This window comes from Arvicanthis niloticus, chromosome 2 (genome assembly GCF_011762505.2).
Source record: "Arvicanthis niloticus isolate mArvNil1 chromosome 2, mArvNil1.pat.X, whole genome shotgun sequence".
Lineage (NCBI taxonomy): Eukaryota > Metazoa > Chordata > Mammalia > Rodentia > Muridae > Arvicanthis > Arvicanthis niloticus.
The window spans coordinates 93,137,569-93,281,747 of record NC_047659.1 but is presented as its reverse complement, the minus strand read 5'-3'; the positions used below and the strand labels follow the sequence as shown (position 1 = coordinate 93,281,747).

The 144,179-nt window shown below is 40.5% G+C and overlaps 3 protein-coding genes across 9 annotated transcripts in view; 1 reads left to right on the top strand and 2 right to left on the bottom strand.

The window, feature by feature from the left end:
• Positions 1-49,594, top strand: part of Spg11 (SPG11 vesicle trafficking associated, spatacsin) — a 67,082-nt gene extending 17,488 nt beyond the window's left edge. For all 5 annotated transcript variants that reach the window (XM_034496488.2, XM_034496489.2, XM_034496491.2 and 2 more), the window contains 33 exons: positions 1,711-1,840; positions 5,545-5,700; positions 6,226-6,401; positions 8,271-8,447; positions 9,289-9,360; positions 10,509-10,636; positions 10,877-11,052; positions 12,163-12,373; positions 16,245-16,448; positions 17,510-17,616; positions 19,426-19,571; positions 20,935-21,096; positions 22,742-22,808; positions 24,144-24,309; positions 28,298-28,503; positions 29,244-29,352; positions 30,842-31,001; positions 31,590-31,844; positions 33,217-33,417; positions 34,351-34,458; positions 35,778-35,940; positions 38,055-38,269; positions 38,880-39,636; positions 43,331-43,470; positions 44,149-44,347; positions 44,664-44,801; positions 44,969-45,102; positions 45,712-45,819; positions 47,171-47,339; positions 47,599-47,687; positions 47,868-48,023; positions 48,837-48,988; positions 49,328-49,594. In XM_034496488.2, coding sequence (XP_034352379.1) covers positions 1,711-1,840; positions 5,545-5,700; positions 6,226-6,401; positions 8,271-8,447; positions 9,289-9,360; positions 10,509-10,636; positions 10,877-11,052; positions 12,163-12,373; positions 16,245-16,448; positions 17,510-17,616; positions 19,426-19,571; positions 20,935-21,096; positions 22,742-22,808; positions 24,144-24,309; positions 28,298-28,503; positions 29,244-29,352; positions 30,842-31,001; positions 31,590-31,844; positions 33,217-33,417; positions 34,351-34,458; positions 35,778-35,940; positions 38,055-38,269; positions 38,880-39,636; positions 43,331-43,470; positions 44,149-44,347; positions 44,664-44,801; positions 44,969-45,102; positions 45,712-45,819; positions 47,171-47,339; positions 47,599-47,687; positions 47,868-48,023; positions 48,837-48,988; positions 49,328-49,508 — 5,718 coding nt within the window. In that variant the 3' untranslated portion in view covers positions 49,509-49,594. The remainder of the gene's footprint in view (positions 1-1,710; positions 1,841-5,544; positions 5,701-6,225; positions 6,402-8,270; positions 8,448-9,288; positions 9,361-10,508; positions 10,637-10,876; positions 11,053-12,162; positions 12,374-16,244; positions 16,449-17,509; positions 17,617-19,425; positions 19,572-20,934; positions 21,097-22,741; positions 22,809-24,143; positions 24,310-28,297; positions 28,504-29,243; positions 29,353-30,841; positions 31,002-31,589; positions 31,845-33,216; positions 33,418-34,350; positions 34,459-35,777; positions 35,941-38,054; positions 38,270-38,879; positions 39,637-43,330; positions 43,471-44,148; positions 44,348-44,663; positions 44,802-44,968; positions 45,103-45,711; positions 45,820-47,170; positions 47,340-47,598; positions 47,688-47,867; positions 48,024-48,836; positions 48,989-49,327) is intronic.
• Positions 49,595-50,376: 782 nt separating this feature from the next.
• On the bottom strand, positions 50,377-72,580 carry Eif3j (eukaryotic translation initiation factor 3 subunit J). 2 transcript variants are annotated; one of them, XM_034496492.2, is made up of 8 exons: positions 72,369-72,580; positions 72,182-72,285; positions 63,160-63,214; positions 62,591-62,682; positions 55,693-55,807; positions 53,064-53,225; positions 51,676-51,749; positions 50,377-51,440 (listed from the first exon to the last, which is right to left on the bottom strand). In XM_034496492.2, exons 1-8 carry the CDS (start codon positions 72,415-72,417, stop codon positions 51,309-51,311), a joined length of 783 nt encoding a protein of 260 aa, XP_034352383.2. In that variant the 5' UTR covers positions 72,418-72,580; the 3' UTR covers positions 50,377-51,308. The 2 variants fall into 2 exon arrangements, with proteins under 2 accessions (XP_034352383.2, XP_076785742.1); XM_076929627.1 differs by having other exon boundaries at positions 51,202-51,440; positions 53,064-53,243; positions 72,369-72,531.
• An 11,090-nt stretch (positions 72,581-83,670) lies between these two features.
• On the bottom strand, positions 83,671-136,617 carry Ctdspl2 (CTD small phosphatase like 2). Of its 2 annotated transcripts, XM_076929626.1 has the most exons (14): positions 136,379-136,514; positions 133,518-133,592; positions 124,522-124,731; positions 117,937-118,075; positions 116,624-116,773; positions 114,658-114,870; positions 110,334-110,412; positions 108,159-108,270; positions 105,084-105,170; positions 95,296-95,358; positions 95,113-95,192; positions 92,228-92,354; positions 90,532-90,627; positions 86,940-88,441 (listed from the first exon to the last, which is right to left on the bottom strand). In XM_076929626.1, exons 3-14 carry the CDS (start codon positions 124,705-124,707, stop codon positions 88,376-88,378), a joined length of 1,398 nt encoding a protein of 465 aa, XP_076785741.1. In that variant the 5' UTR covers positions 124,708-124,731; positions 133,518-133,592; positions 136,379-136,514; the 3' UTR covers positions 86,940-88,375. The 2 variants fall into 2 exon arrangements, with proteins under 2 accessions (XP_034350469.1, XP_076785741.1); XM_034494578.2 differs by lacking the exon at positions 133,518-133,592 and having other exon boundaries at positions 83,671-88,441; positions 136,379-136,617.
• Positions 136,618-144,179: the final 7,562 nt, after the last annotated feature.

Genomic DNA, 144,179 nt, shown 5'->3' with positions numbered 1-144,179 from the left:
TCTTCCATCCAGATCTAGAAGAGAGAGTCTGAGTTTAATAGCATTTTATAGTTCACACACTCTCTTTCAGATGTATCATCTAATTTAGTCCTAAAACAATCACACGAACTACTCATGACCGAGTAAATTTTATTCTCTCTTTTTTTCTTTTTAATAGATTAAGAAATAGACAGAGTGGCTGACCCAATAACCACAGTGTACTAATACAGAAAGGAACTGGAGTGAAAGTCAGGGCATCTCTGCATCCCAGTGCAGCCCCGAGAGGCTGCTGTTGTTTGTTTTCAGATGAGAGTGCCCCAGGCTCGTCTCAGAATTGCTATGTATCCAAGCAAGACTGGCCTTGGACTTCTTGCTGCTTTTACTTCCTGAGAGCTGAGTGCAAGTGCTGTGGGGTGTGTGTGTGTGTGTGTGTGTGTGTGTGTGTGTGTGTGTGTACGTACATACGTACATGAGTTCCGCTGTCCTTGGAGGCCAAACAAAGATACTCTATCCTGGAGCTGTTGTTCCAGGCAGTTGTGAAAGGACATGCCGGTGCTGGGAACCGAATCTGGGTTCTTTGTAGCCCACTCTGCAGCCTCAATCCCTGAGCCATCCTTAGCCCCTTTTCCAACCTTTTAAAATTTGTTGTTTTTCACACCTCACTCAATTTATGACATTTGTGTTGCATGTACATGTAGAAGTCCATATCCCTCTACTGATGATAAATAAAATACATTCAAGGTTTCTGGAGAACTTTTAGAGGTAAAGTCACTCAAATGAGAGCAAATGAGCTGAGAAAATGAGGGGGCGAAATCAAGAATAGGACAGATGATTCATAGCTCTCTAGCACCTGTCTATTATGATTTTGTTTGTTGAGGCAGGGTCTCCTTCTATAGCCCAACTGGCCTGGAACTCACGATCCTCCTGCCTGACCCTCCCCAGTGCCTGATCCTCAACAGTGCTGGTATCAGATGTTACCACATATACGTCCTCGCTTGAATATACAAGTGTGTCTTCTGACTGTGTTTAAACTTCTTCCATTTTTAAGCAAGGGGCTGCCACCAAGGGAGCCATGACAGGCTGTTGTGACCCTAAGAGCCTGGGGTAGAGGGCTGTAAAGCAAGCAGAGGGCATCATTGGCAGTGGCCACGCCCACTCCAGGTAAACCAAGCTCAGTGTGATGAGCTCAGCAGCTGATCAGGGTCTGGAGGTCATTCCTGCCTGATTGTGTTGTATTCTGTTCCACATTCCTATTCCATATTCTGCTCATTATACCGTTTTATAATTAGAGCAGAGTGAGAAGTTCAGTTGGTCCAAGAATGCTCAACTCTGCTTCAAACTATGTGCCTCAAACGGTTTTATTCTTCTGAAAATATAACTGATTTCCTTCTCTCATTATTTTTACAATAAACAGTAAGTCAGCAGAAGCGATGGGTGGGGTTTGGAGCTAAGGATTGTCACCACTTTTGGGCATAAGACTGTTGAGTGCGCTGTCAGCTTGTGGTGGACAGGAACAGCTAGTAGCCCCTCTCCAGAGAGGCCCTGCAGCACCCACAACATTGGTGGGACAGCAGCTCAGAGTTGGGGTGACATGGGGATCATTAATTAGGAGTTGTTTCTATGAGTCATAGTTCCCAGATATCTCCATTTTAGCTTCTGAAGTTTAAAGAATCTACACCCTCAGCTCACACAGGGTAACTCTCCTCTGGCTTCTTTCTTTTCCATGTTTAGGCTGGCATAGAAAATCGTCAGCTGGACACAGTAGATTTCTTCTTGAAGAGCAAGGAAAATGTTCTTACTCCATCTTCAAAATCTGCTCCTGATCACCAACACCACTTTTCGTCCCATCTGTACCTAAGGCGTAAGTAAAGTATCGCATGCATGGTTACCATTATAGGCATTTTCTAATTGTTCCTGATTTTATAATTGTGTGTGTGTGTGTGTGTGTGTGTGTGTGTGTGTGTGTGCGAGCGTGCGCATGCCTGCTTGTGTGTATGTCCCCACATTTGCAGATGCCTGGGACACCTATGAAACTAGAGTTACACATGGTTGTAAGCCACCTGATGTGGGTCCTGGGAAGTGAACCGAGTCCTGTGAAAGAGCAGCAAGTGCTCTAAGTGCTGAGCCATCTGTCCAGCCCCGTCACTGTGCCCTCTGATGGCTTTTTGCTTGTCAGACTCAAGTACAGAGCCTATGAACTTTGAGGAAAGTTGTCAAAGTCTATAAATGTTCTCTTTGTCTGGGCTTGAGGAGCTCAGAGCCACAGCCCCTGCCTGTCCCCATGTGGCGCCTTGTTCAGTCCTTTTACTAGAACAGCACCACCCATGGTGTTGACTGCTCACACCCTGTCCTCTGCTCTAATGATCTGGAGTCCAGAGTGTGATGTGTGAAGAGGAATGAGACTCCTGGAGGTAGCCATCTTCAAACTGAGCCATGTACCGACAGCCTGCCTTTCAGAGTTATACAGGATTGTAGACTGGGCTTATTATCAAAAATTTCACTGACTTATGTACTTTTTTTGCTCCTTTAACAATGCTTCAAGACCTTGGCGTTTCTTAACACATAGAGAGCCTAACAGTTATTCTTGAACCATGTGACCAAGTAAACACTTTCTTTAAAGCAGTGGTTCTTAGCCTGTGGTCAGGACAACTTTGGAGGTCACATATCACATATCTGCATACTAGATATTTACATTACAATTCATAACAGTAGCAAAATGACAGCTATGAAATAGCAACAAAATAACTTTATGGTTGGAGGTCACCACAACATGAGGAACTGAGTTAAAGGGTTGCAGCCTGAGGAAGGTTGAGAGCCACTGCTTTATAGGAACTGTGTAATAATGTTTCCCCTGTGTATAGGATTGCAATCTGCTTTTCTTCCTCTTGATATATATTGTGGGTATCTTTGCGTAATGTTTGAGGTTACTAATTGTAGTGGAATAGCATTTCTTTGTATAAACTATTATCACAATTCACCTAGGTAAATTCTTATTAAACATTTAGATCGATTGCAGGTTGTTTTGAGCCTGAGGCTCAGTGTGTCCTGAGCTAGCCGGAACTCAGGAAATAGCTTCTAGCCTGTGGTCTTCATGTTCTAGACTCTCCAGTGCAGCTGTGCACACCTGTCCACACTTGATCTTTTATTTTCAACCATATAGTATAAATGTTCATTCTCCCCTTCCCTCCCTCCCTCCTTCTCCCCTTTCTGTGTGCTTGTGTGTGTGCGTGTGCGAGTGCATGTGCGTGCGTGTGTGTGTATGTGTGTGTATATGTGCATGCGTGTGCGCTTGCATGATGTGCGTGTGCGTGTGTGTGTGTGTGTGTGTGTATTTATGTATAGTCATTTACTTGGATAAATTCTAGATGTGGAATTTTTTAGCTCCAAGAGCATTCTCATACTTTGAGGCAATATGCAATTAAAATTGCCTTAATAAATTGTCCTCAGACAAGATTTATGAATTTATACTTCAGTTACATGGGGAAAAATTATAATCTCTTTACGAGTGTGTGTTCTTGTGAGAATATGAATAAAAATTTTTCTTCTTAATATTAGCCCACACTAGAGAGGTGGCTCAGCTGTCACAGTGCATATTCTTCCAGAGGACCTGAGTTTAGTTCCCAGCACCCATGTCAGGTGGCTCACAACCCTCCTGTAACTCTAGCTCCAAGAGACCAAGCACCTCTGGCCTCTGATTAAAAATAAGAAAGAGTGGCACAGTAGTTAAGAGTGGTTAAGAGCACTGAGTGCTCTTCCAAAGGACCTAGGTTCAATCCCCAGCACCCACAAGTACCTTACAACCATCTGTAACTCCAATTCCTAGGATCTGATATCTGTCTAACTTCCTTTGGCACCAGGCACACACAGTGCACATACATGCCTGAAGGACACAAAGGAAAACCACTCATACACATAAAATAAACTAAGGCATTCTCACAGGCACGCATGGTGTTGTATGCCTGCAATCCCAGCATTTCTAAAGGTGAAGAGGGAGGTCCTCAAGTTCAATGCTAGTTTGTGCTGCCTGGTAAATTTGAAGGAAGCTGGATTGTATAAGACCCGGTCTCAAAATAAACAAAATCAGGCATAGGGCTTTAATTCCAGTACTTGGGAGGCAGAAGCAGGCAGATTCCTGTGCGTTTAGGACAACATACATGATCTACATAGTGAGTTCGAGGCCAGTCTGCGGGGCTAGATAATGAGACCTAGTAGAAAGAAAGAGAGAAAGAGAAGAGAAAGAAAGGAAGGAAATCCAATTCATATAAAAATTTCCCCCCTTCCCCATCTCTCTCCCTCCTTTCTCCCCTCTTTCTTTACCCCCTCCCCTTCTCTGCTTTTCAATGCACTGAGGATCCAGCCTAGGAGTTTGCCTGTGCTAGGCAAGTGCTCTGACACGGAGCTATACTGCTAACCTGCTTTTGTCTTGATAGTAAAGTCGATTTTTCTTCCACTTGAATTTTTTTAAATACTTCTCAATTTAAAATACATATAAAGTTTAGCTGGGCAGTGGTGGCACATGCCTTTAATCCCAACACTTGGGAGGCAGAGACAGGCAAATCTCTTGAGTTTGAGGCTAGCCTGGTCTATAGAGTGAGTTCCAGGACTGCCTGGTCTATACAGGGAAACTTTGTCTCGAAACAAACAAACAAACATACACACATGCAGAGTGTAATTCATAGGAAAAGCCTTGATTTGTTGTATTGAACAATGTTCCATCTGCAGTTGTGTGGCCACTATTCACACACACACACACATGCATGTATATGATATGTACACACACATGCATGTATATGATATGTACATACACATGTATGATATGTATGTATACATACACACAGTGTAATTCATAGGAAAAGCCTTGATTTGTGGTAGTGAACAATGTTCCACCCGGAGTTGTGTGGCCAATGTCCCCTTGTACTGTTCGATAGCTTTTCCCAACTCTCTTCTACCTGCACTGTTTTTATTCAAAGGTAGCAGTGGATCTGAAACTAACTATGTGAGAATAAGCCTCACTTACTGTCCCAGACCTGCTGTTCCCATAATTCTTTCACACGTGAAACTGCCACGCAGGTCAGATGCTGAGATCAGCAGGAGTTGCCCCATGAGGGCCCTCAAGTACAAAGAGGTGATTCAGGGCATCTTACACTCCTGTCCTCTACGTGCATGTTGGAATAGCTTTGGATTCACACAGGCTTAAGTTCAAATTTTGGCTCTGCCATTTTATATACTTTTAAAATTAGGTATATAATTGGGTAAGGATTTTCTCCGAACCTCACTCTCCTCTCATCTATGCATAGGAAGTAAACATTTATCGGGTTGTTGAAAAGAAAATGAGTTTATAAAGCACCTAGTCTGCAAAATACCAGAAAATACCAGTAAATGTTTATTTGTGGGTATAGTCATTGAGGATTGCAAGTAATAAGCCTTCATAAAGGCGTGAGAGCTTGTGAAATGCAGCATCAGGCCTGTTTATGTATTTCAGAATACTGTAGCTAACAATTTGGGTGTGTCAGTATCCGGGGGACAGTCTGGTGTTTCCTTGTTGATTTCTCCGTTTGTTCTCAGAGGTAGAAGAGATGACCCCAGCCCTGGATTTACTTTGCTCAGCAATTAGAGAAAGTGACTCTGAAACCCAAAGCAAACACTTTGCAGAGCAGCTGCTTCACCTCACACTGTCTTTCCTTAACAAGCAAATAAGAGAGCTTTTTCTCCACACTGAAGGTAAGAACAGCAATGAGGGCTCTGCGTGCCATTGGTCAGAACAGAGAGGGCTCTGCATGCCATTGGTCAGAACACAGAGGGCTCTGCGTGCCATTGGACAGAACACAGAGGGCTCTGCATGCCATTGGTCAGAACACAGAGGGCTCTGCGTGCCATGGGTCAGAACAGTGAGGGAGGGGCATGCCTTTGGTCAGAGCAGAAACAGAAGCAGAGCTCCCAGGACATCCTGTGAAGGAAGCAGTGAGGGAGCTGGTTTGACTCTAGGAGCAGTGGCAGAAAGACCAAGGAATAAGGTGTAGAGGGGGTGTGAAGAGGACTGTGCTAAACACAGCTACTTGGAGGAAGGGAAGATTTATTGCTTGAAAATACCTGTTTTGAAATTTGACAATTTTTAGAATTCCTTTCAACGAGTCATGATATGTTCTCCTTCCCTTCTCTTTCCATGCCTGTTTGCACATGCACACACACACTCATGCACACATACATGCAAGCACATGCAAATTGTCACACTGATGTTTTTCACAGAGCTCGATGAACATTTACAGAAAGGAGTGGCTATTTTGACGAGCCACATCAATGAACTTCGGACTTTTATGATAAAGTTTCCTTGGAAGCCAGGAGATGCCATAGATGAATCTGATGTAAATGAAGATGTCCTCACAGTGAAGGAGGGCCAGGTTTGGGAGGAACTCAGCTTTGAGGTAAATGAGTATGCATCAGATCTCTGCCAGATTCAGAGAACCAAAGAAAACACCTAAGAAACGGGATTCAGAGTCTACACACTGGTGTGGCGTCTTTGGCCAGGGTCTCAGGTTTTACTAATGTGAGCCCTTGGGCATGGCTTCAGATCTGTATGTCTAGATCCTGCTGATGTAATTCCCCATCTGCCACAGGACCAGCCTCATTGAAAGCATACTCTTGAGCTGGAGAGATGGCTCAGTGGTTAAGAGCACTGACTGCTCTTCCAGAGGTCCTGAGTTCAACTCCCAGCAACCACATGGTGGCTCACAACCATCTGTAATGGGATCTGGAATGGCTGAAGTCAGCTACAGTATATATATATATATATATTATATATATATATATATATATATATATATATATATATATATATATTGAATAAATCTGAAAGAGAGATGAGAGAGAGAGAGAGAGAGAGAGAGAGAGAGAGAGAGAGAGAGAGAGGGAGAGGGAGAGAGAGAGAGAGAATGAGAGAATGAGAGAATGAGAATGAATCATACTCTCCCAGCAGTCCTGCCTGGGTAGCCTGGGCCTGGAACGTTGCTTTATTTTCTATGTATTTTGGAGATCAGTCTCAGTAGCTGAGGCTTTCCTTGGACTTGTTTTATAACCTAGGGTGGGCATCATGATCTCCCACCTTGGCCTCCCCACTGCTGGGGTTGTAGGCCTGCCTCTGCCCCATCCTCTCCAGGCTATTTTGCCCTCATGCATTCTTTTGACTTCTGGATAAACAGTTACTTCTGGCAGTCAGGTCTCAGGGATCTTTTATGATGTCATCACCAGGTGGTGCCCTTGATTTTAGTCCTAGTCATCATAAAATCTAATGAACACGATTGCCATTTAAATCCTCCGTGTGTCCACCTGTTTGCTTCTCTTTTTACAGAAGTAATCAGTTTAAAGTGTGCTGCCCTCTGTAGGACTTGGGGACCAGGAGAGTTCCTCTCCCTACACAAACTGTGGTTTTATTGTAGAGGCAAAGCCAGTGCCTTGATGCAGTCTCTGTGCACAGCAGATTAAAAGGATAACACAGATTTGGCCTTGTCCATGACTGCTGCTGTCAGGCGGGGACAGGGGAGCACTGGGTGGCTGCCTTTCCTGTGCTCTTACTCAGCTCTGCCCAGAGACTTACTTTTCCTGCTAATTTTTGGCTGCTTTCTTTCTTACAGTCTTCTTCCTATGTGCCTCTCTTTACAATTTCTAGAACACGATCACAGTCCTCAGTCCTTTCTCAAAATCGCTGATTTCCCCCTTCCCCCTCCCCAGGTGACCTTGCACACCTCGTTATCTTGACTGTCAGTTATTTTCAGTCCCTTCCATGGTTCTAAAGTGTCTTATGATAAGAAGTATGGTTCCATGTGAGCTTCAGGATAGAATGCACAGGCTCTTGATGAAATCAGCTTTTGTTTCAAGTTCTAGCTGGTGCTTTCTTCTGTTACATGGACTGGTGTGGAGTCTCTGAAGGCTTGCCCTGGTATTTCCATTCTGCATCTCTACACAGGGTGTTCCCTCCTTTTGGAATCTCTGTCTTCTGGTCAGTTATCTCTAAGAAGCCCTGAGCCTTGCGCCCCCACACTATTGTGGTCCTCCTCCTTATTCTGATACATCCTTCTGTCTCCTGTAGTTGTTGCCATGGCCCTCATCCATGCTTTCTTTGTGTCTCCCATGGTTGTGAGGCCCTAAGCTGCTCACTGTCTGCTTCAGTCAGCTCATAGAAGTAGATTTTCCATCAAAGCCCCTTAGTGGGTATCTAGTGCCTGTACACATTCTGTATTGACAATCAAAATAAAACTAAAAGGACCTTAAACTTGGGTTTTTCTTCTTTTTCCTAGGAAGTTATTGCTGATGCCATTTTAAATAACAGAATACCAGAGGCACAGACTTTCTTCAGGAAGACTGGTCATTCCTCTCAGCGACTGGAGGAACTGGTTAGGATAGGCCTAGATTTGGCATTTGACAGTTTGAAAAAGAACAACATGGAGGAGGCCTCCAGGCTCCTGAGGAACTTGGTGAGTGGTGATAATCTGTTTGCCTCTGAGGCTCTCTGTAGGCCAAGATGACCTAGAACTCACCCTATAGCACATGCTGGCCTTACATTCATTTGTGATCCTCCTGTCTCAGCTTCAGTGTATTGGGATTACAGGCATTTTTAGACATGGTCTCACTATGTAGGCCAGGCTGGCCTTGAACTCACTGTTCTCCTGCCTCAGCCTCTCAAGTGCTTTAACTATATGCATGTATCACCACACCCCCCAAGACAGTGCTTTCTATAGAAGACTTCACACTTAGGGCTTCCATTTCATAGAAGACTTCACAAAAGGGCCTCAGTTTTGCTGGGAGACATCCTATATTCTTCAGAGGACCTGACATCGCCATTTGGACTTTCTGAGGGATTATGCTCCATGGCTTAGGGCTCCATGTCCACTGGCTTTACACATCTGAGAGGAGACATCTAGAAGCAGGGCTCCTGGGCTGAGCTAAGGGCTGGCCCTTGTCCATGTGGCTGGAGTCTTGCCCTGGGCAACTCTGAAAGTGCAGAGGATTCCTTGACTCTGTCAACCTTTGTTTTCATGTAAACCACCATAGCTGTTTGTTGTCATCTTAGGCTCTGGTTACCTGGTATTACCTTAAATTGTTCTGTGTGGTGCCTCTGCTCTGGAAAAGTAATAAGGGTTTTTGGGTAAGTAATCAGTACTTATAACTGATGTAGAAAATCAATATTCCCGAGAACAGGATAGGTGCTGTGGTAACAGGATACTTGTCTACAGTCGAGCATTTCTGTGTCTAGCATATTTATGTTCAAACAGGCTCATTACAAATTTAAGGTTTTTAATTTCCCATTTATTTTAGGGCTTCAGTGTGGAAGATGAGTTGCTTAAGATATGCTTTTATACAACTGATAAAAACATACGGGACTTTTTGGTAAGTCAAGGTGACACTCGTGTAGCTTCCATTTTTCATTTTGAGACAGTTTGGTATGTAGTCCAAGCTGGCCTCCCAACTCCTGATCCTGGCATCTTAGCTTTCTGGAATTACAAGCATACCTGGCTATGGTTTACATCATTATTAGACGACTTTGGTGAATTTTTTAAACTTTAAAATGAATAATTTTATATCTAGCAAGAACATTATTAAACTTGACATTCCTTTTTTTTCTCAAAGACTTATTTATTTTTATTTATATGAGTACACTATAGCTGTATTCAAACACACTTGAAGAGGGCATCAGATTTCATTACAGATGGTTGTGAGCCACCATATGGTTGCTGGGAATTGAACTCAGGACCTCTGGAAGAGCAGTCAGTACTCTTAACCACTGAGCCATCTCTCCAGGCCAAACTTGACAATCCTTATTTGTTTGTTTGTTTGGTTGGTTGATTGGTTTGATTTTTGAAGACAGAGTTTCTCTGTGTAACAGAGCCCTGGCTGTCCTGGAACTCACTACATAGATCAGGCTGGCTTGGAACTGACTGAGATCTGCTTGCCTCTGCCTGCCCAGTGCTGGGATTACCTGTGTCACCATGTCTAGTGCAATCCTTTTTTAATGATTGTGATTATTTTGGTATTTGACATTATGACAAAGGAAGAGTTGTGTGAATATATATTAATGTAAAAGTGCAGATTACAAGATTGGAAACTTAGCTTGGTGGATAACAGCTTCTACTGCCAAGCCTGCCAGCCTGAGTCCCATTCCTGGCACCCACATGGTGGAGGGAGAGAAAGCAGCTCCAGAAAGTTGTCCTCTTACTAATGGAATAAAAAAATTTTAGTGCTGAATAAACTCTTCCCCCTCCCTCCCTTTTGTCCTTCTCTTTCTCCCTTCCCCTCCCATCCCCTGTCCTCCTCTTCTCTCCTTCCGTTCCCCTTCTCTTCTCCTCTCCCTTGTCCATCCTTCCTCTGACTTTCTCTATGGTGCTGTAGATCAGGCCCAATTTTTGCTAAATGAATGCTATGCTGAGAACTACATTCTCTAACCACAGTATTATTAAATGGCACTTAATCTCTTGCTTTTTGTTTTGCAAATGTTATTGATTTTTGTGTGGTCATTGTTCTAATTGCTTTTATTCAAGGTTGAAATTTTAAAAGAAAAGGAGTGCTTTTCTGAAAAAGAAAGAAGAACTGTAGACTTTGTCCATCAAATTGAAACACTTTATTCAGGATACTTCCAGGAAAATGCACAGATACAGGCTTTCCCCAGGTAGGCTAATTAGGTCCTCGGTGATAAGGAGAGGATCATGGGTAACACTCCATTTGTACTAACTGTGGAATTGGACATCCATTGCGCAGGGAGGTAGAGTTTGCATGTTAAAGAAGGGTATCCGAGATTTCCTGTCACTTCAGCTCTGTAATCAGAGTTATACTCCACCTCCAGCAGATTAAAACAAATGGATTTTTCCTTCAACATTAAAACTAAATATATATATTGTCACTGTTTTAGGTATTGGATAAAGGAACAGGACTGTTTCAAACACAAATCTGTCTTGGACACACTCCTCAAATGTGATAAAAAAGATGAGTTTAACAAACAGGACCATAGACTTGCATTGAATTGGGCTCACTGGTGGGATCTGCAAACACAGGAATGTATCCTCCTCCCCAGAATAAGTCTACAAGGCAAGTATTAAAAGACCAGAAATATGACCGTATTAAGTGGGATGAAGGTAGGCATTAATGTTTTAATATTTGTGAGTCTCCTCTTTAGGATCCTTTTGGGCGGCGGTTCAGTTTCTTTAAAGTCCAGTTGTTGTATTAAGACCTCTTGGTGATAAAATGTTTGTAATGGGTTTACAGCAAGGTGCTGAAAAAACGCTGTAGGGTTAAAGGAATGGGTATCATCAAAGCTAAAAGTTGTCATTCGGGCTCTGCAGTGACAGTCTTGTTTTTCCAGACAGTTTCTGAGTTTCTTATGTAAAGTGGGGATTAGTAGCACATGGGACTCTGGAGCATAGCTGACAGGCGGAGCAGTGATAAGTCCTGCAGCATCAAACTGATGTGCACTGTGGTAGCCTAAGTTCTTATGTGGCAGAGAAGAGAGTTGACAACTCCCAGTGCCCACATCACTCTTCCTGTCTCTACTACTGATTATAAAATGAACAAAGCAAAATAAGAAAACTAAAAAGTAGAGGGCTGTAGGTAAAAAAAAACTGCTGGGGAACCACAGGGTTCCTCACGCCATGCTGTGTGTGGTTGGCTGGGAATGCCCTGGGTTCCTCCAGCTGGAAGTTAGGCCCAGCTGCTGACTAAAGGCCTCTCCAGGGCTCCTCATGGTGTGGCCCCAACACATGAGAAAGTCCTTGGCTTCTAAAACCGGTCTATTGGCATGGTGGATGGTGGATGGATCTGGATGTGCCCGCCCCCCCAAAACTCAAGGCAGACCTGAGTTAAATAGGGAGGGGAAGAGGTGGTAGGGGCTGGGGAGGAATGCTTAATTGACTCCAACCTCTGGCCTTCAGGTATCTCATTAGTATGTAAATCTCTCTAGGGCCTGGGGCCTGTTCATCATACCCTCCTGTGTACCTGACTGAAGGTCTGCAGGTTGAATGGAGATTAGACCTCCTGACAGGAGCCTGGGTTCTGGGGGCATGGCCACACCCACAACCCAAGAACCAGGATACACTTCCATGGCCAGACAGAGGGCCTGAATAAATCACACATAATATAAATACAAGTAGCCAGTAGCCATAATTCACTGCTGGTTTAAAAGGTGTTCTGTTCTTCATGTAGAATACAAAGCACGTTCCCCAGAAGCCCTGTGGAGACACCTCACGGCTCGCCATGACTGGTCAAGCATCAGCTTGTGGATGGAAGAATTTCAGACCCGGGAAACCATGTCAGCTCAGCAGAGCAAGTGGCCACCTCTGAGTGCCGACATCATTGAGCAGAGCACGTGCTGCAACCGTCACATGAGGAATGAGATTTTAGACAAGCTGGCCAGGTACTGTAGCTGCAGGATCAGAGCAGGTGGGAGAACAGAAGGAAGGGAATCCAAACATGACATGAAGGGGGCCCTGCTTACCTGCAGCCTGCAGGCCCGGCTGTGTTCAGTGCAATGGCACACCTGTACTTTCCCTCTGAACTGTCACCAGTTCAGTGCAGTGTTGCTCCATGACATAACATTCAAAGGGTATTGTTCTAAGCTGTTGTTTTGGGTTTTTTTTTGTTTTGTTTTGTTTTGTGTTTTGTTTTGTTTTTTTTTTTTTTAGTTTTTTGAGACAGGGTTTTTCTGTGTAGCCTTGGCTGTCCTGGACTCACTTTGTAGACCAGGCTGGCCTCGAACTCAAAAAACCGCCTGCCTCTGCCTCCCAAGTGCTAGGATTAAAGGCGTGCGCCACCACCGCCCGGCTAAGCTGTTGTTTTGAAATCATCTGTTTTTAATGTCATGGCGTGGTGAACAGGTTCTCAAACTGCAGATGGAGGTTCTCCCTGCAACTTCTCATGCCTTATGTTATTTTGTTTGGCCTAGAACTTGCTATGTGGTGTTCTCTGATGTAGAACTATCATTAGAAGTTTAAGGAACAAATGGCTTAGTTACCCCAGGATCAGGTGTCCCATTGCTGTCTCCACTCTTCTTATATAGTCAGTCACCAGACTCTGCTATGACCGCCTTGATCTGCAGAGGACGGGGTGGGGGAATAAGATAGAGAGCAGGGTGGCAGTTTTAGCTCATTTCTAAAACTAATCCTACTAGATCTAACCGTTGAACGCTGGTCATGTGGGTCAGCAGTAGCTGAGTAGTTTTCTGTGTCTCAGTCTGATCTGCGTGAGGAAAGCTAGGTGTGCACACAGCATGTCTCCTCCACTCTTACTCTCTTACTTTGTTTATGCTCTGCCGGCCTCCCAGCTTGCGGATGCAGAGGCAGAGCCAGGGGAGGGAAGAACATTGCCTAAGCCTCTCACTTAGGGATGGGGCCCTTTAACATCTGGTTCTCTGGCCTCTGGTCTCTTACTGAGTTAATGTTCTTCTTACTAAAAATGACATATTGTAGAATTTGTATAATCAAAATATTTGCCTTAGTATTTGGTTGCTTAAAAAGTAATTTATCTAGTTTAATATAAATTGAGAAATTAACTCATTCTGGGCATAGTGGCACATGCCTTTAATGCCAGCACTCTGAAGGCAGAGGCAGGCAGATCTCTGAGTTTGAGTTTGAGGCCAGCCTAGTTTACATAGTGAGTTCCAAGACTGAGCCAGGGCTATGCAGAGAGACCCTGCCTTGAAAAAACAAAACAGGTCCAGAAAGATGGTTCAGCAGTTATGAGCACTATCTGCTCTTCCAGAGGTCCTGAGTTCAATTCCCAGCAACCACATGGTGGCTCACAACCATCTATAATGTGATCTGATGCCCTCTTCTGGTGTGTCTGAAGATAGCTACAGTGTACTCATATACATAAAATAAATACATACATCTTTAGCAAAAACAAAAAACCAACTAACCAATGAGAAAGAGAGAAAAAAAGAGAGAGAAGATCATGATATCTATTATGTAAATATTTTTCTATTATGTGAATATATTAAAGTGGAAATTCCATTTTATTAGATTTATAAAAATCAGCAATCTAAGCATACATGAAAAATTCCTTACCCCAAATCATTGAAATCTAAAAATAATCATTCTGGCCAACATTATGCAATTGATGACAAAAATGTATGCATTCTCTTTAGATTCAGAACAAGGAAAGCCAGCAGCCAGCCACTCTTGAAGTGCTCTTTGAGCACTGTGTGACCTCAGGAGCAATCCCAGCAGGTCTTGGTTTGGGTTTCTGTTTGGATTAGAACAATCTGATTTTAAATTCATGTATGAAAATTTGAGTCATGAATCCATAGGAAAAACTTGCCGTAAAGACAGCAAGGTTTACTGTAAAGCTGCAGTGATTGAAACAGTAGGAAAGACAGAAGACCAAGTACAGAAATAGACTTGGACACGTGTGATCATCAGTTTGTATCCAGCAAGAGGGGTCCCACAGAGCTTGAGGAAGTCATCTTTTCATGGAGAAGTCATCCTTTCATCTGCTCGTAATAAACGAGCAGATACCTGGGCAGAAGTTACCTGCGCATTGAATCATTTCTGGGCAGACATGAGACCTAAACATCAGATGTGAACATGTGAGAGCTTGGGGGTTGGGAGTTGCTTCCCACATGTCTCAGGCAGCAGGGAAGGACTTACTGAAACCAAGAGAACTGTTTGGCAGCATCCTTAGTGGAAGGTGTCGGCCAGCTAGCAGTATCCTGTTGCAGAGCCAATGTCTCTGATCCCTCCAGCTCTTCTCTCCTCACTGGGCAAATCACAGCCAGACAGATGAGCATCCAGGAACACAGCAAGGGGAAGAGGAGAGCTTAGGTCTGAGGAGATGGGACACTAGAACCAATTCGTGGATATTTCACCAAAAATAGAAAGCACAAATGGCCAGTGTGCTGGCTAGTTCTATGTCAACAATACACAAGCTGTAGTCATCTGTCTTAGCTAGGACTTCTATTGCTGCGGTGAAACACCATGACTAAAAAGAAAGTTGGAGAGGAAAGGGTTTATTTGGCTTACACTTCCACACCACTGTTCATCATCAAAGGAAGTCAGGACAGGAAGTCAAACAGGGCAGAAACCTGGAGGCAGGAGTGGCCATGGAGGGGTACTGCTTACCGGCTTGTTTCTAATGGCTTTCTCAGCCTGACTTGCTTTCCTTCCCAACTTGCTTTGATAATGGTGTTTCATCCCAGCAATAGGAACTTATATACACCCAGCCAGTAAACATAGGAAAATGAGATTTCTTTCTCATTTTTTTATTTGTTTGTTTTTTGTTTTACTTTTAGAGACAGGGTTTCTCTGTGTAGCCCTGGCTGTCTTGAAACCCACTCTGTAAATCAGGTTGGCCTTGAACTCACAGAGATCCACCTGCCTCTGCTTCTGGAGTGCTGGGATTATAAAGGCATGTACCACCACCACCCAGCTCTTTCTCATTTGTAATTATGTAATTGTGAATTTATTTTTCTAAAGTCTAGGAACAGCTGAAATGACCCACAAATGTTCAACAAAATATGGCATGAAGGTTATTACTGTAGGTGTCACCATGGATAGATGACCAGTGTCAAGTAAAGAAAAAGGGGAGAGATAATATGCACTCTCAGTGCTTTGGGTTTTTAGTGTAAAGTAGACAAAATCAAACCATGTATTATTTGAGGTTGATTATAGTTATAAAACTATAGATGAAGGTAAATAGTTACACAACGTCAGGCAGATAGGGGTTGCTGTAGAGCACACAGTAGGAAGGAGCACACAGTAGTCCCAAACTCAACTGTCTGTGCTCAGTGTGTTAGTTACATGCTGTGTCTATTTTCAAAACATCTGTAGTTTTTAAAAAGATTAATTGATTTGTATTTCATGTACACGAGTGTTCTGCCTGCATCTCTATCTGTATACTACATGTGTTTCTGGTGCCCGTGGAGGCCAGAGGGGCCTCAGATCCTCTGGAACTGGAGTTACAGACGGTTATGAGCCACGGTGTGGGTGTTAGGAGTTGAACCCAAGTCCTCCGGAAGAGCCGACTGTGCTTTAGCCGCCAGGCCACACCCCCGGCCTTCATGCAGTGATTCTTTGAAGTGTTTCTCTGTGTGTTTTTCATGCTCTTTCAGTATGGCAGTTATAACGCATTCAGTAGTAGATATATAAAAAGTAATATTCTAAGTGCAGGTTTCCATCTTGTTTAGTGGTTGGTGTGTTTAAGTGCTCTCTCTTCTCTGCAGATTTGTGGAAGTGTGTCTGATTTGAACCTTGCATCTCTTTAACTTCTTATCTCTCAAATCTGCCCCACAGAAGTGGCGTTTTTCTTGCATCTGAGCTGGAAGACTTTGACCTTCTCCTTCTGAGACTGAGCCGGATTGGGGGCGTAATGCAGGACACCCTCCCCGTGCAGAGCTACAAATGCGAGGCAGGCTGCGACTTCCATTCCCGATTCATCCTCTACTGTTTAGAGCACAGCCTGCAGCATCTTCTCTACAGCTATCTTGACTATTACAGGTGAGTACTGAGAGCTGGCTTGGGGCTGAGTGGAGGCTTAAACAGGGTCTTACAATAAGCTTGGACTCTTGGCCTCCTGTCTGTTACTTAAGTGCTGGGGTTGCAGGTATGTGCCATCTGCCTGCCTACATGAACTGCTGTGGTTTTGTTTGCTTTAGAGACAAGGTCTTACCTTGTAGCCCTGAAACTCACTGTGTGTTGTGTGTAGACAGAGTTGGCCGAACGTCACAGAGGCCTACCTTTGCCTCCTAAATTCTGGTATTAAAGGCGTCAGCTGCCATGTCTGTCCCCTGAACTGCTTTGAGAAAACATTAAGGGTAATGACAGCGTCTGTTAGCCTTGGAATTACTGGAGGTTAGAAAAAAATAATGTGTCTAGGGATGGCTGCCAATGGCAGAGCCTTTGTCTATCATGTGCAAGCTCATGGGTTCAGTCACCAGCATTGCAGGGGGTTGGGGGTGGGGGTGGATAGAGCATATGTCTTTTAAAGCTTAAAAGACAGAGAGATTTTAGAATTCATACAGATTAATATGCATAGGACAGCATATGTCCACCGAAGATCAACCTGTGGAATTTTGTTTGTGATCATTGCTAATTGTTATCGAATCAGTAATAGCAGCATTAGATATAGTTTTTAATATATTAAGTGTGTGTGCCTGTGTGTGTGTGTGTGTGTGTGTGTGTGTGTGTGTGTGTGTACTCGTGGTGGGGAATTACAGGTATTTGTCTTACTCTGTAGTTCAGGATGGACTTTAACTTACAGCAATCCTCCTGCCATAGTTTCCTGAGCACTGAGATTACAGGTGCTGGATTTTATGGGGTTATTTCCATTGCTGAATCCAACCCAAAGCCTTGTCATCATGCCAGGCAAGCACTCTACTACTGAGATACAGATCCAGCTAACTCAGGGTTTTTGAGACAGGGTTTTGCTGTGTGGCCTAGGCTGGCCTGGGCTGCACGTGCTACTTTAGACTCCTACACTGAGAGTGCTTTTCTAGGGTGAACAGCCATGCCCCGTGTGCTAACCCCAATGTTGTGTGTTTGTTTGTTTTTAAATATAGACTCAGTCCTGGAAATTGTCCTTTTTTGGAAAAGAAAGAACTACATGAAGCTCACCCTTGGCTTGAATTTTTGGTTCAGTGTCGGCAAGTTTCCAGTAACTTGACAGGTATTCTGTTCAGTATTAAACACAGAAACTTTCTCTAGGTAAACAGTGAATCTATTGAATGGTATTTATCTTGGGAACTCTAAATAAATCCTTTGGCTGTAGTCAAGTGTCTGACTGTGATCCAGGCTCACATTTTACTGATGAAATAGAAAACCAAGAAATGTTAGCCTCTGGCCTGCCAAGAAAAGTCAGAATTGGAGCTGAGAGCTTCTCTGATTAAGTCTTCTTCACTTCTGCCTCGGGCTATGCACTCCACTCTATCATTCCACCAGCTGTCACAGGCTCAGTTCCCACTGTGGTAGATTGACATCTCCTTGTCACAAGGATTGGTCTGCCTTATAGATATCTGCTAAGACTCTTTCCTTTCTTCTCCCCCTCCTCCCTTTCTCTGTCTCCCCTCCCCCTCCTTTCTTCTCTCCTTCCTTCTTTTTTCTTCCATCCATCCTTTTGCAGTGCTAGGGCCTCTCATATGCTAAGCACATGTGCCTCAGGCATTGTATAGAGAATGGTCAGAAGACATCTCTGAGAAGTTGGTTTTCTCCTACCTGTTGTTGGGTTCTGGGAACTCATAAATCTTTCAGTCTGGAGCTTCCAATTAGAAGGAAAAGAAACTCTGTTATATCCTCGGAGCTGCTAAAACAGGTGCTTGGGTTATGATCAGACAGGAATGCCTTTTACCCTCAAGCAGTCTAGCTCCTGGTGTTCCCCACATTCTGGGGAAGGTGGAGGGCAAGCACTATATATACATCAAGCAGTTCATTCACAACCAGTCTTTATATAGTGCCCAGTTTTGCTGCTGTTCTGGGTGGTGGTACACACCTTTAATTCTTGTACATGGAAGGCAGAGGCAAGCAGCTTTCTGTGAGTTCAAGGCCAGCTTGATCTACAGTGAGTTTTCTATTCCTGTAGGGCTGAATAGTGAGACCCTGTCTCAAACAAAAAGAAGGAAGCCACCTGCAACTCTTAACTAGGTAACACCAGCATAGATCTAGCCTGGGCTTATGGGAAGATGACTGCCCACAGTGGCTGTTGGTAACACAGTCATGTTTCCTTCAGTTTCTTTCTTCTTTCTCTTTCTAACTACTCTTATGTTGTTCTCTAGCAGGTAGCCGTAGCCCCTGTTCAAGTAGGAGTGCAGAATACGTCTGTGTTTTGTAACTGCCTTTGTGTAATAAGACTTCTCCTGCATCCTTAGACACAGTGATCATTTCAGCGTTGGCACAAGATTCACTTAGTAAACAGGCCCCACTTAACTTACTGTGCTCTTGTTTTTGGACAATGAGCTTGTCTTTGCATTTTTTCTTATTATAAATAATGGTCTTGAATATATCTTAATATCTTTGTTTCAGATAAACTCTTTAGTACATATAGGTTTCTGCATATAAAATTACTAGTCAAAGGCTGTTGAAGGGTTTTGCTGTCAGGCCACGTTGCTGTGAGGTTGTACCTTTGCCCTGTGTCCTGTTCACACTGACCAAAAAATAGTGACACGGGATGTTTTTTGTTGTTGTTTTGTTTTTTAAATCATTGCTGATACAGTTGACTGAGGCATCTGATTTTTTATTTTGCCCATAGGGTGTGATTTCTTTAGAGTGTCACTTGTTGATTCTTTTTTACCTTTTCATTTTCTTTGTTTGAAATCTTTATTTTTATGAAGGTGAATGCCTCCCACCCCCAACACTTACATACACACCATATCTTTTCGATGCTTTTAAACTTAGGAAACCTTCTCACTGTGGATAGACGTAAAAAGTATCTTCCTCAGAATTATATGTCTCTTGATTTGGTGATTATCCCTTTTATTTTCAGATCCCAAACTGATCTTTCAGGCTAGCCTTGCAAATGCTCAGATTTTGATTCCCACCAATCAGGCCAGTGTGAGCAGTATGCTGTTGGAAGGACACACCCTCTTGGCCCTCGCTACCACCATGTATGCTCCTGGGGGTGTCAGCCAGGTATGGGCAACGCTTGAAATTATTGTGGAGAAATAGGGTTGAATTTAAACTCAGCATGAAGACTCCGGATTGTGTAAATCTCAGTTGGTGCTGAAGTGTGACTGTATCAAGTATCCCATTAGGTTGGTGAGCGTGAAACAAGTGAATTTCACAATTGCATGTCCTGAGCCGAAGTGGAACTACTGCGTGACCAGAGAGTCTTTCTCCCTTTGGTGTGTTATGATTAACTCCAGGATAGAATCAGAATCTGCTTACTTCTGGAAGTAAATGTCTTTTAGCTCTGTGGCTTGTGGTACATCTTAGCTATTCACCCTTTTAGAAAGTTTTCTTTAAAGCATAAGTTTTAGCTTTCCCTATAAACGCCTTTGAGGAACCACATGCAGGTGTGCTCCTCTGCTTTTTGAAGATACAGTGACTGGATAGAGGGAGAGCATTACTGACATCTCTTCCTCAGCAGTTTCCTCCTGGTGGTAATTAACCCTTAGATTACTGCAGTATAGTCACATGACTTAGCTCCTTACCCCTGCTTTTAGTCACTTGTTAGAGACTAGCCATAGACTACCACAGGTCAGAAGAACGGGCTAGGAATTATCTATTTTAATTTATTTGATAATTTTATTTACTTGTTTTTTATTCATTTTTATATTTATTTATACAAATAGCATTTACTTATTTGTTGGTTTTTTGAGACAGGGTCTCACAATATAACTCTGACTGCCCTGAATTTCTGTATGCAGACCAGGCTGGCCTCAAACTCACAGAAATCAACCTGCCTCTGCCTCCAGAGTGTTGGGATTAAAGGCGTGCGCCCCCCCCCCCCCCCCCCCGCACTTGGCTATTTTATTTGTTTTTTTGAGGCGGATTCACTATATAGTCCAAGCTGGCCTGTAAACTTCCTGTGTAACCTGTGCTGGTCGTGAATTCCTAGTGATGGTCCTGGCTCAGCCTCCCAAGTACTGGGATTCTAAGTATGCACCACCATGGTAATGTAATAGATGTGTGTGTGTGGGGGGTGTTTACTGGGATTCTAAGTATGCACCACCATGATAATGTAATAGATGTGTGTGTGTGGGGGGGTGTTCTTATGATATCAATGAATGTGAAGTATAAATATCATAAGCATTATACTAGTGATGGCTTTTTTTTGCAGATGGCATAGGCCTTGAAAACAACTGATCTAGCTCTCTTCCTACCCTGCAGGAAGCTGAGGCTTAATGTCAGACATGTAGTCCAGAGGCAGGCAGCCATTCCATCGTGGAGCAGTGCTGCTTCAGAGGCATCTTCTGAAGTAACTAGCTTTTAAATCTCAGAGTGTGTACTATCCAAACATCCCTCCTCAGCTGCCATGTGTCTTCTTCCATAGGTCATTCAGAACGAAGACAGCGAGAACTGTTTGAAGAAAGTGGACCCCCAGCTACTGAAGATGGCTTTAACACCTTACCCAAAGCTCAAAGCTGCACTCTTCCCACAGTGCACTGCTCCTGGTATTCTGCCCTCTGATATTACACTCTACCACCTCATTCAGGTACTGCATTTAGAGAGCTACTTCTTACATGTATCAGCCAAGGCTTCGGGAGGGAATCAGAAAACCCTATCTCCTTTAAACAGTGAACACAGAATAAGGAATTGTGGCAAAGAAGAATGGATGCTGGGCCTCTGGCCACATACTATGCACCTATGCCCAGAGGGATTACATGGAAACCTGTGGTTTTGCTTCTATTTCAGAGGGATTTTCAGACCCCTTGAAGCCTATTCAGGGTCTAGATTAGAAGCATCTATTGCCTGTATCTCAGTTCAGCAGGCCTTCTTCATTACATCCATGTTCATAGTCTCTTCAATCCAGCAGAAGTTCAGTTGTTCTTTAGAGATAGAAAGTCCAAATTTTCAGGATGGACTAATCCACTTGAAAGTGTGGCTCACAGATGAGCCAGGACTGCTTGTTTCTGCAATGCCATGAAATCAGCAGCCCGTGCTAGAGGGCAAGCCTGTCACACCACTCACTGGACTCTCCAGGTCAATTTTCTGTAAAAAATTTCCCAAGGAATGAGGCTGTGGTATAGTGGTTAAGAGCACTGGATGTTCTTCCAGAGAAGAACCTGGGTTTGATTCCTAGCACCCACATGGCAGCTCACGCCTGTAACTCAGCTCCATGGGATCTGCTGCCCTCTTCTGGCCTCCCCGGATTCTAGACACACAAGAGGTGTGCAGACATACGAGCCGGCACAACATTCATACACTCAAAATCTTAAAGGAAGAATTCCTGAAGAAGACAGCCTCATGCTGGCTTCACATCCTGGTGTCCCGATCTCTGCCATGCAGAGTAACACTGTGCACAGCATCTGCATGAACTAGCTGCTTCCATGCAGAGTAACACTGTGCACGGCATCTGCATGAACTGCTGCTTCCATGCAGTAGTGCTTAGCCCAGATTTGGCTCAATGTAGTGATTGTCCTGTCTCAATATCTCAAGTGCTGGATCAAAGGTGTAGACAGTCCCTTGCTTGAATAGCATTTGAATCAAGTTTAAACATAAGCCATCTCACATCATTATTATCTTTTCAACTTGACTTAAATAGTTTTATTTTGCTTTGTTTTACATAGCCCTCAAACTCACTATGTAGTCTAGGATGGCTTTGAACTCCTGATCCTACTCTTTCTACTGCCTCAGTGCTGAGATGCCCGGAGTGCATCACACCTGGCTGTTTGTTTTAAAGCAGTGTCTTGCTGTGTTCCAGACTGACCTCCTAAGTCCTATGCTCAAGTGATCCTCTTGCCTCAGCCTCCTGGATGCTGGGCCTCTGGGCACATACCATCGAGCCTGTGCCCAGGTATCTCTGTGTGCACACTTTTGTGTTCACATGGCTCTCTCTGCATGAGTATGCAGGTGCACACATGAGCTAATGTGGAGGGCAGAGGTCAACCACGCACAAGTGATGATCCTTTGTAGCTGTCTCATGTTCTCTTCTCTTTGGGGGCAGAAGGGGGCTGAGTTCAAGGAATTTATGTTCAGAACAAGAACATTTCATTGTATTTGGTTCTGGGGATCAAATGTGGGTGCTGGCAAACATTCTACCAGGACAGCGAGTCACCCCTGGAGGTCTGCCTGTTGTTCTGTTTATTGTCTTAGGGTCAGTAAGGTTTGGAGTCTGAATGCCTTTTCCTCTTTTTCAGTCCTTGCTACCCTTTGATCCTAGCAGATTGTTCGGCTGGCAGTCTGCCAACACACTAGCTATAGGAGGTAAGTCCCGAGGGGTTTTGCTTTGGAAGCATTTAGGTGATACTGAGAGTAGAAGTTTTTATATACACAGTCAGCCCCTTTTTTCCTTGTGCTTTCTATTGTAAAGTACTTCTCAATAAAAGACACTTTGCTGGAAAGCAATTGAGAGCATGTAAGTGGAGAGTCAGTTCACTCAGTTCCTAGCATTGTGCACGCTGGGGAGCAGATCTGAGCTTCTGCCTGTCTGTGGCTCTTCCTTCTCAGAAGCCCTGCGTGCCACATAGTGTCCTAAGTGTTGAGTGTTGGTGGTGACAGCCAGTGAATAACAGCTCCACCTCTTACTGGCTGATGACCTTGAATACTTGTTTTAACCTTTCCATCAGGTTTCTTTAAATAAGGCGAAAAGTAGTGTCCCTTCCTGTGCTGTGTAAGAAGGGAGGTAGGATGTCTGGTGGGTTGGTTGACATGTTTTTGAGGCAGGGTCTTGTACAGCCCAGGCTGGACTTGAACCTGCCGTTTAGTTTTAAATGACCTTGGATATCTGATCCTCCTGCCTGTCCCTCCCTACTGCTGGGATTACATGAATTTTCTATCACATCTGACTTATGTGGTTCTGGGAATAAATCCAGGGCTTTATGTACATGAGGCAAGTGCTGTACAACCGAACTCCAGCCTCCGCCCTAAGATAAGGTGGGTTTTATTTTTTTTAAGATTTATTTATTTTATGTGAGTACACTGTCACTGTCTTCAGACACACCAGAAGAGGGTACCAGATCCCATTAAGATGGTTGTGAGCCACCATGTAGTTGCTGGGAATTGAACTCGGGACCTCTGAAAGAGCAGCCAGTGCTCTTAACCGCTGAGCCATCTCTCTAGCCCAAGACAAAGTGTTGTAAAGCTCTCAATTTACTGGATACCAGGTGCATACGCACTGCCGTCCTCTGTAGAACATAAGAATTTTTCTGAGGGTTAGTGTTCAATATCATATATGATGCCTCTGTTTCCTTGCTTATAATGTTAAATTCATTCTACCTATGCCCATGGAAGTACATCAAAATGTTTGCCATATAGTAGATGTGTAGCAAATGTATTGACTACCTAAAAATGAATTTTCTGACAAAGTGCTTTAGCAGTGAGCCATATCCTCAAGCAATAAGAAATGAATTTTCTAGTGTATGCTTTATAAATTGAGTTTTATATATGCCCTATATAGTGTATGCAGTGATTATAGCGGGCAGTTTTATATCTGCCCCATACAGTGTATGCAGTGATTATAGCAGGAGTTCTGCTGTGGAAGAGCTCACATTGCACTGCAATTCTGAAAACACAGGGATGAAATGCTTTGCCTTTTCCCAGATACAGCCAGTCAGCTCCCACACTTTTCCAGCCCTGACCTGGTGAATAAATACGCTGTAGTGGAACATCTGAATTATGCATATTATTTACATCATGGACGCCCATCATTTGCCTTTGGTACTTTTCTGGTCCAGGAGTTAATCAAGAGTAAGACTCCCAAGCAACTGTAAGTGATGAGAGCTTAATTTCTGCTCTTCAGAAAGTATGTGTGTGTTTGACTAATGCATGTATATGCCTTTGCTCTGTTTCAAACACATTCTTCGAGGTTTCATGTGGTGCATTTAGATCATTCACCCCTTACCTCAGTTCCTCCTCAATCCCCACCTTCCTACGTACCCAGCTTCATATTCTGTGCGTCTGTCTCCCTCTCTCAACTGAGTCCACTTAGTGTTGGCTGACTGCACCTGAGCCTGAGGCCTGCCTGGGAGTGTGGTCAGGACACTGGGTGTCACTTCACTGAAGAAAACGGACTCTCCCTCTCTCTGCAGCAGTCAGATGCCAGAAGCTCCTCAGCTCGGCATGGGGTTCTGTGCATTTCCCCTCCTCCAAGCTGCACTTTTGTCTGGTGTGAGTTTCTGCTAGTCTGTGAGTTTGTGTGTGTGCCTGCTCTGCTGTATCTGGAAAGCCTGTTCTCTTAAAGTCATCCATCACCTGTGCTTCTAAAATCTTAGATGTCCCAGTTGGGGGCTGAGCACTCAAGTTAATCAGTTATGTGTCTCTGTGATGACTGACATCTAGTGCCAGAAGCTTCTCTGATGAGGGCTGAACAATATACAGATCTGAAATTGAGGTTTGGACTCTGAATTCTGACTTCAAGCAGCCCCAGCGGTCACTGAGGCGGGCACAGGTAGCAGATTGTATTTGGATGGTGACTGGTTTCCATTGTGCTCCTCTTTTTCTTCATTTCAAGGTTTTGGCTTTGCTGTGTGTAATATTTGCTAATGCAAAAGGAGACATGTTTAAAGTCGCACGGCAGCTGCTGGGGCACAGTAGCCAGAGCAGAGGGATTCTACAGATGGTGCATTTTATACTCATGAGCTGTCGCTACTCCACTGCATACAGAACTGGGAGAACTGTTTGATGTCATTGGCAACTATGTTTCTGTTTTATAAGTAACACAGAGATGCACCTTAAACTTTGTCTTAGTAGTACAGTCTCATGGTTCAGTAGTTCAGAAAGGTGAAAGTTAGAGACACAAGTCCAGCCTCCAATTCTTCATATTAAAGGGTTGGCAATGTCTTGTAGAGCTTTCTAGAAAACTTTCTACATGTATAAAATGTACAGCTGGGTCCTCTAAACTGTGCTTTCACATGTCAACATCAGAGCCAGAGAGATGGTTCAGCAGTTAAGAGCACTGGCTACTCTTCCAGAGGAACTGGGTTCGATTCCAAGCACCCACATGGCCACTCACAGTTGTGACTCCAGGTCCAGGGGATCTCATGTCATTTTCTAGCCTCTGTGAGCACTAAACACACATAATGCACAGACATTCATTAAGACAAACGCTCATATATATCAAATAAAAATAAAAGGTAGTATTGATCTCAAAAAAGGTAGTATTGATTTTCTAGGTAGCTTGTGTTCATACCTTACTTGTCTCAGATCACAAATTACAGAGCTTTCGAAAGTTCTTCACATCTCCTTGGTGGAGATGGAAGCAACAGTACTTTGGATTTTGAATAACTGCTTTAAGAGATGGTAAGTTTCAGGCCAGCAGTACAGCTCAGCAGGCGGAGGAGCTTGCCACCAAGCCTCACGGCCTAGGTTTGATCCTGAGGAGCTGCATGGCAGAAAAGAAGAGGTGACTACTACAGCTAACCCTGATTACCACACTCACAGCATGGGACATATTTGCTCCTCCACCCTCCACCCGACTGATCAAATAAACTGACCTGGGGCTCCTAGCACCACAGCCATTGCTGTATCTGCCATCTCTTCATTTGAAACATGGCTGATTTGACCCTCCAGACATAACTGAAGATATGACAGCCAATCTCCAGGCAGATTTACCAGCTGGCTCAGGCCTGTTTTCTAGCTGCATCTCAGCCATTTTGTGGAAATAGCTTCAGAGACCAGCTGCCTTTATTAGATATTGATTTTGGCCATGTTTGCACAAAGCAGTAACACTGCTGCATCCATGAAGTCACACATGGCCGTGTTTAGGAGTGGTGTCGTCCTGGTGGGATCAGGGTGTTGGCTGTGACCAGGGTGAAGTCACAGACAGCCGTGTTAGGAGTGGTGCTGGCCTGGAGGGACCAAGGTGTCATATTTGCCCTTAGAGCAGTAGCTCTCAAACTGTGGGTCTCGACTCCTTTGGCAGACCTGTCTCCAAATATATTTACAGTACAATTCACAACAGTAGCAAAATTATGGTTACAAAGTAGCAACAAAATAATGTTATAGTTGGGGGTCAGCACAGCATGAGGAACTGTGTTACAGGGTAGCAGCGTTAGGAAGGCTGAGAGCCACTGCTCTAGAGCAACATGTTGCTGACTGGCAAAATCCAGTTTGATCAGTGCAACTGGACATGGAGGAACATTCTGTTTTTTAAACACGATGGGTATGGCAGGGCAGGTATTCCATGTGACCATATGACAAGCATCCGGGGATATTGTTGTCTTTCCATGGTCCTGTTTTGCAGTGACATCTTTGCAAGGACAGGTGTAGTTTTTCTGCTTCCAAGACTGTTTTCTTCTTTAGCCTCAGAAGGCTGTTAGCAGCATATCCTTGCACCTTGTATGGCATCTTTGTCCTCATTTCTGTGATTAGAACTTGACTTACCTGGGATGTGGATCACAGTGGCCAAATTAGCAAAAGGGACCTTGGCACTCTGTGGGTCGCTCACCCTGTTCTGGCTTTGAGAGTCTGTGTAATGTCACCTGGAAGTGCTGCTGTTTGGCCTTCCACATCTCCTCAGAGAAAAGCTCACATTTCTTTTTTGTTTTTTTAATGTATGAATGTTCTGTCTGCATGCACACCTGCATGCCAGAAGAGGGCATCACATCCCTTTAGAGATGGTTGTGGTTGCTGGGAATTGAACTCATGGCCTCTAGAAGAGGAGCCAGTACTCTTAACTGCTCAGGTATCTCATGAGCCCATCACTAACTTGTCTTAAAAAAAAAAATTTCAACGACAATGGTATTGCCATTCCCAATGAGTAGTACATTTCATGCTTATTAAATTTTCCCAGTTAAAAAAAATTAAAGAACTTGTAAATCTAAGGAAACAGGGTTATAGTGCCCCAAAATAAAAGGTTTCACTGGAGCCCAAACACAGTTCCAGTTCCTTGTCCTGGTGAGAAGCAGCTTTTAAAATTGTGTGTGTGTGTGTGTGTGTGTGTGTGTGTGTGTGTGTGTGTGTGTGTGTGAGAGAGAGAGAGAGAGAGAGAGAGAGAGAGAGAATAAATTGTGTTGTGTGTGTATAATGTATGTGGTTTCTGTGTGTGACGTGTATGATGTATGTGTGTACATGGTTTGTGTGTCTGTATGGTGTGTGTGGTATACTGTACATGATTTTTGTCTGTGTGATGTCAGTGTTTGTACATCAAGTTACCCATGAAGTTAGAGGACAGCTTTTTAAAAAAGATTTTATTTTATTTTTATGTCTGGTGAGGAGAAGTGCATGAGGGAATATAGAAGAGAATGTCAGGGCCTGAGGCTGGAGCTGGAGGTGGGTGAGGGCTGCCTGGTGGGGGCTGGAGTTAGAGGTGGGTGAGGGCTGCCTGGTGGGGGCTGGAGTTAGAGATGGGTGAGGGCTGCCTGGTGGGGGCTGGAGCTGGAGGTGGGTGAGGGCTGCCTGGTGGGGGCTGGAGTTAGAGGTGGGTGAGGGCTGCCTGGTGGGGGCTGGAGCTGGAGGTGGGTGAGGGCTGCCTGGTGGGGGCTGGAGTTAGAGATGGGTGAGGGCTGCCTGGTGGGGGTGCTGGGAATCAAACTTGGGATAGTCTTCAATAAGATTAGTAAGCACTGTTGACTGCTGAGCCATCATCTCTAGCCTAGAGGACAGTGTGTGTTGGTTGTCTCCACCGTATGAGTCTGGGAGGTCACACCAAGTTGTCAGGCTTGGTGCCAAGTATCTTTACCCACTGGGCCATGTCCCCAGCCAGTGTGAAAAATAATGCTTATGTCTGATATAATTTTGATTTCTTTATTTTTTAGGATCCAACAAGTAGGCAAGGAGGCCTATACATTAGGGCTCTCTTCCTTCCACAACCCTTCGGTAGGGGCTGCCTGTGTCTGCTTCTTAGAATTGCTTGGCCTCAGCAGCCTCAAGCTCAGAGTCGACCTGAAAATGGCGAATGTCATTTTGGTCTCCGAGCGTAGACATGAAGATGCTCACTCCGGCTCCAGCAGAGAGTCTCTGGGTACGGTGCCTTCACACTCTGCCATGTGCTGTCCACGGGAACAAGCGGCAGCTCAGAAGTACTAAAATGGAAATGAAAGTTTTCCATTTTCTTGCAGAGTTCATATTATTAATCTCACTTTCTTAGAAGTTATTTTAATTGGGGTTGAATGACCCTGAGCCTCGTTACTTTAACAAAAATGCCCAGGTCTGACTTTTTCTATTGAACACATACAGGCACACCTCACACACACATGACACACACATACATTATATGTCACACATATATACTACATGCACCCCATATACACGTTACATATGTACACCACACATACACATCATACACATATCACACATATACGCCACATGCTCTCATATACACATTACACACACCACACATACACATCACACATATATACACACCATATACATATATTACATAACACATAAACACTACATGCTCCCATATACACATCTCACACACACACACACAATCACAGTTGGTCATGGTGATCTGAGTCAGGATAATCACTAAGAATTCAAGACCAGCATGAGTTAGTTACACAGGGATTTTATAACCCATGCTTCCTCATGATGGCTTTGATCTTACTGGGCTTTCTCTTTGGTTATTGGTTATTTAGAGATGTGTTCTGTCCTGCTTAGGCTGACCCTGACCTGAACCTAAGCAGTTCATCTTGCTCAGCTGGAGCTACAGAGCTATGCAGCTGTGCCAGCCTAGGTCTTTTGGCCTGTTTCTTACAGCTGAGAAGCTGTCTAAGCTTGGTGATGGTGACAGGGCAACCACAGAAGAGCTGCTGCTTCTCTTGGAGGAAGGCGTGTGGAACAGCATTGAGCAGCAGGGCTTTAGCAGGTTTGTGAGTTGCAACCCCAGCCTCTTTAGTAACCTGACTGTGCCAACCAACCTGTGTTGGACTGCTGTCCCTTCAAATGGCTTGCTCTTTCATCAGCCTCCTCCAACCTAGGAGGAGCCATCATAGGGCAGACAGACAGTAGCTACCTATGGGATTCCCTCTGTACAAATGAGAGGGAAGTCTGTTATGCTTTGTATGCAGGTGGGGTTTTAAGATAATTTTTATGTGTATGAGTGTTTTGTCTGAAGGTATATCTGTGTACCACAGAAGTGCAGTGGCCTCAGAGGCCAGATCTCTTGGAACTAAAGTTATAAAAGGTTGTGAGCCATGTGGGTGCTAGGGACTGAGCATGGGTTCTCTGCAGGAACAGCGAGCGCTCTTAACTACTGAGCGTCTCTCCGGCACGAGAGACGTGGAGGGTTTGTTTTGGTTTGGTTTGTTTTTTTGGTTTATTTTTCAAGATAGGGTCTCCCTGTGTAGTCTTGGTTGTCCTGGCTCTGTAGACCAGGCTGGCCTCAAACTCAGATCCATCTGCCTCTGCCTCCTGAGTGCTAGAATTAAAGTCATGTGCCATCATATCTGGCTAGTTTTTTTTTTTTTAAGTAGTGTAATAAATATTTGGTATATGTTAAAAAGCATGTATTTTTATTATTTTACATCTTTTTTGTGTTTTTATTATTTTTATTTTTACCACATGGAGATGAAGCTCACTGCCTCACACATGCTAAGCTTGTGATCTACAACTGGGCGATCCTGCCTCTGCTTGTTGAATGGGTTTTTGTTTGTTTGTTTTGTTGTTGTTTAGAGTTTTGTTGTTGTTGCTGTTTTGGTTTTTCAAGACAGGGTTTCTCTGTGTAGCCCTGGACGTCCTGGAACTCACTCTATAGTAGACCAGATTGGCCTCGAACTCACAAAGATATGCTTGTCTGTGTTTGAGTGCTGGGATTGAAGGCGTGCGCCACCACTGGCCAGGCTCACTTTATGTATTTTTTAAAGAGAACATGCTCTGGTGTATTTATTTAATTTTTACTAATCTCCAAATTTTAGGCTAGATCTATATTATAGGTGTGTGTGTGTGTGTGTGTGTGTGTGTGTGTGTGTGTGTGTGTGTGTACAGGTACACACATATGTGTGTAGGTGCCCATGGAAGCCAAAGATGTTGATCCACTGGAATTAGAATTACAGAGTGTTGTGAGCTGCCTAACATGGGTGCTGGGAACCAAATCCAGGTTCCCTGCAGGAGCAGTAAACTCTCTTAACGACTGAGTTGTCTCTCTGTTCCCCTAAAGCTATACTTTATTTACTTATTTATTTCAGTTTTTTTGAGACAGATTCTCACTATGGAGCCCTGGTAGGCCTGGAACTCCCTCTATAGACCAGGCTGGCCTTAAACTCCTAGGTAGCCCTGCCTCTGTCTGTCTGCCTTAGAGCTAGCCACATTTGAATGATTTTTTTCCCTCTGCTATCCATCCCCGATTTTAACTGTAGGTTGTCCAGCGAGTCCAGCAGCCAGTGGGCATTAGTGCTGCAGTTCTGCGTGCTCCATGATATGAAACTGAGCGTGTCCTACCTTAGAGAATGTGCCAAAGCAAACGATTGGCTGCAGTTCCTGGTTCACAGCCAGCTCCACAACTTCCACCCAGAAGAGGTAAGCCACACTTCCCAGAACTATGTTCTCATGATTGTCTGCTCGAGACCCACGTTTGCTGAGTCTTTAGCCTGGTGTCAGGCAAAGGGGTAATCACTGGAACAGATGTGGACAAGTTTCTAGGATTCTAGGTTGAGCATGGACATTCACTCAAATTCCCTTAAAAACAACCAACTGTGGTGGCTGGGGTCTATAATTTCAGTACTATGGAGACTTAGGAGGCAGGATTGCAAGTTCTAGGCCACCCTGGGCCAGATAGCTGGATGTTACCACAAACAAGTTGGAAATATCACGTGGTCATCTCTGACATAGCTCGGCATTATAAAGAATCCTCCTGAACCATGTTTTTTTTTGCTTTTGTTTATTTGTGTTGTTTTATTGTGGTTGTGTTTGTTTGTTTGTTTGAGACAGGGTTTCTCTGTGTAGCCCTGGCTGTAATGTAACTCACCTTTAACTCAGAGATCCACCTGCCTCTGCCTTCCAAGTGCTGGGACTAAAGTGCTACCACCACCTGGCTTTTCCTGAGCCTTTTTGTAAAAACTCAGTCTATGAAAAGGAATATTGAGTGTGTTTTAATCATCTCTCTAGGTGGAATCTCTTCTTCAGTATTTCAGTCCTGTCCTTCAGAGCCACTTGAAGCTGGCTTTTGAGAAACTGTCATCAGGGTCCTTCTCTAGAGACAACAACTGCCTCCAGGAACTCCAGAAAAACAAAGAAGAAACAAGTGATTTCTTTGAAGTTCTCCAGCGGTGCTCGGATGAGCCAGCCTCTTGGTGCTGGCTCTTGGCTGAGGCAGTGAAACGTCGGGTTCCTATTCTCAGTGTCCTGGCCTCCTGTATCCAGGTGAGGGGCAGGAAAAGCCTAAGGAGCCAGAAAGCAGCAGGCAGGCAGAGAAGAGCTGGCCACTGCCGTGGTGCTTGTGCTCCACCTGCTTGGTAGCTTAGTCGGGACAGCGGCAGGCTGGGGGCTGACCTGGGCCATAAGCTGAGACCTGTCTCAGATGGCTTGGTAGTTATGAGTGCACACTGCTCTCACAGAGGACCTGAGTTTGGTTCCTTGCACCCATATTTGGTGGCTCACACTTCAAACTTCAGTGACTTCAACAATTCTGGGCTTTGTGAGCACCAGCACTCTCAGACTCACACACATAATTAGAAATCAAGTAAGTCTTTAAAACCGTCAGACAACAACTACAAAACAGAACAAAGCACACACAGTTAGATGGCTACAGGCAAAACCCCTTGCTACCAAACTTGACTACCTGAGTTTGATTTCCTGGGAATTACATGGTAGAAGGAAATAACTGATTCCCACAGGTTGTCCTCTGGCCTCCACACATGCTCCATGACGTGTACATGTGCGCGCGCACACACACACACACACACACACACACACACACACACACACACACACACACGAATAAGTAAATCAGCTGGGGCTGGAGAGCTGGCTCACTATTAAGAGTGCTTGTTGCTCTTGCAGAGAACCGGAGTTCAGTGCTCAGAACTGCCTGTTATTCTGGCTCTAGGGGATCCATTGTATTCTTCAGGCCTCTGTGAGCATCAGCACACATGGGCTCATGCACACAGAGACCAAACAGAGAACAAGAAGAAAGAAGGAAGAAGGGAAAGGAAGGAAGCAAGCAGTAGGCTGGGAGGGGCAAGCAGCAGGCTGGGAGGGGCCAAGCAGCAGGCTGGGAGGGGCAAGCAGCAGGCTGGGAGGAGCCAGGCAGCAGGCTGGGAGGGGCCTGTAGTAGGCACTGGGGACAATTGTGAGGCTCCTAAACTTGCTTCCAGGGTAATTGAAAATGTCTGTGCTTCAGACCTCAGGCTGTCTGTCCACTAAGGTGTCTCCTGACACCACTGACGCCTGCAGTGGGGACTCAGTCCCTGGCTGGCCCTCAGGAGGGTGCTCGGCTGGACAGGCATCCTCCTCTTCCTTAGCACCTTGTTGGGGAAGGGAATCTCACAAGCTAATCCCAGCTAGTTAGTGGAGCATTGTCGTCCTCTGTGGCCTTGGACTGCCACACTCTTCAGGACAGTTCACACATGTCCCTTACTTGTTCATCAGGTTGCGTCCTACTTAGAAGCTTTCTGAGCCCTTGAACTAAGAACAGTGACCTCTTCCAAACAGGGGATGCCCATCTGTGCCCTTTGTACATCTGTATAATCGAGGCCCAGTTCCTTCATTTTGAAACATTCTTATCCAATGGTAGGGTGCCAGTGTTGTCCCTTGTCTCTGTGTTTGGATTGTCACCTCTGTGGAGGACAAGGTTGCAGCTGAAGCAATGGGACACATTCAGGTCTCTATAGAGGACCATCATTGGAGCCTTGGGGACCTGGCCATCATCTGGAGAACTGTATTGACAAGACGGAAGAGCCACACTCTCATCCGAGGTCTCCGGCTCTTCATTAAGGTATTTTATACACACGCACACACACACTTCAGACATTCCAGAACCTCAGTGTGTCAGCATAGCATTCCTTGACTTTTTCTTATTGTCAGACCTGGATTTTTTTTTTTAAGTCAACAACAGATGATAATGTTAATAGAATTACTTTGTGTGTGTTCGTGTGCGTGTGTACGTGTGTGTATTGTGTTTGTGCATGTGTACGCATGTGTACGTGTGTGTACGTGTGTGTGCGTGCATGTGTGCGTGGGTGTCTTTAGTATTGGATATTAAGCCCAAGGGCCTTTGAGATATACTGCATTTATTTTGCAGAGTACTTTATGTGTATTGGTTTCGTAAGTTCTCACAACAATACTTTATAATCTGTGTGTGTTATGAAGTAGCATTACCCTTATCCTGCAGACGAATAACTAAAGCTCACATAACTCAGACCACACAGACTCAAAGGCTTTAGTATGTAGCACATTTACAGTTCGGTTTCATCATTTCTAATCCAAAATTCCTCTTTTCTGGCCTGCAACCCCACCCAAAATAGTCTGGTTGATAACACAGAGACCAGTAAGAGGGTAGTTTACTGGTGCTTTTTTGCCTCCAGGAATGTTTGTTGGGGCCATATCGCTGCCTGGTGGAAGGTCTGTAGAGCAACAAGAAATGGATTTGTTGATTTTTTTTTTTCCCAAAAGGAAATAACATGTGAAACTTAATTTGATTCTGCTGTTATTAATAGCATTTGATGTTCTGGGTTTTCTTTTTGTTTTTGGTTTTTCGAGACAGGGTTTCTCTGTGTAGCCCTGGCTATCCTGGAATTCACTCTGTAGACCAGGCTGGCCTCAAACTCAGAAACCCACCTGCCTCTGCCTCCCGAGTGCTGGGATTAAAGGGGTGTGCCACCACTGCTCTGCTTGTTCTGGGTTTTCTAATTTTAACTCTTCTTCAAAGGATTCCCCACTTCTATTGATTATGGAGATGTATGAACTATGTATGTTCTTCAAGAATTATGAGAAAGCCAAAGTTAAGCTTGTGGAGTTCCAGAAAAGCCTTGAAACGGTAGGTGAGGACTGGCGTGCCCTCCTCTCCTGTCTGGGGTGGCTCAGGGAAGCAGCAGACAAGTAGTTGTACCACTTAATTGACAATGAGCCACTGTGTCATTTCAGAGAAGCCAGGCGGGTGGCACTGTGACTTGTAGTTGCCGTAAACAGAAGTGTCACTACTGTTATCTGTGTCCTGGTGGTGTAGCCAGACTTAGCGGGGCAAAGATCAATGGTCCCTGCTGTGGACACCAAGAAGAGGGGTGGTCCATGGCCACATCTTGTCAAATGTGGGATGGCTCTTGACAGTAAAGAATGATAAGAGAGTCATAAGACACTGCTCTATTTACTGTGGGAGGAGACAGTTGTTGTTTTGAAACATTGAGATGGCTCGGCAGGCTTGCCTTGAAAGCTTAACAACCTGAGTTCCAGCCCCAGAACCCAGGTGGACAGTAGAGGGAGGGGCCAGCGCCCTAAAGCTGTCACGTGACCTGCACCACATAAATAAATAAAGTAGGAATATTTTTAAATAAATAATAAACATAATAAAGTAAGAATATTTTTAATATTTTAAAAAGAAAGAAAATGTCTATTCAGGTGAGGGTTTGTGAGACTGTGTTGCTCTGTGGCCCATGCTGATCTGGAACTCGGAGTTCTCATCCTCCTCAGCAGAGGTAAGAGAGTCTTTCTAAAACACCTTCATACTGTGAATTTAAAAATCTTCTGGGCTCAAATGTAAGCCCAGACCCCTTGTAGGAAGCTGCCAAGTGAAGCATGGTTGGTTAGTCTCACAGCAGCACACAGCAAGCTAATCTGATAGTAGGAGGCGGCTAAGCCCGGGAGCTCACTAGTTCCCGGTGTTTGGTACTCTGGACTTTCATGCACATAGTCCCTCTAAGCAGCACTTCCTGCAAAGTGGCAGAACTGCCCTTTGAACCCATCACCGCTTCTTGCCATTCTGTCAGATGCTCAGATGCTCCTTTTGTGATAGGCCTGTAAGAGTATTAAGAAACCTTAAGAATGTTTTCAGCTTTCCTGGTCCCAGATTTAGGGGTTCCGCTTTTTCTTTTTTTAAAGATTTATTTATTTGTTTGTTTGTTTGTTTGTTTATTATTTTATGTCTGTGAGTACACTGTAGCTCTCTTCAGACACCAGAAGAGGGCATCAAATCCCATTACAGATGATTGTGAACAACCATGTGGTTGCTGGGAATTGAACTCAGGACCTCTGGAAGAGCAGCCAGTGTCCTTAACCGCTGAACCATCTCTCCAGCCCCATGGGGTTCTGCTTTTTCATTCCCACAAATTGTTCTCTCTGAGCCTTTGTTGTTTTTCCTAGCTTGACACAGAAGCTACGGGGGTCCTTCCTATCATACCTGCCACGTGGATGAAGGACCAGGTGTGTTTCCTTTTGAAACTTATGCCACAACAGTGTGAGACGCAGTATGAGCTGGGGAAACTCCTCCAGCTGTTTGTCGGGACTGAGCAGCTCTTCTGCAATGGTAAGACAGTTCTGCTCTGAATCTGCTGCCAAGTTGTTAGCTTTCATACGATGGGGTTATTTCTGGAGAGCAGTTAGTCTGTTGAATGCATAGACAGGTAAAGCACACTGTTGTCCATCACTGAGTGGGAAGAGGCCATCTGTAACCCTGATGCAGCCAGTTCTTCTAAGCAGTTGACAGACACATGCTCTCTCTCTCTCTCTCTCTCTCTCTCTCTCTCTCTCTCTCTCTCTCTCTCTCATACACACACACACACACACACACACACACACACACACACACACACCCATAAGCCTCTGTATAGACACACCATTATCACCCTGTCTGGCAGGTCACTGTAATATGTCCTCATTGCTCATGGCCACAAACCCTGTTTCAGAAATAATTAACTGTGAACATTTTAGAGATAGTTTGTCTGTCTGTCTGTCTGTGGGCTCCCCCAGACACTGGCACTCTCTGACTGTTGCTGATTATATCAAACTGATGCTGCCTTTCCCTGTAGTCCTTGTTGAATGACAGAGTTATCCAGTTTTACTGTTCTGAGATGCTTACCACTGTTAAATGTCACAGAAAAGCAAACTACAACACATTGCTACAAGCACAGATATGCTCTCTCAAGGCCTGTGTTCTACTTGTGTAATTCCTGTACCTGAGAGGCTTAGGTGGGAAGATCTGAGACCACCAGTGTGGGCTCCATAGCAATACTGTGCCTCAACAAAACGAAAAATACTCCTGTTGGTCTATGATGCCAGCAAAGATAACATCATGCCTGTACTGACGGCTAGTGTGTGCTGTGTCTCCATCTCTAGAACTACCTAAACCAGACTGCCATTCTGCTGGTAATGCTAGAAATAACCTGCCTACATGGGCTGTTTCTCACGCCCTTCCCTTGTAACTAGACATGCATGGCTTCACATAATACTACTTAGAAGGAGGAGCAAAGCCAACCACATAAAGCATTGGCAGAAAATTCTTGCTGTGTTTGTTTGTTTTGCAGTTAGGCATCAAGGGGATACCAGGAAAAGTACAGCTGGGTTTCCCTGTGTTAGTAACTAGCAGACAGAGCTAATATTGTTCCACTCTGAATAGAGTATGCAGGAGCCATGGCCTGAGGACTGGCCAGTACAGTTGTAGCATGCATGCATGACTCTATCCAGCCCTGCATGCACGTCTCTCTCTATCCAGCCCTGCAGATGCTTGAATTGACCAAACTTGATGGAAGTAAGAGCAAATGAGAGAAACAGAAACACACACACAGAGAGAGAGAGAGAGAGAGAGAGAGAGAGAGAGAGAGAGAGAGAGAGAGAGAGAAAGAGAGCTTGAGCGCGAGCTAGCCTGAGTCATTGTCTCCAAGGTCAGCAGATTGCTGTGATATTGAAGAACACCAATCTGAGACACTCACACCTATAAGCCCAGTGCCCAGAAGACTGAGGTAGGAAGATTGGCATAAGATCAAGGCCAGTCTGGACTACACAGTAAGATACTGTCTAATAAAAGTCACACATGTATAGTAGAGTTGGTTTCATGTGTTCATCTTATCTCTACCAGTTCTTAGAGCAAGGTGGACAAGTTCAGCCAGACTTTGACTAAGGATATTACAGGGTATACACACACACTCACTCATACACATATGCAAACCTACCCACACACATACTACATACACTCACACACACACACTGAAAATGCTAAATGCCATATATACACTCATACATACACAGGTATATTTATATATGTACTCACGTATACATACATGTGTGTCTAAGTGGCATTTAGTATTTTGAGTATGTGAGGAACTGCCCTTACAGCTTCTGTAGTCAGTCACAATAGAAGACTTGTTTTTGCAGGATACATGACATGCACCTGTAATTTTAGCACTTGGGAGATAGAGACAAAAGAGTTAGGAGTTCAGGGTTTTCCTTAGCTATATAATGAGTTCAAGACCAGCCTGGGCTCTGTGCTACCCTATCTAAAAAGAACAAAGAAAGATGAAAAAAGAAAGGAAGGAAAAAGAAAGGCCCCCCGTGTTTGTCCTTTAGGTGGAAAGGACACTGGTGTCCCTTCCACTTTGTCACACCACAGCTCTGCTGTGTGATGGCATCCTCTCTCCTGCACAGGTCCAGACGTGCAGAAGCTCTGTCTCCTCAGCCAAGTCCTGAAGGACACACCTGTGGCCATCAGCCCTGCAGTCATTTCTAGCTACAGCGCTGAGCACTTTCAACAGGAATGTAGCTCTATTTTGGAGAAGCTGAAGGCAGATGGACAGTTTGCTGTGGCCAGGAGGGTGGCAGAGTTAGCAGCCCTGCCTGTGGACAGCTTGGTGATTGAACAGGTATATCTTTTAAGTTACTCAAACTCCCAACAGAACCAGTGGGATGTAGCCCCTAGGCAATGGGGCTCTTTGCACACACTGCTTCAGAAGTGAGTACGCTTTTGCTATATTACAGAACTATGTTTTGATGTAAGCATAGCCTATAGAACAATGGTTCTTAGCCTGTGGGTTGTGACCCCATTGGGGGTGGCATACCAGATATTTACATTACGGTTCACAACAGTAGCAAAGTTACTGTTAGGAAGTAGCAATGAAGAAAATTTTGTGATTGGCGGGGAAGGGGTGGGGGGTGGGGCGCCACGACCTGAGGAACTGTAGTAAAAGACTGCAGCGTTAGGAAGGGTGAGACCCATTGCTGTAGAGCCAGTGCCAGCTGTTTGCTTTGGACTAGGATAACTATAGGGTGGCTTTCTCTTGACTTGCTCCCTAAGGACAAGAGAATTGGTCTCATACTAACTTTCCACATACTTGCACCCAGTGCCCTCTGCAGCCCAGGCTCATCTGCACTCATTAGATTTGCTTGCAGCCAGCTTGTCCTTAGGGAGCATTAATGTCGGTGGTGATGCTTCTTGACCTAGGCAAGGCTGAAGTCTGCTTTGTTCAATTTCAGTTAACCCAGGAAATGCAAACACTAACACACACTCAGCAGTGGTCCCTGAAACAAGCAAGACTTGACTTCTGGAAAAAATGCCATGAAAATTGTAAGAAAAACTCTGTTTCAAACAGAGCAGCCTCTGCCTTCTTCTCCAGCCAGGCCTCTGTGGTGAGTGAACACCCCACTGAGCAGGGCAGCCTTGAGGAACGCCATCTGCTGCTCACACTGGCAGGCCACTGGCTTGCTCAAGAAGAACTGGAGGAGGACCTGCCCGTGGAGGAACTGGAGGAGCTGGAGAAACAGATTTGGCTCTGCCGCATTGCCCGGCACACATGCGGAGAGGCCGAAGAGGAAACCGAGGCCAGCCTCTCGCAACAGAAGTTGGCTGCTGCTGAACTTTCTTTTGATAGCTTAGCCAGTGAGTTTTCCTTCTCCAAGCTTGCTGCTTTGAACACATCCAAATACTTAGACCTTAATGGTCTTCCATCCAAGAAGATGTGTGAGAACGAACTGGAACAGGAAGAGCAGGAGTCACTGAGCACCCTGATTGGGCAGCTGCTGGATGGTGGCTGTGTGCATGAAGCAAGTAGAGTGTGCCAGTACTTCCGTTTCTACAGTCAGGATCTTGTGCTGGTGTTGCACTGCAGAGCCTTGGCCTCAGGAGAGGCCAGCATGGAAGACTTGCACTCAGAGATCTGTGCTCTCCTCTCAAGTGCCGCACTGCCTGAGGACCCGGAGAGCCCTAACGTCCCTCTTCGGAAAGTCCATAGCAGTAAGTAAAGGAGGCCACCCTGTCCTCTTTGCCACATGTTGCTGGTGCTGTCTCCAAAAAGGAGGGACCTCTTGGGATGTCATACTTACACTAAATCATAGTTACTAAGTTATAGTAACTTTCCCCAAGTAATCCATTGGTAGTCAAGCAAGTAACTCCTTCCTTTAACTAGCTTAGAGAGCAGGTAGAGGAATGGCTGATAGTTCGGTGAAATCATAGAAATATAAGCCAGTCCTGGGAAGCAGAGCAGGATTACCCATGAGTTTGAGGCAACATAATCCAATTATCTCAAAACAAAAACAAAACCATAAATACCCAGGCATGTGAGCATGTATCTTTAATCTCAACACTCAGGAGGCAGAGGCAGGTGGATTTCTGTGAATTGAAGGCCAGTTTGGTCTACAAAGTTCCAGCATAGCCAGGTCTAGGAAGAAAGAAAAAGTTGATATAAAACACATACACCTTGCAGTGGACCAGTTTGGTTCCCAGCATGCATCCAGTCAGGTAGTTCACAACCACCTGTACCTGCAGCTTCAGGGGATCCAGCAGCTGCTTCTTACTCCACCCCCACTCACACACCACTCGCACACACTCATGCACACTCCACACACCACTCGCACACCACTCACACACCACTCGCACACACTCATGCACACTCCACACAGAACTAAGTCAAATCTTTGTCGGAAGGTTTACAATCATATACTGGCAGCACACAGGGTAAGCTTGTGTGCTCAGTTATCTGCCCTTGAGCTGGTTTCCTACATGAGCATAGTATAGAGAGAGAACTCTCACCTTTGCTTCAGGATGCTGGCTGGGCTGACACTTGCTGCTGATCTCGGGAGGAGAGCCCTTGGCCTGTACTACCATCGAGAGTCACCATGGGAAGAAGCTCGTTCTGCTCTTAATTTGGGGATATATTTTTATCACCATTGTGCCGTTTTACATTATGTTTCTGCATCTGTTAATCTTATCACGTAGTGTTCTTTAAACTATTAATATGATTAGATACATTTAATGATTTTTTAAAAAACATTGAACCAATTTTGCATTCCCAGGGTAAACTCTCCTTGACACTTTTTGATTAATAATATCGCTGTGATTGATTAATACAGCTGTAATTAATATTGCTGTAATTGATTAATATAGCTGTAATTGAGTAATACAGCTGTAATCGATTAGCTCTTTTGTTGAGCTCACCTGTATTTATGTTCTTGAGGAATAGTCTATAATTTATTGTTGTTGTTGTTGTTTTGAAGCGGTTTCTCTGTGTAGCCCTAGCTGTTTTGGAACTCACTCTGTGAATCAGGTTGCCCTTGAACTCACAGAGATCCTCTTGCCTCTGTCTCCCTAAACACTAGGATTAAAACATGCGCCACCAGACCCAGCTGTAATTTACTTCTTAAAAATAGTTTTTGTCTGTTTTTTCTTTTAAAAATACTAGTGTCATGAATTGGAAATGATACTGTCTTTTGTTTTCTGGACTAGATCTTTCTTACACACACCCTCCCCGCCAATCCCTTCCAAGATCTCTTGTAGCCTAGGCTGCCTTTAACTCCCTGTGCACCTGAGGATGATGCTGTCTTCCTGCCTCTCAAGTGCTTGGATTGAGGCAGGAGCCACCATGGCTGGCTTAATGTCATTAACTCAAATGTTTACTGGAATTTACCAGTAGAGCCATCTGAATCTGGATGCTTAATTTAGAATATTTAAGATTATGAATTCCTTTTCTTCTTCAACTATAAAGGTTATCTTTTAGATGAGTTTTGGTAGTTTGGTAGAAGGAACCTTTTATCTCCTGCTTTTTAGATTAACTAGGCTGCCGTTTTCTACCTTTATTGTGGGTTGGTCTTGTTTGTTTGTTTGTTTGTTTGTTTGTTTAAGCTGGGGGTGTGCGGGGGTGGGGGGTGGGGGAAGTACATGAATGTTTTGCTGTCAAGCCTCTACCTTCACTGCCGAGAGATGGCTTGGGTGCCAGGCCAAGGAGAGTGGGCACAGGCATTCACTTCTACCTTCAAACTGGCACAAGAGCTTGCCTGAGTGCGCCTGTGTACACCCACCCTTTCAGGATCTCTCTTCCACCCCAGGGCTCAGCTCTAGGTTTCCAGAGATTTCTAGCTAGGGAGACACCAGTTCTGGTCCTCTTTAGTTTGCTTTCGGCTCTACTTCTCAGGTTCCTCATGCAACTGCTGCATGTCTAGGCTTCATTCAGCAGGAGCTGAGTGGGAGGAACAGAGTGGAGCGAGCCTATTCCATCTTACTAGACCTGTGCTCACAGGGAGGACGGGTGGGAACAGTGAGGGAGCTGCACGCTTCCTTTCCCTTCACTACCATCTGAATGGGGTTGGTTTTTGTTCTTTTGAGTTTTGAGACATAGCCATTGCTGGCCTCCAACTGGCTAAGTAGCCAAGGATGACCTTGAACCCCTGATCTTCCTGCTTCACCTAAATGCTGGGATTCCAGGAGTGCCCTCCCATGCCCTGCTTTGCTTTTAAAGTGTATGTTTTTAGACTTAAGCTGTCTTTTCTGTTTTTTGTATCCTAGGCTGGCCTAGACTTCCCTATATGACTGGCAGTACTCTTACTTACAGAGTGCTGGGGTTACAGGCTTGTGCCCCCACACCTAGCTACGTGAAGCTAGGAATGGAGCCCAGGGCTTCATGCATACTAAGTAAGCACTAGACTGCATGAACTAAATCTAATCTGCTCAATGTAACAAATGACAGAGTACACATAAATTTACTGCTGTCTTCTCAAAGCTCCCAGAATGCTTTTTTTTTTTTTTTTTTTTTTTTGACTTGCAAGGTATATGGTATATGTTATTTTCTGCATGCCCAGCAAACATAGGTTTCCCCTGTCAGGATGTACCAATAGGCCCTCTAATGGGGAAAGATTATTCCATTGAGCGGTGTACCATAGTTTGACGATGCTTTATTGATAGATTACACAAGTAGATCTGGGATGGTGGCTCACAACTGTAATCTAAGCACTTGGGAAACTCAAACAGGAGAATCATACTGAATTTAAAATCAGCCTGTGCTACAAAATGAGTTCCAGGGTAGCTGGGCTAAGATTGAGATGCTCAGAGACGAAAAGGGAAGAACAAAAATTGTTACATATTCTGCTTTTATTTTTTTTCTGGCAGACTTTTAACCAAGAAGTAAAGAAACATTTCTCCCAATTCAGACTAAGGCTTTGTTTGGCATTTTTACAGTTCTTGGGCCTAACCTAAGGCCTTTTAAAAATGTTAGGCAACACTCTGTATTGATCTGTCTGTGCACTGGGCCCTAAGATTTCCTTTTAAACCCAGAGTGAGACTGGAGGAGTGATCTGAAGAACAGGGGCCGGCAGCAGGAGCAGAGCTATCTTCTCAAAGTAGGAACCAAGGTGCCGGAGAGATATTTGGAGATAAGCAGACATACTGGCATATACGTGAGGAATTCAGAAGCAGACATCTTGGTACTGATCTCTAGAGCATACAGAAAGCTTCAAGCCCGAGGTGGTGTGAGATTATTGAAGAAATCATGGATGAATTTCCTTAAGGGTGGTGATGAAAAGTTTTAGGTGGGGCTCTGTCAGAAGTGGCCTCAGACCCAGACGCATCATGGGAATTCAGTTGAGGGAGCTTTTCAGAGTGATGAAGTCATGGGGAGAAGCCACCCTAGAGCTCCCCTCAAACTTGCATTTGCTTTCAGCTTCGAGTTTGGATAGTCAGTCGTTTGTGATGGTACCACCTACTGATGAAATGGCCAGGAATCTCCAAGCTCTCATAAGCAAGTGCCTCCATGGGAAGAATTACTGCCGGCAGGTCCTTTGTCTGTATGAACTTGCCAAGGTATGCGCCCAGAAGCGGCTCCCCAAGAGAGCATTGTCTGAAAGGGAGGTGGGACTTGAGAATGCTACTCCAGTGGAGTCTTGCCCAGAAAAATAGAGAACTTCCATGGGTTCTCTATAAATAATGGTTTGAATGAGTTCCTTCTGGACTTCGTGCCTGATTTTATTTTCTAACTTGAACATTACACATAACTTGATGCATACAAAGACAGAAGGCTGCAGTTGTGGTTGGATTAGGCCTTCAATCCCAGCACTTGGGACACTGCAGAATTGCCAGGAGTTTGAGGCCAAGACCCCATCTCCTCCTTCACCCTCTTACTCCAAAAAAATCCAGACCAGACAGGATTTGTGTGGCCCTGTGCTGGTTGAGAAACAGGAAGTACAAGAATGGGAGGGAAACAAGGCCAAGCAGTTTGTCTCAAAGAAGACTGGGGTGTATGGAAGCATAGGCTCCAGCATCGGTTCCAGGATAAGCATTTCATTCCACTCCTTAGTTCTGTACAACTGAAAAGATCAGTGTTCCGCAAGTGACTAACCTGACTTGGTGAAGGACAGGACTAGGAGGCACTGCTTACTGCTCCTGAGGTACTGGGATTGCTAAGATCAGGCTGTAGTGGCCTGTCCATATATCTCCTACTTTCTGCTTCTAAAAATGGCTCTGCTCCTATCTTCCTCTTAGGAGTTGGGCTGTTCCTATGGAGATGTTGCTGCCAGGGACAGTGAAGCCATGCTCCGGACAATCTTGGCTTCTCAACGGCCTGACCGATGCAGACAAGCCCAGGTCTTCATCAACACCCAGGGCCTTGAACCAGACACTGTGGCTGAACTAGTAGCTGAAGAGGTGACACGGGAGCTACTGACTCCATCAGAGGGAACAGGTGCCCTGCTCTCCAGACCTCACCAACTTCTCAGACAGTATTCTTAGTTTCCCAGTGTGAAAGATTTGAATGTTACAGTCATACACTACTTGTATGGTTTGCCATTCTTTAGAATCATCTTATTGTTCTATACTATTTTATGATAATGGTTACAGTTCTGCCTCCAAAATGATGCCCCTGCTCCATAAAACCAGTTAAAAAGAGCTATCAGGATTACCTCCTGCTGCCAGGCCTGGCCTCCTGGCACCATATTCTGGTCCTTCTGCCAGCTCTCTTATGGTAAATTCAGTACCTGTCTCCACATCTTTCTGGGCAGGAGAAAAGCAACCTTTCAACCCAGCAGAGGAAAGCCAGACGTTTCTTCAGCTAACTGCTTTGTGTCAAGACCGTACATTGGTAGGCATGAAGTTGTTGGACAAGATTCCATCTGTCCCCCACGGGGAGCTGTCCTGCAGTAAGTCCTTATAACTAAAACTCTTGTACTGCTACAGTAACTTTAGACTGCTTCCAAGTTTTGCTATGTAAGTCCATCAGAGGCTGAGCGCTCTCTAGACAGGACTTTGCCTGCCAAGCAAGTCAACAGTAGGTACGAGTCCATCTCATTCATGTCCTACCATCCAGCCACAGAGCTCCTGATCCTGGCCCATCACTGCTTCACCTTTACGTGTCATATGGAAGGCATCATCAGAGTCCTGCAGGCTGCCCGGATGCTTACAGATAACCACTTGGCTCCCAACGAGGAGTATGGATTAGTGGTGAGTAGTCCCATTGAACCTACCATCATCCTGAGGCAGCTTTGAAAAGAAACAGACAAGAGCCCCCAGCTCACAGCTGATAGGGTCTCTAGGTCCCTTATCTACTTGATTACTGGTCGGGGAGTCCAGCCCTCTGTTCCTGGTTGATTTGTCAAAATCTCAGTGTCTCAAAAGAGCAGAAAGCAAGATGTTCCCTGCCATGTACCAGAGCTATTATACCTTCTTGGTACAAAGGGAAATTAACTTTTCTAGGGAAAGAACTCTTTCTCCGCTAAACAAGGTTCAGGCATGAACTGTAAATGAAAGACTCAAGCTCCTTAGCCTACCCAAATGCTGACCCGGGTTAAGTAAATACTGCAATGAGGGGTGAGGAGAGCAAGTGCCACCCAGATAGGTGTCATAGCAGTGGGCAGGCAGTCCATTAAAGACAACAGAGAGGGGCTGACAGCCAATGGTATCCCGAAGGTTCATTCCAAACCATCCAGGGAAGGCCCAGCTGGGTGAGTGGGAAGGAATGAAGCTGGGCAGCCTGGCCACTAGCTGTCCCTCTGGGATATTTAGTGATGGTAGTGATCTGATGTCAATAGCCTCAAATGTTCTTCCCCTCAGGTACGCCTCCTCACTGGCATCGGACGGTACAACGAGATGACATACATATTTGACTTGCTGCATCAAAAGCATTATTTTGAAGTTCTGATGAGGAAGAAGCTAGATCCAGTAGGTGTTAAGTAGTGTGCTCCAGGACCCTAGTCTCACTTGCTCTTGGGACTACATCTGTGTGGGCTCTAGATTGTTCAGGGAGATCAGAGACTCCCCCCTGGGTGCACATTATCACCAGTGACTTAAATTCAGACTAAGTCATGATATTTATGCTAAATGATGAAGAAATACTTGTCCTCCTTCACCTCTGCCTTTTACCCCTAATTTGTTTGAAAAGTGCCTCTTCGGAGGACACACTTCCTTGGGAAACATGCTGAAAGTAGGTGTGTAGGGAAGTTCTAGGAGCTAAGGAGGAAAAAGAATAGGATTAAAATATATTATATGAAAAAACTTTAACACCCCCCCAAACACACACACACACACAGAGGTAGGAAGCAAATGCATAGACTAGGGCCAGAGAAGACAAGGAACTATTACTGATGACTAGAAGCAGGCTTGCTCGATCTTTGGGCTCTGGGGCTTCTCTACCCCCATTTTGTGCTGTGACATGAGGCATGTCACTCACATAGTCTTTGTGTCCAAAGCATAGGGGCACCAGTTATTGTCTCTGTTCATTTCTCCTTTTAAAAAGTAGTTAAAAAAAAAAAAATCTACTGTTAGGCCTTTCAGGACGATCCTGTTGATAGCAGAGAAGCAAACCTGACAGGCCAGTCTTCAGGATCCCTCTAATTTTAATTGTTTTGAGGCACTTTCGAATTTAAAATTATTTTAATAGCTTTTTTCTGATTACAAAAGTAATACATACTCCATATAAGACACTTAGAAATCAATACACAAGTCCTCAGTGTTCACTATCTGGAAACAGACACTAATATACCCTTTTTTTTTTTAGCAAAATTTTATGCTTTCAAAATGAGAGATGATTGAGGTTCTCTTTTTATACAATGTCTACTGTGGCTATTTCCCAAGTCAAGATAATCCTGTGCTGCATAGTTAAGTGGTAAAGCATGTGCTTTACCTGTGTTCAGTTCTGAGGGGGGGAGGGGAGAAGGAGAGGAAGAGGGAGCACAGTTTAACAGCTACAAGATGTTCTAGCCTTCATTTGGGGCGTCCAGGCTGTCCTTAATGCTATTACGTCTGTTACATTCAGCTTCACACTATACATCTTCAGGACAGAGTCCTAGCAAACAGACTTGTAGATTTGGTGTGGTCAGGTAACTGTTTACGCTCCCAACAATGAGGACACATCTGTGCCCTTGTCTTCAAGACAGCTTAAGATTTTGTTGTCATTTTTGTTTTATTCATTTACCTCTCATTGGGTATTTTAAGTTTATAAAACCAATGGACTCAGTTGATCCTCCCTGTGGTCCCTGGTTGAAACCTTGGATATACTTTCTTTCCTGGGCAGACCGGCACCCTGAAGACAGCTCTGCTAGACTACATCAAACGCTGCCGCCCTGGAGACAGCGAAAAGCACAATATGATTGCTCTGTGCTTCAGCATGTGCCGAGAGATAGGGGAGAATCACGAGGCTGCAGCTTGCATCCAGCTGAAGCTGATTGAGTCTCAGCCCTGGGGTGAGTGAGGTCTTAGGAGTAAGAGCTCTGGGTCCAGTTGCCAGGAAATGTCAGTTCACAGAAGCATTTGAACCTTAGGACTGAAAATGCTAAGGTGTCATCCATCAAACCTTAGAGTTATGTTCTATAAGGGCATACATTTCTCACCAGCCTTCACCTGCTTGTGCATATACCTAGGGTGTTTCTCCCATCTAGCCTGCCACCAGAGTGGGCCCGAGTCACTGAGCCAGCCTTATAACAACTGTCCTCTATTCTACAGAGGAAAGCCTCAAGGATGGAGCCCAACTAAAACAGCTCCTACTGAAAGCCCTGACTCTGATGTTGGATGCAGCGGAGAGTTATGCCAAGGTAACCAGTGTTATTCTAGCCTGGCCTCCAGCCTTAGCAGTGGCAGTACTAGGACTTACTTTGGCTTGGGCTCTTCCAAGTGAAGAGGGAGTATGTAAGGAATCAAGCAAAGGTCAGAGAACAGAAGGGAGGGTAACAATAAAATTCTCCCTTCCTGTTTCCTCCAACCTTGTCCTTCAGGACTCCTGTGTGCGACAGGCCCTGCACTGTAACCGGCTCACCAAGCTGATAACACTACAGATTCACTTTCTCAACAGTGGCCAGAACACAATGCTTATCAACTTAGGCCATCAGAAACTAATGGACTGTATCATGACCCTGCCTCGGTTCTACCAGGTAAGAACACTCTGGCAAGTACTGCCAGCATCATCCTGTAGTGTTTCACCCTTAGCCCCAGGGGTTGAGTGACTGACTTTTCAGGGCTAGTTCTCCCAGGTTAGCTATTAGTACCATGAAGAGGCAATGTGAGATGGATGGGCATGTGATTTTAGTGATTCAGATCAAACTGAGGTCTTCACAAATGCCAGGCAAGTGCTTCACCATTTAAGACACACACCCAGCACTATTTGATGTACATCTAGAGGACATGATTTGGGCAGAGGCTGGAGAATTTTGATGCTTGGCAGTTATGGGTCAAACAAACATCCTAGGATTATCCTCTTAAGTCTTCCCAGATTGTGTCCATGGAATGGTGCAGGCAGGTTAGCACCGAGAATCAAGTCTTCCCAGAGACCAGTTCTAGCCCTTTAAAATAAAAGGGACTGGCCAGGCATAGTGGCACACTTCTTTAATTTTAGTACTAAGGAGGCAGAGGTCAGTAAGTTCAAAGCTAGCCTGGTCCATAATGTAAGTTCCAGACAAGCAAAGATATTACACAGAGAAACCCTATCTTGAAAAACAAAAAATAAAAAAGGTACCAATGTCCCACATCAGCTTTTCCCTGCTCCTCACACAGCTGAGTTATGGAGCATCTCAGCATTTTTGCTGTCCATTGTAAGGAAGACTAAAAACAAGTTACTGCGGGAGTCTTATGGGAGGGAAATGCCCATCAGCATAACTTTAAACAGCCCAAGACACAATTCACCTTGTGCAGGACCGTCTTGTCGACTTTGCCTTCAGTTTTCCACAGCATGGGCTCATCCTTTACAGGCTTCTATTGTAGCTGAGGCCTATGACTTTGTTCCTGATTGGGCTGAAGTACTCTACCAGCAAGTGATTCTTAAAGGAGACTTTAGTTACTTGGAAGAATTTAAGCAGCAGAAGTTACTAAGACCCAATATATTTGAAGACATTTCCAAAAAGTAAGTATTTAAAGTTGACTGCAATCCCAGTACTTGTCTCAGAAGCCCCCAGTGTGTCCCGGGACAGTCAGGGATACATATAGAGATTTTTTTTTTCCAAAAAAGGAAAACATTGATTATGAGCCAGAAACCCTGGAAAAAGTGCCTTTTACATAGTCCTAAATTTAATTAAGGCGAGTACTCACATATTTATCTTTAATGAAATTCATCAAGATTCAATACTACTTTGACAATTTCCTAAGCTACAAAATCCCAACCTCTGCAGATAGTGATGGTGGAGCGGTCCCCCTCATTGATAATACAGTATTTAACCTGTACTTTATACATTTTTTTGTGTAGATATAAACAACACCAGCCTACTGACAGGGTCACAGAAAACCTGAAGAAGTTACTTTCATATTGTGAAGATATCTACCTGTATTACAAGTTGGCATATGAACACAAATTTTTTGAAATTGTAAATATGCTTCTGAAAGACCCTCAAACAGGATGCTGTCTTAAAGATATGCTCACAGGTTAGAAGATCTGAAAGGTGCTTGATTGCTTGTTTGTAACTATACGGCTCTAAGGGATGTTCAATCACAATAAAGTATTTGGAGATCTTTATCCCCATTTGAGTTGAAAAGTCCAGAAATACACCACACTGCATCAGTCATTTGTGGCTGTAGGGAATGGAGGAGAAATTAGTATTGAGATCAAAATCGTCTTGTTAGAATGGCTTCTACATCAGAGAAACAATAGTGGTTAAAGAACACCTGTACCTGCAGGTTCCATTTTCAAAGCAATTTAATCTTATTTACACAGTTAAGGAACAGGTGATACATTTTCATGAGTTAGAAACTGATCTTTCTATAATAAAATAGGTTTTAATTCAGTGTCATTATTACTGCTGAGGAAATCTTAGCCCTTGTCTGCCTTCAACAGTATTACTGGAGTTATTGCTGTGTAGGCACGCCTTCTATTAATTCATGTCATTTAGATGTTCCTGTTCTCCACTTAGTGGAGCTTTGTGGTTCCTATTGCCTATGAAAGAGAAATTAAAAACATTTTTGTTCTGATTGTAACAACTGGGGGGGGGGGCACAAATGGGTAAATTATTTAAGATGTAATCCAGTTTATCCTTACAGTAATACCTAAGCAGTAGGACCCATTACTACAAATAAATAGTCCTAGAATTGGGCCTTAGCATCTAAACAACAAAATAATTTCCCAAATAAACAAGAGTAGGAAGGCAGCCTCTGTTGCTCTACAAACTACCGAAGACTCCAAACATTGCTGCTTCAAAGCTGTGACTACATCAAGCATTTTTTAGCTTTAGTGAGTGCAGAGACGTCCACCCAAGGGTGGCATTCTGTACTCTCAACTATCTCTTGGGATATAACACAAAATTTAAGTCCTCACAATAGTGATTTTATTAAATTAGTTGCTTTATAAAACATTGCAGATGTCATAATTGTTAACATAACAATTTACCAAACTGTAGTTAACTGGTGCAGTTTGCTGAGCATGTTTTATAAAGAAAAGGAAATGCCAAAACCCTGTTAAAGTTTTTCCATTGCAGCCTAGAAGAACAAGATTTGTTTCTCAGACACTTGAATCGGGCAAACAGAAACAGAGTTCCCTCCCCCATCTGAAGTCCATCAACAGAAACAGACTGATAAATAACTAGACAGTCAATGCATTGGAGAGTCCACCTCTTGCACTGTAATAATGGAGTTTACCTTCTTCAGCTTCAAAGTCGGAGGGTTTTGGTCATTAAAATCTTAAGTATCACACTAGTACTTTTCAGCCACAGTATCTTCACTCTGAGATAAGCAGTCTTCTTCACAAGTTTTTAATATCCTCACCTCAATTTTAAGACAAAGCAATTTTAATACTAGGTGCATCCCACATGCCCTTGCTGCAAACTGCTTTTCTTGACAAGTTATGAAGTAGTTTAAGGAGGTATGGTTAAGGCTGTATTACTGAATGGTGCTGGTAAATACTACACTTTTCTTTTTTGTCATGTTGCAACCTTTTGTTTCCAATTTAGTGACTGCTGCTATGGAATCGGATAGCAACAATGACAACATTATTAGGTTTGTTTTGTTTTTAAACTATGATTTAGTAGCAACTGAGGTTCCCAATTTTAACCCCTTGGCAACAAGATCCAAGTTCCCTCATTTGCACATTAGCACCTGAGTGTCAAGGGGTTAAATAACCAGCACAAAAGATACTGCACTTCTGATTGTAGCATTTGGCAGAACTGAAAGGAAAGGAGGTTGTGCTACATGTTGAAGGGATTGTGGGCAACAGAAAGAAGACACCAGAAGATAAGATGTCACATGAAGTCTTCATAGTCTTGTACATATCCTCCATCATATCCACCATAATCTGCCAGATCGTCTTTCATGGTGGCCTTTAATCCCCCTCCAGGAACCACGCCTTTCTTCTTCTTTTTGGCTTTGCTTTGCTAAAAATGAAGAGGTAAATTCATGAATCTTTATCTGCTATGGGCATTTCATCTGTTATAGCAAGCACTCAAAGAGGTCAGAGCCTCTCTAAAAGGCATAACCTACAGCAATTTTGAGTTTCTCAGAGAAACATTTCTCTGAATGGAGACACAAGGCACCACTGGCTGCTCTCTTCTAAAACAACAGTAACAGGCTCCTTAATGTAAGTCCTGTCTCAGACAGTCTTGCCCTTACCTTTTCTTGCTTCTGTTTTTCACTGCAGAGCACAGTCAATGAGTTGGTAATCTTTTTCAAGTCATCAATTTCCACTTTAAAAGAGGGAGAAAGATACACTACTAAACTTCAGGTTTTTTACCATTTTGAAAAATAAAATCAAAACAGACATCCTTTTAACATAAAATTTAATTTGTATGTCGATTATCTCAGGTAACTTTAAAACAATTACAAATTTCTCCTTCATAAATAATCAGGTAAATAACTCTTCAGTCTATGGCTAGGCTCAGTGAGCTTACAAAATTCCAATGGTACACTCAATGGCTAGAAGAATTGTAATTATGCACTTTAATCTTTAAGTATTCACACTGCTTCTTATCTCCTCTCCTCAGTCTAAAAAAGGGGAGAATAACCATGGCCTCCTGTAACACATCCTCACATCAGCTATTAACACACAGATGACAAGCCTCTAGCCCAAGAACTACAACACATTTAGTGGACAGTATATCTTGTACTTACTGGAAAAAAAAAAAAAACCACTTCTTAGATACAGAAAATGTTAAGGTTTGCTTAGTGCCCCACCCTCACATGAAAAGCTGTAAAAAAACACTACAAATAAAATGAAAACCTAGCCAGGCGGATTTCTGAGTTCGAGGCCAGCCTGGTCTACAGAGTGAGTGCCAGGACAGCCAGGGCTACACAGAGAAACCCTGTCTCGAAAAAACCGAAAAAGAAAACCTACCTGTGGGTAAATCACAGTTGAGAATCCCTGCATAGTGATCATTCTCCAAAGAAAATCAACTCTTAATTCACAATGGCCTTTTTCTCAATCTTTAGCCAGTCCTACCGTGGTTACCATTGGTGTGGTACGTCAGCAGATGTACTCCCGTTCTGTTGGGCAACTGGGACAGCACCTTAGGCTTCCATTTGTAAAATGTGCAGTTTTGAGGGTCTTAGTGAGCTCTAAACCTAAGAACCCCGAGACCATTCCTTCTAAAGACACTTTGTGGATCCTTTAGGAGATAACTGGATAAAAGTATTACCCAGTGTTTTGTGGCCTGCTTTGTTCGGCATAAACCAGCTGTACTTTGGGGAAGATACTACAAAACAATCAAAGCAGCCTGCCACCATGCATTGGAGAACATTCCAAAAATATATGCTAAAAAGAAAATCCCAACTCTTTATTACATAGCATTAAAGTACTTAAAAAAAAGAAAACTATTTATTTTCCAAAGTATGGTGTTCATATAGTCTTTTCCCCCCTTAGTTTTTCAAGACAGGGTTTCTGTGTAGCCCTGGCTGTCTTGGAACTCAGAGATCTGCCAGCCTCCGCTTCCCAAGCACTAGGATTACAGGTATGGGCCATAATACAGACTTACCAAAAAGGGCTAGAAATCAAAATCACTTACATGAAATACAGACATCTCGAACTAAGGCTTCCAAAAAACTGGCATAATATAGTGATTTTTCATATTGTGTAATTTTATCTTTTAGTAACTTTCCAAACTCTGTGAAGTCATCTCTTGAAGATGGGTTCATAGCATCTATTCCATAAACTGTATTATTAACACCTGTAATAGAGAGAAGTCCTGAAACATTAGGAAATAAGAAAATTAATTTTAAATTTATCAATGAGGGGCTAGTGAAATGGCTCAGTGGGTTACAAGAGCTTACCTGGAGCCTATGTAAAGATGGGGAGAGAGAACTGACTCCACAAAACTGTCTTTTGACCTCCACACATGCTCTTCCCCATAATAACAAAAATTTAAAGTTCATAAACCAAACGCTGAATTGCGTGCGTGCATGTGTGCGTGTGTGTATACTTAACCTGCGTGTGGAAATAAGAATACAACTTTCTTTCCACCAATAAGGGTCCTGGGGATCAAACTCATTTTGTCATCATGGTTATTATTACCCTCTGAGCTACTACTCCAGTTCTCTGAAGCTTTTTAACCTGGGCCTATTGGAGTTTTCGGGCAGAATTCAGAAGACTTCTAAATCTCTTAAATTTAAAACAGAGTTCAAGGCCTGGCAGAGACAGAAAGATAGAGACAGACAGACACTAAAACAACCAACAAATTAATAAAATCATACAGGCTGGGAGTGTAGCACAGGTCTCTACATGTATACAGGCTCCTAACATGTATGGAGCCCTGAATCCAATCCCCTGCATTAAAAATTAAATACATAATTCTGTGTCATATGATTTGTTTTGTGATTCAATTTGTTTCAAATTGACAGATTTCCTTTGTTAAAAAAAGTTAACAATAAAAGACCTTATGTATTTTAAAGACATAGTTAAAAAACAGTAAAACAGCTGGGCATGGTAGTATTTGGGAAGCAGAGGTTCCTGAACCCACATGGCAGGAGAGAACCAACTTCACAAAATGTACACAGGTATCTAGGGTACACAGCATAATAAATGTCAAAACAAAGCAAAACAAACAACTTTTGGGATGGAAAAGAATAAAAAAGATGGATATTGAAGGCTGGAGAGATGGTTCAATGGTTAAGAGCACTGGCTGTTCTTCCAGAGGTCCTGAGTTCAATTCTCAGCAACCACATGGTAGCTCAAAACCATCCTTGGGAGTACTGGCTAGTTTTAAGTCAACTAGATAAACTATAGAGTTCTCTGAGAACAGGTAACTTCAATTGAGAGAATGCCCTCACCAGATTGGCCTGTGGTACATTTTCTTGATTTTTGATTTATGTGAGAAAGCACAGCTCACTGGGCAGTGACACCCCTGGGTGCTGATACTATAAGAAACAGAATGAGCACGCCAAGAGGAGCTACCTAGTAAGCAGCAATACTCTGTGGCTTCTGCTTCACTTCCTGCCCTGACTTCTCTGGATGATGAACTATAAGCTGTAAGGTAAAAATAAAACTCTTTCCTCCTGAACTGTTTTTGGTCTGATCACAGAAATATAACTAAGACACTATGTTGTGTAACTCTCCTTAGGGCACTAAGAATATACCCATTTATCTTGTTCACTAACTATAGCTGTACACATTGTTAGCATTCTGTCTAAGCTCCGCCCCACGGTTAACTGGCAATAGCCAGGTAGACCTGAGTCACTATAAAAGGGGCTGCCTGCCCCTCCTCACACTCTTGCTCTGTCCTCTTGTCCCTTCCTCCCACTCTCTACATGCTCACTGCTGGCCTCTACTTCACACGTGCACTCTTGCTTGCGTGCGTTCGCTCGCTCTCGAGCTCTTTCTCTCTCTCTCTGCATCTACTACCGTCCTAACTCCCCTCCCCATGCCCTTAATAAACTCTATCCTATACTATACTGTTGTGTGGCTGGTCCCTCAGAGAAGGGATGCCTTAGCATGGACCTGCCAAAGCACACCCTTCCCCCCATACCTTATCACACCTCCATAGAACACATCCCACCCTCTCTTTATCTTTTTATAAACACATCAGACATGCCACACAGAAATGAGGGCACCAAAAGAGAGGGCATCAAAAAGGCAAAACAAACAAACACACACACAAACAAACCTGAACACAAGGCAAAGCTAACTAAAACTGAATATTCTACCTGGACAACATGCTAAGCTCAAGTCTTACCTAGACTTATGGCAGAATAATGAGACCAAAGACAGTTTGGTATTTACATTTCCAAGCTACAGACTGCAGAATCTATTCAGCTCATAAATCTTAGGGAAAGTGTACTTTACTGGACCTACTGACGTCTTTGGGACAGGGCTGAGAAGCACAGCCTTGGTATATAGACCTAGCTGGTTTCCACTTCTGACCCTCCTGTCTCAGCCTTCCCCAAGTGTTAGGATTATAGATAGCCATATATTTATAATAATGTCTTAAATTTAATAAGCTTTACCATATGCTAAGCAATTACTAAAAATCTATGCCTTATCAAGTAATCTCAAATATATAAACAAGAGCTTAAAAATGTTTTCTAATTTCATTTAGAATGTATGTATCCTTTAAAAACATGGATTTTGGTCTTTTACAGGTAGTAAGATGGGCAGAATTTTTCATCTGGAGTAGCTTAACACTGCACCCATCATCTTACCAAAAGTTTCTTTTGCTAATTCAAGGTCTGACTCTTCCTGTAATTTCTTTAGCCGGAGTTTATCTGCTAATTGCTCTTCAGGTGTTAGCACTTTAGATTCTTCAGGTTCTTCTAACTAGAAAGAAACAGAAATTTCACTTACAAATGCCAAGCTTATGGTGGATACAGTATGTTTTCATATTGTATGAATTTTATGTTAGCACCTACATAAAAAAGCAAGCACATACAAAGGGATTACCAGATCTCACCATTCATCTAGACACTTTAGGTATTACTTCAATTGTACAGCTAAAACACAGAAGCTGAGCGGTAGTGATGCACACCAAGGACCAGGAGGCAGGTGGATCTGTGACCAGCCTGGTCCACAGAGTGAGTTCCAGGATAGCCAGGGCTACAACTACACAGAAAAACCTAGTCTCAACACAACCCCCACCCCCAATTATGGAGACAGAGAGAGGTTAGACAGCTTGTCCAAGGTAACAGAAGTAACATCTAACCCAGGTGAGATTTGAACCCAGGAAGGTAGAGGTTATTTCTTTCTCTATCTAATGAGTAGATGAAATTACAGGCAAGATGAAATGGCATTCTCATATACTGCCACAACAGACGACACTAAACCATCTTTCTAGAGTAATACATAAACATGTTTCAGGCATCTTAAAATATTTATACATGCTTTCATTAAGCCATTCTAAAGTATTTATATTAAGAAGCCTGAGGGCTGGAGAGATGATGACTTGGCGGTTAAGAGCATTGGATAGTCTTCCAAAAGACCTAGGTTCAAATCCTAGCACACCACAGCAGCTCACAACTGTCTATAATTCTAGTTCCAGGGCATCTGATACACTCACACAGACATATGTGGAGGCAGAACAGCAATATAAATAAAATTTTTTAAAAAGAGAGAGAGAGAGAGAGAGAGAGAGAGAGAGAGAGAGAGAGAGATTGACTGTCTTAAAACAAAAACAAACAAAACAAATCTGAGATGCTGGCTGGCGGCAGTGCATGACTTTGAATCCCAGCACTCAAGAGGCAGAGGCAGGTGGATCTCTGTGAGTTTGAGCAGAGTGTTCCAGGACAGCAGTGCTATACAGAGAAACCCGGTCTTGGAAAACAAAAAGAACAAAAAAAAAAAAAAAAAAAAAAAAAAAAAAAAAAATAAATAAAGAAAGAAAGAAAGAAAGAAAGAAAGAAAGAAAGAAAGAAAGCTGAGATGGGGACTGCAGAGATTACCAGTGGTTATGAGCACTAGATGCTCCTCTACAGGACTGGGGCTTGAAGTTACAAATGTCCACCTGCCTCTTCCTCCTGAGTGCTGAGATTAAAGGCCTGCACCACGAAAGAATATTATTTATAATCCCAAGTAAATTTAGTAAGTTCTTAAATGTTCAACTACAGAATGGTTAAAATATAGCATTGTTTGTCTAACAATGTAGATATTAAAAAAATGTTTTGAAACATCAGAAAAATTCTATTTTATTGTTCAGTTACACATGGAATCAAAATAATCATGTGATACTCCAATAATATAAAGTTCTTGCTTATTTCCTAGCTCCCAGCCTTTTGAGAGGATAACAGTTTGGCATCTTTTCTGTACATGGTGATATAATTTTCTACAGCTGTGTTTACCATAATAGTTACTGGGGAAAAGTGAAGCACCTTTGACTCTGTATATATGTTCTTGCCTATGCAGATTTTCACTCTGAAAACAGATGTCCTTGTTCATGAGAGGACATATAAAGTGCTAGAAAGGAAAACTGGACTATTTCAAGCGTGTTTAGAACTAGAACACCATCAAAACAGAAAACATCTCAATGTCTGTCAAACTAAGTACATTCACGTTAGGTCTCTTCAGGTTGGAAACTAATATAAAAACATGGAAACTTAAGTGTGATTCCAACCTAAGTTACTAAGAGTCCACCAACACAGTATCTTAGGTTGACCTATGATTTCTACTGCTTGTTCTGATCATGAAAGCACACAGAAGTACTTTTAAATATAAAAATTATTATTTTTAAATGTTTCTAGTTGGGAGAAAGGGAAAGATGCAGGCTGTTCACAAATGCAGAAAGGCACAGTCCCACATGGAGGACAATTTAGGAACATTCTTAAGATTAAAAATGTGATTAACTTTTACTCAGAAATCCCATATTTGGGAATTTGTCCTAAAAATATGAATGTGCCTTTTAGAAATGATAATATATGCACACACACACACTACATGTATACATACACATGGTTATTCAATGATGATTTTTAAAAAAAAGACTAATAAGAAAACCCAACTGCTCATCAAGGAACAAGGAAGTAAATGATGAAATAATGATAACAAGTATACAGCTACCAAACAGTTAAAGAGCTAGCTCAGGGTAGAGTACTTGGTTCAATTCCCCAAAAAGAGTGGAATTTAAGCCAGGTGGAGGTAGCGCACTTTTAAGCCCAGCACTTGGGAGGCAGGTGGATCTCTGAATTCAAGGCCAGCCTGGTATACAGAGCAAGCTCCAGGACCACAGAAGAAAAAAAAAAGTGGAAATAATGAAAATACTTTTTTTTAACATAGAGGATGCTTAAAACTGCTCTCCCTAGCTTTACTAAAGTATACTAAGGTATAGTTGATTCAAAAGATAAAAATAGCCCAGTGGTGTTTGCATATGCCTTTAGTCCCAGCACTTGGGAGGCAGAGGCAGGCAGATCTGTGGAAGCTCAAAGCCAGCCTGATCTACAGAGCAAGTTTTAGGACAACCAGGGATACAGAAAAACCCTTTCTCCCAAAACCAGAAAGAGAAAGAGAGAGAGAAAGAGAGAAAGAAAGGGGGAGAGAGAAAAAGATTAAGGAAAGAAGAAGCGAGCAGTATATTTATTTACAATGTACATGTTTGATAAATATGTATGTATAAACTGTGAAATGTCTAAATCATACAAATTAACTATTAAGATGTCTCTTACTAATGACGCTTTTCTAAGCATACTTTTTTTAAAGTTTTCATTTCTGAACATTTTTATGTTCAAAAATAAAGTAAAGCACACCTTTAATCTCACTCTGTAAATTCAAGATCAGTCAGTCTGCACAGTGAAACCCTGACTTGGAAACCAAAAGAAAAAAACAGAAAAAGAATTCAAAACTTGCTCAGAGCCAGGCAATAAGTTCAAGGACAGCCAGGGTTACATAGAAAAATTCTGACTTCAAAAACCAGATGTGATCAGGACGTTGAAGCAGGAGGGTCATAAGTTCCACATTAGCCTGGACTTCATAACACAACCCTGTCTTAACAATAGAAAATCTTAAGCTGAAAATAGACTAAAACAAACTGGCCAGGTGTGGTAGCATATGCCTGAAATCTTAATGCTGAGTAGTTAAGAGACAAAGAATCAAGAATTCTAGGTCGAGGATGAAGAGATGGCTTGGCAGTAAAAGCACTGACTGCTCTTCCAAAGGTCCTGAGTTCAATTCCCAGCAACCACATGGTACCTTACAACCATCTGTAACGGCGATCCGATCCCTCTTAAGACAGAGACAGTGTATTCACATAAAGAATTAAAAAAAGAATTCTAAGTCATCCTCACTACACAGCAAGTTTGAGGCCAATTTGAACTATAAGAAATCCTTTCTCAAGAAAAAAACAAAAACCAATTAACAAAACAGAAACAAAATTAAGTAAATGAAAAATCAATAAAATATGCACCAATAACTATAGATAAAAATAACACAAGAAAAATGAAATAACATTAGAACCTAGTACTTGACTATATACACTTAGCAAGATACATTCTTTTTAAAAATAAATAAGGAGGATTGCATACATTTAATCGCAGCAAATGCAGGTGGAATTCTGAGTTAGAGGCCAACCTGGTCTACATAGTAAATTCCATGCCAGCCAAGGTTATATATAGAGGCCTATATATAAGATCAAGGTCTATATATAAGACCTTGTCTCAAAAAGTTAGAATATACTCTAACGTTGAAAAGAACTATAATGAAATCCTAAACTCCATTTATCAGCTTTAAGCTTTATTCTATACATTACAGAATTGAGATTTTTTTTTTTGACTTTATAATGGTCTCATGTAGGCAAGGATGGCCAAGATTACAGATGTACACTACCATATATGGTTCTCACATACTTGTTTGCTTCTTTAAGACATGGTTTTTATCTGTATCCTAGGCTATCCTAAAACTTATACTCTCCCACTGGGATTATAGGCATATAGAACACACCCTGCTTGTAATGTCAATGTATCCATACGTTGAATCATTCACATATGTGTGTACCAGCTTGGGGAGAAACATCCCCACCCCAGGGCTGGCCTCAAATTCACTGTGTAACTGAGGATGACCTGAACTCTTTATCCTCCCGCTTTTATCTCCCAAGCATAGGGTTATCAGCATGTGCTACCACACAGTTTTAGGAAGTGCTAAGAACTGAGCACAGGGCTTTGTAGATGGTCCTATACCCATTTAGATACTGGCAACACTAAGCAGACTCAAGTTGAGTTTTTAAAAACAGCATATGAAGTTGAGGAGAGAAATAAGGGTAGATTTGTTATAAATATATGCAGGTATAAAATTATTAAGCTACTATGTTTGAGTAAAACACAAATAACAAAAACCTTATTAACAAGTTTATTCAAAACAAATTATAAAATTTTTTGGCAGAGTCAAGCATTGTGATGTATGTATGCCTTTAATCCCAGAACTCAGGAAGTAGAGGCAGGTAGATCTCTAAGTTTGAAGCCAGTCTGGTCTATAAATCAAGTCTCAGTTCAGGACAGCCAGGACTACATAGAGAGACAATGTCAAAAAAAAAAAAAAAAAAAAAAAAAAAAGGCAAGCAGTATTGAGGACATCTCATAGATGTAGACCTCATATATCTCAGAGCTACATTTCTTTTACACTGGCAAAACAAAACTTCCATTTTCCCTTTCTAATACAAACCATCACTGAGTAATCAAGAGCCAGTATAAATAGAAGTCAGTATTACAGGATATTTGATCTCACTGTGAACCCCGAGATTATGTTAATTACTAGAAAAACTTTTTAGCTGTGGTGTGGCTCAGCCTTAGCACCTTTAATCCAAGAGCTTTCTGCTTGAATACTGTCAACAGGATTAAATAAAGTCAACCATTGGTCAAGAGGCCGAACAAGCAACCAGTTGACAGGAAGTGAACATAGGATTATTAAGAAAAAACAGAGAGAGTTAAGAGGGAGTCAGAATGATGGATAGAGACATGCACAGGAAGTAGAAGGGAGGGACATTCAGTTTGAGAGAGGAGCATTCCTTCTGGGATATCGCTGAGGAGGAAGGTCAACTGGGTGCTTTCTTTGCCTTTCTGAGCTAGCAGGCTTTCACCCTAGCATCTGGCCCCCAAATCTTCATTGATAAAAGTCAAATAATTGAAATTTTGTTAAAAAAAAAAAAACAAGTCAGAATGAGAAATATCACCATTTTTAATCCTTAATAACTAAGAAATGATAGTCCATAATAATGTAACAGATGAGTAAGAAACTGATATAAGGAAGAATCTAAGTTTATAATGGAACCAGGCTGTGTCCTCATCTCAACCCACTTACTTTTTCAGCATCAGCAAACACAGTGCAGGCAAGAACATAACTCCTAATATGAGGCAGTATGACACACATGCCAGTATTCCAAGCTTAAAATGTCTAACATGAGCCTAACCAAAAGTTTACTCATGGTTAGCAAATTAGAGTTAAGTTATAAAGTAACCAGATATAAATAAAGGGTAGTATGCGCTAGACGACAACTGGCAGCCCAATCGCTCACATATCAGTAGAACAAGGGGAGGAGAGAGGGCACCAAGGTAGTAAGTGGGGTAAACGAAGAAAACAAAAGACTGTGTCAGTACAATAACCACGTGATACATGCACAGGCCCTGCTTCAATAGAGCAAATCTCAAGGACTGTTTGGAATAATGGGGAATATACATTTCTATGTGTGTATGTATATGTATAACTCATTAAACACACACATATATATTAAGCTTGAAACCTAGATATATAGACTTTTAGAATATCAGGTTATATCTATGCAATCATATAAAAATATATTTGTTTGAAATGTTTACATTTGAGACAGAGAATAAATGAGAAAGGGGATAGAAATGTTTTATAGTAATTGTTTTAAGTTTGAATTATGAAAATGTTCCCTATTTTAAAAGGTTAAGTAATACTGTTTCTTCATCCTGCTACAAATAACGAAGAATAAAATAAAACCACAAATGACAAAGAAACAGAAACGTTTTGTGTTTTGCTCGGTGACTGTGACTAGAAATAGCTGCAATAGGTTGGGGATACAGATCAGTGGTAGAGGGATCACTTCTATGCAGAAGACCCTGAATTCAATCCCAGCACTGAAAACAGAAAAGGAGAGGACAGGAGGGAAGCGGAGGAAGAAGAAGAGAAAGAGAAAGAAGGAAGAAATAGGAGGAAGGAGGGAGGAGAAAGAAAGAAAGGAAGAGGAAAAGGAGGAGGAGAAAAACTGTAGGCACAGGCAAAAAACATTAACTGTACTGAATGTGAAACAAAATATTTTCACATATAAGACTTCTAGGTTCTGTTTTTGCAAAAATCACCAATCTGTTTCTGGGATTTGTCTGTTTGTCTGTTTGTTTGTTTGGTCTATCAAGACAGGGTTTCTCTGTGTAACAGCCCTGGCTGTCCTGGACTTACTTTGTAGACCAGGTTGACATCAAAGTCATGGAGATTCCCTTGCCTCTGCCTCCAAAGTGCTGGCATTAAAGGCATGCACCAGGGTGGGATATACTTACAATATATCCATTTAGTCTTTATAAAGCCCTTCAAGTTGCTAGTTCAGATACAATACCACAACTGACACGATATGAATTCTGTATACATTTTAAGGAAACTGACAGAACTTACCCTCTTTTTAATTTCTTCTTGCCTTTTCTTTTGCTGCCGTTCTTTCTCTTTTATCTTTTCTGCTATTTTTTTCTTTTCTGAAATTTTTACTTCTGAAAGAAATATTTTATTTACAATTATATTGAATACTTTCTAGTTTATGACCAAGGCAGACATGATGCTTGAATACTTGAAACCAGACCTTCCCTAGCTTCCCAGAGTCATATGGTGTTATTCTGGAAATGAAGTTCTCATACTCTTCCTTTTCCTTTCAAGTCGGATCCCCAAAGATCCAAATATCTCTCTTCACACTTCCTTTAGACAAGGTAAGATCATTCAAATAACACCATTTCCTCTATTCTTTTTTTCTCCCCATGAAACCCAAGAGTCAAATAGAAAACCAGCAGATAGGTAATCTGATTGTTGAGAAGCCAGAGAGGAAGAGCAGGAAAAAGAAAGTAAAGAATAAACAATGTACCAGCCTGGTCTACAGAGTGAGTTCCAGGACGGCCAGGACGGCCAGGGCTACACAGAGAAGGGAAAAAAAAAAAAAAAAAAAAAAAAAAAAAAAAAAAACCAATGTGGCTCACCTGGTTTGACTTCTGCTTCCTCTTTATTTTCATCATCATCATCATCCCAGTTATCCTGAAGACAAGACCCTCCATTAGTGATTTCTTTTCCATGTGACTGCTAGGATTAACTTAATTCTACAGAAACAAGTTTGTTGGTAGTTTTTGGTATTACAGACTTTATAACAGTAATAAGGCCCTTAGCCAAGGTTTATCTTCCCATTTTTCCAGTCTACTTCTGTATCTCAGGAGTGTAAGAAGCTTTACATGTTTCTCTTTGAGTTTGTTCCTGGCATTCTGTAAATTCCAGTACTGTTATTCCCTTGCCCCAATCGTGCCCTATAAATAGTTATTTGTATATAGTAAAGGAAAATTAATATTTAGAAGAAAGGCAGAGTCCAGTATGGCCCAGGCTGGCCTTAACTCCTGCTCTTTCTGCCTCCACTTGACAAGTGGTAGGATTTCAAGCCACCAAACCCATTCTCTGAATAGTAATTTTACCATTTAAGTTAGATTTATCAATTCTTTATAAAGTTTTCTAATTAAAAAATCTGCAGTATTTCAAAATTCAAAACATTCGTAAGTACTAACATTTTGCTACAAGAATATTCCTACAACAGCTGGGTTTAGTGCCACAAAACTGAATTTATCCCAACTTCTTGGGAGATAGACTGATGTTCAAATTCAAGGCTTGCCTCTACAAAGTGAGTTTAAGACCAGTCTGGGCAACTTAGGGAAATCCTGTTTTGAAATTAAAGTGGAAAAAAAAAAAAAAGTAAAGGCTAGGGAATATGGCTCAATGATAAAATGCCTGCCTGGTATGCACAAGACCTTAGGTTCAATCCCCAGTACTGACTGACTGACTGACAGACAGACAGACAGACAGACATCTAACAGAAAATTCCAATCTGATCCATTGATAGATCTTTAGTCAAAACAGACCAAACATTAAAAAGTGTATAAAATTACCTTCCAGTTATGTGTATAAGATACATCTAAAACAAAAGAATTTCATGTTTACTTGAGTCCCATCTCTAAGATGTATCATTACACATACACATATACACTTCATAATCTGAAGGGGAAAAAAATCCCCCAAACAGAAATACTTCTGGCCCCAAGCATTCTGGATAAGGGATATACTATACAATCTGTACCACATTACCTGAAAACAATAGAAAGGGTGCATTATTTCTTGGCTTTTGAGACAGAGCTTCACTATATATTCTAGGCTAGCCTCCAACACCTGATCCACCTGTCTCTGCCTCCAAGTGATGGGATCAAAGACATAGAGGTTCCCACCCCCAGCTTGACTAATCCTTCTAATTGTACTATCTCAATTTCTAGTACACTAATGGGCAGGAACAAAAATAATAGGCACCCCTGTCTTTTTTCTCTGTTAATGAAATTGTCCCTTGAACAGTAAAATGTATGAGTCATTGGCCATTGCTTCCTCTGGATTTGCATTAAGTTAAAAAATCTTACACCAAAGAGTTTGTCATGGTTTATTCCAGAGTCTATATGGTTTCACTATTTTATTTACATCCCCGATCCATCTAGATTAAAAAAAAAAAACAAAAACAAAAAAAACACAGATCTAATTTCCTAATTTTCCAAATGGTTAGTAAGCTTCCAAGCATCAGTTATGGAAAAGTCTGCCCTACTCTTATCAAATGCTAAAATTTTGAATATTGAATTTCTGGCTTTCTATCTTATCCTACCATTATTAAGAGTCTTCATTTATCAGTAATACACTGAGGGGCTTTTAATGTATATTTTGAGACACGGTCTTACGATATAGCCCTGGCCCTTCTGGAACTTACCATATAGATTAGGCTGCCTCTATCTCCTGAGTGCAGAGACTGTAGGTGTAACTAACACCCCTCTGCTTTCATTACAGAAGTTTTATGGTATGATTAATGTCTGCTAGGGGTCATTCTCCCTTTCAAGATTTTTAAATGTTCTCCAGCATGCTTGCTCCCCATACATTTAGCTAATGCCATAAAAAGCTTATCAATTAAAAAACAAGATAACCAAGGTAAAATTTCTAAGCCTTAAAATAAGTTGCTGTCTTATTTTTATTTTGGAGATTGTCTACCTATGTGGCCCAGAATGGCCTTGAACTCATGATCCTCTTGTCTTCCCTTACTGCATTCTGGGATCAAAGGCATGTGTGTACTACCACATTGTTTAGCAGTTTTTTCATTTATCAAATGGACCAAGTATTCTACTCTCTAACCAATGGGTTGTTTGTTTCAAGCAGTGTTACTTACAACACAACCATAGTCAACTGCATAACACTTTTAAGCACTAAAGATGAGTCAAGAACTAACTGAACCTTTATAGCTCTGGCTCCCTAAGCTGGGCAAGGCACTTTGAGGTAGACATATACTCTGCTTTTTCTATGTCTAACTCAATCACTGAGCTACAAATAAACCTATTGCCAAACACCATTTTATATAGAATTTAGAAGATTCCAGTTTAATAGGGATGTAGACAGTCCTCAATTTAAATTAGTTTCAATCTATAGGTAGAACAGGCTCAGCAACCACCAGGCACAGTATGCATGTCACTTGAAGATGAGCCATCAGAGAGAAGGTGCAAAGCAGGAAGCACTGATGCTAGTAGATGAGGAAAGACTGACTAACATGCCACAACTATGACACAAACAAGCTTCTAGCTTTATAGCATTACAGATCACAGATCTAAATCAATGGAGGTATGTACACTAAAGCCCAATTAAGACAAGCTTTGTATATCCAGCAAAGAAATTTAAAAAAAAAAAATCTTTCCTGCTGATTAAAGCTACAATGGATGGAAACAAGCAGAGCAGGTATAATTATATATACAAGAAAACATCTGTATGTGTGTGCATAATTAAAAAAAAACATCCTATTTTCTCTTTCTTCATGTATGTCTATGTACTACTTGTGTGCCTGTTGCCCTGAGAGGCCAGAAAAGGATTCAGACACCTGGAACTGGAGTTATAGTTTTAAGCCACTATGTAAATGCTAGGAATCCAACCTGGATTCTTTGGAAGAGCCAGTGTTCCTACCCAATGAGCTAACTCTCTAGCCCCTAAGTAAATATATTTTTATAACTACTTGTCAATTTAAGCCATAAGTTAGACTTTTAATAGACTATTAGTCATTATTTGAATAACTAAGATACTGGAGCTAAAAATTAACTTTGTATTACCTTACTACTGTGTCTTACTTCTTACATCAAAACTGTAGTACAAGCCGGGCGTGGTGGCGCATGCCGCTAATCCCAGCACTTGGGAGGCAGAGGCAGGCAGATTTCTGAGTTTGAGGCCTGCCTGGTCTACAGAGTGAGTTCCAGGACAGCCAAGGCTATACAGAGAAACCCTGTCTCGAAAAACAAAACAAACAAACAAAAAACCTGTAGTACAAATAGAATCAGAGATGAAAACAGAAGTTAACTACCAGGTATTCTGGGGGCTGCAATATGCTGCTTAGACAGTGCTTCAGATAGGAGGGTCATTGTATGTCTAGGAAATGCAGAGTTAAAGCTGAGATAATAACAGTATATATAGCACATACTGAACATTTACTTTGCATCCATAATTATGCTAGGAGCTTTTTCATGTCATAACATTAAGGCTGATACCCATAACACTCCTAAAAGTAAGGTAGCAGCATCTCATTTCACAGAAAAGAAAACTGTGGCCCAGACGTAGCCAACATGTTATCTCAGTAAGAAGCGATATAGGGACTTCTCTGGACCAAAGTAACACAGAACAAAACTCCCTCTGAATCTTGGAAAATAAAGTAACTGAAAACTAAGCCCCTCCTGCTAAGATCTGTTTTTTCCATTAGTTCTAGAACGAGCTCCCCTAGATCACAGGGAATCTCATAAAAAAGCAGAGTTAAGGTACATACTAGTATGTAAAATATGCCCAGATACATGCAACTATATTTACACAACCTTCAAATTTCAAGTTGCCATTGGCAGGTTTTATTTTGTTTAGACATTTAAAGAAACTGATTTTCAAAGCTTCTGTCTGGTACCAAAAAGTCATAAAGTCACTGAATACCATCAACACAGAAGTACCTTCTAGTAGCTCATCCACACCAACTCTGTGTCCTCTATCCTTATCACTCTCAGGCTTCCCACAACAAAAGATAAGCCCAGCTCCTATCCATGCAAACAGAAGGCTACTTAGAAATTCTCCATCTTATCAGATTCCATTTCTTGGGACATTATCTGTTTTGTAGTGGGGTCTTGCTGTGTAGTTTAGACTGACCTTGAACTCACAATCCTCTTTGACTCCAGAATGCTGAGATTTATGGCATGTGCCATCACGCCAGGCCAGAATAGGTTTTAGTAGCAAAAACAGGCAGTTCCTGTAAATAAATTCTAGGCAGAGTCATGACACCTGACTCAGTGCATAAAGGACCATGAAAAGCAAAGTCATGTCTATTACCATTACCCTTAAACACACGTAACAAGCCTGCCCTGACATTACTACTAAACTATCATATTAATTCTCTTAAGAAGAGAACAAATATCCAAGAAGGGTAGGTAGAGTTCCACAGTAATTTTTAAAAACTTGGGTCCTTAGTTATGAAATTAGCGGGTCCTGAAAAGTGAATGTAGGGTACAGAATGCTGTACCCACAACTGCTGTAGGGAAACTGAGCAGACTATTCTATAAACATGAGGCCCTTGTAAATGCTGGTAAATTTTCCAGATAAAATGACAAAAGTGTTGCAAGACATTTAAAATAGACAGTAAGCTTACCTATCACTTAAAAAAGACCTGAGTGTTACTTGGTTCAAGATACAACCTATTAATATCCTATTAAAAATACCTTTCCCAGAAACTGGAATATAGCTCAATAGATGTATCACTTACACAAAATGCATGAGGTCTTAGATTCAATCTCCATTACTGAAACAAACATCAAACATGGCAGGAATTTGATTCAGGTATCCTATATGGTTTATGCCTCTGATTCCAGCACTCAAGAGTGTAGAGACAGGAGGATCAGGAGTTCATGGTCAACTTCTGTTAACTTGTAAAATTCTAGACCAGCCTGGACTATAAGACTATAACAAAAACATTCAGGTTGCCTTCATAAAATGGCCAGCTTCTTTATAGAGAAGCTGTTTATAATTTACTCATGTATATAATACTCATGCCCTACAGATATTCACCCAACATTATTTGAATCATTTCTCTCAAAGAGATGGCTCCTTTCAAGTTCAAAAATCTGTTTCTTAATCAAACACAACCAAGTATTAAAAGGAAAAGGAAAATTTTTAATGTTATCTTAAAAAAGTTTTCTAATGCCGGGCGGTGGTGGCGCACGCCTTTAATCCCAGCACTTGGGAGGCAGAGACAGGCGGATTTCTGAGTTGGGGCCAGCCTGGTCTACAGAGTGAGTTCCAGGACAGCCAGGGATACACAGAGAAACCCTGTCTCGAAAAACCAAAAAAAGTTTTCTAATAATGTACCTAACAGTTAGCTGGTTCTGCCATTTTCATAATACGAAAATGTAGAATGTCATATGTAAGAGAAATGTATTTAAGGCTGAAAATGCTTTCCAACTAAAGCAATACATATTTATAGATTGCCAAATGGGAATAGCTTCAAAAGAACAGTTAAAACTGTTTTGCCCCATAGCACAATAGTCCAGGAGTTAACATGTATTTCTCTTTTTCCCCCAAATAATTTGGTCCAGCAAACCTTTTGGATTTTTTTTCTTTTTAAAGGCAGAATAGCCCACAGCGGCCTCAAACTCCCTATGGTGATTTGAATAGGTTTGGCCTCCACAGATTTTGAATGGTTGGCCCATGGGGAGTGGCACTATTAGGAGGTGTGGCCTTGTTGAAGGAAGTGTCACTGTGGGGTGGGGCTTTGAGGGCTCCACCTATGCTCAAACTCTGCCCAGTGTGGGCCAGTGCCTAGGCTGCCTGTCTCTGATTCCAGCTACTTGGGATCAAGGTGTAAAACTCTTGGCTCCCCCAGCACCAGGTCTGCCCGAATGCCACCATGTTTCCCACCATGATAATGGACTGAACCTCTGAAACTGTAAGCCAGCACCAATTAAATGTATGCCTTTATAAGAATTGCCTTGGTGATGGTGCTCTTCACAGCAATAAAAACCTAACTAAGCCACTCCCTATGAGTAGATGACTTGAACTTCTTATCCTAAGAGCTGAAAATATTATAGGAGGGGTACCACTATTATACCAAGTTTACTTAATGCTTGAAATGGAATCTAGAGTTTCATGTTATCTTAGGCAAGCACTCTACCAACTGAGCTATATCCCCAGCCCACAGGATACCACATAATTTCTTACTGGAAAAACAACTTTTTAGTACTCTGTAGATTACGTAGTTTCTGCTCTAAGCAGTTTCAGAACTGACAAGGCTAGCCTTCTCATTAAAATTCACTTTTTTAAAGAAAGCTAAATGTTCTATTATCTTCCTTAAGTCAAAATAATTGTTTCAGTAAATTCTACTCCATTTAATCCAGTTTTGTTCCAGCTCAATGCCTACCTGTCTCATATTCAATGATTATCAACCAATTCTACTTTAATTCCTGGCTAAGCATGAAAACTAAGCCTTGCTACCACAAAATGATTAAATGCTAAAACATCAGAATTCAGAAGTTTGGTAATATAACTAACTCACTACTATGAAAGGTGACAAATTTCAATTCTAACAAACTTTTGAATAGGCAAAAATCTGTTTGATAACCATGATCTTCCAATAAAAACACAAAAATTCATAATAAACAGACACTATAAAAAATAAGATCGTTCTGGTCTTAGAAACGATAAAGTATGGCATAAAATAAACCACAGATTATAGATTCTAGCAGCCAAAATGTTTCTATTAGGATAAAAGGAAGACATCAATGAAAATTAATATTTACTGAATATCTACCAAATGCTAGGTAGCCTTGCTAATGCTCATTTAAAACATAAAACAACTCCAATGGTGGTATACTCCTTTAATCCCAGCATGCAGGCAGAGCTAGGCAGATTTCTGTGAGTCTCAAGTTCTGTGAGCCTGGTTTACATAGTGAGACCCAGTCTCAAAACAAAACATGCAAAAAAACAACAAAGAAACTATGTAATCCAAGACTCATTACAATTATTTACATATTGAGAAAGTGTAACTAGAAAATGCCAAGGTAACATAATCCAATCTGATTCTAAAACCCAGGAATCAAAAACTATTTTTATATACTGTATCATAAGAACAGAAATAAATCAAATTTCAACACTACAACAGGATGGACAAAATCAGCTTCCAATCTGAAACATCAACTTCAAACATTATGTATAAGAACTGGTTATGTACACAAAAGTAAGTCTGCACTGGAAGAGTGACTGGACAATGAGGTCTTTATATTTACTTTTTTTTTTGGTTTTTGGAGACAGGGTTTCTCTGTGTAGCCCTGGCTGTCCTGAAACTCACTCTGTAGACCAGGCTGTCCTCGAACTCAGAAATCCACCTGCCTCTGCCTCCCAAGTGCTGGGATTAAAGGCGTGCGCCGCCACCACCACCTGGCATTAACTTACTTCTAAGTCTCCCAAAAATTAGCTCTTAAGACTTACAGTGGTTCTCAACTTGTGGGTCTCCAACGACCCTTTCAGAGGTCAGATATCCTGCATCAGATATTTACATTACAATTCATAACAGCAGCAAAATTAGTTATAAAGTAGCAAAAAATAATAATTTTATGCTTGGGGGGGGGGGTCACCACAACATGTTAAATACAAGTTAAAGTTCATGGCATCAGGAAGAGCCAGAACAGTGGTTCTGATAAGTGACAAGAATTATAAACATCAGGATCAACACTACTTAGACTCCATAATCCCAGGTAGACACTACATGGCATCATTACAGACAGCTTTAAACAGTCTTCTGAAACTTATTCCCACTTCCTCTCATAGCCCCAATTTTGTTTGAACTTACTCCCATCCCTTAACTTTAACTTTTTGAACTTCATAAGATGTCCAAACTTCTACTTCCTAGGAAAAGTGAAAAAATCAAAACTGAAAATCTGCTGTGATGTGGTAATATAAGGTCGGCAACAAACCATGCCCAAATAAATGTAAATAGGTAAAGAAAGCATGTAAGCAGCCGGTCAATAATACTATTAGTCATTATTAACTTCAATGTATACAAAGCTCACTTCATTCCTCAAATTCAGGCTGTCTGGTAAAGTGGACATACACTTCAACAAAGTTAAGAGTAAAGATGAAAAATCCAAACAGTATATCTACTGCTGTGTGATGAGCCCGTGGGAGTTTCTAAAAATAAAGGGGAATAGAACTCGAATTTACAATACAAAGAAAAATAAAACCACTGGCCCCTGGTCTACCACAACCACCAAGTCTCTGGTATTTTTCTAGGCCTGTCTGTCCCTGTGTAGATGAATAACTGTTAACTCTCTATTTTTCTGAGTTCACAGTTCTGTCCACTAACCCGATGCTTATCTCAGTGCTCTCAGTTCATCCTTCTTACCACAGGGTGGGGGAAGGGAGAGTTAAAAGTTGTTTTACGACTCCAATTCTAGTTTAGAAAAATCAGTGTATTTTCTCCATCTAATCGCTCGAACGAGCTACCGGCCTTCACAACCATACCTAAGTTACTGACACATGGGAGACCCGAACTAGGAAAGGCGGGTCTCACGACTTTCCATATGGGACAAACACAGAAACCGAGCTCCCGATCTGTTCGCCTTGTTTCGGTGAGAGGTTCTGGACTGCGAAGATAGCACGTGGGCCGACCGGACTACTGCTGTCACTTCTCGTCGCCAGTTAGGTTCCACTCGGTGAAGGGCTGGGGCCCAGGCGGCCACCACCCTCGGCAGGGTCCGGCCGGACAAGCTGCCGCCTGCTGCCCACATGGCCGTCCAGCCGAGAGAACCAGGGAACCTCTGGGCCGACGCTCACGCGGGACCCACGGCCCGCAGGCCCGGGCGGCGCCCTGGGGCCCCGAGTCTCCCCGCCCGCTGCCGGCGCCCACCCGCGTAGCCTGGCGCCCAGGCCCGCACCTACCTTCACGTCCTCGTCCTCGTCCTCGCCTTCCCAGCGGTCCCCGCCGGCCGTACCGCCGCCCGCGACCTTCCGCACCGGGTCCTCCATAGAGAACGTGTCCGCGTCTACGGAAGAGAGCGAGTCGCGTTAGTACACGCGTGGGAGCGGGGCCTCCACAGCCCGCACTCGGGCTAGAACTTCTGCTCACCCCAGGAGTCTGAGTCCCCCGCTGCCGCCGCCGCCGCCGCCGCCGCCATCTCGAACAGGAGATGAGCGTGTGTGTGAAGGGAAGAGCTGCGAAGAGTTAGCGCGGCAGAGGTGAGTCACCGGGCTGGCTCTCGTTGCCCGCGCGGGGCAGGCTGGGACCGTGGCTGACTGGGCGCCTGCCCGAGGCTCCGCCCCCCCTCCCCCGGGCAACGCGGTGCTGGGCGAGGCGGGGCGGGGCGACGCTGGGCTTGGAGACGCGGACCAACCTGAGCCCCCTCCCAACACTCCCCCCCCCAAGGAAAAGGAAGTGCGCACGCGTGAGTAGGGCGGTGCTCGTCTGGCGAGCGGAAATTCTAGTGCTGGTAGACTGGGAGCCAGCAGGCGCTCAGTGAGGAAGAAGTAGACAGGGCGGATCTCCCAGGGCCTCCTGGCATTCGGGCACGGAGATCTAAGTCTACTCCAAGTCTCCTGGGTTTTCCCTTCCCGTGATCACCCGGAGCCCAGCACGGTGATTCTTTGGCGAAAACATTTCCGAGTTCCGTGGTCTGTGCCTGTATATTCTAGTTTGTCCTCAACACAATAGCAAAAATAGTTATGTAAACAGATTTCGACACAGTGCAATGGCTACAAAAAAAAAAAAAGCATTATGAGGTTAGATGTAGAAAGGTAGCATTAACGACGACGGAGGTTGCAGTTTCCTACCCGCGGTAGATACTGATGAAACTGGAGTTTGAGAAACCAAGTGCTCCGGTGCATTTCTGGTAGAGAGAAGGCTTGTGGCGCTCATCTGACTGAGTGCAATCGAACAGGTAAACTGATAATAACCTAAAAAGAGCAAAATTCTTAACCCCTTGGCACTGGGCTTCCTGTATAAGGACATTAAGGGGCGAGCTAGTTTAGATATTGTCTGATTTTCCAATATATTCATAGTTTTTTAAGTTTGTTTTTTGTATAGACAAGTTTCTCTGTGTAGCCTTGGATGTCCTGGAATTCACTACAGCTGTAGACCAAACTGGCCCTGAACTCAAATCCAACGGCCGGTGCCTCCCAGGTGCTGGGATTAAAGGCATAAGGTTAGTTTTTAAAGTCTTAAAAAGATAGACACAAATCAGCCATTTTCTTATTAGTTTCCATTTCTTGTCTATTTTTCGTCTACAAGTAAACATTTTATAAGGTGGTCTTTCAAGAAATATTCTACAGCATTATTAAAGTGAAAGGCGATGCTATATAAAGCAAGCATCCACTTACAATTTGGCAAAGTCCCTAATACATAAGTATAGTCAATTTGCTATCTAGGAATAAAACCAAGAGCCTCTGCATTCCTTGCATTACTACTGAGCTATGAGATTTCCAACTTGAATGGATTCATTCAGCAAGAAGAATTAAAGCCCAAATAAAGCCAGTGACAATGGAGAGGAAGGAACCAGTCTGAAAACTATTTAAAGGTCAAAGGGAATAGAATGGTTAATTTTACGTATCATCGTATCAGCTTGACTAGATTGTGGTACACACGTTCCCTAGTTTTTAGTCAAACACCAGTCTAGTTGCTGTGAATGTTAGAGGTGATTAACATTTATTTAAATCAATGAATCCAAATTAAGACCCTAGGAAGGAAGACTTATGCTTCCAGACCACAGCATCAGATGTCCCTTGGATCGCTATCCTGCTTGCTTACCCTGAAAATTTTGGATAATTGTGTGATCTAAATTCCTTAAAATCTCTTTTGATATATGTATGCATCATCCCATTGATCTGTTTCTGTGGCGAGCCCTAATGTAGGGACTGAGTGTATTGAAGGTCAGAGGGGGAAGCGGTTAAAGCCTAGGAGGTTGAGTGGTGGTGACACTCACTCAGATGCCCAAATCAAAACCTGAGAACTGCCACTTATTTCTTGCCCTCTCTGACCTCCAGAATTCCATTTATTACCAAGGTTTGTAGCATTGTTCCATTACTGAAATTGAAAAACTACTGCTACCTGAATCTTTTCTGTAATTTCCCAACTGGTATTCCATCTTCCTTTCTTTCTCCACAATCCATCCCCACACAATAGTGTGCTTGCTAAAAAATGTAATTTATAACAGGTGTGGTGGTGATTCAGGCCAGTATTCCAGTACCCTTGATGCAGAAGCTAAAAGATGCCAAGTTTGAGGCCAACCTGTCTGAATAAATAGTAAATAACATTGGTTCCTTCCATGTAAAATATCTTTAATGACTTTGTATTTTTAGAAAAACCTCAACTTTTTGGCCTGGGGATGTAACATAGTTGGCAGAGTGCTTGCCCAGCATGTACAAGCCGTAAATTCAATCCTTAGCACCATATAAGTGATGCGTGGCACACACCTGTAACCCCAAGCACTCAGGAGTTGGAGGCAGGAGGATCAAAAAGGAAAGCTATACTTAACTACATAGTAAGCTTGAGGCAGCCTGGGTTATATGTGACCCTGTCCCAGAACGAAAGTTCATCTTTTCATGGTCAGGAAGCCCTTGCATAGGCTGACCTACTTCCTTCAAACATATGCCAGTCTCCTTTACTTCTTTATCTTTTTCTACCTCTTTTCCTCCCTCTGCTGTCTCTCCTTACCTCTGATTCCTCCCTCCGCCTTTATTCCCTTCATTGCTGAGGCTACCTCTAGGAGCTTTAGAGTCAATAATATCTCTGCCTGTGATGCTCTTCCCACACTTGATCACATAGATGGCTTCTCCTCCTTCACATTAAAGCCAAATGTCCCATTTACAGGAATCCCTTCTGTGGGCTGGGCATGTAGCTCCGTTGGTAGACTGCTTGCCTAGCATGCAGAAGGCCCCGAGTTTGGTCCCTAGCACCCAATAAACAGTGTGATACCTCACTTGCTCATCTGTTTTCTGGGTTTGTCATCACATTCCTTCTGTGATACCCTGTTTTCTATCTGAAGCATGGGTCTCTTGCCTGATTCCTGTTGTTGTGAAATAAGGAGGGGGCCGTGAAATAAGGTCTTAGACCTGGGACTTGCTAGGTAATTGTTGACCTCCACTCTAGATTCATCTTCCTGCCTCTGCCTTCCAATTAGATAAGATGGAATCGCAGACCTGTATGTCAACACATGTAACTCTGTTTTCTTTGCTGCTGTATTCCCAGTGCCTGGCACATAGCAAATGCTCAGTAATTTGCTTTTACAATGACTCAATAATTAATCCCTCTTATAATAAAAAAATACAGGAAAATTGTTTGCTTGAAGAGTTGTCTACTATTTGGATTGGTTTTGCATTCCAACTCTGTGTAAATAAAATACATATAAATATAAAATACTACGGAATGTGGTACATCCTTCTAGTTGCTCAGATGCTCTGCTTTTAGTGACCTGGTTACTTGGCTCTGTGTATGAGTGAACTCTCTCCTTCTCTGGAGATTGCTGGAGTATACAACAGCAGATAGCCATGCCTGCTGTTTTACCACAGCTTATTACCCAGCAAATCTAGAAGACTTAGGAGTCTTCTCCTAAATCCATTGGACCTGTAGCACAGGGTCTCTTGTGCACCTCTTATTATTTCCCACAAGCCTTCCAAATAGTATGTGCTTCAAGATAGATCATATAGTTGGGACCTGTCCCCAAGTAGAGTATGAGCAACCCAGTACCAATGCCAATGTATGGTAAATCCTTCCAGTGTTGACTCCCCAGAGAACAGTATTTAAGCCTTAAGTCATAGTCTTCACTTGAATCTGAACCCTATGGTTTCTTTTTGAGCTATAGAATTTACAGAAGCATCAGGTCCTCCCATACAGTGACGGAACCTCCCTGTTGTTTCTTAGAAGTGCTCTTGTAGATGCTGTCTGTTATTGAAGAAGACTGTTGGGTTTTTTTTTTTGAGACTAAGTGTCTTGTAGATCAGGTTGGCCCCAAACTCACTAACTGGAGAATGGCCTTGAACGGTTCTGTTCTTCCTCCCTCTGTTGCCTAAGTATTTGGAGTAGAGTCATGCATCGCCATACCCAACTCACATAAAAATTCTTTTTTTTTTTTCTACCCCTGGTTTTTCAAGACAAGGTTTCTCTGTGTAACAAGCCCTAGCTGTCCTGGACTTGCTTTGTAGGCTAGGCTAGCTTCAAACTCACAGAGATCCACCTGCCTTTTTCGTCTACCAAGTGCTAGGATTAAAAGCATGGGCCATAAGAGATTACCATGCTTTGAGGAAGTTCCAAGTTAACTACAAGAAGCTATCAGGGAGAAACACTCGGCTGCCACACACAGGTTTGAAGAAACCGTCTTGTATAGCCAACTAAATTAAGCCTCAGATTATTTCTTCTTTAGTCAAATTTGAACACAATTCTGAAATTAAACAAGAATGGCCCAACTAACCTCACCAGTCTTCAAGTCTGTGAAAAATCAAGTTATTTTAAACACTTCTGTGGAATTATTATGAAGTAACTAACTTTGTCTCCCCCAAAATGTCAGAATATAAAACATGAGTTCCTAGAACCTGGGAATTGGTGGCTGAGGGTGGAGCCACAAACCTGCTTGATAATTTTTTCACCTTTCCTCTTTGGGGTTAAAACATCTGCTCTCCTTCAAACCTCAGTGCCTTTTCAGCAATTTCTTCATCTCTGCTAAAGATCATCATACACTGTTAAGGCAGTAATGACATCTTTACAGGCCAGCATATTGCTGTACATAGCAAGCTCTTAAGTGACTTCATGATAGATATCCTTACAGAACTGGGACCTTTTAACTGTGCATGGTGGCTGAGGCAAGTGGAGTGACACAGGGAACTCCAGCCCAGCTTTGGGCTATGATGAAATCCCATCTCAAAAAACAAAGGCAAAAAAAAAAAAAAAAAAAAAAAAAAAAAAGAAAGAAAGAAAGAAAGAAAAGAAAAGAAAAGAAGGAATTGGGTTTGTTTCATGTCCAGGAAAAGCCTGTGCTTCATGAAAGGTAACCTGAAATGAAAATTAATAGAGCCGGGTGGTGGTGGCGCACGCCTTTAATCCCAGCACTTGGGAGGCAGAGGCAGGCAGATTTCTGAGTTCGAGGCCAGCCTGGTCTACAGAGTGAGTTCCAGGACAGCCAGGGCTACACAGAGAAACCCTGTCTCGAAAAACAAAAAAACAAACAAAAAAACAAAACAAAACAAACAAACAAAAAAAAGAAAATTAATAGAGTGGAGGCTTAGAGCAGCAGGTGTTCTTATTATATAAATGCTGAATCTATATTTTGAACTCGTAAACAAGTGGCTAAGAGGATGCTGGGTCCAAATAATTAGCCCAGCAATGAGTCAATATAGCTGCTACATGTACAAGTCAACCCCAGGGCAGCATGTAGGCTACAAAAAATACTCTTAAGTACCCAAGTCTCACTTGTCTGGAAATGATGGCAGTGTAAGTTTTTTAAAAGCTAACTAAAAAGGAGTGAAATACAGGGAAGGTAAGACCAAGTAACAAAACTAATTTGTCACCAGAGAAGTTCAGCTGATATATGAACTTGTTTGGCATTGAACGTAGGAGTCATGAGTGCTTGCTAGTACTCTAATATTGAGCCACACACAACTTATACCCCTGGCCAGCAGACTTTAACGGGTACTTATCTAGTGGAAGTGATAACATCCTGTTAACTAACTAGATATTAGCTATAACACTCTTTGAGTAGCTGGGTGTGACAGAATATATTGAAGGCAGAATGATCAAGAGCTCAAGGACAACCTCAGCTACATCATTTGAGGCCAGCCAGAGCTATCTGAGACTTACTTCCACCCACAAAAGGAAAAAAAGTAAGTTTTGTCAGAGGGCTTATTCTCTAGTTCAATTCAGTAAGTAGGGATCCAGTTGTGATTTAATGTCTTACTGAAAATGATTAAAATTGAGATTGAGACTTAAAACTTAGTGACTTTGTGTAGTATGAACCTGTTTCCTTGTGTGTCATCAATTCCAGATGCACAAAATCAATTTTCTGGGATTAGAAGTCCCAATTTTGAAATGTGGGGTCATTCATTCCTTTATCCAGTAATTATGTGGTACACCAACTACTATACTTGATTCTGAAGCTATTAACTTCAAGGCTTAAGGCACATGCAATTTAAAATAGGTTTAGGGGCTACATAGGTGCTTACCCACGAAGAGGATCTGGGTTCAATTGCTGTACCCACATGGCAGCTAACAACTACAGTCATAACATGGTACACAGACATACATGCAGGCAAAAGTCATACACACACAAAAATAAAGAGGGAGGGGCCTTTGGAGATCGAGGACTGGGGATGTGGCTTCAGTGGTAGAGCATTTGCTTAACTTGCACAAAGCCTTGAGTTCATTCTGGATCTTTAGGGCTGCCTAAGCCAGACATGGTAGTGCACACCTATAATTCTAGGACCTGGGAAACAGAAGAGGGGATCAGAGGTTTTGAAGTTTTTTGGTTTTGGTGGTTTTTTTCTTTTCTTTCTTTTGTTTTGTCCAGCAAGAGAATCAGAAGTTCCAGGTCATGCTCAGCTATACAGCAAGTTCAGGACCAGCCTGGGATACCTGAGACACCCTCTAAAACTAAAAATTGGTTTTGAAGGCTAGGAGTATGGCTTAGTTGTTTACAGTGTTTGGCTAACATGTTCAAAGTCCCAGGTTCAATCCTCAACACCACATTAAACCAGATATGATACAGCAGTGGTTCTCAACCTTCCTAATGCTGCAACCCTTATTTAATAACAGCTCATGTTGTGATGATGCCCAAACAGAAAATTATTTTCACTGCTACTTCATTACTGTAATTTTGCTACTGTTATAAGCTGTAATATAAACATGGTTTGCAATGGCCTTAGGCAACCTCCTGTGAAAGGGTCATTCGACCCCCAAAGGGAATAAGTTATTATAGAAAGCAACCCTACTCCTTTGCAAAACCAAGTCTTACCTCACACACACACCCCCACTACACCCCCCCCACACACACACATACTCTCTGTGTGCTGACACTCTTCTCCCTTGGCTGCTTCCAGTCTAGGGCTGAAACTCCAACAAAAAATTAACCCAGGCTGTTTTTTAAGTACCTGAATGTGGGGAGCCGACAGAAGGCGGCTATCATCCTTCCAGCCATCTTGAGCCATATACCCTGACAAGAGACTTGATTACATTAGCCTACAACAGCTGAGCACATTCTGATAACATCTTGCTTTAGATACCCAGGATCTTCCCTTGGGTGTGTGAGACTTAAAAGGTGTGATTTAGAGCCGAGACTTAAGGGTGTGACTTAGAGATCAGATTTAGAGACAAGACCTAAGGACATGACTTAAGGGCGTGACTTACAAGTGAGACATATCAAAGGGAGAGGCAGACAGAGAAAGCAACAGATTACTTGACATTAGGTCGAAGACACTTGGCTCTAGGGAGTACAACTTGGAACTAGGAATTAGGTTAGAGAGTACAACTTGCAGTACAACTTGGCTTACAACTTGGAGTAGGAATTAGGCATTGAGGAAGAAGACACTTGGACTAGAGAACTCTGGAAGATTATTATTAGGTGTTAGGCACTTGGCACTTGGAGGAAGAACTTGAAATTAGACATTAGGCACTTAGCACTTGGAAGAAGTAACTTGGAACTTGGAGGCACTAGGCACTAGGGACTAGGGACTAGGAACTCAAGACTTGGGACTTGAAGAGAAGAAGAGAGACTGAAGAATAAACAGGATTGAATCACCCTCTGTCTGGTCTCCATTCTTCGAGTCCATCCTCTCTCTCTTGCTGAAACCCGACCCGCGGACTGGAGCAGCTTAGGGCAGTGCAGGCTCTAACAACTTAGCCCCCAAGGCTTTGGCAGTGCGGGTTCCAACATTGATAGAGCAGTCCCTGACATTTTGGCCCCCAAACGTGGGGTAGTAGTTCTCAACATTTTTGCCCCCCAAACGTGGGGCAGCTTGGGCTGCAACACCTTAAGCACCAGATTCAACCCAACCTTACATAGAATAGAAAGTATTAAAGAACAGATTTTAGGTCCAAGTACAAGCCAGATTCAAACATAGAATTCCCTCCAGAGTTGTGTTCTTGTTTGCTGGGTGTAGTGATGCATGCCTGTAGGAGTTACTTGGAAGCTGAGGCAGAGGACCACCAGGAATTTGGAATTGACCTTAATGCGGTGGTTTGAATATGCTTGGCCTGCCGGCCGGTGGTACCACACGCCTTTAATCCCAGCACTTGGGAGGCAGAGGCAGGTGGATTTCTGAGTTTAAAGCCAGCCTGGTCTACAGAGTGAGTTCCAGGACAGCCAGGGCTACACAGAGAAACCCTGTCTCGAAACAAACAAACAAACAAACAAACAAACAAACAAACAAAAATGCTTGGCCTAGGGGGTGGCACTATTAGGTGGTGTGGCTTTGTTGGATAAAGCGTGTCATTGTGGGCATGGGCGTTAAGCCCCTCCTTCTAGCTGTCTGGAAGCCAGTCTTCTAGTGTCCTTCAAATGAAGATGTAGAATTCTCAGCTCCTCCTGCAACATGCCTACCTAGACGCTGGCATACCCCACCTTCATCATAATGGACTGAACCTCTGAACCTGTATGCCAGCCCCAATTAAATGTTGTCCTTGTAAGAGTTTCCTTGGTCATGGTGTCTGTTCATAGCAGTAAAACCCTAAAAAAGAAGAAGTTGGTACCAGGGACTGGGATATTGCTGTGATAGGCAAGGTTGTACCTTGAGCTGCAGCTGGACTTGGTGATGTGTAAGAGTCACCTAGGTGGTACTAGTTTTGAAGGCATGAAGGGGTCATGAAGAGCAGCTGAGACTTGGTGCTATGAGAGGCCATGGAAGGCCATTGGTGAAGGTGCACCCTCAGTTGCAGTTGATGACCCAGGACTGAAGGGATCATACAAAGAAACTGAGGCTTGGCACAATGAAAGGAGCCTATGAGAGGCTGTTGGTGAAGCCTAGTTGCAGCAGAAGACTCCAGCATATTGCAGATACCAATGCCATGGAATGCCTACCAAGAGCAGCAGCAGCAGTGGAGTGGAGTCAACAAGACCCTAAGAGTCCTACAGAAGGCAGAGCTGGACAAGTGGCCAAGCCCTTTGAAGGAACAAGAGGCTGTAAAGTTGAAGTTGCCTTGTATATCCAAGTGGCCTAGGGAGTGGCACTAATAGGAGATGTGGCCTTGTTCAAGGAAGTGTCATTGTTCCCCTGGCCTTTAAGACCACCCTTCTAGCTGCCATACTCCCGTCTTGATGATAATGGACTGAACCTCTGAACCTGTAAGCCAGTCCCAATTAAATGTTGTGTTTCTAAGAGTTGCCTTGGTCATGGTGTCTGTTCACAGCAGTAAAAACCTAAGACAATGACTGTTCTACAAACTTCCAAAATTACTGAGTCATTTGAAACTGTTTTATTTCTGATTTGATACAGAAACAGCTAACTGACTTTTTACACTTTAACCCCAAACCACATCCACCCAAGAAACATGACATAAACATTAGGCTCTGGAGTGGGGGCTGAAGGTCACTTAGTAGAGAGCACTTGCTTAGTATATGCAAGGCTCAATACCTAGTACTAAAAAGGCAATAGGGAGCAAGCATATGCCCTCACACCTTTTTGGGTTGTCAGAAAGCTCTAGGGCAGCAAACATGCCTTTTTTCAAGATTCAGACAGTAAGCCAGGCTGTGCCCAAATTTGTGCTTTTAAGACCAAAAGTGACCAGTCTCAACTGTTCACTATGACACTAACAGCCAATGAATAATAGTCAAGTTATTCAATATTGCTCTTAAGAAGGTCTCTTGTAGCCAATGCTCTGTAGCTCTGAATGGTATTCAACCTTCTGTCTGCTTCCACTTCCCTGAGTGCTGGCACTTGGGGTGAGTCCACCAAGCAGAGCTTTTGCAGCATCCATCACAGAACTTCTATCTGCTCTTCTGCCCCCATAACCAGTCCTACCCTTTGAAAACTCTTTGCAGGGACTTGACTTGAATGACCACTTCTAGCACTAGGCAGCTCTTCTCTGTGACCCTTTCTCCAGCAGTAACCAATGGTAACCTCCAGTGCTAGGCACTAAGCTTATGGCAGATGTCAGTTTTGTAAACAGAAGTCTTTGGTTTAGTAGTTGACTAACAGAAAGGAAAGTACTTTAGTTTTAGGTACCAGGGCTAGAACTCATGCCCTTATACACCAAACAAGCAGACAACTGATAGTAATCAACATCTACAGCATTAGTATTTTGAGACAGAATCTGAGTGTCTTCATGCCTGTTACAGTCAAGAATGACCCTGAATGTCTGATCCTGCCTCCACCCAGGATCACAAGTGTTTGCCACCATGATGGTTTCATTCCAAGCCAGAGACCAAACCAGGTCTTTGTGCTTGCAAGGTAAGCACTCTACCCAATGAACTACATCCTCAGCTTTTCTCATAGTATTTTAAAAGTGATGTCTTGAGGAAGGATAATCTTAAACAGGTATTGTTAAATATCAGTTTATATGGTTGTTACTGAAAGCTCTGAGTACTGACTTTTTTTTTTTTTTTAAAGAAGGCTTCTGGTGTGACAAGTCCTTTGTATAACCTACTCTGTTCACAACTATTAACTAGTCAGTACTTTGCAATGCTGAGGTTTGAACCCTGGGTTTCACAAATGCTAGGCACCCAGACCGTAATGTATCTCCAGCCCCTTCAACATCTTCCCCCATTTCCTAACTAAACATACTCCTATCAAACACTTTCTCAGCAACTACGACCCTGTCCTGCTGTTGACTGCTTTGTGGTTTATGTGTTCATCTTAGGATTGCTCAAAGGTAGATACTAGTGTGCCTATTTTACAAATAAAATCTGAGATTCAGAAAGTAAATTCAAATCATGACTTCAGTCAACTTGTACATGGAGAGTTCTCACCAAGCATTTCTGGGTTGACTTCAGATGTTGTATTTCTTCTTGGTTCACAGTAATTGCTAAGGTCACACTGGGCTAACAGACCTGCATTCTACTCCCAGCTGTGACTTTTATCTGGATATGAGTTGATCTGGAAGATGCAGTTTCCTTCTAGTTTCAAAACTAGATGTTAACTTTAGCCCGACAGAGGTGGTTCCATATTCCTTTGCTAACAGTTATTTCATAGACTGGCCTCACATATAAGTTTTGTATTTATGACAATCGTGGTTATACAAGAGTGCCAGGGCACTGCACTGTGTCTGTTCTTGGTTTACGGCCCTGACATTGTTTCTGTATTGGTCTTTCCAGATCTGACTCACTCTGTGGTTCTTACAGGCATGTTCTAAGGTCAAAAAGTAAAGGATGTGAAAACCTTCATACTTGTAAAACAAAAGGGAAGAATGCTCAAAATTCCATTGTTTCGGGAGGCTGACAAAATATCATCAAAAAAAGTACTTCCATAAAAGTTTTATTTATCCCCACAACAACCCTGTGAGGTAGGGTGATCAGGGCATTTGAAGATGAGAAAACTAAATCTACATTACTTGTTCACGGCTATACTGCATAGTAAATAAGTAGAAATTAAATTGAGATTTTTAAATGTCCACGACTTCATATTGATTCATGTGGAAATAAGTAGAGAGAATATTAACTCCCCCCTACCTTAATGCCAAAAGGACACTACCTTGAAAAATCCCATTTCAAAAGATGAAAGTAGCATTTCATTGCTTATTTCTACAAAGATTTATAAAATAAAAAAATAGTGAAATATTTTAGTTAATATATATAATGGTCTCATTCAGGGACATGTCCTTCAGCTATGTAAATGATCAGCTATTCAGAGTTCTATAAATGCAAACTCTTAAAAGTATGAATGACAAAAATGGCAATGAGCAGTAGCCTCAATCTTCATTATTCCTCCACGCATCTTGAATACGTTCTGTGAAATATGGTCCCAGCACTTAAAAAAAAAAAAAAAAAAGCCTACCAGAGAGAGACAGAAACAGAGACAAAGATAGACACAGAGAGAGAGACAGAGAGAGATGCAGATACGGCTGGTCAAATTTTGTAAGCTATTCTCAAACCACATTATTTAAAACAGGATATACCAAAATTATGTAAATCACTAGGAGAGCTTTTAAAATACAGAACTCTCAAAGCCTGCTCTAGATACGAGGTGGCTTCCCAGGCTTCAGAATGCTGTATAATTTAAAAGCTCCTCAGTGAAATTCTGATTCGCAAGCAAGTAGGTTTGGTAGTCACTATATATCTTAAAATACTAATATTAAAACCATATGCTAGAATAAACTTGCTCTTAAATCAATTTTTAAAAGACTAAATTGACTTACAATGGAATTTCAACTCAAGATAACAGAAATATGAATATGAAAACGTATCCTAATAATGTGACTTGGATTTTAATAATTTAAGTAGCATTTAAATATAAGGTACTGAGTTTTGTGGTTCTTATTCTGAGAACTTTAAGGTATTTTATGCAAACTCCTAGCAGGTTTTCAGCTTAAGGGAAGACATGAAAAGCAATGGCATAATCAAATACATTAGCACTGAAAAACAAACAAAAAACACCAAACCTTTAGTCAAATACAGCCCATGAGAGGAATAAGAAAGTGAATGAATGATAACCTAAGGCCCTTTGGCCTTACATGTTTGTTCCCAGTCCACTCTTCCCCTATAAGGGGAAATAAAATAAACATTCTTTCCTAGTTCTTGGCATAGTTATTCGGTGGGTAACTATTCTAAGTTAATTTAGACATACAAGACAAGATTTAAAGAGGTAACAAATAAATACCTAGGAAGACGAAGAGAAGTCAGGTCAGAAAACCTTAACTAGCTAATGATGTAGTGTATAACACCATCGTATCAGTACAGGAGTGAAGGCTTCAGTGTCCATTAAGTGACTGACACACATGGAAGAGATGTGATCCTTGTGAAGAGTCTGTGCTTGCTGTACAACTTGTAGGAATAATGAAATGCCTTCTTCACTGATGAGATGAAGTCTCTCTTACAGGCAAGTTGACAACATAATAAAAATGAGCTCTGTTAGAAGGCTGAACGAAAAGCTAACCGAAAGTCATTGGCAAAAGGTAACTTAAAAACAAAAGTCAACCCTAAAAAAAAAATTACCCCAGAAATATATATATGTATATAAAAACAATGTACACATTCATATCACTGACAGTTACAAGAAAATAGCCATTTATAGAAGTTACACAATGCTTTTAACAAGTCCCAAAACAATTTTGGGAAACAAATAAAGCCATAGGATAAATAAATATACATACTAGCAAATATAAAGCAATTTCTGGTTACGAATTGTCATCGACCTCTTTTAGGACCCAGAGAAAAATGGTAGTAAATCTGGTCAGGACTACATATATTACATGGGATTAAAAAATACAACCAATTAAATATTCTCTAACAATGATACAAATATTTAAAAGAATGTCTTAAAAGTCAAACATTCATAACTGGAAATAGCACAATTTTAATAGGTCCTTAAGAGTTGAAATGTGTACACAGGTAGCTTGCTGTGTGCCTCATGGACCCATGGCCCCTGCATTTACTACAGTCATGTGTGCTGTGTGCACTGACAGGCTGGGCACATCTCAATTAAAAAAGTACACACCTCCGATTAACTAAAAGGAAGTGTTGGTTTACAGCTACCAACAAAGAGAAGATTATGATTGAAAGATAATCTATTAAAATGAAAAGAAGCCGGTTAACTTCTTTATGATTTACTTAAACTTTGTTATCAACAACTTTAAAATTACTCAAAGTAATGGAAAAAATAATGTATTAATTTGGTCTCAACTCTCAGGCCATGTAAACTTTCTAACAATGTATTTCTCTACAAAAGTGTGTTGTTGACTCACCTATTGGCTGACTTATAGGAGCTCTCCTAGCATGGGCCTGTATTTTAATTATTAAAGTGCCCACAGGCACTATGGTATAAGTGTTTATGTTTCCCTTTTAAGTTATGGGAAGGGCTTTGAGACTGTATTTACTTAGTTCCTGATTAAGTAAGCTATCAACAATTATGTATGTCAAAAATTCAATCTTGTTCAGGTTTTGGGGTTTGCTGTATAAGCATAAAAATGATGGGGGCAAGAAGGTATTAACTAGGTTCACGATTTTGAGAAAGAGCATATGTAAAGGTAACATATGTACATTTTATTTCAAGAAAGACAAAAGACAAACAGCATAAAGATGCCCAGGTGCCCTAAAGATAAATACATTTCAAAGATTCTCATTAAAATGAATCTGTAGTATTGTTCCTGCAAGCAAAATACCTTTTTTTAAATAAAAAAAATCTGAATTGCAAATGGTTTTGCTTTTTTTTTTTTTTGCAGAAAATCTGCCATGATTATTATTTTTTTTAATGAATAAGGATTTTCCACAAACAGGCTTGCTCTACATGCTAGATTTTTTAACAGTTCAGTGACACAATATGCTAACTACATACATAACAGATAATATAGTAAGAAAACACTCAACCTGATGAAAAGTTAAAATCTTCATTAATACACTGAAAACTGACAACTCATGCCTTTAAAATCAAAAATACAAAAATTAAATGTTTTCCTAAAAAGATTTCCTTATTTTAAGGATTCATTTGAAAATGAAGCTGCATGTAATTTGTACAATAAGTTGTACAAGTAAACAGGTAATATACATAAAAAATTAACTGACATACTCCTCAATTATCAGTTGTCCACCTTTAATTTCCAATACTGTACTTTCTTAACAAGCATACAAAATATCAAACTTCTCTTTAGAAAAAGTGCCGTTCTTTGACATCCTTTACACAAAAACAGTCTGAGCCTGTGGCATGTTAATGCAGTTGAGAGGCAAAGCATACTAACTTTTACAAATTCTACCTTCCATAAAAAGCCTCCTGAAAAGGAGATTACACGCCACTATAAAAATATCAACCTCTTGTGGTAGCTGCATTAGAGAACCAAGGCGTGACGACTATTTTCATATAGCATAGAAAACCACTATGAGCACATTAACTGCACTGGTGGCCCGGGAGTGTACTGTGCCACAGGATTATGCATAGCTACTGTTAGGTACCAAGACTGTTACACAGAGTTTTAAACTGATTGTAACCGGGAGCATAACAGAGGTACTACCAGCCCATGCAAAGTAAAAATACTGAATCACTGTGCTGAATACTTCATTCCTGGAGAAAACCCAAAGGCAGCAGTAACTGAATCAAGCCCAACAGGTGACTGAACTCGTTCTCCTCAAAGGTTAGTGAGCACAGTGAAGTCTGAGGTATACCTTTATCCATTAAATGTGTGCCATTGCAAGATATTACCATCTGGAATACATGTCATCACAATGGTTCAAATCATTTGAATTAGTCATCCATATATTCTTAACTACCCAGTCTCTTGATTTTTGAAGATTTCACCTACAGTAGAATATTACAGAACAAAATATAAATGCATTTTTTTAAATGAAACTTACATGGACTAAAAGTAGAGAATATTTTTAAACAAATATACAATATGCAGGCAGACAAAGCAGGAAAACGGCCATTCAAATGTATAATTAAAAAAAAAACCTAAAAATTGACTATTTCCAGAAAACTATGAAGCGCCTTAACTAAAAGGAATGCATCATGAGAGTCTAATCTAATACAGGTCAGAAATGTAAAAAGGTTATAAACCTTAACAGGAAAAATAAAACAACTTTTACTGGCCATTCCTGTTGAAATGAGAATATTAAAGTAACAGAAAAGTGGCTACAAACCCACTGAGAGCACCAAACAGAGAGAAAATGAAAGTCCACTTTCATCTCTGTTATTATCATAAAATCCTGTGTAACTACAGGTCAAACTGCTGGTGGCAGAAACAGAATTCTTTATAAGCTGCAGATGTCCTGTACATAAAAAGTTTCACTGGAGTTGTACTATTCTACAGACGCTTCTGTTTTAGCCTACCCACTGTGTGTGTTCAATCCAAGATAGTCTCTTTCTGTAACCCTTGATTATTTTTGGGCACCAAAGATAAGAAAAGCAAGACGGGGTACAAAAATGCAAAATTTCAACAGTAATGGCAATGTTTTTGTCTTAGTCCAAAAGGGTCCTGCATTCTCTCCCCCCCTTCAGTGATCTGATAAGTCTCTGAACTTAATCTGGGGGCAGCAAATCATGCAATCGAAATCTGTCTCTGATGTGAGGCCGAACATCTTCATTCTGTGTGGGGAAAAAGATTACTTTTGAAAAGCCACATAATTTCTACACAATGGTCTTAAAATCTTTAAACAGCACAGTGCAACTATTTACCTTAGCTGTTCTCCATTAGTAAACCCAAAATTAAATTTAGACTCAAGGTTTTTTCTTTACATTTTTCTTTTTGTAAAAACAGTTAAGAGTTGTGCTATTATATTCTATTTTCTAGAATTAATTGACTCAGATAAAAAAAAAAAAACAATTCCTGTAAACAAAAGAAAACCTATGAGACAGTGAAGTCTGACAGGCCTCATTTAAATAATTTCTAATACAATTCAAAACTGTTCATGGAAAACAACAGTGGCCAGTGAGAACTAGGGTTTAGGACCTTGAGTGAGGCTACAAATTACTAAATTTGCTGCTGTCTCCCAGGAGAGGATATTATTTACTCTGATTTTGAACACCCCAGCCTCCGAGGGAAGGATTTCTCTTATAAAATCCATGAAGAAGGGGAGCCTTTTCTGAGTCCTTGCTCTATCCAATCTCCCTGGCTTCTTTATTATTTTCCTCATGCATCACTTAAAGAAGGAAGATGTTTAGTTTAAACATCTTGACCATTGGAAGTGGTACCACTCAAGAGGCAGAGGCAGGCAGATCTCTTAAGAGTTAGAGGCTGGCCTGATACACATAACAAGTTCCAGACCAGTAAGACTACAGAGCCTCAAACAAGAAAAAAAAAAAAAACAAAAAAAACAAAACAAAAAAAAAAAAACAAAAAAAACAAACAAAAAAAAAAAAAACCACCATCTTGACCATTACTTTGATCCATTTGTTGGGCCACTAATAAACTTCCTTTGAATACTAGCTGCATCATTCACTGGAAGCTCACTGCCCTGAGGCAGAATCTTGGCAATTAAAGCTCCCCCCCTCCCTCCCTCAACCCCTCTTCCCTCAAAGGCTAGCATCAAACTCAGAGATTTGCCAGCTTCTCCTTCCCAAGTGCTGGAATTAAAGGTGTTTTCACGGCCTGGCAAGGAAAAATTTTTAAAAGATTTGGACTTCCAGGCTAACTGATCCAAAGAGCTATCTGCACCTTTGGAATCTGGATTCACAGTGCAAGGCCAAGCTCGCTCTTATGTTGCCCACAAGATCTCCACAGGGTGGGTACTCCTACTGCTTATTTTTGTACACTTAATGACAAAGGACTGGCTGCAAGTGCTTTGTAGATACTCTATCTTTTCCATATGCAAAGAGAAATAAACTGTACAGAACATTTTTTGAGGCACAAGTTTCATTTAGTCCCAAGCTAACCTCAAGCTCACCATGGAGGTTAGAATGATCTAACTCCTCATCTTCTTGGCTCCACTGCCTTAGTGCTGGGATCAACTGATCCATGTGTACCACAATACTCACAACTTTTGTTTGAATGTAAGAACAGACTACTGCATATTATTAACCTTGGCTCAGTGGTTAAGAACTTCTGCTTCTTCCAGAGTATCCAGGTTTAATTCCTAGCACATGGCATATCACAACTGTCTGAAACTCTAGTTCTAGGGGATCCAACATTCTCACATGACACATGCAGAACAACAACCAATGCATGTGAAATAAAAATTATTAAAAAAAAAAAAAAAAAGAAAAGAAAAGAGAGAGAGAGAGAGAGAGAGAGAGAGAGAAAAGCCAGGCAGTGGTGGCGCACGCCTTTAATCCCAGCACTTGGGAGGCAGAGGCAGAGGCAGGCAGATTTCTGAGTTTGAGGCCAGCCTGGTCTACAGAGTGAGTTCTAGGACAGCCAGGGCTACAGAGAGAAACCCTGTCTCAAAAAAACAAAACCAAACAAAAAACCCAAACAAACAAACAAAAATAATCTTAATCTTTTTCACTCTGCCACTATCTTCTACAGGTTAATCCATTTGTTGTTGCTGTTGTTCTTTTTTTAAGGAGGGTCTCATGACACATATAACCTAGGATGGTCTCAATCTGACGAGTCTGCTGCCTCTGTCTTCCAAGTTGGTTTTCAGTTAACTTTTAAAACCCATACAGATTTGTTTAATATAGTTCAACTAACAACAATAACAACAACAACAAAAAAATCAAATAGATGATATACTTACCAGTTCTACAAGCTTCTCCAGAAATGGAATCAATTTTAGGAGTTCATTGTCATTTTTATCCATAAACCAGCTTTCTATAGGGATTCCATTAGAAAGCTAAAACAATAAATATATAATTAAGTTCTCTTTAACTACACTAGCCTGCTTTGGAAAACTAAAGAAACAGACTTAAGTAACTATAGGTGTAAAAGTTCAACTGGAAAGAAATGCTACTAAGGTTTCATTGACAGTTCACTAATACAAGAGAGAGCTAAATGCATAAAACGAAGCTAATTGATTGTTCAGTGTGGCTTACTTCCTCAGGAAATACAAAATTAATCAACAAAGAAGGTCCACTAAAGCATTTCTGCACTATTCATTCAAGCAAGTTACTAGCACAATGGTAGTCACCGTGGACCACAGAGATATTTCCAACTTAAACACTATCAGAAAGCTTATGTGTGCAAACTCTTACACAAAGACCAAGCCCTTCCTACTCTTGTTCGGTTTCTCTCTCTTTTTTTAAACAGGGTCTCATTCTATAGTTGATGTTCTTTTTTTTTTTTTTTTTTTTAAAGAAAAGTACTTTATGAAGTCTGAAGACAAGGAGATAATCCAACAACATCCATGTGACTGAAGTGATGTTTGGGGCTTAGGAACTCAACAGTTTATATGCAGAAAATGTTTTTGATATCAGCGTAAGTTAAATGCACAAAGGACTGTCCTATTCTTGGGAAAAGAAAATGCAAACATTTTCATCCATTCAGGGGTTCAGGAGTTAAGAGTACTGATTGTTCTTCCAGAGGTTCTGAGTTCAATTCCGAGCAACCACATGGTGGATCACAACCATCTGCAATGGGATCCAATGCCCATTTCTGGTGTGTCTGAAGACAGCAACCATGTGCTCACATACATAAAATAAATAAATAAATAAATTTAAAAAAAAAAAAAAAGAGGAAGAGGAGGAGGAAGAGGAATAAGAAGAGGAGGAACCTAGTCTAGTCTGTAGTTGGTGTTCTATCCTTTTAAGGAGTCTTGCTCTGTTGCTGAGGCTGACATAAGTGCCTGAGCTTAAGCCTTAGCCTACCATTTTTCCACCATCACCTCACAAGTACAAGTAAAAGTAGAAATTCCAGGTGGGAAAAGCACTGGTTTTAACAAAGAAATATCTGGCCAGGAGTGGTGTTGTCTATCCCAGCACTCTCAGGAGGTAGAAGCAGGCTGACCTCCAGTTTGAGGCTGGTCTGGGATACATAGAGAATCTGTCTCAAAAAACAAAACAAACAATAACTAGTATGAGTCCTTTAGTGACTCAGCTGGTAGAGCAAGACTACAAAAAATATTAGCAAAACAGAAAAATCTTGCTAAAACCATCTAAGAAAACACATTAAATTATTAAATCAATAGACCAGAATATTGTTAATTTTAGTTTTCAAACATGTTTGTAACTATAATTTCATAAAATTTCAAAATGCTATTATATGATGTACAATCCTCTAATTCTATCTTCATATTTACTACATAAAATTTTCTTAATTTATGTTGTACTTCATGTAGAAAATATTTTTCATAAGTACTTATCTACTTGGCATTTCTAATCCTAAAAAATAACTAAGTACACAGAAAAATCCCATTTTTTTCTATCATATTCTTCTTGGCAGAAGTTGTCTTCTTTATATTTTATCCAACTGAATTTTGATAGGAATCTTCTTCCTACCTGATAGGCAAAGGCTTGTGGTGAGTTGTCAATTATTATAGTTTTAGAAAGATCTCTTCCAAGGATATTTAAGTCTTTTATATAGTTTCCTTGTACACAAACACAATGTTCACGAAAAAGCCGGTGCCTAAACAAAAATAAAAATAAATTTTAAAACATTCACTGAAACATTCATATACCATAAACTTTCTAAATATTTTTTTCTTTCAGGAAGCAAATTGAAATGCAAATATTGGGTCTAAGCTGTGGGCTAGTTTCAATATAAAACTTCATAGCAATTACTGAAGCCTTAAAAAAACAAACAAATATTACAATGGTTTAAAAAAAATGTTGGTTTACATAATAATGTCATAAATAACAAAAGGGAATTAAAACTCTTAAGTTGTTTTTGTAATTTAATTACCCAGGAAAGCTCAGCTCAGATGCAGCATTTGGTTGTCAGCGAGGTCCTGCTTTTTAACCAATTTTCCAGATGGTTGACTGAGGCACAAGTGACTTGCCCAAGGTCACAGTAAGTCTGTGGTTAGCCCCGTATTGGAACCCAGGATCCTCCTGGCTCCCAGTCCTTTGCTCTAACCAGCAGACCACACAGCCTCCCTATCCCTGTACATGCCAGAATAGAAAATATAAGAAGGTATGTTTTTGTACTGGAATTAAAATAATTTTTTAGTTTTCCTTATAGTTTTTGAGAAAGGATGCTTGCTGCTGAGACCAAAGCATTCCATTATTTCAACTTTCCTCAAATGCCCATTTATAAAAGTGTGTGTGTGTGTGTGTGTGTGTGTAGGGAGAGAGGGAGGGAGAAAAGAGAGAAAAAAGAGAGAAAGAGAGAGAGAGAGAGAGAGAGGAGCTTTCAAAAGAATGGTGACTGACATCAGACAGTGATGGTACACTCCTTTAATCCCAGCACTCAGAAGGCAGAGGCAGGCAGATCTCTTGAGTTTGAGGCTAGCCTGGCCTACAAAATGAGTTCCAGAACAGCCAGAGCTACACTGAGAAACCTTGGCTCAAAAAACCAAACCAAACCAAACCAACAACAACAACAAAAAACAGGTTTAAGTATTATAAATGTAAACTAATAACCAATTTTACTAAATAGAAAAAAGCTATTAAAAGCTGTAAAGTCATATATACTATAGTAATTATGCAATCCACATGTATAACCAACATATCATCCTCTAAATATTGCTGATAATTGATTTATTTTATAATTTCAATAAAGGAATATTTTCAGCTGTGTCTGGTACTACACACCTTTATTCCCAGCACTCAGGAGGCAGAGGCAGGTGGATCCCTATAAATCTGAGGCCAGCCTGGGATAGAAAGAGTAACTCTATCTTGATAAACAGGAGAGAAAAAAAGTATTTTCTATCCACCACTCTGTCCAAGTTTAACATTTAAGAAGCACACAAAACTCATTTAAAAATCCAGCCTGAGTTGCAATGACAAAGAGGAAGTCTCAGCCACCAGTCATTAAGATAATTGATTCATTCATTCCCCCTTTTCTACTTTTGATTTTTCAAGATGGGGTTTCTCTATGTACCCCTAGCTGTCCTGGACTCTAGAGCACTTCAACAAATTCCAACCTGTTCATTTTTTTGTTTTGTTTTCCTTAAGTTTTTCAAAATCCAATTTGATAGAATAAATTGGAATTTTCCAAGTGTGTAGACTTTTACAAATCTAGCTATTGTAGTACAGTGTAAAAGCATGGTTATTCATTCCCCAGAAAAAGGAAAGCTGCAAAAGTACCAGGACTGTTCTGCTTACAACTGTCGCTAGAATAATAAAAATAGTAAACAGAAATCTTTTAGAATAGTCTTTCAAAGCAAAATCTAAATTTATATACTTTTATTAATGTTAGGTACAGTGATCATTTATTACAGTAGACTTTGGTAAATAGAAAATACATTTTTCTTTATGTCTGTAGCCTATCTGATCTTTAAGTTAAAAATTTAAAAGATCAAAGTTTTAAAAAACTAAGTGCTCACTGGGAAAAACATTTTAATATACTTGCAACCACTCAAAAGTTGTTGAGTTTGTTTGTTCAGACAGCATCTCATTGTATAACTCAAGCTGGCATAAAACTCACAGAGATCTGCCACCATACCTGGGAATAAAATATAACAGTAGTAAACTAGGTTTAAGATTTATAACTCAGACAATATGGGAGACACTCAAGAATCAATGTCCAGCGTAACAGCTGCTGCAAGCTTCTTACATCCCCTTTCTCTACTTTTGATCACTCATTCGGCCTCACTCCTAAAACCTTAGAGCAAAGCACTCTCTCTCAGGTGACAGAAATAATGGAATTGATTTTCAAAATCCCCTAAGGCACCCCTGCTAACCAGGAACACACTCCATCCACTGGTTAATGGCATGCACAAGGAACAGAGTCCAGATTAGAATAACCTGAATGATTAAGCCAATTTTACTTTCCAGTTAGATGCATGTAACATTTTCTTTACATGGGAGGAGGTAAATCTGCTCTTAAGTCTTTTCTATTATACTTCTACTTCTCTATGCCATTACAAAGGCAGTATAACAAGCATTATCTCAGAGACATGGAAGTAAAACAAGGTCACAGTGAAAACTTCCACCACCACCACCCTGGTCTCATCCCCCTCCCAGGAATTCCCAAAGAAATATAGATACAACAGTGAATAAATAAATATTTGACTTTGGAACCCTTTATTAAGGAATGTCTGTCTGAAATTACTTAATTAGGAACTCTTAAGGAGTTGTGGGACTTAAAAAAATTCATTTACCATTTAACACATAAATCTCTAGATAGTAGCCAACTGCAAATGGCCATTAAAATTAAATAGAACCAGGGTAATTGCAAAGATGAGTGACAGACATTTCTACTATTTCTTAATTAAATTTACCTGACCAGTTGCTTTTTAGGGTCTAGTATGTTCAGTAACTTGTCTGCATACACCTTCTTAGAAGCAGTAAAAAGAATGATCTACAAATTCAGGGAAAAAAAGTAATCAATTATACATGATCTAAATATGGGTACTATATTGAATAAAATAAACTATACAGGTAAATAGTTTAAGCAAATTTACCTCATACATCTGAGACATTCGTTCCAGGAATTCCCTGAAGAATGGTCTTAATCTCACATAAACCTGAAGAAATGCAAAGACATTTTTCAGCAAATAAACATAAAATAGAAACCATCTTAAGATATTGTGCTCTAATTTTGGATATATTATAATTTAAAAGTTCCTATTTCAAAGTAATAAAAATATTTACTGAATGCCACTCGAAACAAATATATTTCATGTACCAAAAGCACTTAAGACAGTCTTTTAGAGAGATAGTAATTATTGTTTTATTTTTAATAGCAAATACAACAGTACTTCTCTGGAATGTAATTTCAAAAAGCAATTCAACTAAAAATAAAAGATTTCCCTCGTTACAGATTTTGATCCACCAAATCATCTCCATCTTCCAACCAGGTAGCATCCATCCAATCATTATGCAGGCTGTGTGTCCAGTTCTAAGCTGACCTGTCTCAATGACCTTCCTCAATAAGTACTCAGAATTTCTTTAAAACAAACACCTCTTAAAAACACTGCTATTTAGTTTTTATATTAAGATAAGGAATAGTCAAGAAGGTGGTATCTGGATTGGTAAGTTTAAATACAGCCCCCACCCCCTTAGTATAGAAGGATGTATTTGATAACAACTGAGATTATAAGTACACAAAGACAAGAGTTCTCAAAGCCCACTTCTTAGGAAATATAAAAAAATACGTGGGTTGAGACAAGGTTTCTCTGTGTTGTCCTGGCTATCCTAGAACTTGCTCTGTAGATCAGGCTGGCCTCAAGCTCAGAGATGTGAGTCTAGGGATTAAAGGTGTGTGCCACCACCCAGCATCTTTCTTAACACTATTGCTCTTGTAATACACTGCAATAGTCAGAAAAAGCACACAAATGTAAGCCATAAATAATCACTAAAACTACTTTTAAAAAGACTTTCCAGTCCTCTATATTCACTTGGTCACTAAATTTTATAAAAAAGTTTTGTACTCCACTGAAAGGTGGGTATTGATTTCAGACACCATAAACAAGCAAGCAAACATTCATTACAATGAGTTAAATAGATTGTGACGTTGTAATAAGCCTGTGGTGAGTATACATTTAATGCAGGCTTAGCTTTCAATTTCAATTCTGTTATCTACATATAAATGTTCCCGTGACAAAAATGCCAGTTCTGGGAATGTTTTATGGTAAAACAAGAAAATCACACAACAAAGAAAACAAAGAAAAGTGACAGTTTCCAATGACTTCCAGATTAGACTAAACCTGTAATTAAATTATACACCCTACTATGTTTGTTGTTATGCTATTACTATCTTTAACTGTAACATACATCTTATAATCTGCCACTTTCAGAATGAAAAGTAGCACTGAAGACATTAGAGTACATTCTAGTCCTCTGAGAGCACAGAGTAAGAAGAGCTGCCTATCAAGGTTCCTATCTGTAGAACAGACTCACAACTTTATCAGAAAGGCATCACAGAAAGGTTGGAAGACACAGATAACACAGTGGTTGATGGGAGAAAAATATTAGAAAAAAATTAAGGGTCAGGTCTTGAATAAAAACATAGGGAGCTATAGCACATGATACAAAGGCACAATCATAAGCAAACAGAAGAGATGAGGTCCAAGCCCAAAATACTGTGTCATTAGATGTGAACAGAAGTATGAGAGTCAGCGAGGTCTGAGTTTTGTTCTAAAGGAAATAAAAGTATGTATAATACTGTCTCTTTTGTTTATTAGATCTATGTGCTGGTGTTTGTGATGTGTACATGTCACTGGTCAAAGGACAACTTTCAAAAATCCATTTTTTTGGACCCAGGCATCAAACCCAGGTTGTCAGGGTTCATGTCAAGTCTTTTCCTTCGGAGCCATCTTGTTGGCCTCAAAAGTTTTGTTCTTGACATTTAAAAGTTTAATTCTTGTTATTTAATTGTATTAGGTCACAAAGATAGACACATGCATCATTTTAAATGCTTCAAACCTGACTCCTCAAGTAACCATTAACTCCAAACTTAGTTTTCCTTCTCCAAACTTAGTCTCAGAAAGGATTCTACTCTAAATACTAACTCTTTAACTCCTTAACTACTCCTCATTTTCTGACAAGTATCCTTCTTCAGACTCACAACTTTTTGTATTATTTTGTTGAGACAGGGTCTTACTGTGCAGCCCAGAGTAGTCTAAAACTTACTATGTGGCCAAGATAGCTTGGGTACTGGGGTGATCCTTCCTGCATTGGCCTTCTCAATGCTGACATTACAAATGTGAGCAAACATGCCCAACCAGACCTGTACAAACTCCCAAAGACTGAAAGAATGAGCTCACTCTATGTTCTGGCAAACCTATTAATGCGACTTAGTTTAAATCTGTTCAACAAACCAAATGTATTTTGAAAACAAAAACAAAGTTAATAAATAATGCCCACTGAAAGTATTAAGTGATTACTATCTGTAAGACTGACAACCACTCAAAAGTGAGCATTTGTGAATACCACATTATGCCCAATTTTTAAAAATTAGTAACATTAGAATCTATTGTGTGGTAGTGGTGGGAGAGTATGCTTTTAGTCCCAGCACTTGGGAGGCAGAGGCAGGCAGATCTTCATGAGTTCAAGGCTAGCCTGGTCTACACAGTGAGTTCCAGGACAGCCAGGGTTACACAAAGAAAACCTAGAAAACAACAAAACAACAACAACAACAAATCATTAGACTCTATTAGAAACTTGTTTTACTAAAATTTCAATTTTATATAGAAAAATTACATAAGAAAATAGTACACTACATTAACAGCACTTGACAACTAATAATAGCTTATTTTCGCCGGGCGTGGTGGCACACGTCTTTAATCCCAGCACTTGGGAGGCAGAGGCAGGCGGATTTCTGAGTTCGAGGCCAGCCTGGTCTACAGAGTGAGTTCCAGGACAGCCAAGCCTACACAGAGAAACCCTGTCTCGAAAAACCAAAAAAAAGATTATTTTCTACATCTTGTTTGGTGTCATATCGATGAAAACTCCTTAACTGTATGTACATGGTACTAAAAAAATATGAACAGAATCATTCTTAGTAAAAGTCAATTACGTAGAAAACTACTTATAAATTGATTGTTAACTCTGGCTAACTTCAAATTTACCTTATTTATGTTTGTTTATCAAACCTTCATCTATCTTAACAATAGGACCAAGAAGCAAAGAAAAATCCTACCTATAGATTAGCAGGTTCTACTAGTCAGTCTTCATAAAAGAAATATTTTACATGATTTTTAAGCCCAGACAGTATAATACCAGTATTTTAAAAAAAAAAAAAAAAACTTTCACTGGCCATGGTGGCACACACCTTTAATTACAGCACTCGGGAGGCAGAGGCAGGCTGATCTCTGAATTTGAGGCCAACCTGGTTTACAGAGCAAGTTCTAAGACAACCAGGGCTACACAAAGAAACTCTGTCTTGAAAAAGATCTTCAGTACTTATTTTTAGAACATCCTTTGAGCTTATTGATAATAGTATTTATAAATTTTTTTATAAATAGTAAATTTATAAGGTAGAATAAGGTTTACATATGTGCTCGGCCTAGACAGGGCCCTGGGTTCCACTGACATCTCTAAAAGGAACACACATTTAACAGAGCTCATTAGAGATACAGGCCTTTAACCCCACTACTCCAGAGGCAGAAGCAGAGGGTTTCATTGACTTTAATAGCAGTCTGAGCTACATAATGGAACTGTATTTTTAAAAAAAGATAATTAGTGAACACTATTTATTTAATAACCCAAGACAAGTGCAGTGGCGCATGTCATTTCAATACGTGTGATCTCAACACTTGGATAGCTGTAAGCAGAAAACAAATGACGCTGAAGTTTTTGAGGAATTAAATGCTGTCATCATTCTCCAACTAACAGATACACAGGCATGCAAAGTGGCCCTGCCCATTTCTAACCTTTGGGCATACCTTAGTTTCCTCATCTATAAATGGATCCCAATGTTATGAAGGGTAGATAATACATATCAAGCATTTGGTATTGTGGCAACCACATTTGAAGTGATAAAGCTGTTAACTATTATTACCTACCTCTTTATTTAAAAGTAACCAGTCACAGTATTATCATATGGGGCAGAACTGAGCAGTCACAATTCTAAAGAGAACTTACAGCTCTTTTAAGAGAACCCAGTCTCTTAAAAGAGAAATAGTATTGATTCCACTGATATTCTCTTAGCATTAGTATCAAACACAGAAGCAAAGGCTAAATCTTCTCCAAAGACGGAAACCTACTCTAGTAGGAGACATGGAGGCCTCCACCTTATAGCCTCTGTCATCATTTGCTTCCCCTAGCTCCAGTAAAATGTAGACAGAGTGTTTATAGGAGGAGTAAACCTAGGGATGAAGAGGGAAGGACTCAAACAACAGAATCAGTTGTTCCTTAACTATGGAAATAGAACTCAATCTGAAAAGGGATTTAGAGTTCAAATAGGATAAACTGAAATTTAATGTATTCATGTACATGATTAAGTTGTCAATGAAGCATAATGTTCATTACGGAAAATGGCCATTTATTTGTACATAAAAGTATATAAATGCATAAATAAAACTTTTAATGACATATTAAGAGAAACTTGAAGATCTAAAAGAAAGTAGCCATGTTTTAAAATTTTGCCTTTAAAAAAAACACTCTAGCATACACCAGAATGGTAATCCCAGCATTCCAGAGGCAGAGGCAGGTGGATATCTGTGTTATTAAGACTACCCTAATCTACAAGGGTAGACCATTCTAGACCAGTCAGGGCTTCACAGTGAGACTGTCTCCAGTAGCAGCAGCAGCAGTAGTAATAATAACATCAACAATAACAAATCATTCTAGCAAGCAATCAAGAAGTTGAAGGATTATGAGCTGTAGGCCAGCTTGGGCTACACAGTGAGACCTTATATCAAAACTACATAGAGTTAAATAAAATCACTTAAAAAAAAATCTAAAGTTAGTGGACCCTTTAATTTAGTGAACATTGTAATCAACTCTCAGCTGTCAGCTGCTAAATAAGAACTTTCTGTGTACAGTCAGTCCATCTATCCCTCCCCACTATTATAAAGCCCAAGTAAGCCTCAAACTCACTCTCTGTTCCAGCCTTCTGAGCTTCAGAAGAGAACAGGCATGTATTACCTGTAGTTTTTTTTTTTCAATGAACTATTCCTAACTTGAATGCAATACTTCAAGAATTCCCAATGAAATATATTTTCTAATTTTTGATAAGGAGAGAATTATAGGTTTAATTTATATCATTTTTAAATCTAAATACTAATAATTATAATGAAAACATAGTGCCAATGATTACTTACTGAGAAATATGGGAAAGTTTAAAATTATTTTGATGTATTGTTTTTAACACTTTGTAAAGTAAGTTACTATCCAAATACTGTTCTCTCCTAGTTAAAAGTGACATCAGTATTAAATATTCATAACCCCAAATACTATAATCAAGGCATAATTATGTACAAACATACACTTATAGACAACAAAATTAAGTTTATAAAACTCAGCAACAAAATAATTCTTTAATTATAAAGTCACAATTTATAAAAGAGAAAATGTAGTCTAGCATTTACAATAGAAATTTTCACTTATACATATTTTTTTCTCTTCATGTAGCAAAAGTAAAGTTGTTTTTTTTCTAGGAAGAGTTAGAAGCCATAACACTTCTAATTCTCTCTTTGTGGTGTGAAAAATATCCTGAGCTACATGATTTTCAAAAAAACAAAGTAAGAAGAGGCTGAACTTTGCTAACCATTGGGTTCTCCACTAGCCTCTTCCCCCCAACTTTCCCCATAAAAGCAACCTCTACCAATAAAAGAAAGCATCCTTTACAAGAAGCTCCCTACAGCATCCTAGCTCCTTGAGTGCTTACCATAGTCTGATTTCTGGACAGCTGACCCAAAGTTTGTTGATTTTACTGATCCTCAGAAAGCCACTCACTGGCTAAAGTCTTAATGGTGAATACGGTCAAAAAATCAGATGCCCCTGCCTTACTGTACAGAATGAGGAGATGGACAACACAGTTGCGTTTGATGCACTGTGGTGAGACATATGAGGTATCTTCTTTGTCTTCAATCAGCCACATTTGGGCTGAGTAGCTCTATTACATCTTCAAAAAACTGAGCTCCAGTTCTTGATGGAGACAGAGGAAGGTCATTGAGGAGGTGTTTCAGCTCAAGAGCTAAGTGAAAAATGTCTTTTGATTCAGTTCTGCTTGTGGATAGCAGTCATCTTCTGGATGGAAGAGGGAGTGAGATGACCTAGAGTCTTGAATTGGTGGATCTGCAGGAACAGAAACTAAATACAGTGGAGACCTCTTAACTGAGTAACACCATGAGATGGATTTCCTGACAATGTGTCAATATTAAACTAACTCAAGTTTAAACGTGCATTGGGAGTGATCATGCACCTGTTTTTCCAAATTAAATGCATCTGTACCATTTTATGAACAAATCCTTTCTCAATCATTATGCAACAATTTTTTTTAGGAAAAAATGTGTATTTATTTAAAAGTACAGCAGTTCAAATAATCTGTACCTTTTGTGAGTCTAATACCCTCACGTTCAAGTCAGTTCTTTCATATTTCTTATATACACAAACAAGTCTACTTCATCTAGCATCAGGAGTAACTGGTCACCTTTGAGATGGATCTTTTGTTCTTTCTCCATAAGGAATAAACATGTAAATACTAAATTTAGACTTGAACAATTCATCTGTCTGAAAATTCTAAGGGTGGTATTATCTAAACTTGTTTCTATTCACCAAAATAAGAAGAGTACATATTATGAAGTATGGAAATCTGTAAGTATAGTAGCTACCTGAAAATTCCCTCAATCTCAAGAAAGCCTATTACCAGATCATTATCAAATTTTCATTATAAAAATAAGAATTCCAATAAACATTGGATTACTTCCCGTAGAATTTAATTTTATAAATTTACAGTATATACTCTCATAATTATTAGATCATAGGTCAACAAATTAGGGCCTGTTAGCCAATTATAGCCTACCACTTACTTTTTAAAATATTAGGTATTATTGTAACACAACCATATTATTGAATATTTTTTTGAGACAGGGTTTCACTATGTAGCCCACTCTGGCCTCAAACCAATGATCTTCCTGCCACAGCCTCCCCTGTACTGGGACTGCAGTGCTGGATTACAGGTGTAGGCCACCACTTCTGCTCATCTCCTTTTCATGGATGGTTCGTTTCAGGTTGGAACAGCAGAAAAAGTGGTTGCGACAATAGCCATAAAATCTAAAACTCCTGACTTATATAATTATTAATGTAGGTTTAACGTAATTTATAACTTGAAACTGTTTAAGTGAAAGAAAAATAAAAGGTAGAATTGAAATTAGATATAAATGAATTTTTCAAGCTGAACACAAACTAAAAATAAATTCCAAAGAGGATATTTATCTCATCTTGATTCACAGCAAGAAGCTAACTCTTAAACAAACACACAAACACACACACACAAACACACACACACACACACACGAATGGGATGCTATAGAACAGATATATTTAAGAACATATAGGAACATATAGGTAAGTGCCATGGATGTGCTATGTAAATTCACCTCAACAAATTATTTTAAAATAAGAGTATATACAGTATTTTATGGGTTTCTACCTTTAAGTGAGCCATGTTACATTACAGTGGTTAGATATGTAAGTTACATCTTACCTAATAATGTGGTTTCTCCAAAATTTCTTAGCTCATCCCAGACCCTTGTGTATATTCTTCTTTGCCAGTAGATGGAGACAACACCACTGAAAGTTTAAAAGACATCATTCCCTGTTTAAAGGGAGCTTGCTGGTCTGAAAAAACTGGGGGGAGTCTTAAACCAAAGACCTCTCCGTTTTTAAAAAGCTATGTCAAAACCACAAATTCAAGGGAAGTTACCCAATATTAACTATGGATAATCTTTAAAAATTTAGTTGAGGGAATTAATTATGTCCTTCATAAAGTAAATAAACCATAATACTAACACTGTAATCATCTCTATAGTTTCTAAAGCTCAACCTTCCTGTTCATTGCTATTTAGATAGCTGGGTTACTTTTTGTTCACTTTCAGAAAGTGGAACTCAAAATACGCAAAAAAGAAGTTTTTGGAATTCTGTAAAAGTAGCTATAATATACTGTATAGTTTTTTAAGCCTTAGTTAATATGTACTGTTATAAGCCTTTTTTCAAACAAAGACAATTATCCAGGTCCACAAGTAATAGCAACTTTTAAAAAGAAAAAGCGGAAATGGTAAAAGCAATAAGAAAAATTTCAATATAATATATTCATACTGAAAGGAGCCAAATGAATCTACTTCATTTCACTACTCAAAAAACAAAACAAACAACAAAAAAACCCAAACGAAATCCAACAACAAAACTACACAAAAACAATCCAGAAGCCATTAGTAAAAGATAAATTTCAAATCGAGAAACTTAAGAATTCAAATAAGCTTTCCTTTTGAAATTCAAAGGTCTAAAAACAGTTTTCAAAGTCATTCAAAATAAATGAATAATAACCAACTACAAAGAATAAATGGCAAAGCTACTGCATTGAAAACAGAGCATTAAGTTACTTCTATATTACTTGTGTCAGCCTTAAGACACCTGTCCCTTAAGTGTGTTAAAGATGAGCAGTCTAATAGCTCACTCAGAAAAAGCCTTAAACCAAGTAACAAGTCAAAGAAATTCCTAAAATCCATTATTTTATGTATCTTTTCCTCTTCCCCTAATAATGTATCAGGACTAATATCACTTTAAAAGGAGACGAATATACTATTCAGATATTATAATACCCATCCAGATTAAATTAGAATGAAGACCACTAGTAAAATACCCTCACAACTCATGACTACATAAAGTATTGGCAAAGTAGCCAAGAAACATCTATTTAACTCTAAAATCTTCTAATTCCTGCAAGACAACAACTGAAATCTACCTAAAAACCAAAACAAAACAACAAAAAAACATAACCACTTTATACCTGCCCACCAAGAGCACACACAAACCAGGGACCTGGTCATTACTCACATAGCAAATGCTACAGCCTTATTAACCCTCGAGATGGCTTCCCCTTGACAAGAAATTTTTGACTTTTTTCCAATCTTTCAGCAGCTTGTGTATGTAGAGGTTATATGTATGTTAACAAATGCAAACACACAAAAGGATTCTGCAGTTCTTAAAGTATAGTCATTTCTTAATTAAGCCAATCCTCTGGTGAGGAAATTCTAATGAAAGTATGGCCAACCAATAATCCACAGTAAAATCTTAACACTACTTATATTTTGCACTGTAACCTGTCCACCAAAGACGAAAAAAATGCTTGTACCTAATATAAAGTAGTAACTACAGGAGTCCTTGAATTCTGTGATTAATATAAATTAGGTATATTACTGTAGTAAATAAAAGTGACCAACAAGGAATTAATTTTTTATTATTAATTGGATTTATGGGGAAAAATAAAGACAAAACCCCCAGGTATTAACCTGGCAAGTTGTTCTCAGGGATCTGTATCAGTGTTCCTTGCCTCCACCTGCTGGCAAAGATTATGAAACTAGTAGAGACCACAAGTCAGAAAAGTTAGTATTTTTTTATTACAAATTACTGTTTCATGTTAACTATCTAGCATAATGCTACTTTGTGTTAATAAACCATTAAAATATTGATAAAACTACTAATAAGTCTACAGAAAGACACACTAAACATCACAAAAATTTTTTTTCTTCACTCAGAATGTTACCTAATAGTTTAAAAATTAGGCTTAAAATGTCTTAATTACCTGATAAATGACATCTTGGAAAAGGACTGGAAAAGTGAGTGCTGCATCTTCCAGCTCATTCAAACTGCAGTGCACTAGTGTTTCATCCTTAAAACAAACACAGAGAAAAACAAAACATTAACAGAAACTTCAAACAACAGTGTGATGAAGTCACCATCACTCTTTGTGGAATTTGTGTTGTATATGACACAGCAAATTAGGACAGCATTTCTCCTAAAGTCAGTGGCCCTCAAATATACTTCTTAGAGCAATAAACAGCACCAGAACCTCCAAAAGTATAGCTCTATCTCTGATGATTCACATTCAGTGTGCTGCAATAAGCTTCTCAGTTACCTCTAAAGCAAGTCTGAAAACCACTGCTTGAGTTCTACAGTTCAACTTTTTGTGAAAGAACATTTGTTACTCCTTTTATAATTTAACATCTTGAACCATGTGCCACCACAATCTGCATATACTAACTACATTTCTTGGGAATTAGCTCGTGAAAGCTTAGAATCTATTTGTTTTCTCATATAACTCATCTCAGTGAGGTTTTTTTTTTTTTAATAATAATAAATGTGGGTATATGTGGATATGTGTGAGATATATATCTGGGGCATGGGGGCAGGTGACAGGGATCAAACCCAAGGCCTTGTACATGCTAAGCAACTTCCCTACCACCACTGAGTTTATGTTCCCCATCCTCTTATTTTTTTCTCCCTATGTGGTTAGCCTCACTATATGGTTAGCCTTAAACTCTACTTGCCTCAGCCTTCCAGCTGCTGAGTAAGGGCTTGGCTCCCTGCTAACACTACTAAAACAAAGTAAGAAGCCAGGTGTGGTAGCATACAATCTCAAGCACTTGGAAGGCTGAGGTAGGAGGACTGCAATAAATCAAGGTTTGAGGTCAGCCTGGTCTATAAAGCAAATGTTAGGCTAACTTGTGCTATACAGCAAGATCTTGTCTCAAAATATCACACCTCTAGAATGAAAGTCAAGGTATATATCAAGGTATCTTAGTACTTATAAGGCTAAAAGAGGAATAAGGGTTCCAGGCCAACATAGGTTCACAGTAAGACCTATAACAAAGACAAAACTGTGTGAATCCATGTATGTGTGTATCGCATACTTGTAAATATATATTTATATAGAGAGCAAATAAAACTGCATTTTCAAAGACTCCTAGCATCTTAAGGTATTTTCTAAACTAAGTCATATTTAATTATATTAATACTTCACCTACTTTTAATAAATTATTCATTCTCAGACACTTATCTTTTTTCTCTTCTGTATTTAATCTTTACCTCAGAATCAAAATATACCCAAATTTCATTATGACTACACCAACTCCTAAATCTCAAATATAGCAAAATCTCTTTAATTTCTCCTTCCATTTCTTCTTCTTGAACTAGTCATGACCAGTTTTAATTTTTTTTCTTTTCTTTACATTTATTCTCTAAAAATATTTTAGGATTTTTGTTATTTTTTTTATATCTCTAAATCGTAAAGGCTATGATTATGAAGTACAAAAACATAAATACTGTACATTAATTAAAAGATGTGCAGGGGAGTGACAGAGCATGTCTTTAATTCTAGTACTTGGGAGGCAGAGGCAGGTGGATCTCTCTGAGTTTTGAGGCCAGCCTGGTTTGCAGAGTGAGTTTCAGGACACCCAGGGATTAAAAACAAACAAACAAACAAACAAACAAACAAAAAAACCCAGTCTCAAAAACACAACCAACTAAAGAAACAAAAAAAGTAAAAGAACTGACTTTAAGATAAATTTTTTGACAAATCAATTTTCTCTTTATGAGACTCCAGTAACAAGTGTTAAACAGCAAGATGTTTTCCAGCACAATCCATTAGATATATATACCTTTTGATGATATCAGAAAACTATAAGCAGATAGTAAATATGGTTTACAAACACATAAATACTAAAATGGGTTAGCAAAAGATACAATATTCAATTCAAAGTTCTTTTCTACCCCAAAGTATAAAATGTAAATTCTTTTTCAGACAGAAGTCTTGCTAAATTGCCTAGCCTGGGTCCAAACCCTCACAAGTTACTCTTGTGTCTCAGCCTCCTCCACAGTTCAGGCTACAAAGCATGTAAAACCATACCCCATAACAGGTATGTAAAATTTTTAAAAATCACATCAAAGAAGAAAAAAAAAAGAAATCAACTCTATTTTTAAAAGTTGATTCGTAATTAAATAAATTGGAAACAAAAACAAAAACAAAAAACGGAAAATAGGGCTAGGGATATAGCTCACCTGGAGAAGGGCATTAGCATGTAAAAAGCCCTACGTCTACTCCCTAATACCAAACACAGGCACAGCACTACATTGCACACCTTGGATCCCAGTACATGGAAGGTGAAAGTAGCAGGTTTAGAAGTTCAAGACCATCCTAAGCTACAAGTAGAGTTTGAGGCTAGCCCAGGCTATATGAGACCTTGTCTTAAGTGGGGAAAGGGTAGAAAAGGACATGTTCTTATAGTTAACTTACTGAAGCCAAATTGTATTTGATCCTTCAGGAAAACAAAATTCTAAAAATAGAGGAAATCTAATTCTAGGCATTTCAATACAATCAAATCACAGGGGCTTTATGGTGCTGGAGCAATATTCCAGTGACTAAGAAAATTTGTTGCTCTTGTAGATGATCTGGGTTCAGTTACAACCATTCATTAACTCCAGTTCCAGGTAGCTGTTTCTATGCAGGCAAAATATTCATACATAAAAATAAACACAATGTTTTAGGCAGAGGATATAATGTAGTATAGAACAACACCTGTGTTGCACAGTAAGACCCTGGATCAATACCCAACATCTCAAAAATAAAATCAAAATAAACTTAAAAACAAATCACAGGGTCTCAAGAATGTAGAGAAAAAAATTTCATTTAAATGCAAAACTAAGTCTTATTTATTTTCAAAATGTGCCAGTCCCAAACAAACTAGTCTAATGCTAGGGTGCCTAAATAAAAACATTTCAAATCACTCAGAACATATTTATAGTAAATATAATAACTGCTTATTCATTTGTATTCTGAATTTTAGCTCTCATTTTTTATACCTGCAAAGAGGACACTTACCAGATCTAAGACAAGGGAGAACTCTGGTGTGCTTCTTGTTTTCAAAGGAAGAGCAGGTTTCCTATTCAGCTGTTCTTCTGTCAGAGGCGGAACATGTTTGATGAAATAATAGCTATAAATCAAATTTTAAAAAAATTTCAACATCTCTATGTTCCATACATATAGAATAGTACTAAATTCTAAATTTTAATTAGCTTGTCATATACTTAGCTATAGAGCACTTGCCTAGAATGTGCAAGGCCTTAGGTTCAATCCAATTACAAAATAAAAAAAAAAGCAAACTTGTGATGGTTAGTCTTTATTGTCTACCCCACTGGATTTATTAGATTGGCACAAAAGGAACTGCTATGCCAGACTAAATTTTAAATCATAACTAGACTCAAACACATCTTCATTAATCCCAATAGGAAGAATTAACACATTTTCTCCTACGAGAAGTAAAGTTTGTTTATTCCTGCAGTGCAGCTGCACTCATCCTGTGGGTCCTGACCCCTCTGGAGTAAAAGGGGTCTTCACAGGTTGCATATCAGATATCCTACATGTCAGATTATTCATATTACGATTCATAACAGTAGCAACATTATTTATAAAGTAGCAATGAAGATAAATGTATAGTTGGGGGTCACTATAACACGAGGAACTGTATTAAAGGCTCTCAACATTAGGAAGGTTGAGAACCACTGCTGTAGTGTAAAACTCCCGGGTCTCAGGACTCAATGAATTCTTAGACAGCATTTCTGCATGCTGATGGTAGTGTAAATGTTTTCCCTGAAAAAAGCTCCTTTGAAGTACTATGCTGTTTCAGCCCATCTCCAGCTACTTACTACCTCTTCCTCTTCAAGTTCCCATTGCAAAATGTAATTTGCTATTGATATTGTGAGTTTGTGTCATGTTTTACAACACATTTTAAACTCAGTAAGAAAATTGCTTGAATTTGCTTTTTGTTTTTAATCACTTCCATAATATAAAATAAATATCAAGGGCTAGGCATACATAGTGGCTCACACCTTTGATCCCAGGACTTGTTAATGTAAAGCCACACTGGTCTACATTTTGAGCTCAAGGCCAGCCAGAGCTACATAGTGAGACCCTATCTAAAAATATACAAAAAGCATATTTTTTTGTTTTTGTTTTTCGAGACAGGGTTTCTCTGTATAGTCCTGGCTGTCCTGAAACTCACTTTGTAGACCAGGCTGCCTCGAAATCAGAAATCCACCTGCCTCTGCCTCCCAAGTGCTGGGATCAAAGGCGTGCGCCACCACCGCCCGGCCAAAAAGCATATATTAAGCAATAAGTCATTAGCAAAAGAAAAAAATATAAGAACTGCCATTACAATGATGTGTAGTATTTCTTCATTTATATAAGTATTCCAGTACCAAAAGATGTATTTCAACAATGCTAAAGGCTGTAATTACTTTTGCAACAATCTAACAGGATCACCTAGAAGACTAAAATTCTGAGTCTTTTAAGGGTGTTTCCAAAGAGATTTAACAATGGGCCAGGGTCCTGACTGAATAAAAAAGAACAAAGGCGAAAGCTAGCAACACAGAGCATTCACTTCTCTCTGCTTTCTGACTGTGAATATACTGTAAGCAGCAGCCTCAGTGCCAGTCCTGCCTGGCACAATTAGCATAGTCTCACTGCCACAGCCCCACTATGCTAGACTGAATCTTCAAGATGCAAACCTTCCCTAAAGTATTTGGTCACAGCAATGAAGCCATGAATAATTCAACACTTAACCCAGTAAACTAATTTAGAAAACAACATGTAAGTAAAAATTCACTAAGTACTAATACCCACAGCTCAAGGTCATAAGCTCTTTGTAAAAACAGATGCCTCTATTCATGAGATTATCTCCCTCTTTTATGTTGAAATATCCCACTAAAAATGCATCTACTATACCTAGACTAGCAAACTTAGTATTAAGAAAATATAAAGCCTGAGTTAAACAATGCAGAGTACTGGCTGTTCTCCCTTAGGAGTGCCCAGATAAATGAGAAGTGGGGTTCAATGTCCAACATCACGAGAGCATCCTGATGTGTTGCTGACTTGAGAAAAAGTTGAAACTCAATATTCAAAGTAAGACTTTCTGCTAGACAAATATCATTTCCAGTTTTATCGTGAAACTGAAAATTGTTCAAGAAAAGAAAATTCGATAACCAGGAAACAACTCACGGGTCAAATACTTCCCAGTCTTCCTCATAGGTGGCCTCTGCATGGGCTGACGAGTATCCACTCTCTGGAGTTACTGGTGCTATTTATTTAGTAAGAGAAGAAAAGATTACTTTCACTCATCTGTCACAAAATACACATTTTTATTGTTTCTACAAGGAACTTCCTGTATTTTAGATTAACCACAATTCATAAAGATCACTTAAAAGCAAATTTAGGTAAACAAACAACTCTCTATATAAAGAAAATTACTACTATCAGTAACATGCCAAACTACAACATGGCTAATAGAAGATGTGTATCTATGAACTAAGAGGAAATCTACTATTATTAGAAGATAATATTCAGCAATAAAAACAGCAAAAAAAGTGTGCTAGTTAGTTTTTTATTAACAAGAGCTAGAGTCCTTTTAGAAGAGGGAACCTCAATTAAGAAAATGACTATCAGACTGGCCCACAGACATGTCTGTGGGAATTTTCTTGATTAATTGTGTCTACCCCACAATGGGTGGTGCCACTCTTAAGAAAGTGGTCCTGTTTGATACAAACAAAATAAAACAAACTCGAAGCTAAGTGAGCCACGAGGAGCAAGTCAATAACAAAGTTCCTGTATGGCCTCTGCTTCAGTTTCTGCTGTGAGTTGGTTTTTGTTGTTTTATTTTTAAGGTTTTTTTTTTTTTTTTTTTTTTTTTTTTTGAGACAGAGTCTTCTCTATATAGTCCTGGCTATCCTAGGATTAAAGACTGTGCCACCACCACACCTGGCCCCCAAGTTGCTTTTTATACAGCATTAAAAAGCAAGCCAGAGCAATCAATTTCTAATTGGACAGGGTTTACATGTAGTCAGTAAGTACATGCTGACGACAAACCACATACAGTTGTAAAATCCAAGACCCACAAGCACTCTTTATGTAGTCCACTAATCCTGAACAGAGATGCAACTTGAGCACTAGGTTAAGTCAAATGAGCTAGATAAAAAGAAGAGCACAGACGCTCACTATGTGGCTGTTATGAGAGAGGCTGATCACCTGGCACAGTTTCAAGCAGTAAGTTCTCATGTGCTATTGTACCAGGACTGTAGATACAAAAATGTACTTTATATATCAAAAAGCTAGAAAAAAATGAGATAGATAGGTTTAGCTTAAATACTATAAAATGTACATGTGAATAAAACATCATGTAGCACATACCTCCTCTCCCCATTTGTGTCTGTAGACAGGAAGTTACTGTCTTGTTTTTGTTGTTTTGAAACAATGTCTCACTAGGCAGACCAGATCAGCTCTGAACTCAGTTTGTAGCCTGGGATGGTCTCAAATTGCTAATTCTCTTGCTTCAGCTTCCCAAGTGTTGCAATTATAGGAATGCTCCACCATTCCTGGCTTTTCTTTCTTGCTTAGATTTATTTTATTTCATATGTATGACTGTTTTGTTTGCATGTATGTTTGTGCACCATGTGAATGACCAGGGCAAATGGTGTTTGATCCCTTAGAACTGGTGCTACAAACGGTTATAAACCTGAACCCAGGGTCCTCTATAAGAGAAGCAAGTGTCCCTAACCAACAAATACTGAGTCATCTCTTCAGCTCCTAATAGCTCCTATTGTATAAGACAAGGGTCTTCCCTATTAAATCAAGTTGGCCTCAAACTCTCAAACTTTTGAGCTTTCAAATGTTGGCAACAATGTAATTTTTCTGATATCACCTAAATCTGAATGAAAGAAAGTAAATGGAAAAGGGAAAAGGAAGCAAAGAATGAGATAGAACAGGACACACAGGAAAGGAAACCTAAGCACAAAGAAGAGCCCAAGAAAATTATATGTACATTTGTCCAGGAATTTCAAGGGCTTTTTTTGTTAGTAAAAAGTTAAGAAAAAAAAGAAAAGAAAAGAAAGAAAGAAAGAAAAAGAAAGGCTTGGAAGCTAGAGAGATGGCTCAGCAGTTAAGAGCACTCACTGCTCTCTTGCAAAGGACCTGGAGTCGGTTTTCAGCTCCCATGTGGTGGTTTATAATTGTAACTCCAGCTACATGGGGTTTGACGCCCTCTTCTGGCCTTTGCAGGAACTAGTAACTACATAGTGCAAAGACACACATGCAAGTGGAACACAAATACACATAAAACAAAATTTTAAAAAAATGAAAATGGTTTGTGAGGTGTGTGTAGAAATCACTGCTTTTGAAAACTTTGCCACTTCAAAATAATTCAGAAGCAATTCTATATTCTGTGTCCTATGTATCTATTTGAGCAAAATCCACATCAGCTGACAGATATATTAAAACGAGAATTTTCTAAAATGGTAACTTTAGCTTACTCTAAAGAGGGCAAAGGTGCTTGCAAGGTAAATAAGTAATGTCTAAGTAAAACAAACTGCTAAGTGCTAGCTAGGATTGTGGGTATGTCATCAAGCCCAGCTGTTTATCTACTTTTGGTTGTTTATTTTTGAGATGGGGAATGTAACTATGTTACCCAGGATGGACTTTAATTCCTCAGGCTCAAGTCCTGCCACTTAGGAAACAGAGGCAGGCAGATTTTTGTTAAGTTTGAGGCCAGCCTGGTTTACAGAGCAAGTTCCAGGATATCAGGGCTACACAGAGAAACCATGTCTTCAAACCACATCCCCCCAAAAAACTTTACAATTAGTAATAAAAGGCAGCATTTTTATCATTCCCAATTACCTTTTTATTAACACTACTGACTTATCTGCTTATTTATATACTTTATTTATTTTGATTTTGAAACAAAGTCTCTGTGGTCCTGGAACTCACTATGTAGATCAGGCTGACCTTGAACCCATAATGGAGATCCATCTGCCTCTGCCTCAGCCTCCTGTAAGAGATGAATGTCACCTTCTGTCAGTCTTTTCATAACAGTCCGGAATACCCACAATATGCATTTACCACTACACTATCATCATTTTTCTATATATTTGGCTCTTTAACTTGATCCAGAAAGTTTGTAGTCAAGGAGCCTATCTTAATCATCTGTGTCAAATATTCCCATCACAAAAACCACTGTAGCTGGGAGTGGTAGTAACAAGCCCCAGGAAGCTGAGGCAAGATGGTACATGCTTTTGATCCCAGCCCTCAAGAGACAAGGAAAAGCATTATCTTAGAGTTAGAGGCCATCCTGGTCTATAGAGACAGTTCCAGAACAGCCAGCACTACACAAAGAAACCTTGCCTCAAAAAAAAAAAAAACATCAAAACAAAAGAACAACAACAAAAAAAAAAAAATCAAAAAAATGGAAAGAAAACAAGTAACCAGTATTTAAAAAGAAAGAAAGAAAGAAAAGAAAAGAAAAGAAAAGAAAAGAAAAGAAAAGAGAGAAAGAGGCCATGAGCAAGTCATAAAGAACCAAACTACCCACAATTTTTATTTTTACTTTTTTGAAACAGGGTGCCTCTATGTAGCCCTGGCTGGCATGAAACTGGCTATGTAGAACAGGCTGGCTTCAAATTCACAGGTATCCACCTGTTCTGCCTCCTAACCTTGCTTCTGTTCCCAGTATTATGGACTCACTTGTTAATCTCAATAATAAAAAATAATCTTAATAATCTCAATACTCTTAATAAAAGTTTGGGGCATGTTAGTTTTAGTTGATTCATTTAAAACATATTTTTCTGTTTTTTTTTATTTTATACTAGTACTACTAGGTTATACTTTACAGAAATTTCTTAATTATAGCTATTTTATTTGATACTTAGTAATGGGGATGGAATCCATGGCATCAAAGCTAACAAGGCCCTCGACTAACAAGCCAAGTCCTCAGTCCTACAGTTCTTTTAAAACTTCTGAACACAGAAAGACATGGCAACACATGCCTTTAATTCCAGCATTCATGAGGCAGAGGCAAGTGCATCTCTTGAGTTTGAAGCCAGCTAGATCTACATAGGAGGACGCTGGAGCTATGTAATGGAAATGGCCAAATACAATCAGATCTTGTATTTTTTATGATCATGTACCACAGTACTTAGGAGTAATAAATCCAGATCTTGTGTCCACATTTCAATGTCAACTATTGCAGGGACGTTAAGTTAGACCTTTGTAAAGACTTATGACTAAGCTGCAAAGCTTGGGACAGTGGAAGACTCTCCTCTGGGCAAGGGGGTCTCCACTTATGACTCAAACTAACTAAAGGGATAAGACTGCCTCTCTACAGCCACTTTAGTCTGAAAGATCTAAGGCATATGATGACAGGATTCAGGGACAAATCTTGTTCAGTCTTCTTTTTAACTTCAAGTAAAAAAAAATAGGCATTCAATCTAGCCATTTAAAAATATTAAATATTGTGTTTTTATAACCATTCATAAGATGTGTTAAGTATTTTCTTCACCTGTAAGGGGTGGGATATCCCGGGTAACTGTTTCTTCTGCTTCTTCTAACCCATTATTTAGCGATGGCCTCACTTGAACTGCTTGATTTGAGTAAGCTGCTCCATTAGCTGACGTAGTGCTGGTAGTGATTTCATCCACCTGTTCCATGTCAAGTTGTTTCACTATCTCCTCAGCTTCCACAGCCTGTCCTGGGGAATCTGAGCCTGACGTTCCTGGAATCGTTTATCAACAAATCATGAATCACTTCAAAGCAACAAATATTAAAAAAGCTAAATGCAAACAACATTATGATTTATTTATTTTTAAGATTATGCAAATAAAAGCTAAACTGAGGGTACCATTGTTTGAAATTATCTATAAAAAACTCAGCAAACAATGGGAAATGAGGATTTTTTTTGTCTTTCAGTAGTAGGCATTGAATCTAGAGATTCACACATACTAGGCAAGCCCTCTGCCACTGAGCTGTCCCTCAGTCTCCACTCAATTTTTAAGGCAAGGTGTCACTAAGTACTTCAGTCAGGGCTTGAAAATTCATTCAATCCTCCTGCCTGAGGCTCCCCAGTAGCTTGGGATTACAGATAGGTCTGTGTCACTAGGCCTAGCTATATAATATTTATGAACAAAGTTTTGTTAAGTTCTCAAATAGTTTGCAAATACCTCCTAAGTCAAATAACTACAATGGAAAGTTAGAACTTCTCATTAAAGTACTATGTGTGAGTTATTTGATAAACATCATCACCAAATAGCTCTCCATCTTCCAGTTCAAATACACTAAACCTAAGAGCCATAATGACAACTACAATTTTCAACCAGAGCAATGTTATCCAAGAACAGGCTAAATGGTTTCCTAACCACCAGAATCTTTTTACTAAAAGACCCAAGGTTAAATCATCTTTAAAAGACATATTAATTTTTAAGGCATGATTAATTTCTCAGTAAGAATCCATTTAAGTAACACAGAATAAAGACTTACCAATTCTTCTCCCACTATGAAATACTATTTCTTTCTTCAAGTAAAATTTTAAACAAAAGTAAAATCAACTTCCAGTACTTTCCATTTCCTTATACACTACTCCTCTTCCCTTGGTGCTTTAATATTAAACCCTCTCCTGAAAGAGTATGTCTTTACCTGATACCCAACCCCCTACATTTTTATTCTTCCATCTCTAATATTCACTTATCTCCACTGCTACCAGCTAACTGATTTCTCACTAATAGGCAAAACAAATAAAGCAAGAACACTTCTACTTTTGAGCTTAATGTTGTTTGACTATGTGGTTCTTTGCTTCGATATAACATATACTATTGACAACATACTCTTAATTACATAAGTCTAACACACAGCTCGTCCTTTGCCATGTAGTAAAGTGCAATGCTTTGCCAACACCTGTACTCACTCTCCTTTAGAGCGTCTTCCTTCCAGCCTTAGGAAAAAAATGTCTCTCTGGTGTTTCTGTGGGAGTTTCCTACCTCTACCTGCCCTTCTGACCCCAGCTCAGTCAACAGCCTCTCAGTTTTCATGGCTCTCTTCAATCTCTTACTACCAGACCTTTCTTATTCTTAGACATAAGGATATGCTTTTCAGAGATACAAACAATTCTTTGGGCTATGTGACTTCTTTGTTTTTTTCTTTCACAATAAAACCTTCATAGACTACCCTTCTTTTATTTAACTAACTCAATGGTATTGAGCTTCCAAATTCAAATGTTACACGCTCAGTCAGGTGTGTCTTTTTAATGCTTGCCTCTGTCTCCTCTCTGACAAAATATGCCAGCAAAACCAGAAGATCTTTTTTTTTTTTTTTTTTTTTTGGTTCTTTTTTTAAGATAGGGTTACTGTGTATAAACCAGGCTAGCTTCAAGCCTAAGAGATGTGCTACTAAGTCCAGCTCAAAAAGATCTTTAAAAACTAGAAAAACTGTAATTGTAGTTAATGTTTAACTGTCTAAAAACAGGTTTTACTTACCATTTTTATTTGCTGGTGAAAAAAAGTTGAAGACAGGCGAAAATATGGTCCCCAACAATGTAGTCCTTGGAGGACTACCTGAGCAAGGATTATCTTCTAATTTTCCATTTTGTTTTATATGTTGATTTGTCATGTCATAACTACCAGCTTCTAAGAAAGAAAGAGGAAAAAAAGTAATGTCTAGAAAATACTGCATTTCAGGTGTGTGCTATAAATCATTTTAAAAATTCTTTCCTCTCAAAGTATTTCATGTAGACTATTCATGAATGTTTAGCAAAGGAATCCTGAGGCCAATTTCTTATACATCAAGCAATTTTAATGTATTTACAATGTTTATAAATGTTAACATTCACTGAGTTTTTCAACACTGATCTACATCTAAAGTTAAATAGCTGAAGAGGTTTCAAATCAGTACAGAACAAGAGAAAATAAAGAAAATGTATGTAAGCAAGCAAACAAGTTACTATTACTAATTCCAACACACAGACACAAGATTTCTGCTGTTTACATTTTGGGACATTGGTTATTTCAAACTTTTCCTGATATCTGTCTCTAATGAATGTCAAGTAAATAAATGTAATTTGATCCACAAAGTTGTATACATAATTTCAACCAAGTTGTCATAATGTTGATCCATTTATCTTTTCTTGATGATGGAAACTGAGCATCCTGTGCAGGTATACTACCACTGAGACTGAGCATCCTGTGCAGGTATACTACCACTGAGACTGAGCATGCTGTGCGGGTATACTACCACTGAGACTGAGCATGCTGTGCGGGTATACTACCACTGAGGCACAGTCCTAGCCCTCGTCCATTTACACTGTATGGTAAATAATGTAAATCTGGTATTCTGCCTTTACTCATTTTAATTCATAAAAGTAAAAATTTTAGGAAGATAATTTTTAATTTCACTTGATACTTAAAATTAATATTTAGCACAAAAATAGATTATAAAAACAGGGCAAAAATAGCTCCAAATGTTTTGTTGTTGTTTTTTGAGATAGGATTTTGATTTGCTGCTTGGCCTTGAACTCTCTGTCCTCTGCTCTTGAATGCAGGCAGTAGCCTGCCATGCCCATCCTCAAAGAAGTTTGTTTGTTTGTTTTTTTAATTTTACCTTTTTTACTTATTCACTATACAACCCCCTCACTGGCCCCCTCATTCTGTCACTGCCTCCCACAATCCTTCCCCACTCCCCTTATCCTCTGAGGGGGTGGGGCCCCTCTCAGTATCCTCCCAAAGGCCATGATAGGTGAGGAGGAACTTTTGCTTGCAGTCAAAGGGCAGATAGCATTGAAACATAAACAAACCTCCATTGACTGGACTTTTCCGCCTTACTCGAGACAACTGTTTGTCAGGCTTATCTCCAGTTCTTGGTGTTGATGTGATTAAATTATTATCTATATCACGTTCAATTCTACTCCGTTTTGAAGGATTTTCTCTTTCTTCCTTAAGATACAACAGGAAAAAATTCATTGAGCATAATTATTCTGCTTTTCATTATAAATGAAATATAATACATACTTTCTCCTGTTTTTCATATACTGAGGAAACAGATTACAATTAACATTGAAGAGTGATTGACAATATTTTTAAAGTATGGATAGAGTTATTCTACACGATAATGATAGCCCAAGATCTCTCAATGCTCCTGAATTTCCCATGCTCCTGAAATAACTGAACTTTACAATATGCTCTCGAGTTTCAGCCAACTTTATTATAAAAACTATTCTAAACAATGAAGCTCATTTCTGTGATCTCTAGAATGAAAGCCCCACAGAATCTGCTGGAATTCAGATTGCCAAACGCACAACACCCAAATTCATACCTAGTACTCTATCCACTGCCTTACTTGAGGTATGGCCACATGGCCTGTTTATACTATTCCTTAAGTATGACTCAAAAATATACTGCCAAGGGAGCTGGAGAGATGACTCAGCAGTAAAGAGCAGCTTCTGCTTTTGCTTTTGCAGAGGACCCAATTTCACCTCCCAGCACCCACATGGTGGCTCACAGCCATATAATATATAACTCCATTTCCAGGGAATTCAACACCTTCTTCAGACCTTCACGGGAACCAGGCACACATACATATATATTCAGGCAAAACACTCATATACATAAAAAAATAAAATTAAACAAAATATACTTCCAAGCATTACTTTGATTTACTTTTCTCATCTGTAAGAATTTCCAGAGTCATTACTGCACAAGTCATTTCCCACAATACTATAATGCTCTATATTAGTTTCTAGTTTAGTAAGACAAACTAAAGTCACTGGATAAAGATTAGATTTTTCAAATTATACATGACACCTAATTTATATATACAATATTCTCATCTACCTTTGCTCATTGCTTCACTTTTTTCTTATTTTGGGTAGTTTAAAAAACTTTGTAATTGTGTATGTGTACATGTAGGTAGTGTATGTGTGTGTGTGTTTGGAGGTCAAAGGACCGCACTGGGAGTGACTCTTGGTGGCAAGCACCTTTACACACTGAGCTATCTCATCAGCTCATTTGAGGTACTTTTAAAACACAGTAGCAAAGGGGCTGAAGAGATGACTCAGCAGTTAAAAGCACATGCTGCTCTTCCAGAACCTGATTGTGGTTCCCAGCAGCCCTGTCAGACAGCTCATGACCTCTTGAAAAATCCAACTCAGGAAAGATCTGGAGGCACACTACATACCTATAACAAACATGCACACAGGCATACACATAAATGAAAATAATACAAGTAACTCTTTAAAAACCTACAGTAATTAATGGTTTATTGATTAAGAGAACTGGTTGCTTTTCCAGAGGACCAGGTTTGATACCCAGCACCCACATGACAGCTCACAACCCTCTGCAACCCCAGTTCCAGGGGATCCAAGACCTTCTTCTCACCTCTATGGGCACTAGGTACACAAGTGGTGCACAGACATACATGCAGACAAAATACCCATATACAGAAAGTTAAAACAAAACAACAGTAATGATGATGAGTGTGATGACATGGTGGGTAAAGGCACACACACCAATCCTGATGTTCTAGAGTCCACCCCCACGGTCTATATGATGGAAAGAGAAAACTAACTCCAGCAAGCTGTCCACTGAACACTGGTACAAAGAGGAGTAGAGAGTAGGTTGGTGGTACTCACTCACCACATAGGCACACATATATAAAATATATACCACTATGAATTTCCCACAGGCTCACTATATATAATTTAACTTATAAAATAAATGTGTGGACCTTCATGAGTTGTAATGCATCATATGCATGCAGGAGCCTATGGGGGCCACAAGAGGGTATCAGATTCCTTAGATCTATAGTTAGAGTTTTGGGTTACTATGCGGATGTTAGGAACCAAACCTAAGTTCTCTGCAAGAGCAATAAATGCCCTTAACCATGGAGACATCTCTCCATTCCTCAAATTTACTTTTATTTTATGCACATCACAGGTGTGTCTGGACATGTGTGCCTTAGTATCCATACAGGCAAAAAAAAAAAAACCAAAAACAAAAACAACCCCCCCCCAAACAACAACAAAAAACAAATAACAGTTAGACAGTTGTGAGTTGCCATGTAGATGCTAAGAACCAAACCCAGTTCCTCTGCAAAACAGCAAGTGCTTGTAACTGTTAACTATCTCTCCAGCCCTGTTATATTATTCTAAAGACAAAATCTAGTATTGTAAATGGCAATAATAATTTCCTTTTTGCATCAAGATAGAGAAAACATAGGCCAGCAAGGTAGCTCAGAAAGTAAATGTACTTGCTACTAAGCCTGACGAGTAGAGTTCAATCCCTAGAACCCACAGAAATTGATGTGTCCTCAACTACTCAGCTGTCTTTCCAGTCCCCATAAACTCAATTTTGTATTAGCAACAAACAACTACACAGTTGAGCTTTTAAAAGTATTTGTATTATAAGGAACTAGACAGATGGCTCAGTAGTTAAGAGCACTTCAAGAGGCCCAGCATACAATTCCAAGTACATGGTGACTCACAACCATCAGTAACTCCAGTTCCAGGGGGATCAGATTTAGCAGGGACTACATGAAAGTAGTACAAAAAAAAACATGCAGACAAAAACATTCATATAAATAAAGAATAAAATATTTGTTTTAAAATACTAAAAAGCATTGGACATAGTAGTATCACACACCTATAATCCCAGACTTGGGAGTTGGAGGCAAGAGGATCGAAAGTTAAGGTTATCCCTAACTACATTTTGAGTTCTGTAACTACATAACTATCTTAAAAATATACTCCCAGTACTCAAAAAACAGAAGCAGGTAAATTTCTATGAGTTCAAGACCACTCAAGTCTAGACAGCAATTTCCTAGCTAGTCAGAGCTACACAGTGAGACCCTATCTCAAAAAATAAATGCTAAAAATAAAGTTAAAGGCATTTTAAAACATCAAATACTTAGTAATAAAATTGGTGAAAATAGAGCAAGACTTCCATATTATTCAGAAAAAATAAGATTAACTCCACTGGGCTAGAATATAACTCAGTAACAGAGCACTTTTTAATTCTTAAGAGTTTTGCAATTGTTTAGTTGGTTAGTTTTGAAATTTTTGAGACAAGAGTTTTCCCACTGAGCTCCAGCTAGCCTGGTATTTACTTTGAAGCCAAGGATGGGTCTAGAACTAGTGACATCCTGTATCAAGGCTTACAGGAATGTACATATCACCCACTATACATGACTCCTCTCTATTTTTCCTCCTGAAGACAACAGGCTCATGTAGCCCAAGCTGTCTTGCTATGTATCTGAGGCTAACTTTCCATTCTTGCCTTCACCATCCAAGTCTTTTCTGTTGTTGTTGTTGTTGTTGTTGTTGTTTTTCAAGACAAGGCCTTGCTATGTAGCCCAGGTTACATAAGATTAGAATGCAGCACCATGCTTCGCCTTTTATTTCCTCAAAACACACAAGTCTCACTGTGTTACCCAGGTCATCCTCCTACCTCAGCCTTACAAGCAGTGGGACTACAAGTACTCACCACTGTGCCTGGTTCAAATTTACCATCATCATGAATTGACAGACTCCATATTAAGATGTCCATCCTCGATAAATGATCTACACATTCAATGAATGATGTACAAAGTTCACTATAATAGCAGTGGCAGAATCTAAACTAATTAGTTTAGAATTTAAACTAATTCTAAAATTTATATTAAATTATAAATAAACTACAATCATAAAATAAATTTGAAATAAAGCAAAGTTCAAGTACTTCTATTTCCCCCAAGATTCCACACAGAACAAAGGCTGACTTGGTGGACAGGCCTGTAAACACCAGCACTTGAGGTGCTAAAGCAGGAAGACTGTCTGTTTGAGGTCAGCCTAAGATATATATTAAGACCTCAATTTAAGAAAACAAAAAAAGAACAGTATAAAAGAAAGCATAACATAGGCATAAAGATAAACAAATATTTTGTAATGAAGCTGAATTTAGAGCACAACCAAAACAAAAATGGATCCAAAGGGAGGTGTCTCTGTAATATGAAGTAACCGTGTGTGGCTGGAGATGAGGAGGGAGAACTTTACCATCTCTACTTACTAATTTATCAGCTAAGCTTAGTGTGGCGAGTCATACCTGTAATCCCACACTTTTGGAGACTGAATCAAGAAGACTGGTTATGAGTTGAAGGCCAGCCTGGGTTACAAAGTATAGTCTAAGTCAGACAAAGCTAAAACAACTGTCTCAAAAACACCAACAGGGGCTAGGGGCCAAAGCTCAGTATTTATCTAGTGAATAAGGACCTGGCTTTGAACCCCAGTATCCCATAAGGCAGGTGATAATCACAGCAGTTGAAAGGTAGAGGCTGGAGAATCAGGAGTTCACGGTCATCCTCTGATATATAGAGGCTGGGTTAAAACTAAGCTACATGAGACTCTGTTACAGAAAGAAAAAGAAAAAAAAAGAGATTATCTATCTGCTTATTATTCCTGGGCCAGTGAAATGCCTCAGCAGGTAAAGGTTCCTGCTGCTAACCTACCAAGCAGCCTTGGATCCCTGGGCCTCATGATAGGAGAGAACTGACTCCCACAGTTATCCTGACCCTCACACACGTGTTGTGGCACATATACATCCACATACGTATATATATACGTGCAATTAACAAGCAAATAAAATGTAATAAAATATTTATTATGTTATCATGGGCTATTTCATTCTGAAGATTACTATATTACTATTTAATGCCAGGCGTGGTGGTGCATTGCTTTAATCTCAACACTTGAGAGGCAGAAACAGGTGGATCTCTCTGAGTTTAAGGTTAGCCTGGTTTATATAGAGTTCCACTCCAGCAAGAACTTTTGGAGATTGTTTCAAAACAAAACAAACAAAATTAATCTAATAATGTTTTTTTATATTAAGAGACATAAACCCGAGCCGGGCAGTGGTGGCGCATGCCTTTAATCCCAGCACTTGGGAGGCAGAGGCAGGTGGATTTCTGAGTTTGAGGCCAGCCTGGTCTACAGAGTGAGTTCCAGGACAGCCAGGGATACACAGAGAAACCTTGGCTCGGGGGAAAAAAAAAAAAAAATCTCCAAAAAACGAGGAAGGGGCTAGTACTCGTATGCTGAAGCTTTATTCTAAAATATGATCATAACTGAAGAAAGGGGCTTTCAAAGAGATGGCTATGTTTAAGAACAGTGTATGGTCTTCCAAAGAAGACCTGGTTCAATTCCCAGCACCCACATAGTAACTAAAAACTGTAACTCCAGTTCCAGGGGCTCCAATGACTCTTCTGACCTTCACGGGTACACTGTAGTGCCTGTATATACAAACACACAGGCAAAGCACCCATACACATAAAATAAAAATTTCAAAAGTATTCATTAAAAAAAGGATTTATTACCTATAACCAAATCTATCACTATAAGGCGCAAAAAAAAAAAAAAAAAAAAAAAAAAAAAAAAAAAAAAAAAAAAGATTGTTTTGCTATTTTTCAAAATATTTCTCTCAAACACACACACACAAATGGTCATAACAAAATCAACATCATAAATAACAATGCACATTTACAGAATACACGAACGTTTCTAAAACTGCTTTTCTGCTTTGTACCCTCTAGTCTGAAAAAAGGAGTCTGAGACCAAGCAGTTGGCACCAATTCCAATTTCCCTGGGTTAGAAGAGTAACTGACTTCCTAAGTCATTTATGACAATCCATGACATCAATGTAAAGCATATACTTCCTCCTGTTCAGAAGTCATTCTTTCTTAATGTTGTTTCAGCTGCACATAGTTATTCTATTGCTGCTATGCCCACTGCTCACTGCACTACACTACTAAATACATGTTTTCTTCTTAAAACAGTTTAGAAAATCCTCTTTTGATTTCCATAACACCATGCTCAAAAACAGAGAAGGCTACTGGTACAATGACATGTACCTGTAATCCCAATTCTCAGGATGTTAAGCCAGGAGGACTGCTGTAAATTGGAAGTTAGCCTGAGCTATATAGCAAAAACTTGGCCAGACTGGTCTGTATAGCAAGAATGTGTCTCAAAAACACAAAATGACTGCTGGGAGGTGGACGCGCACACCTTTAATTCTAATACATTCAGGAGAGGCAGGAGGATCTGAGAGTTCAAGGCCAGCTTGGTCTATAGAGCTAGTTCCAGGACAGGCAAGACACACAGAGAAACCCTGTCTCAAAAAACAAAACAACAACCACGACAGAAAGCTAAATGATTTAGTTCAATGTTATGTTTGTCTTGGACTTTTACTATTCTTGGACTAATATTATTGGATATGTAACATTCCTGAAAATATAGCCAAAATGTGTATTATCCTTTAAAATAGGCTCTATTAATATCAGCTTCTCTTCTATACATGCTTGGATAAAACAACCTAAGCATGATGTGTTTCACATAGGTGTGAAGTTAAAGTATCACCTTGGGTGTGCTTCCTTTAATGAACTTTTTAATTGAAGACAATAATCCGGTTTCATTCTTTGATGGTTTTTCTCCTCCTGAAGGCAAGCTATCATCAACCTCTGAGTATTTCCTTTTTGCTCTGGCAGTGCGCTGTGTTTGGATTGGACTGGACTGCTGAGAAGTCTTCCGTGTTCTCAGCTTCATCTTTTATGGGTGCCACATGTAAACCTGTCGGAGAAAAATAACACAAGTTATTACCCAATATGCTCAATAACTTATACAATAAAAATCTATTTCTTCTAAAGAAGATTTTCTAGAAATATATTTTCTATTTCTTTAGAAGAGCCCAGATCTCTAAGAGAACTGAAATAAAAAACTAACATTTTTTTATTTTATATATGGCACTGTATTTTATATATGTTAGCTACCAAATAATTTCAACACATGTGAGATATTGCCTCCTAGAAGAGAAAATTAAGTAATGTCAAACAGTGCATGATCTTTCAAAAACTGTGCTACCTCTACCTATGTCAAATCACAGCCATTCATTTACTCTACAAATATTTATTGAGCAGTTAATTAAATCTGGGACCCCAAGTTAAGTAAACACTGAGACAATAGTTAACAAGGTAGGGAAGGGTTTTGTCCTTTTGACCTTAAGAAGAAAACCCATCACTGGATGGATGAATTTCATAAACACAATTCTAAAAACCAGTAACCTTGTGAGAGTAACAAGAGAGGTTGGATCATCTTGATAAGAGTTCAGTCTTACCACACATAATAAAACCAGAATTACGGGCTGAGATGTGGATCTCTGCTAGATCATATAAGAGGTTCCAGGTTCTTCTTCCAGTAACACACAAATATTTAGAAAGAAAGTATAAGGGTGGCTAGAGAGCTGGCTCAGAGTTAAAAACACTTACTGCTCTTCCAGAGAACCCAGTTTTGATTCCCATCACTCACATGGAGGCTCACAACCAACTGTAACTCCATCCAGAGGCTCTGACAGCCTCTTTAGACCTCTCTAAGTATTAGCACAAACATGGTGCTCAGACACATGTAAAAAAAAACATACATTCAAAAAACATTTTTTTGGAAAGAAAAAAAGAAACAGTATTGTAAATTAACACACTTGTGAGACAAGTTAACCCATAAAATAACTACACAGAAAAATCCAAAATCTGGGGATAGGGAGACTTGGAAGATAGCCCAGGGGGTAAAAACAAAAAACAAAATTCTTGCCTTCCCCAAAAGCCTAATGACCTAGCCATGTTTGTAACACTTTAATCTCATTACTCAGGAGACAGAGGAAGGCAGCTATGTGAGCAGAAGGCCAGCCTGGGATACATGAAAGCCTGTCTCAAAAAAGAATAAATCAGACATCAAAATTGAAAGTATTTGTATACCAAGAGCCCTATGTACAAACTCAAAAAGCAACCCAAGGGCCAGCAAGGGGCACCAATGGTTTGTAAAAACACAGTCTGGGTTCAATCTTCAGGACCCACATGGTGGGAGATGAGAGTCTTATAAATTGTCCTCTGAGCTCCACATGCATACTGTGGCATGCACATGTATGAAGAAAATGTATAAATTATTCATCTTAAGGAAATGATATACAGAATATAGAACCACCCTCATCAGAGACCAAAAATTGACTGAATTCAAAAAGAAATGTCAGCACCAGACAAGGTGGCCAATCTCTTTAACCCCAACATTCTGGAGACAGAGGCAGCTCTGAGGCCAGACTATTCTACAGAACCACACAGCTTTAAGGTCCTTAAGAGGAAAATGCGGCCAAGGCCAAAAAGGCATTGTTTTCTTTCTTTACTATAAATGTGGCCAACCTGAACCCTTTCCTTGATCTAAATCAGAAGACAACTTGAAGGCAAGGAAAAAAAAAAAAGTCAGATTTAAAGCTGTAATTCCAGAAAGAAAAATGACCAATTCTGCTATAACTGAGTTTTGTCTCACCTACAGAAAGCTGATAATAATTAAACTGCTCCAGCCCAACACTAACAACAATAAAAAACTTAGATGGATAATAAAAGAATTAAGACTTTCTATAAATCAACAGAATTCTGAAGTATTCTGAAGTAAATAATCAATCTCAAATCCAAGAAAAGATAAGCCCTTCTTAAGAGAGACAGGAAACAAGCATGAGTTCTTCTGTAAAACAAATGAAGAAATAATTATGCCATAAAAACAAGTGAGAAAAATCTAAAATTATTTTATTCAAATATCAGAATTAATCTTTTATTTACAAGTTTTTCAATAAATTTATTTCAAATGTTTTTAGAAATTAGAAATACATAAAATTATTCAGGATTTTAATTTTTAATTTATTTATGTGTACAGTTGTTTTGCTTTTATGTATATATATAAGTGTATGTACATATATGTGTGTATGTATGTGTATGTGTGTATGTATATGTATGTATATATGTGTGTGTATATACATACATATACATACACACATACACACCATGTGCATGCCTGGTGCCTGAGGTCAAAAGAGAAGTTTGGATCCCCTAGAACTAGAGTTATGGATGGTTATGAACCACCCTGTGGATGTTAGGAACCAAACTTAAGTCCTTTGCAAGAGCAACAAAGGCTCTTGACCACTAAGCCATCTCTCCAGTCCCTAAAAATATTAATAAATTGGATGAACATGGGCTAGCATGAGCACACATTATAGATCTGTGGTGCTGGAGCAACCTCTATTGTGGGAAACAGAGTCCAAACCATTAAACAGAAGGGAAGGAAAGCAGATGCTCTGAACTGCCACCAGCATCGCATGCACCAGGTGCTTACACTGAGGCAGAGAGAATAAACAAAAGTCAAGAGCCGTTCAGAAAGCAGAAACTTTCCCACATTCCAAGTAGGATTCTGAGCAAAAGCAACAAGAAAACTTAATTAAGTCAATGATGCAACACAACTGACCCAAACACCTTTACTTACAGCTCCCAAAATCCAATTTTCCAAATAGATTCTACCAGTGTTTACTTTGTATCCATAATATTTAGTATTCAGTAAAATACTCCAAGAGTTGGCCAGACAGCTCAGTGGGTAAAAGCATTTGCCACACAAACCTGGCAACCTGAGTTCAAGCCTCAGAGCCCACATATAAGTAGAAGGAGAGAAATGACTCCATGAAGTTGTCTTCCGGCCTCCACAAATTCTGTGTCATGCTCCCTCAACACAGACACACAGACACACAGATACATCAGTAGCAAATGCAACCAACTGTCAAGAAAGCCCACAAAGACTGAAGAACTCAGACTGGGAGTGGGGCTTCAGCTCAGGTAAACAGCTAGCTGATAGTGTGGTAAACAGCTGTAATCCTCCAGCACTCAGGAGGCCAAGAGTAGAAGGATCAGAACTTCCAGGCCAGCCTGAGACATAGCAAAATTTGTCTCATGTATAAGGTTCTAAAACTGTAAAATGGAGGGGAATCAATGAAACCATAAGCTAACTTTTTTTTTTTTTTTTTTTTTTTTTAGAACAGATCAGTAAATTGGTAAACTACTGGCAAGAATAAGGGAAAGGGTACAATACCAATATTGGGAATGAAAACTTGAAAATAACAACAGAGCCTACATAGAATTATGAAGAATTCCAAACTCTTTATATTAACCAATTCAGATGAAATGGCCAAATTCCTCAAAAGATGAGTCACAACCAAGGGATAGCGTGCAAACAGCTATAATCTCAGCACTCAAAAGGCCAAGGTAGGAAGATTAGAACTTCCAGGTCAGTCTGAGACATAACAAACTTTGACTCAAAACAAACAACAACAAAAATCACGAAACCTTAACACGATGATAAATAGGCTGATTAGCCTCATATTTAAAATTGAGTATATAGTAAAAACCGTATGTAAAATACAAGGTGACTTCACTACAGAAACCAACACTTAATATATTTTTATTAAATGTGTATAGGTATTTTGCCTTCATGTGTGTGAGATGATGATGTCAGATCCTCTGGAGCTTGAGTTACAGGCACTTTACCTGCCTAACGACGGTGCTGGGAAATTAACATAGGTATTCTCAAGAGCAGTAACACTCTAAACCACTGAACCATCTCTACAGCCTGCCATACAATTTCTCTTTATAACACTTAAAAATATATAATAACAAAATAAGTATGTGTGTGTGTATATCTACATCTCCCTTAACAGAAGACTGGGAAATGATCGTTCTTAGTAAAATAAATCTAGTACCAGCGAATGAAAATGATAAAATACAAGAATAGTACTTTAAGTCCAAGAACTTGAGACATAAAACCAGCATAAAACATTCATTTTTTTCAACATAAATTTGTTTTGTAGTTACCCACTGCCCAGGTAACTAGAGTACAGGAGAAAAGTGTTGGTGCTGGAGGAAGTCTTTCGAAGGTTCACCATCAAGTACAACATTAATTCTGCCAGGTTTTCTAAACTACCATCTAAAAGTTCAGACTTATATCTCACCACTTCAAACTCAACCAAACTGAATTAAATTTTCTCATCCCATCCCAAAATATCTTCTTCCTGTTTTATTTTTTTTCTCCTATACTCATCCACGTAATCAACCAACCAAAAAAACCCTAAACTCCATCGACCACCTAGTTGTGACACCTTGCCCTTATCCCCTATAATCAACTATGAAATATGGTTTTTAACCTCTAAAATTAATTTTTCAGTCTTTCCTTTTAAATCCATCCTCTGAACTACACAAGTTTGTCTATTCCTCTTACTAGGTTTCTCATCAACTGCTTTCCAATAAAAATTAAACTCTAAAATCTCTGGCAAATACATCACCCTAAAATATGTAGTGTGTGTGTGTGTGTGTGTGTGTGTGTGTTACAAATATATGGAGGTGTGTTCATGTGTGCTGATGAGCTTGTGAGGAGGACAGAGGTAGACACCAGTTATGTTCCTCAGTCTTTCTGCATCTTAGTCTTATAGAACCTGGAGCTCACAGTCAGCACCAGCAATCTACCTGTATTAGTTCCCCAGAAGGTTTCCAGGTGCAGTCTTTCTTCATTGTTATTTGCTGTCATTCTCTGTACTGCAGTAATCATAGCTGCTGACACTCTGTGCTCTCTACCTACATTTCTGTTCTCTTTACCACAACTATCATTAAGACTAATTACCTAGTTATCCTCACTGTTTTAAAACTCAGCCCAAGTATCATATAACTAATAAAAACCACCTCCACATCCATAAACTCCTGTAAACCCTGAGGTCATCTGTCACTTAGCTCTTACCAAATTAACAATAAACTAATCTGCTTCAATAGATTCAATCACACTTGACAAAAGTGAGTCCTCATGGCAAGGACCAGGAGATACATCTCAGAAGTTGAGCCCTTGCTAAGCATGCAGAAGCACTGCAAAGAACTAAAATCCCTTGAAGGCAGTGATCTAATTTATCACTTTAAGAACTTGGCACTCTACAACTCAGTCTTTGCTGAACTTAACCAATTTGTTTTTCAGATGAGAGAAAATTCTATCTCTGAACAATTGTCAGTACAGTAAGAATAGGGGAAAATTAATTAAAAAAAAAAAAAAAAGTTCCTTTCCTTTCTTTATCAGCTATTTCTGATATCTACCAAAGCTATAATTATTTTAAGATTTTCTTTATCATTCTGTGTGTAACCTTCAGGCCACTGCACACAACTTTCAGGAGTGTATTCTCTCCTTCCACCATGTGGGTTCACAGGCTCAAACTCACAGCAGTAATTATAAATCGTCTCGGATTACCAGATTACAATAATGGTCCAAGTATAGGACTGGCTTTACCTAAGAGGTTCCTTACAATGCAGCAATTCACAATAATTTAGTATGCATGTGTATGTATATGTTTTGAGACAAGATGTCACTCTGTATCTCAAGTTGGCCTCAAACTTGGAGTGATCTCCCTCTCAGTGCTGAGATTATAGGCATGATCTTGCCTGGCTCAGCCCTCTACCAAAAGGTAAAATTTATGTATAGTAAGATGCAATAATGTGCCATGTAGACTTGGAGACTGAGCTCAGATTGTCAGGCCTACCTGTTTGAGCCATTTTACTGGCACAGTATTTTCTCCAGGATGCTGGCTAGACAGAGCCTAGCACACTAAGGCAACTATTTTCCCATGAATCTACACCTCTAGCTTTTTATTTCCCAAATATTCTTTATTTGGGCAATCTGGGCTGGCCTTGACTTTTTTTTGCCTTTAAAGCTTGATTTGAAATCTTTTTACAGCTTTATCACCTGACCTTATTTTCTTCAATGTATATTTTGTCACTGTAACTCTACTGTCATTTATTCAGCAAACATACTTGTTTGAAAGAGAGTTCATTACATAGTCTTGGTAACTTTCTGAGAACCCTTCATGTGCAGCGTATCATTTCTCTTTCTAATATTTGGTAGAAATTAGTGCACTGACGGCCTCTGTGACAAATTTCCAACTAAGTTTATGCTTGTACCATTGTTGTGAATGGTACAACATAGGAACCCCTAGTCCTATACTTGGACTGTAATCCAAGACAATTTACAATTGCAACTATCTGCCTCAAAAATTGCTTGGGTCAGTGAGAGTAAGGGTGTGTGTTTGCCACCTGAATTTGAGCCTGTGAAACCACAGGTAAAAGGAGAGAACACATTCCTGAAAGTTGTCTTCTGATCCCCACAGGTATGTAGTGGCAAGCAGGCACTCCTATAAACATATACTCAGTCACACACATAATAAAAAAATTTTTTTTAAATAATTATAGCTTTGGTATGCGCATAACACACACAGTAAATGAATGTAAAACTTTTTTAATTAAAAAAATCTGTTTTAAAACAATGAACTTAATTTTGAAAGAATCAAAAAAATTGTTATCCACTAAATCTAAAATTCTAAGATCAACGCATACCCTATCTTAAAAATCATGACTCCTAAACATACATTAATATATCCATGAAAGAAAAAACTAAAAGTAATATACATTCTAGTACACCTAAACTGAAACTTATGTTCTACTGTTAGGTTTGTCCATTTTCTCTTTCCTACTTACCCAAGTCACTAAAGGAATTCAAAAGACTTCTCTACAACCTAATAAAAATAAATGGACAAGTAGTTTGAAGCAAGCCTGAGATACATTGAGATCCTATAGAAATGGCTATTAATAAAGTTTAAACCTAATTATTTCTAAAGTATTCAAATGCCACTTTCTACTATACTGTTTCATCTTTTTAAAAAAAAAAAAAAAAAAAAGTGTGCTGGGCGGTGGTGGCGCACGCCTTTAATCCCAGCACTTGGGAGGCGGAGGCAGGCGGATTTCAGAGTTCAAGGCCAGCCTGGTCTACAGAGTGAGTTCCAGGACAGCCAGGGCTACACAGAGAAACCCTGTCTCGAAAAACAAAACAAAACAAAAAACAAAACAAAACAAAGTGCTTGTCCTCCTATTATATTACTGCAGCCATTCTGAAAGCCTAACAGCGGGAACTCCAGCTCAGAGCACCACCACTCAAGTCAGTAACGGTCAGCCTCTTTCAATACATTATAGAAAGTGATGCATATCATGAAATATGGGCTCCTAATACAGAAAACTATCCTACTACGATTTTAGGTCAAAATTTTGTTGATGAACATGGGTTATGCCTGTGATCTAAGCACTTTTGAAGTGGAGCTAGGAGGATCAGAGAGAGAGGTTCAAGGTCAGCCCCTGCATACATGGAAGATTCAAAGCCTGTCTGCCCTGTCACCAAACAAAATAAAAAAGATTTATCCATAAAGTCTTATCTTGGAAGCCACACTTAAATCTCACCATTTCTTATTCTTCACAAAAATACCAAAGGATCCCTGGAAGCCTAAGATTCTCACCATATAAATTTTACTTTCATCATGTTTGTCTTACCTAGACAACACTCCTATATCCCATATATCTCCTGATCACAACCAGTATATAAAAATTTAACTTTCCAGGCTGGAGAGATGGCTTAGTGGTTAAGAGCACTGATTGCTCTTCCAGAGGTCCTGAGTTCAATTCCCAGCAACCACATGGTGGCTCACAACTATCTGTAATAGCAGTTGATGCCCTCTTCTGGTGTGTCTGAAGACAGTGACAATATACTCACATACATTAAATAAATAAATAAATATTTTAAAAGAAAACCTTAATTGTGGAAATAAATAACTTTCCTCGACAGGCAGTAGTACACACCTTTAATCTTAGCACTTGGGAGTCAGAAGCAAATGGATTTCTGAGTTTGAGGCCAGCCTGGTCTACAAAACAAGTTACAGAACAGCCATAGAAACCCTGTCTCCAAAAAAAAAAAAAAAAGGCAAAAGAAAATTTACCTTAATTTCACTGTCTTTGAACCCTCACTTATGTATAGTTTAACAAGGTCATCTACACTTATGAATAAAATACAATGATGTTTTATCTAAGAATTTGTAATTTGTTTTTAGACAGGGTCTCTTTATATAGCCCTGGCTGTCCTAGAACTTGCTATATAGTCTAGGCTAGCCTTAAACTCACATAAATCCACCTGCCTCTTCCTCCCAAAAATTTAGACTGAAGATGCATGTCACCATACCCAGCTGAATTTATAATTTTAAATGATGCACTTCAGAAAGAATTCCACAAGACTCAGTATATAGAAATGAAGTCAAGCATGGCATTTCTCAAGAAAATCTCAACCACCTAGGTCTACCTATAGGTAGGTTCAATAATAATTTAATACAATTTAAATTTAAAATGTATGTACTGAATACCTGTGGTACTGTATTCCTTTAGTCCCAGGACTTAGAAGGCAGAGATAGGAAGATCTCTGTGAGTTCAAGGCCAGCCTAGTCTACATAGCAAGTTTCAGGCTGGCAAGAGCTATATGTGGCCCTTTTTCTTAAGGAGGAAAAAAAAGCATATACTCAGACAAATATTAGTGAATACATCTGACTTAGGTTAGGGCATAAGGATGTCAGAAAAGTAAGCAAAAACTGAAGTCAAAAATAAGATTCATGCCTGTTAAATAGCCTAATTCTGGGACACAGTGGCACTCACCTTTAATCCCAGCACTCCAGGCTAAGGCAGAAGGAGACTGAGTAAGCCTGGGCTCTATAGCCAGACCCTGTCTCACTAAAAAACAAACAAGTATATAAATAAACAACTTCATTCTCAAAGTAATACAAATGACCCCCTGTACCCAACCCAGTTTAAAATGGCTTGGCAACTTTAATCTACTAATAAAAATTACTTAAGAGCACATCATGTATAAGGTCCTCTTTACACATTTGTATGTGACTTAAAGTATTTTTCTTCCCTTATATTTTCATAAAAACTTGATAAATTACAAATACAATAAGATGCTGCCCTTTTCAAACTCTGAAATTTGTTCTCTATATTCTTTATATATTTTTGATTCATCAATCAAAAGCATAGTGTATTATACCTAAGATAACACAATACTTTATCCATCAGCAACTGATTCTGTAGTTAGTTACAAGTCTACTGTCCAGTATATCCTTTCTGAACAGGTTCAAGTTTCTTTTAGGGGCAGGGCCTCATGTAGCCCAAGCTAGCCTCCAATTTGTAATATAGCTGGGGATGACTATGAACTTCTGATTCTTCTGCTTCCATCTCCCTGAGGTTACAAGCAGGAACCACCATAACCAGCTCATCTGGTGATGGGGATTTAGCAACCCAGGGCTTCCTGAATGCTAGGCAAGCACTTTACCAACTGCTACATATCCAGACAGATTTTGTTCAAATCATCCTACAAAGAAGCCATTTGATCAAATACCATCTTGGAATAGGCTAGGTTAATTTGGAAAAGATAAAACTTCACCAATCATCAATTTCCTAACAATGGGGGAAAAATAGCACCACCAATTCAAATGAAATGTCAGTAAGGCACTAACACTATGCAGAACAGAATGTTCTAAAACATACCCATCTTATTTGGTTTTCCGACACAATTCTATTATTGAAATACAACTACAGCACACATGAGAAAAAGACTATACCACTTGGCAGCTTTCACATCCTTTCAAATCATGCATAGGAGAGTATTAAGAATAGAGGGACTGGCCTGGCTGTGGTGGCAGATGCCTTTAATCCCAACCCTCTGGAGACAGAAGCAGGTTGGGTCTTTGTGAGTTCAACGACACCCTGATCTACAAAGTGAGTTCAAATACAACCAGGGCTGTGACACACACACAAAATCAAGTCTCAAAAAACAAAACAAAGAATATAGGGTCTAATTGAAAGTAGTAGTAACTAACTTGGGAAAAACCTACAATATTGAAGTTCTATTACCTACAAACTAAATTTTATCAAAAAACCTACCCCTGAAACATTGTTAAAACACAAAGAAAGCCTGCACTAGACATAATTTATCCCAATTCTTCTGAGTAACATAATTGGTCCCATTTTAAAATAAAATGACTCAACAAGTATTCAGTATGTCTAAACTTTCACTCCCCAAACCTCTAAATCAAGTAATCCTAGAAAAGCAGTGAGGCCCAGTTCACTACTAAAACTACTTCATATAAGAACTATATTTTACCTTGACTTTCTTTATGACCTTGGGCTAATAAAAACTATAATGATGTTTGCTTGTGCCTGCTTATTACTGAAATTTAATCCTAATATGTGAACAAGTGAAGTACTCTAGGCTGCACCTATGAAACAGAAGGCTACTGAATGAGAAATATTAATATGTCATATAAGCCATGTTTTAATCTTCATTTTTATTCCTGGTGGAAAACACCTATAATGCCGCAAATTGGACATGACCAAAACATTGAAAAAAATTGAGGAACTCTTTATTTAAAAGAAAAAGAGTAAAAAATAGCTTCCACATGCCATTTCGTGCTTTTATAGGGATAATTGCTGAACCAAAAACACAAATGTGTAAGTTGGCATTTGATGACTGGAAATAACAAGTAATCTACAATCTTAAAATTATGTAGATAAGCCTATCATTTCAAGGCACTAATTTGTATATGGATGTAAACGTAATCTTGGTATTGTCTTCGAAGCATGAGCAAGATAAATTCCTGCCTTGGAGTAACATCTTCTAAGGATATTCATCTCAGGAGCTTAGGGTAGTCTCCCAGCAGTGCATCTCAGTGGGTTTCCCTGAGGTACTCTCAGAGTGCTTAGCATCATTCTCACATTCAGCTACCACTAGGGCGAGAAGTAAATAAACACCATTTACTCATGCAATTATTTATCCCAGAATCCTGGTCAAGAACGCAAAGGTAAACTCATACGGACATACCCAAAGTAAACAGCATGTTAAATATAATTAAGATTCACCCTTAACTAACCACTATGAAAAATCAGAGGCCTCCTAAGTAAGCTGATTTTTACTACCACCACTTGATTTTAAAAAGTAGTAATGTCAACTCAACATTTTACCAGTACAGAAGACGGACATAAGTTCCAAGATCCCCTTTCCAGATTCTCAAAAGATGTTAGTAAGAGCTCAAGTAGAGAGAGCAACGCCCCCCTAGTGCACCCTACAAGAACGAAATACCGAAAACATTACGTGGGCCCACAAGAGGTTCAAAAAGGCAATCTAACTTAATTATCTATAAGGTCCACGGGGTCAGAGGCTAGGAACGTGAGATGGGATTGGGGGTGGGTAGCAAAGTGAAATCTAACCCCAGAAATCACAACACAGGCCTCAGCCTAAGAGCTGAAGCTGGCGGGAAGTGAGCTCCCTTGCCGTTCCCTGGGGAAAGTCCAAGCCAGAGCAGCTTCCACACAGTGGACGTACAAGGCGCCAACAGTGCATGCCTACGGACGTGCTGGAACCGCTGAAGGCTCGGCTAGAGAAGGGGAGGAGATCCCGGCAGACGGCCCTGAGAGAGGACTGAGCTTCGGAGCAACGGCAGCGTCTCGACCAAGGGAATTACCTTCACTATGACGACAGAAAAGTGTCCTCGGGCTCCGGCGATGGTCCCGACTGCGCAATAGGTGGTGTCTTTCCCGCTTATCCCTCAGCAGCAACAGAACCAGCTCCTTCAGCCAGTCGCCATTTCCCGCCTACCGACCTGCTGCACCGCACGGACAGGGACCCGGATGAAAAGCGGCCTCCCCGCGCAGGCGCCCTGGCTTCCTCCTCCCCCGCCCGCCACTATCCGGAGAGGCGGGAGGGAAGGAATGCGGGAGGCCTGGGCGGCAGCGGGGGTGGGGGAAGCAACTTTTACTTCCGTGAAGAGGCTGAAGTTTCTGCCGCCCTAGGGAACTCACCAGTGCGAATGCCTGACCAAAAGAAAACCAAGAAACAAAAAACAATGAAAAACGAGCACAAGGCCTTAGGGCCCGAGGAGTTAGACTGGACGCAGCCTCCAAGGGGGCTCGGAGCGTAGGGGACGTTTGTACTTCGGGGGCCTCCGTAGCGGGCTGCGGGGTGGTCGCAGGGGGAGTAGGGAGGAAAGCGTTAGCAGCAGAGGCGGGGACGCCGGGGGCGGTTTTCCCTCCCGCCGCTAACGGAACCGCCTAGGGCCAGGCGACGCGCAGAGCGCGCCCTGGCCCGGGAGGCGGGGTTTAAGAACGCGCCGCGCACCCGGCGGCCAGGGTTAGCGACTAGGAGGCGGTGGGTGGAGCCGGCGGAAAGGGGCGGTGCTAACGGCTTGGCGCGCTGGAGCGGCAGCCAGTACCTTGCGCTCCTTAAAGGCCAGACCCATGCTGGTCCTGGTGCTCTCGGAAGTTCGCGGAGTGTCCCTGAGGTTCTCTTCCTAGCTCACTTTTCTAGCGGGAACCTCTGTTGTCCTTGGACCTGTAAAAGAGACTCTTACCCTTCCCTTCCTCGCCTTGTGGGCGGTGATGCCGTACGCTTAAAACTGGGTTTTCACACAACTGTAGGCTCGATCTAGAATCTAGATGTTCTTAACTTTCTTGATGCTACGACCCTTTAATAGAGTTCCTCATGTATGGTGACCCCACCAACCATGAAATTATTTTTCTTGCTACTTCATAGCTGTAATTTTGCTACTGTTACGAGTCGTAATGTAAATATGTTTTCCCATGATCGTATTCAATCTGTGATTTGACCTCTTAAGGGTGGTGACCCACAGGTTGAGAAACGCTGGTCTAGATAGTGCTTTTGACTGAAATTCCAAGCTGTTCTCATTATTCTATAAGAAATGTTGATTGAAAACATGCTGTGTAAAAAGGATATATCTGAATTAGGAAAAGCATTCCCAGAGTTAACAGTCTACCAAAGAAAACAGGGGTAAGGGTGTGATAAAGTGAATTATAGACATGAAGTAATAATACACGTAGTAGGATAGCATGTGATTGTGCCAACGATGGGGTCTGGAGAGCTATCACAAGGCTTCCCTAAGTGAAGCATAAATTGGTGGTTGATTTTGTAAAAGTTGTGTTCTTAGAAAAAAAGTAAACAAGGGCTGGAGAGACGGCTCAGCGGTTAAGAACACTGACTGCTCTTCCAGAGGTCCTGAGTTCAATTCCCAGCAACTACATGGTGGCTCACAACCATCTATAATTCCCTCTTCTGGTGTGTCTGAAGACAGCGACAGTGTGCTCACATACACGAAATAAATAAATAAATCCTTAAAGAAAAGAAAGAAAGAAGAAACAGGAAAATCCCAAGACAGAATCCTGTTGAGCCACTACCTGTAGAAAAAGAGGAGGGAGAAGGGATGGCCAGACAACAGCAGGTGAGGCAGAAAGGTAAATGTAGAAGTGTAGAGTACTCTTGTAAATATCGTTTCTCCTTAAAATGTGAAGCAGGTGGGGTCAAGATCCTGTCAGAGCTGAGTCCTTTTACAATTTAAATCTTCCAAGCACAAAATTGTTTTCAGAATGGGCATGGTGAGACCTGCTAGGTAATCATAAGTCTTGGGATTACTGAGGCAAGGGATTGAAAAGTTCCAAATATCCTGGGCTGCGCAATGAGAACCTGGCTCCAAAAGAAAAGAAAGAAAAGGTAAAGAAATCTTTGAATAAAACATTGAGAGCCGATGGAATACTGAACACAGGACAAATTGAGAGTCCATACAATCATAGGTTCCTAAAAGGCTAACTGAAAATCAAAAAAAGTAAATAATGATTATCTAGTGCATATGATGGAAACCCAACAATGTAAACCCAACAATTATCCCTATTGAGTACTAAAATTATTTGTATATTTTTTTTTCATGTGTTTGTGTAGGTACACACATGCCACTGTTGAATGTGAAAGTCAGAAGACAATTCTTCAGTTCTCTTGTGCCACCTTGTGTGATTCAGAAATGACACTGACATCATTAGGCCTCCTCAGAACCTCAGATTAGAGATCTCTCTCACTCCTAAGACCTTTTTGTTTTTACATGTATGAGTGTTTTACTTGCATGTATACCTGTGTCTGGTGCCATTGGAGGCCAGAAGAGGGCGCTGAATCTTGTAACTCTGGAAGAATAAAAAAGCACAGAATCATGCATGTTTGAAATTACTTTTTGGAACAATTTAATTTTTATTTAAAAATAGGTTTGGGGTTCTGGAGAAGAGCCCTGGCTACTGCTACTGGCCACCAAGTTGAGTTCTCAGCATCCACATGGCAGCTAGAACTCCCACCAGGAGATCTGACACACAGGCATCAGGAAGCACCTGCACACACATATGTTGGGCCCTAAGATCCAAACTGAGGGATAGGCTCCCACAGAGGCATTCACAGACAGTGGACTCAATGCAATAACAACAGGTTTATACAAGTGCACTGGGGTTCCCTCGAATACAAGCAAGAGGAACCCCGACCTAAAACTAAGAGCAGTTTCTATACAGTTTAAGGGGTGGGCTAGAGAAACAGTGACTAGACACAATATGATTGGCAGAACAGTGTGACTTTTAGACTGATTGGTCTTTGGGGAATGGGGTGGCAAGGACCTCCCTTGTCTGTAAGTGGCAAGGGTTGGTCCATCCTGCAGAATGTGTCTACATGCTCTGGGCCTTCCCCATCCACAGGTGGGTTCCTTTCCCTGTGGTCTGTGGAATGTTAATCAGCCTCTCCCTTCTTCCCAGCCTTTCCCTTCTTCCTCTGAATGTTAATCCAGCAGGTGTCCTCTGACTAAGGAATGTGCTCCTCCCAGGATGTGTCCTGGGGCAGTTAATTTGTAAGTTTAACTGAAACCTGAGATTCTTGTCTAAACTGAGACCTGAAATTCCTACATTCCCCCCTTTTCTTGTAGCTGATTCCAATTTTGGAATCACAAGTTATCATGATCTTGGCACCTTGAGGGTGAGTTAGAGGTGGAGTAATTACCTATGAGTCCTCTAGCCTCATAATAAGGGAAGGTTGCATCATAACAGAACCAGCAAGCCTGAGTGGCCTCTGGGTTAGTAGAATTTAGTACCTCAAAAGCTTGCTCTATCATCTGGACCAGCCTGAGTTCTGACCCATCTAAATTTGGCTGAGTCTCATCTAATACGGCTTTCTGGGTTGGAAGTACCACGGGCCGGGGGGATTTGGTGGTTATCTGAGGGGGCCTGTGCTCTTACCATTAGGAGGTGGCAGTAGGACAGGATTGGGTCCTATTTCGGAGTAATCTGGGGCTTCAATCTTTAATAGTGAAAGTGAGTTCATAATCATACCCTTAACGGTACAGCCTGAGTCCCCATGTCCTTCCCTTCAACCATCTCATTGCAAACTCTTTTCCAGGTTTAGTAAATTGGATGGACAATGGGTTTCACATGAAGACAGTGCAGGGGCCTTCTCCTGTCCACCTCGCTAAATCTAGAGGCAAGACATTTCCAGCACTGACCTGGCCAGTACATTGATCTGCAGTTAGACCCTCTTGGGTAGCCACACGAGGGACATTAATCAGGTCCCAGGAGGACCTAGGGTTCTACCATGTATCTCCTGATGTTTCACAGCCCCAACTCTTAACAATAGAACTCTCCTATTCCTCCACAGGTGTGCTCTATCACTCTTGTTAACCCGTCATGGGGACATACATAAATGGGGATCTGTCTTAGTCTGGCTCTAAGGTGGGGGTGACTACACCCAAACCCCTTAACCCCCCCCCCTTCTCCACAAGGTTTGGGAGAGCATGTTCTTTTTCTACTACATTCAGGTAGCCCATACCCTCCAGGGTCTTTTCGGATGCATAATAATCAGGGATATCTCATGTTGGCAATCCTGTAGCCAACTGGCAGACATCTGGGGTGAGCGGGGGCCACCAGGTATAGGGGGGCCACTGTCTTTGAAACTGACCAAACAACATCTCTAGTTTGTGAGAGGACTTCCCATGTCAGCTTTTGGGGGGTATGAGGGTTAACCCCAAGGGCTAGTCTAGGCCTTCCCGCCAGGAACGGGATCACAGTCCAGATCACAAGTACCTCAGGCAGGATCATGTCAGTCACTCTTAGACTGTCTTTGGATCCTTATCTTGAGTGGGTTTTGAGTGTGCCAGACTATCCAGTGGGGCGATGGTCCCTCTGGAGCTGTGTTGCGGGCCCAAGCTACCCCACGCTTGGGGGCCAAAATGTCGCAGACCACTCTATCAATGTTGGAACCCACACTGCCAAAAGCCTTGGGGGCTAAATTGTTAGAGCCCGCATTGTCCCAGGCTGCTCCGGTCCTCAGGTCAGGGTTCAGCAAGAAAGAGAGTGAGGACAGACTCGAGAAATGGAGACCAGACAGAGTGTGATTCAATCCCATTTATTCTTCAGTCTCTCTTCTTCTCTCCAAGTTCCTAGTTCCTAGTCCCTAGTTCCTAGTCCCAAGACTCAGGTCCTAATCCCAGTCCTAAATTGCTAGTCTCTTTCCCAGTTCCAAGTTACTTCTTCCGAGTGTCTAGTCCAAGTGTGTCTAATAATAGTTGCCTGTCTTGAGTCTCAAGTGCCTACTCCCAAGTACAAGTATCTAATAATTTCTTCTGTCTGCCTCTCTCCTTTTCTATGTCTCACTTCTAAGCCATGCCTTTAAGTCACACTCTTAGGTCTTATCTCTAAATCACACCTTTAAGTCTCACACACCCAAGGGAAAATCCTGGGTATCTAAAACAAGATGTTATCAGCGTGTGCTCAGCTGTTGTAGGCTATTGTAAACAAGTCTCTTGTCAGGGTATATGGCTCAAGTTGGCTGCAAGGATGATAGCTGCCTTCTGTCGGCTCCCCACAGAGCTGGTTTCACATGAGAGGCATGAATCCAAGCCAATATTCTATCAACCTTCACAGCAGTGGGAGTGGTCAGCAACACCAGAAACGGTCTCTTCCACTGCGGTTCTAGAGTAGACCGTGTCTCCGCCCAGAACCTATGGGATGTTTCTGGGATCCCTGGTTCATAGGCATGGGCCAACAGGGTCCACACTTCTTTCTGCACTGCCTGAAGTCCTTTTAACCTAGCATACAAATCACTGTTACTATGACAAGTAAGTTCAATAACCTCTCTTAAGGTAGTTAGAGGAACGAGTGCTCCATACAGAATATCAAAAGGAGTTAAGTTAAACTTTGAAGGGGTATTTCTAACCCTAAAAAGAGCCAGAGGAAGGAGCACCACCCAGTCTGTACCAGCAGTCTCCATGGACAATTTAGTCAAGGTCTCTTTTAGGCTTCTATTCATTTTTTCTACCTGACCTGAGCTTTGGGGTCTATAAATGCAATGAAGTTTCCAATCAAACCCCAGGTACTTGGTCAATCTCTGACTTACCTGGGCAGACCCCTTATCTGAACCGATTACCTTAGGCACCCCGAACTGTGGAAAGATTTCTTCTAGGATCGTTTTCGCCACCATCATTGCTGTTTCTTTCTTTGTTGGAAAAGCCTCTACCCAGTCAGAGAAGGTGTAGGATGTAAGTCTGTCATCCGCTTGTTTACCTCACATAGGTCTTGCACCAGTCAGTAGTCGTTGGTACCTGGCTTCCATACTAGGAGCAGGGGTGTGTTCCATGTCGATTGACACCTCTTAAGTATCTCAGATCTAGCAATCTGAGGATATGAGGTCTAATTTCATCTTGGGCTTCTTTACTCATTGATACTGACAGACTGTTACCAGGGTGGCTAAGGCTTTCAGCTCTACATGGACTGCTGGCTGGTTCTTAGCCTCACCCATGCCTGCGGTTTCCACCCATGCCTGAGGGAACTGGTTCAGCCACCAGTCCATATGGGATTCTCTTTTGGGTGGTCAAAGAGGCGGTATTCATTCTCAAGTTTTACAGTCAACACATGTAACGCATTTCCTTGTCTGTCTTTTACTTGGGGGCCCTCTGGAAGAAAGTGGATCTGGGCTCCAATCTTTGCAAGCAGGTCCCTGTCCAGGAGAGAGTAGGGGCATCTGGAATGACTAAAAATGAGTGGGACACGTGGCCCACGCTGAGGTCCACTGTCCCTCAGGTGTTCCATGAATATTGTTTCTTGCCAGTAGCTCCCTGGACCCACAACCTCTTGCCAGACAATGAGCCCATGGTTTGTAAAATGACTGAATGTTGGGTCCCAGTATCCACCAGGAACTGGGTGGGCTTTTTTTTTCCACTCTCAGGGTTACCCTGGGCTCAGGGAGGAGGTCTAAGCCCTGTCCTCTTTAGTCACTGTCTTCACCCAGGGCTAGTATTTTGTGGCCTGGGGCTTCCTCTCGGGCTCAGCAGGGTCCATCCCCCCTTTTCTTCAGGCAATCTCGTGCCCCAACTCTTACAATAGAACTCTCCTATTCCTCCACAGGTGTGCTCCATCACTCTCATTAACCCGTCATGGGGACATACATAGATGGGGATCTGTCTTAATCTGGCTCTATATCTTCTGGGTATATGCCCAGGAGTGGTATAGCTGAGTCCTCAGGTAATACTACGTCAAATTTTCCGAGGAGCCAAGAGACTGATTTCCAGAGTGGTTGTATCAGCTTGCAATCCCACAAACAATGGAGGAGTGTTCCTCTTTCTGCACATCCTCACTAGCATCTGCTATCACCTGAGTTTTTGATCTTAGCCATTCTAGCTGGTGTGAGGTGGAATCTCAGGGTTGTTTTAATTTGCATTTCCTTGATGACTAAGGATGTTGAACATTTCTTTAGGTGCTTCTTGGCCACTTGATATTCCTCAGTTGAGAATTCTTTGTTTAGCTCTGTACCCCATTTTTAATAGGGTTATTTGATTCTCTGGAGTCTAATTTCTTGAGTTCTTTGTATATATTGGATATTAGCCCTCTATGAGATACAGGATTGGTAAAGATCTTTTACCAATATGTTAGTTCCTGTTTTGTCCTATTGACAGTGTCCTTTGCCTTATAGAAGCTTTGCAATTTTATGAGATCCTATTTGTCTATTGTTGATCTTAGAGCATAAGCCATTGGTGTTTTGTTCAGGAAATTTTCCCTTGTGCCCATGTGTTTGAGGCTCTTCCCCACTTTCTCTTCTGTTAGTTTCAGTGTATCTGGTTTTATGTGGAGTTCCTTGATCCACTTGTACTTGAGCTCTGTACAAGGAGATAAGAATGGATCAATTTGCATTCTTCTACATGCTGACCTCCAGTTGAACCAGCACCATTTGTTGAAAATGTTGTCTTTTTCCCACTGGATGGTATTGTCAAAGTTCAAGTGACCATAGGTGTGTGAGTTCATTTCTGGGTCTTCAATACTATTCCATTGATCTTCCTGCCTGTGTTTGTAACACCACCATACAGTTTTTGTTTTGTTTTGTTTTTTATTACTATTGCTCTGTAGTACAGCTTGAGGTCAGGGATCATTTTTAACATTTTTTTTTTTTTTTTAATCTGATGGTTC

Bases quoted from the DNA above. Each gene is read 5' to 3' on its own strand.
- Eif3j (XM_076929627.1), bottom strand. From the start codon at position 72,417: ATGGCGGCGGCGGCGGCGGCGGCGGCAGCGGGGGACTCAGACTCCTGG. The intron at 53,244-55,692 runs GTAAGATGATGG...CTAATGTTTCAG, and splicing joins ATTAGCAAAAGAAACTTTTG to GACTTCTCTCTATTACAGGT. The intron at 51,441-51,675 runs GTAAGGGCAAGA...CTTCATTTTTAG, and splicing joins AAAAACAGAAGCAAGAAAAG to CAAAGCAAAGCCAAAAAGAA.
- Ctdspl2 (XM_034494578.2), bottom strand. From the start codon at position 124,707: ATGAAGCTGAGAACACGGAAGACTTCTCAGCAGTCCAGTCCAATCCAA. The intron at 95,359-105,083 runs GTAATTAAGACA...GCATTTCTTCAG, and splicing joins TCCAAGATGTCATTTATCAG to GTTTATGTGAGATTAAGACC. The intron at 92,355-95,112 runs GTAAATTTAATT...ATTTTTGTTTAG, and splicing joins CCTAAAAAGCAACTGGTCAG to GCACCGGCTTTTTCGTGAAC.